Genomic DNA, 144,179 nt, shown 5'->3' with positions numbered 1-144,179 from the left:
ACTATCCGAACTTAATTTGTTGTAATTCATGAACACATTGAAATACAGATCTAAGGTTGGTCTCTTTTTAAGACAGTCAGCAGATTATGCCAGATGTGGAATATTTTATTTTCAAATAAAGTATATAGAATTTTTTAAAATGCATTTTTTTTTGTCACAAACATCTAAATTTCTCTGTCAATTTTACTTTTAATAAGTTATAGAAGTTTAAATTTACTAAAAAGAAAATGCGCTGTACCATTTTTATTATATTTTATATAAAATACATATTTTACATAACAGGTTTTACCCTAAATTTGATATCAAATTGAAGCCTTATGTCTGAATAAGTTATGTTCCAAATTTGAAGTTGATATGAAAAAAATCGAGGTTCCTGTAAAAGTTTGTTTAGGGCATTATACCACAAACAGCCACCGGGTGCCATACAAACTCTATAGAATTTTTTAAAATGCATTTTTTTTGTCACAAACATCTAAATTTCTCTGTCAATTTTACTTCTAATAAGTTATAGAAGTTTAAATTTACTAAAAAGAAAATGCGCTGTACCATTTTTATTATATTTTATATAAAATACATATTTTACATAACAGGTTTTACCCTAAATTTGATATCAAATTGAAGCCTTATGTCTGAATAAGTTATGTTCCAAATTTGAAGTTGATATGAAAAAAATCAAGGTTCCTATAAAAGTTTGTTTAGGGCGTTATACCACAAACAGCCACCGGGTGCCATACAAACTCTATAGAATTTTTTAAAATGCATTTTTTTTGTCACAAATGTCTAAATTTCTCTGTCAATTTCACTTCTATCACAAAATAACCACCAAATATGAAATTCTGAGACTCAGACCTTTTCAATGACATGTTTTTTGTCAAGTTTGGATTCTAAAAGACCATAATGCATTTTGTAATTTGACACTTGACACCGCTGCTAAGGGGGAGGAGACCGCCAAAAGATTTTACAGTATCATTTCCATGGTAACACAATGTCAGATTTCAAAATGGTCATAGGATGATTCTTGGGCTTCTAAGCTTTCAAATGATATATAATTTGTGATGATTACTAAAATATTTGATAGAGAAAAAGGACAACGAAAAAAAGAGCACCAAGCGTCCCACAGGTGGGACGGTGACAGTTAAAGGGTTAAAGAAACACTCCTAATTTCACACTTAAATGTTCATGTCTATCTTACTAATGCCCTTTGACATGCAATATTCATACTAAATAAAACATATTTTACCATGAAAAAATGCTTTGACAAAGAATGAGCTGGTTCAAAGGCTGAGAGATCATGTGAGGTTGGATAATGTGGTATTTGGCAAAAGAACTGAGGGAGGTATTGGGGTTCAAACACTATTACAGGGAATTTGCCAACTGGAAAGCCATCAAGGCCCTTTTACCGTCTAATCAGATGTTTTTAAAGGATTAGGTGCACAAAAAATCTGTGTGATATTCCCAAAGGCAGTAAGTGCTGCTGAGGGAAGGTATACGTACAGATATATTCATTGTTTTCATGTTATGCATGTTCTCTCAGACCTGCCAATCAACAGAGAAATGTCATTGATTAGAAAAATGATACATTTGAATTTGCACACAGCTGTAAGACATTGCAATATGACTGACAGATTCACTCTCCTGAGATCTGAGAAAATGGAAATTAGAAATCAGCAACTGTCCATCACAATAAGTACAGGCACTTATGTCAGTTTGAAATGAGAAGTATTAGTACAGTAGTGGACTTTGCCGATTGAGCTGTCAGTCACATTATATGCTGCCACAGGTGCATTGAAGCTCACCATTAATTTCTACTGTAATGATGAAGTTTACCGAAACGCCTGGAAAGCACATGCTGGTATGATAATAAACTCAGTGGAGTCCTAAATGCCCTCCGAGCCTTCAGTATTAAAAACAGATCTCCGTAAGAAGAGTCAATCAATGGACAATCGACAGCCAGAGCTTAACTTCACATTATTTTAACTACAGTTCATCACACATCTGAAGCTGCTTTGAAGACATTCACTTGAGTATTTCCACATCTAAAGAAGCATAACAAAGCATGCCTGGGTTATATTTTACCCCAAAATCAAAAGCAAGAAATATATTTACCTAAACATATATTTCTATAAAGCAAGTGAAGGCTGTTTTTTAAGATTGGCTGACCCAAAAATAACATAATTTGCTGAGAATTTACTTACCCTCAGGCCATCCAAGTTTGTTTTTTTCATGGAAACAGATTTGGAGAAATTTTGCATTACATCACTTGCTCACTAATGGATCCTTTCCAGTAAATGGGTGCCGTCAGAAAGCAAAAACAGTCCAAAACTCTTCTAAACAATATGTGGGTGGATTTTGATGTAAAATGCATTAATAATGGATTTATTTCTTACAAACACACAGCTTTCATTTTCACAAGATGCTAACTAATGAACTGGAGTGGTGTGGATTACTTGTGGATTACTGTGATGTTTTTATAAGCTGTTTGGATTCTGACGGCACCCATTCACTGCAGAGGACCCACTGGTAAGTGCTACATTTTTCCAAATCTGCTCAAAACAAACTTATATACAGTTAAAGTCAAAAGTTTACATACACCTTGCAGAATCTTTTTTACCAAAATAATAGGGATCATACAAAATGCATGTTATTTTTTATTTAATACTGTCTGAATGAGATATTTCACATAAAATACGTTTACATACAGTCCACAAGAGAAAACAATAGTTGAATTTATAAAAATGACCCTGTTCAAAAGTTTACATACACTTGATTCTTAATATTGTGTTACATGAATGATCCACAGCTAGTTTTTTTTTTTTCTTGTGATAGTTGTTTATGAGTCCCTTGTTCGTTCTGAACAATTACACTGCCCGCTGTTCTTCAGAAAAATCCTTTAGGTCACACAAATTGGTTTTTCAGCATTTTTGTATATTTGAACCCTTTCCAACAATGACTTTAAGATTTTGAGATCCATTTTTTTACATTGAGAACAATTGAGGGACTCATATGCAACTATTACAGAAGGTTCAAACACTCACTGATGCTCCAGAAGAAAACACAATGCATTAAGAGCCAGGGGTTGAAAACTTTTGAACTTTTTGAATTTGAAGATCAGGGTAAATTTAACTTATTTTGTCTTCTGGGAAACATGTAAGTATCTTCTGAAGGGCAATACTAAATGAAAAAAATGTATTTAGGCAAAATTTAAAAAAATGATATGCATCTTCATTCTGTTCAAAAGTTTTCACCTCCGGCTCTAAATGCATTGTTTTTCCTTTTGGAGCATCAGTAAGCGCTTAAACATTTTGTAATAGCTGCATATGAGTCCCTCGGTTGTTCTCAGTGAGAAAAGATGGATGGAAAGGGTTCAAATACACAGAAATTCTGAAAAAAACAGAGAATTTGTGAGACCTGAAGGATTTTTCTGTTTAACTTTTTCTCTTGTGGACTACATGTAAACGTTTTTTTATGTGAAATATCTTATTACATGCATTTTAAATGATACCTTTTATTTTGGTAAACTAATTAAAATTTTGCAGAATCTGCAAGGTGTAAACTTTTGACCTCAATTGTAAATGATTTCATCCAGTAACCTAATTCTGAAATATAAAAGAGAAAATAAAAAGCAGCATTAAGCAGCAGCCTCAGTTTTAATTCTGTGCATATGTTTAGACATCAAGTGGTGACCCAACACAGTACCAAACCCTCAACTCGTTTTTAATGTTGCATTTTCTTTTACCTCGCAAAGTTTCGTTATCACATTTTGTGCATCATGCAACCTGTCCATTTGGCTTCTGCCTGTTTGGACTCCAGCTTCTACCAAATGACATGAATTTGCACCAAGTTTGATTAGGGTGTGTTGTCTATCCTTCTCGTGCATGATTATATGGTTAGTTATATTATTTGCATTTTGCAAGACCTGTGACCTACTTTGTGATTGTAATCTACAGCTGAGTATCACTGATGTAGTCAATGGAGATCTAAGCGCTTTCACAGATATTCTGCAATAATTGCGCTGGCTGAGAAATTCTGAGGGATGATTATTATAGGACGTCCGTCTCCATACCCACACACAGCACTGATGCCCTTCTATTTTCAGAGTCGCAGTGATTAGCCTCTTTAATCAAAGCTGACGGCGAGAGCCAAAGAGAGATGTCGTATTGGAATACCGCATGGAGTGTGTTTATGAGTGACAGAGGCATGTAGGAGTGTGTGTGATTATGTGGGTGTGTCATTTCCAGTCACTCGTTCACTGCCAGTAGAAAAGAAAAAAAGTATAATTTACTAGAGTCAGAGTGAATATCATGATCTCACCACCCTCACACACACACGAAAACTCTCCATAGCTAAAGAGAAATGATGTAATTCCTCTTCTTTGCCTCCTCCTTCATTATTTCTTGGATTGCATCTCCTAAATATGACTGTGATAGTTTTCTGATTCTTCTCCTGGGATGCATTTGATTAAATCAGTGTTGAGTTGAGATGTGTTGGTGTTTAGATCTGACAGCATTCAGAAGTAGGGCACAGTAAGCGTCATTAGGAGGTCAGCACTCTTTCTTTTATCATCCTCTCCTCCTCTGCACTTACACGCATTAATATTGCATGAGTAAAAATTGAGGATTAGTCTTCTGAATGTATTTGTTCATTTTTTCTGTCTTTGATTTAGTTTAAGGGATGATAATCGTTCAGATAAATGAATTGGCACAAATTGCTGCTGTTCTCTAACCTTTTGAAGTACATGGAGATTCAGAGATGGCAAAAATACACACATCCTTCACTCAAGTAGAAGTACAGATACTCATGTTTAAAAATACTCTGGTAAAAGTAGAAGTACAGACTACACTTTTTTACTTAAGATAAAGTAAAGAAGTATGGGCTCAGACATGTACTTAAAGGGGTCATTAGATGCCCATTTTCCACAAGCTGATGTGATTCTTTAGAGTCTTAATGAAAAGTCTATAATACACTTTGGTTAAAAACTCTCAGTGGTAGTGTAAAACAACACCATTTTTACCTTGCCAAAATCAGCTCTGCAAAAATCATCTCATTCTGGTCGAGGCTGCTTTGAATGCAAATGAGCTCTTCCTGCCCCGCCCCTCTCTTCTCTCTGTGGATTGACAAGCCTGTTTACTTTAGCCGCGTTTAGCTGCTAAGCTTGCAAACTAGCCCATTATTATGAAAGACGATAGCAAAGATTCATAAAAAAACCCTTATGCTCACTTCTGCTGTAAGTGAAGCTGGACCACGAATGATTTGCACGAACATAGACGGATATATGTAGATCGGGAGGTTCATTCCCTTCACAAACAAACGTAATCTACTGCATCTTCAGCAGCTCAGATGTCAGGAGTAAATGACGACCGCTATGTTCATTATTACATCCAGCAGCAAAACACCTCAATTGCTCAATCTGAGATATTCTTGTCTAATTTACATCCCTGCTCTGGCATTGAAACAAAGAGGGCGGACTGTTACAGCTGATCTGAGGTAAGACGCTCATGTCAATCAACTATCGTGGGAGTGGCTTCTGTGGGTGTGACGACACAACGACAGGCATCTGAGAATGGCTAAGTTTGAAAAAGGGAATATTATTTTTACAGATTAATTAAAAACCACTGCAGGGATTTTTATCATTATAGGGTAGATTTGTACATACACTGCCAACACACATTAATGTTCAAACAACATGTAAAAGTCAACTTAGCATCTGATGACCCCTTTAAGTAAAAAGTACCCATTACTACTACCTGTTTAGAGTCACGCTGGTAACTGGACCTCACATCATGTTGACACATTAATACAAAATAACTTACATTTAAAATTTGTTAGCTAATGAATGTATCAAGGCTAAACAACCACCATGTAGAACAGGGCTGGACTTGGACAAATTTCAGGCTGGGAAATTTCACACTCATCCAGGCCATCCCATACACCCACAACAAAATTGGACAACCCTACTTTTCGTATGGCCATCACATTTAAATAAATGTTTAAAACCTTAGGCTGGGGCCATGCAAAATAAGAAAAAGGCTCTCTCTTGAATGGCACTTCACTTCCATTTTCCTTTTCAGTCTCCATAGTATTTCTCTGCATCTCACTTCGTGTTTGTTTGCTTTTTTCATGAATTTTCTTGTACCTGTCACTTTTTTATCAGCCATTTACTGTTATGAGCAGAACTGTCTCTACCTTCTTGCAAAACAACCACTTATATTCTATTTACAGTAACAATTTTACTTAAGTTCAGTTTAAAGTATCACATTATGACCAGGTTTTGTTGTTTTTATATTAAAATGTCTTAAATACTATAGATTTAACAAAACTATATTTTCTAAATTGCCTAAATGTCAAAATTAGTACAATGATGATTACATCATGACTATATCTTTACATAATAATCCTAATACCAAACATGTTATTGCATTGTCATGAGTCATATTTTTCTCTTACCAAAATTAACCATGGTTTAATCTGTTTTAATTTACAACCATAGTTTTACTTCACATCTCATGGTTAGAATATAGTTAGTGTAGCAAAACCGTTTGTGGTTAAAATGGTTGAAGTATAGTAACCAATGGATTTTGGTGTTAATTTTTGTAAGGGTTGTGTTGTTATCTGCCCTAGCTCCCTCTGAACGTATTACAAAACAATGTTTTATAACATTTATTTGCTAAATTACTACTGTAACTTTACAGTAGATAGTAATGATGTCCATCAGCATAGAGTATTTTGAGTGATGATAGTAATTTAGATTAGTTTATAGTACCACTGCTGTAGTTTTGTCTTAGTTTACTTAGTTAAGCATTAAACTGCTAGCAACTCTTAGCAGCCTGTTTACAGATGAAACTGACCTGCACTTGAAGTCCTGAACAGGTCAGTAGTTTTGCCTCTATGACTCACCCGGGCGCTTCCACTCCATTCTCGAGTCACTTGCATTGATTACTCTGATAGAAACCATTTTGGCAGAGACGCGGAGCACGTGCGAGCCGAATCTCGTTGCCAGTAAAGACTAAGCAATCCATGATTTAAATTAAAATGTAAGAAGTAGAAAGTACAGATATTGGTGTAAAAATGTAAGGAGTAAAAGTAAAAAGTAGTCAGAAAAATAAATAGTGAAGTAAAGTACTGATACCAGAAAAATCTACTTAAGTATAGTATTTGTACGTTACTTCCAATCTCTGTGGAGATTTATGAAGGTTCGTAGTCACATGCTTCAGCTAGTTCATTGCAGTTAGCCTTCATAAATATGTAAGTAGTTATTCAATGGATGAAACCTTTTCAGAGTGAACTTGAGGTGCTGAGCTTTGAATTTAACCAAGCATATGATTTTTGAGAGGTGTGACGAAGTGAAATATTGTCAGGTAATATCTTAAATTGACCTCAGTTCTACAGAAAACAATCATTTGACTTGAGACGACTCAGAATACAATACATGGATCATGTGGACTACTTCTGTGATATGTTTATGTTGCTTTTTTGGGACCTTGATAGGCTTTCTTCACTAAATACTTTATATATATTTTAAGGAAACATGAGGACTAATGAGGATTACATTTATTTTTAATTTTTATTTAGCCATCCCTTTAACTGCTGGTGATTCTTTTTTTTGCCACAGTTAATCTACCATTCAAAAGTTTTGGGGTTAAATACATTTTTTAAAAAGGACTTAAGCAAAGCAAAGATGCGTACAGTGTATTAAAAGTAACAGAATTAGTCATTTATACTGTTCTTTTGAAATGAAAAGGATCGTGTGACACTGAAGACTGGAGTAATGATGGTGAAAAAATTCAGCTTTGAATCACTGGAATAAATTACATTTTACAATATATTACAATAGAAAATAGTTATGTTAAAACGCAATAATATTTTACACCATTATAAATTATTGCATTATCGTTTTTACTTATTTAATTAATTATTTATTTTTGTAAATAAATGCAGCCCTTGGTGAGCATAGGAGACTTCTTTCAAAAGTGATGCCAAATTTTGTATAATGTACTTTTTGTTTTTGTTTATGTTACAAGAAGTTGTGCTTCCTGTTCTGTTTTTGATCTTGCACTTACATTTTTCACTGTTCCAGCAGTGAAATCATCCCTGTCAGCTGCTACTCACTGGAGTTGCTGTGGTCAGCAAATCAAAAGCTGTGCTGCGTGTCGTTTTCAAGATGTCTGCATTGATTCATGGATTATTCAAGCATTTACATAATGCACATACTGTAGATAAGAAAGCAGGTCATCAGGGTTAATGTGAGCGTGAAGTCAAAATATATACTGTTGAAAAGTTTGGGCTTGGTAAGATTTTAAAATGTTATTCATTCCTGTGATCAAAGCTGAATTTTTTCAGCATCATTACTCCAGTCTTCAGTGTCACATGATCCTTCAGAAATAATTCTATTATGCTGATTTGCTGCTGAAGAAACATTTCTGATTATTGTTGTTGCTGAAAACAGCTGTACTGCTTCATATTTCTTGTGGAAACCATTATGCATTTTTTTTAGGTTTCTTTAATGAATACAAAGTTCAAAAGAACAGCAGTTATTTTAAATATAAATGTTTTGTAACATTATAAATTTCTGTACTGTCCCTTTAGACCTAAATGTATATTTACATTTTTGCATTAAAATATAAAATCAATAATTAATAATATATTATATATATATAATTTTTAATATTATATTTTTGGATATATTGATTTTTGCCACTTCATATTAAAAAGTTGGTGCACCTCTGCTTTAGATCATAATGCATTCTAGCTTTAAACAAGTATTCATTTCTTTAAAAAATATTTCTGACCTTAAACTTTTGAATGGTAGTGTATTTAAAATACATTCCTTACTGTGCACAATTAAACAGTGAAATGTTAGTTTTCATAATCTTTCATCAAACTGTAAAACTTGTCCCACCCCTGAAACAACTTCCCTTTCTTGCTGACATCTAATCAGTAGTATGGGCTCAGTAATAATTCAGAGCAATTCGGCAGTGTTTCAGGAGGAGAGAAGTCCACCGTTCACAGTCCAAACTCAAATAACTCTAGTCCAACTTGAAAGAGTATACTTGATGATACTTTACTTTGCAGGCCAGACAGTTAAACACAGACTGTGATTAATAATATTAGCAATGCTGAGCGGTGTTTACATATTGATCATTCTTTTTCAGTCAAATAGTGTTGTATCCATCAAAACTCCCCTCTGGTTCTGGGTGGGCAGATGATTAGTTAGCCATAACAGCTAAATGTTCTGCTATTAATTTTAATAACTAATGTCAATGTTCTGAGCCTGTCAGTCCAGAAAGCAATTCCGAGGAAAATTAAGAGAGAATAATGTTATGAAAATGTAAGCTGATGGTTTGGCTTTTAAAAAAAGAGGACCAGTTTTTAAAGCGATAGTTCCAACTTAAACGTCTTTGACTTTCAACATCTCTTATTGATTTTCTCAAGCATGTCGTACCCAGATTTCTACCGCCTCTGACCCATTTGAGATACAGAGCTGTAGAAGATCATTCAAAAGAGGGTCATTTTATGCAATGTGAATCATAATGTGAGTCATACTGACACAACATGGCTGTCAACAAGAGAATTAAACAGAGCAAAACAGGGTAATCTTCACCTCTGTACTTTAGTCATCTAATACTATGAAAGGCGACTGTTCATAATGGATTTGTGAGATCAAAAGGGCTCTTAACTTGTGTCGACATTAATATCATTAGAGGTACAGGAGTGGTGAACCTTCTTAACTTCAGATTTTAGGAACAGGAAGATTCATGTCTGCCCCATTTACACGGTATTTATGTTTAAATATAGACTGATCTACTGCTTAAAATTATTATTATTATTGAGACCAAGCACTAACTTGTACTAGAGCTTTCACGCTATGACCTTTAAACTTGGGTTCTATCTATCTATAAATCTATAATTCGTAATGGTTTTACTAGTTAGGGGAGAGTGGAGTAAGATGTGCCAGTTTTTACTTATGTGGTCCTCAAGATAAGGGAAAATATGTTGAAGTACAATAAAAGTATAAAGTAATTTCTGGATGTTTCCTATCATTTTAAATGATCAGAGGTATCTACGATAAAGAGTTCTAAAAATATGGCTTTTTATAAAAAAAAAGTGTTTTTGTTACTCAACTGCCCCAGGTTAGGGGTAAGTTGACCCAAGTCAGTGGGTAAGATGCGCCATCTGGGTGAAAACTGACCATCTGACTGAATCTGATTCAAACCCAGATAATTTACCTCTTTTAAAAACCAATTTAATAATCAACTTTCCTTTTACAAAGTTATATTTCTTTTCTTAAAACTAACTTATATGAAATAAAACTAATCAAATGAAGTCTAATTTTCTATCTTTAGTTGTTTGAAATTCTGAAATACTGTTGAAAAAACAAAGTTTTGACCTTCCCCAAAACAGACTAAACGGAGAGTTTGTTGAGAAACATTAAATAAAATCGGAAGTAGAATGAGGGAATAAACGTTACTGAAACTAATAAACATTTTAGTTAAAAGATTCTTGGCCTGGTAGCTTTTCTGCAATGTCGGACAGGCCATCAGGCACTATAGGTGGAAAGATATGATTATAATGTGATGAAAAGCATCTTTTGGTTCTCAGAGAAGGATTTGGTGCACTTGTACATTGTCCCTATCAAATAAACTACAAATAATATCCATATAAATGATAAACTAAACCAGATGTGTAATATAACATTAAAATACCAGTTTATATTTCAGAGATTTTAGCTTAACTACAGTGCCAACTTAACCCACAGCATTTGGCTCACTTTGCCCCGTAGCTGGCATTTTGTAAAAAACAATTCAGGCTAGCATTTAGCTAAATGATTTGCATGATATATGTTGCTAAATCACATATGCATCATAAATATTTTTAAACCTGGATAGATTTGCTTTGACGTGACAGCCATCACATCTGTTATGCTAAAATTTTACTTTGACAAGCCAAAAACTTTCTAAAGTAAATGGGTGCCTTTCATTCCTCCCATGTGTTTCTCCTTTTCACAGTCTGGCAGAAATGATGTGCAATTCCAAAATACATGGTTGCATGACAGTAAAAGTATACAGCTGCAGGGGGTATACAGGGGGTGGGTCAACTTACCCGCTGGCTCAACTTACCCCTCTCTCCTCTATAATGGGAATTGTGTTGGTTTTAATGGAAACTGTAATGGTCTATGGGTCTCTACTGGTAATTTGTCGCCGTCTGTTGGTGGCTTGTTAAAACCACTAAATACTAATGGAATATTAAAAAAACACTACAGAAAACCATTTTTATTGGTTCTAATGATTAATAGTTGATGGTTTGTAATGTAACATAAGTGTAATGTAACGAAAACTATTCAAATTTATTAATGTATGTATATTTATTTATTCAGCCGGGTTCTCTGATTTCCTGAGTAAAACCTTTAAACTTAAAGCTTGAAGCTGTATTAGACTTTTATCCAGTGCTTTGTCAAACCAACATCTACATGTCATTTACATGTCTAGTTTTTGTTTCTTACATGTTACATTCTAATGCAATGTTGTTTTAAGATTTGCTGAACCTTAAGTTGTGATCCCATTTTACACATGATTTAAAAAATTATAAGGGTCAGGAATGAATGAAAGGGCTTTTTCATCTGGACTGTATTTCTGGAGTCGAAATGCGCTGTAAATTTAGCACAAACTAAAATAACTGCCTTGTTGATGATGTTCACATGCGTCTCTGTGACAATGAAGTCATTCACTTTTCTTCCCGTCAGTTTAAGAGCAACTCCAGAGCTTCCCGTTCAAGAATTAAATTAAAATGACCAAAATTTTAACAAATCTTTTGTGAAACCTTTTTTACAGTAAACTGAATTGGTACATGTTAAAACAACTCAATTAATCCAAGAGGTTGGTCTTCATTAGCAATGCAAACAGCATCAGGAGACGCATTTGAACCTCTTTTTTATTGCTGTCTTTGGAAATCCTTCACTTGATCCACCATTCAGCACTTCTCATTTCACAGAGCTGCTTTGCTCTAAAGTCTTTGAAAGCACATTAAGCTCACCAAAATAAACTACACTCTCATTTTGGCTGAGCTTACGAATGTAATCATAATTAGTTTGATGCTTTCATGGGTAAAATTAAAATGAGATGTCCCCTCATGCATTTGTGTATATATATATATATATATATATATATATGTGCACACACACACACACACAGGATGATTGTAATGTATACTTAAATTTGTTTTGAATGGATTTTGAAGAGAATTTATGTTTTTGTGAGATAGAAAGACTGAATGAATTTTTAATTCATTGTGGTGACAAGCTCTCCCACAAAACTGTGTCAGTGTTCCACAATGACACAAATAAACCTTGTTTCTGAAGTGATGCGCAAAGTGTTTTACAATCCACCACACGAATATAGCCTGGAGATCTTTATGAGGGAAAACAGAATGAAAGGATGAAAGAAAGATGAGGTGGTGGTGCTTATTAAATAAATATGAGGCAAACCTCAAAGTGTGCTTTTAAATGCCTCTGAAAGAAGAAACACTGCAAATAGCACAGAAGCACCTGTGATGTGCACGTCTCTCAGGTGAGCTTTGCTCCAGTGACCCACAAGAAATGTCAAGGTAAAAATAAAAACTATTTTCCACTCACTCATTTCATAGGTTTTTTAGAGACATAGACTTAAAATAGACGCAATAAATGTATTTTTGAAGAGGAAAAGTGAACACACTGCTCACTAAAAAATCTGTCAGTGATCAAAATAAAGGTTTACTGGTGGGATTTGTTTTTAACTTTTAAGTATTAAGAAATTAATAGATTTGTTTTATAATTATTACTCAGAATTGCATTTTTTAAAATGATAACTTTCATAAAGTTTGGCTTTTATAGGCCTGTTAAATTCATGAAACTATTCATGAAAGTTATTTCAAAGTGACAATAGAACAAAAGAAATAGCGAATAAAGTGCTTTAGCGCCATCTGCTGTTTATAAAAGTGCAGCAAACAGTTTGTCAAAGGTTTATTAAAATGTTTTTAATCATCACAATCGTATCGTGTTAATCAGTTATTGAAGCCTGCAGTGTCTTTTGAACCATCACAGATCAGAATATAAAAAACATTTTTATAAAATAAAGGAAAAACATCATTAAAATAAAAATGAAAATATAATACAATGACTAAAAATAATTTTCTACTAAAACCACATTACAGTGCATTAAACGATTAAACATAACTATGCTTGTATTAATTTCTATAGCTACAATTTCATGTCAGCACATATTTCAGAAATGTAGTCAAGCTCAGGTACATTATAATTATTATTTGGCAAGGACATAAACAGAACACAAACAAAGATATATGGGATTTTCCTCATTTTTAACATTTCCCATTCTCATCATTCTACAGTTAGTTTAATTGTTGTGGTAAAACAACAAAAACAGCTAACTGTCGAACTGAGCGATTACTAATGTTTTACCATTTAAAACAATATTCTGAAGATTTTGTTTAAAACATTTTAATTAGAGTCTGAAGAGACACCATTCCTTCACACTAAATTTACTTTTTCATTAGAGCCATTACAAAAATTTGACATTGTGATAAAAGAGCACTAATGATTTTCATATTTTAAAAGCGTGAGTTTAATATTTTATCCAATATATTAATATGATATACAGTTGAGGTCAAAAGTTTACAAACACCTTGCAGAATCTGCAAAATGTTAAAATTACTAAACTAAGAGGGATCATAAAAAATGCATGCATGTTATTTTTTATTTAGTACCTGAATAAGATATTTCACTTAAAAAGAAAATAATAATGACCCTGAAAAAGTTTACATACACTTAATTCTTAATACTGTGTTGTTACCTAAATGATTAACACAGCTGTTTTTTGTTTTGTTTTGTTTTGTTTTGTTGTTTTTATTTTTGTGATAGTTTGTCCTGAACAGGTAAACTGCCTGCTGTTCTTCTGAAAAATCCTTCAGGTCCCACACAAATTCTTTGGTTTTTCAGCATTTTTGTGTATTTGAACCCTTTCCAACAATGACTGTATGATTTTGACATCCATTTTTTTCACACTGAGGACAACTGAGGGACTCATATGCAACTATTACAGAAGGTTCAAACGCTCACTGATGCTCCAGAAGCAAACACGATGCATTAAGAGCCGGGGGGGTGAAAAGTTTTTGAATTTGAAGATCAGGGTAAATGTAACTTATTTTGTCTTCTGGGAAACATGTAAGTATCTACTGTAGCCTCTGAAGGGCAGTACTAAATGAAAAAAAAAAGATATTAAGCCATTCTATTCAAAAATGTACACCCCTATGTATCAACTTTTAAATGTGATCATTTTTGTAAATTCAACAATTATTTTCTCTTGTGGACTATATGTAAACGTCTTTTATATAAAACATCTTATTAAAGTCGGGGCTGATAGTCTAGTGGGCAAGTGCGCCGACGTCCCGAGTTCGAATCCTGGTTTAAGGACTTTTCTATCTTATCCAGGTCAGTAGCCTACTAAATAAAAAACAACATGAATTTTGTATGATGATGGTAAAATAATTAACATTTTGCTGATTCTGCAAGGTGTATGTAAACTTATGACTTAAACTGTATTTATGGAAAAAATATATCGCATATATTATAGGAATGAACGAGCAATAGCGCGTAATCTCTAGAAACGCAGCTCTCTACACCAAAACTACATTTCCCAGAAGCCTTTGACACAGGAAGCGGCGTCACTGTGTCGGTTGCGCTGCTACGTGTTCGGACAAGGCAGGAAGTTGACATGTCACCGTTGCTGCATTGTTTTTTCATACGCTGATTAAAAGAGAATTTTCTTTATTAGTTGCTGATACTGCTGTAGAGCAGGTGAGTGTCATATTTATACACACCGATCAAGAGCGACACGGTAGCTAACTTGTTTACCAGGTTATTATGTGGGATCGAGGCCCATTACAGCATAACCACTCTAATGCTGTGGGTTTTACATTTGACTTTTGTTCTTAATAAAACATCACCTTGCACCGATACATTAACAGTAGAAGGTTTACTTTTAAAGCAGTGATCTGAGTTTGTTGTAATGTTAGAACTACTGCTGTCAGTTGTGCTGTGTAAAGCAAATAAGAGTAGTAGGACTGATCTTGGATCAGCTTTACATGTTTGCATAGCAGATCATATTTATAGGAAGCAGATGAACTGAATACATTTGATTATGAAGCTCATCTTAATGCTAGACTGTATTTTTTGCCCTCTTTTAAACTAAATTCATGGATAGAGAATAGATGTAGTTTTCTAAAAGTTTTCAGACAGAGACAGATCTACAGAACTGCCTCCATCAGCACTTGCTGTAATGACTTTTTTCTTTTTGCTAAAACAGAGTAAGCTAGAATAGTTGATAATGACCTAGCCACTCAAATTCACTCACATAATTTATTTCTAATGTGATTTAGGAATACATTTAGGGAGGTTCATGTGTTATACTTGGACTTCTGTTTTCATTATATCCATCAGAAATGAATAAATCTTTTTCTGATTTGCTCAGATGTTTATTTGCAGCCTTGATATGTTTGTAATAATTTCTCTCTCATCCCATAACAGTATGTTGCCGACGAGTTCCCCGCAGATCCACCGGAACGGCAGCCTGAACGCGCGGGATGCGGCACGGCACACGGCCGGCGCCAAGCGCTACAAGTACCTGCGGCGACTCCTGCATTTCAGACAGATGGATTTTGAGTTTGCCATCTGGCAGATGCTCTACCTGTTCACATCGCCACAGAAAGTTTACCGCAACTTCCACTACCGCAAACAGACTAAAGACCAGTGGGCCCGGGACGACCCTGCGTTCCTGGTGCTGCTCAGCATTTGGCTGTGTGGTGAGCACTTTTGATGGAAATATTAAAGGGTTTGGAAATGAAACTGACAACAGTGACTCATTAATCATGTTTTCTCCATAGTGTCGACGGTGGGCTTTGGATTGGTTCTCGATATGGGTTTTGTGGAGACACTGAAGCTGTTGCTGTGGGTGGTTTTCATCGACTGCATCGGAGTCGGACTGCTCATATCCACACTCATGTGGTAAGGAGCCACACACACTCACAAATGCTGCCGAACAATGTCGGCGTGTCCTTAATGTTGATTTTGCTTATATGGTATTGATCCCGTTTCTATTTCTGGGTTATGGATTTTTGCATTTTTTATTTTAAATTTTAGAGTAAGTTCTATGATCCATTTTATTTGCAAAGTGAAATTTACATTTTACATTTTTAAAAGTTTAGGGTGGTTATGGCCCCAGCTCAAAGCAATGTTTTTATCGTTACCTAAAAATATATTATTAATTTTTTTCGGTAATTGAAATAAGGCTTGAATAAAGTAAATATAAATATTGAATGTAAAACTTAAACTTCAAAAACTTAGAACTTAGAAAGCTAAAACTTAGAAAGCTAAAATACAAAATGTTGTCTTTTGCAACTAGCTGGAGTACATTTATAAGTACTAAAATTAGAAAACTGAAATAAATTAAAAGTTCAAAACTAAAAAAAATAATGTAGACATTTTTGCCAATTTAAATAAAGATGAAATAAAACAAAATATAAATTTTGGATGAAAAATGTAAACTTACAGCTAACTAAAATTTAAGCTGAAGTACTAAAATTACTAAAACTGAAATGAAGAATTGAAGTTAAATAAAAATGTAAAAAAAAAAAACCCACAAATGACAAAATTAGTAAAATTAAAATTAAATTAATTAATTAAATTAAAAATTTAATTAAATTAATTAATTAAATGTTTCTTCTTCTCACCAAGCCTGCATTTATTTGATCCAAAGTACAACCAAAAACAGTAATATTTTGAAATATATTTACTATTTAAAATAACTGTTTTCTATTTTAATGTATTGTAAAGTGTAATTTATTTTTGTGACTTCAAAGCTGAATTTTTAGCATTATTACTCCAGTCACGTAATCTGTCAGAAATCATTCTAATATTCTGATTTGCTGCTCAACAAAAAAGCTTTTATCACAGAAATAAATTACATTTTAAAATATATTCAAATAGAAAAGTTATTTTTAAATAGTAAAAATATATCTGAATTGTACTGTTTCTGCTGTACTTTTGATCAAATAAATGTAGGATTGGTAGAGACTTCTTTAAAAAAAACAAATCTTACTGTTGAAAAACTTTTGACTGGTAATGTAAAATGAAAAGTTTTACTGTAAAACTGTACAGTAATCCCTGTTTTTGTTTTTCCTCCAGGATTGTCACAAATAAATATCTAATGAAACATCCTAGCAGAGATTACGACGTGGAGTGGGGCTACGCGTTTGACGTCCATCTAAACGCATTCTACCCTCTCCTGGTCATTCTGCACTTTTTACAGCTGTTCTTCATCAACCGTAAGTGAACAGGTGTATACATGTGCATATCCACATATGATGTGCTGGTTTAAATGACCAGACTTTGCAAACACATCTCTTGCTCTTTCTTGACAGATATCGTGGTTATAAGTTCAGACTGGTTCCTGGGTTATTTTGTGGGAAACACCTTGTGGCTCATTGCCATCGGTTACTATATTTACATCACATTCCTAGGCTACAGTGGTAAGTGATGTGATCTCTAGTAATGACCTCTGGTGTGTTTTTACCATCCACAAGCTGAACATTGTCTAATTTTCTCTTCCCTTGCTTCTTTAGCACTTCCGTTCCTAAAGAACACTGTGGTGCTTCTGTATCCCTTCGCTTTGCTCGGACTCCTGTATGTTCTCTCCATTTCACTCGGTTGGAACTTCACCAAAGGTCTCTGCTGGTTCTACAAGCACAGGGTCCAGTAAAGGACAGCAAAGCAAATGAAGGACATTGCTTCAGTGCACATGTGCTCGGACGGATGGAAAGCTTGTCGTCACTCTTGGGACTTTCAGACTTTTTGTATGATCTGTAAATATCAGTTTGGTTGTAGAGGAAAAGAGTTTCAATTGTTTATGGTGTCATGAACCTTTTCTTTTTCTTAATTTGATACTCAGCCCTCATTTAATGTTGTGATGTGGTTTTGAAAATGCAAACATGGGGAAAAGTGCGTAATATATCTGCTAGGATGCTGCACTTTTTACTTGTGGAAATGTGTACAATAAAGATATTTTTAAAGAAAGTATTTTTTAGTTCATTTGGTGTCGTGCTGTAATGTATTTTGAAATGTATCGTATTGGTTTTGATTACATGTAAAGTACATTATCCCATTTGCAGCTGCAAATATGTGACCCTGGACCACAAAACCAATCATAAGGGTCAATTTTATGAAACTGAGATTTTTATCATCTGAAAGCTTAATAAATAAGATTTCCATTGATGCATTGTTAGGATCGGACAATATTTGGCCAAGATACAACTATTTGAAAATGTAGAATCTGAGGTTGCAAAAAAATCTAAATATTGAGAAAATCGCCTTTAAAGTCCAAATGAAGTTCTTAGCAGTGCATATTACTTAATAAAAAATATGTTTTGGTATATTTACAGTAAAAACATTTACAAAATACCCTCATGGAACATCTTAATATCGTAATGATTTTTGGCATAAAAGAAAAATCAACAATTTTGACCCATAAAATGTTTTGTTGGCTATTGCTACAAATATACCCGTGCTACTTACGACTCGTTTTGTTGTCCAGGGTCACATATTCAGGTGTTCTTTTGAAAATTATAAAGGATGCTCTTCTCTTTATTTCTTTTTTCCTTATCTTTCTTTTTTTTTTTTTTTTAATGAATTCTAAAATACAAAACATTCCAGCAGGTTTTCAAGACATTTAACTTACAATGTAAATAAGGATACAATAGCAACTGCATAAAAATAATTTTTTAAGCAGTTTTTATTTGTATATCTTTTTATTATTTTTTTATTATTATTGAACATACATAAAGGTACATACAAGCATTTACAGCTTGAAACAGACTATCATAACAATAATAGATATATAAACAATATACAAAGAACATGGAAAATAACAAAAAAAAAAAAAAGATTAAGCCAGGGCTAATATATAAATTATAATTTGAGAAGAAAGAAGAGGAAAAAATAGCTAAATCCCAAAAAATGAAAAAAAAAAAATAGCTAGGAAAATAAATAGATTTATTAGAAAATACGTGTCTTTTAAATTCTTGTAAGCGTTTTAAAAACCAAATAAGACATCTTTTTTTTGTTTGTAAACGGTATCCCGCTAGACCTTGTGAGGTGACATCACAGGTGCGCGCGCACCTCCCTAGTTCCCGGTTCTTCTCACACGCGCTGTCATCGGCCACGCGCCTGCGCGACCACACGTGACGTCAGACAGCAGCATGGCGGCCAAGGTGACTCCGGCGACACGGCATTTGACTGAAAAATTATGTTTTTATTTTTTAGCTGTCGACTTTTAAATACAGTTGTTGATTATAAACGGGAGAAAGGCTAATTAGATACGAAAAATGGGATGACTAGAGACAATGATAAACGTTTTTAACGGACCGCCGTGAGCATCACTGAGCTTATCACTACGTTCGCGCTGAGACTTTGACTGAATTTAGTGTCTCTGAGGATCATAAAACCATAAAAAACATCAGAATTGTTTGTTAAACGGCATTAATCAGCCCTTTAGCAGGGGTTTGTGTTGTTGGAGATTAGCGTTTGTTTATGAAGTATGGTCAGGCGGGTGAGGACCATGCTATGTGGGCGAAATTGGGCTTATTTTACTTTACAGGGACTGTGTGGCTTAATTAACGTTTGTGTATTGTAATTAGTGATTGGTTGTTTTGTGTATTGTAAAAAACTAGGTTCAGTTTGTTTAAAATACATTCTGTGCAAGATTTGTATGGCAGAAAGTAACGTTACTAATGACGCGTATTGTGCTCTCAAACCGCAAACATAGTTTGATGTTTACCTGAGCATTTGGGAATAAATGTAATTTTGAACATTAGACTAACACTTGTCTCTCAGTAGCTCAGAGAACAGCGTTTAATAGATGCAGATAGATCTTGAAAACTTGCAGTGTATTTCACTAATTATTCTTTTGGTTTTGGTTTTGTGGCTTTAATTATGGATCATAGCTCTTTAGATTCACAGTTCATTTCTATAGAATTAATTTCTGTGCTGTTGTCGTTTTGCAGGTGCAGTTAACCAAAAGGGCCGACCCTAATGAGCTGAAGGTCATCTTTCAAAAGGTAAGAAATTCTTCATTTAAAGGCCTAATGTTGGTGTAATATCAAGTTATCATGTTTTAATGATGTGCTTAAATCCGCTGGGAAACTGGGTCTGTGACTTTATAAGCAAGCGTTGATAGTGTCATGACTTTGCTGTGTCATTAAATCTTTATTTCCTTAGTCACGCTGCATTTTTAATTATCACCCTGTTGCCTTCTCCTTTTTCCCAAGGCAAAATTGCATGTTCAGGAAAGTCTAGACACCTGTGTTTGTGTGTTGAAACAGTTTATTGTGTGTGTTCTTCATTTTACAAGTATGAATACGGAAATACTAATCTGTCTCGCTCATTAAATGTCAGCCAGGGCTTTTAAGTGTTGTGAATGGTGATCACTTCCTCCGTTGAGTTCTTGAGCGTCTCTCAGCTGAGAGTAGTTGTGTCTTCGCCCCGTTGGGCCGATTTGGTGTCTGGTAACACAGTGACTTGTGTGCGATGTGGCTCTATTAATAGGACTCAAGCGTGTGAGGTGGATGTTTGGAGGAAGACATGAATGTCAGGGCAATAGATGGATGAGTAAAGAATGTCTCGATAAGGTCAGAGGGCATCTCGCTTTACTGTTTTGTGTCGTGTTTAGCTGCTGCCAATCAAAACTTGGAAAATACACAACTCGTGTGGCATGTTAATATTGATTGTCACCTTTGCCTATTTGTCCAATCAGAGGTTGGTACTTAAATTTGCACAGCAGTTTTGACAGTTATTATGGAATCTGGTATTTCCTTTCCTGCGACCGTAAAGATTCAGTGCTCTTTAACAACAGATGTACGATACCCCGGTACAGTTTCAGCTTGCATTTTGCCAACACAGTTGTTTGAAAGAAGCCAGTGTTATTTTACACAACTGACCACTATTTTGTTTCTTAACGGTCTGCATGCATAAAACGTATGAGGCATTGATTTTCAAGTTCTTCTTCATTCTTTATGCAAATCAATCATAGTGCCCTTCAAATGAGGAAAATGCACATGTGTAATCAGGCTTTATATCCAACACAGATGCTGTAAGTGTGCTTTGTTATTTTCCCTTAGTATTCCAGTGTGGTGGATAAGGATGGAGAGCGGTACATGACACCCAATGATTTCGTGCAGAAGTATTTGGGCCTCCACACGCAGCTCCACTACAACCCTAAAACCGTGCAGCTGCTTGCCGGTGTGGCAGATACTACAAAAGATGGGTGAGACAAACATCATAATTCCTGTCTGTGTAAATACTCTGTGTTCTGATTATTGATGGTTTGATATGAAGCCTAAACCTGAGCCCAGATCTAAAAAGTTACCCACTTTTATAAGATTTTGTTATTTTTTTGGAGTAGTAGCTAGAGATGCGCGGTACACCGGTACTGGAAAAATTGTGGTGTATATATTTTATTTCAAACGGTTCGATACTATCATTTTGATCAATTCGGTATTTTAAAACTCCATGAACGCGCTTGAAACTAGTAAATAAAAACAACAGTAGAAGTGAAACAGATGATAAAGGTGAACGAGCTGACCTTACTGCACCTGTATGCAAGCTTTGCTGTAAGTGCCACAGGAGGCAACACATCAAATTTTGCCAAGCATTTGTCACTTGCTCATTCTGATCTTTAACATGAATTTGGAGATCGACAGGTGAGTGCCTCATTCGTCATTCAGTTTTAATTAACTTTTAATTAACTTGTGTGTGACAAGCTTAAACCATTTTTGCTTTGACCACATAATATTTGCACTTGCATTTCAAGCAGTAAAATAATAATTGAATTTGAATGAAGCAAGAATTTTGCTATATTAGTTTTAGCAAGGCACGACCGTTGTGGTCGCATATGCTCCCGGAAATTAGTCTGCGCAACCTCAAAATATATTTGGGAGCATTTGTCTGAGTGCTAGTAATTGTTGTGGTGTGACTTTTTCATTTCTTTACAAAATCTTTGCTAAGTACTGCACAGTATGTGACTGCTGTGAGCTGATACAGTGAGCTGTTCTATCCAACATTAGCTTACATAACCAATTAAGCTTCATCTTTACATTTTTAGCTTTAATGCAGATTTTAGATATTAGCCATCAATCACTCGCATTGCACTCCGTTGGAACTCGGAACCGTTTTCTTTTAACCAATCTCTGTTACCCTAATTGCACTGCATTGCAATTAGGGGTGTGCGATATGAACATTTTTGATTCTTGACAATTAAAAAATATCCCTACGATCTGTTATTATTGAAGAAATAAAATAAGTCTGCAGCGCATATTCTATCAGTTGCCGTTCTGGTGCCTCCGTCTCACGCAACATACATTCACACAAATGTTTTGATTTAACCAAATGTTTTTGATTTAAATGGCTACACAATTAATGTTTCTTCTCTTTGTTTCCCATTCAGACTGATCTCGTATCAAGAATTTCTGGCCTTTGAGTCAGTGCTGTGTGTGCCTGATGCCCTCTTCATCGTGGCCTTCCAGCTGTTTGACAAGTCGGGCACTGGATCTGTGTCTTTTGGTGAGTACAGTGTTCACTATATATAAATGTTCAGTCTTATTTATAGACTTCTGTGTTTGTACATGTAGACATCAAACTCTATTAAAATCAATTCAGAGTTGAGAATTTGTATGGTGCATAGTTTCCTATGTAGGCCATTCCAGTTCATTCACCTTTTCTGTCTACAGTATGTAGACCACAAGGCCGCTCATAGTGTTTTTGACCCGTAGTGTTTCATTCCCTTTTTCAGAGTCAGCTGATCGTAATGTAGTTATGCTAAACAAACAAGCAGCTTAACCTTGACCACAGAGACATTCATTCACGCACATGTTCACGTGTTCAGAGGACCTTTAAAACACTGTCCGTAATGTTCCAGCGCTTATGTTCTGCAGAAGTGTAAATCTGTCCCTGTTCACTTATTTACAGAGAATGTGCGTGATATCTTCAGCCAGACCACTGTGCACCACCACATCCCCTTCAACTGGGACTGCGAGTTCATCCACTTGCATTTTGGCAGTGACAGAAAGAAAAGCCTCAGCTACCTGGAGTTCACCCAATTCCTGCAGGTACCACACCCAAACAATTATATATACTCAGAGTTATGTAAATATTATATTACTTAAAAACTTTTGTTATAAAATATTTTAATGTAAGTTTTAAATAATACATATCATCATAATAATAATGCAATTATATTGTAATTATAATAGAATAGGGCCAAACTGCTGTCCCACAATCCGAAAACACATTTAAAAGCATGTTTACTAAAATCATTTTATTATCCATTGAAACCCACAATAATATTTAATATATCAGTAAGCTTAATATATATAAAATCATCATTTAGTGGGTACTTTCAATTGGGAGGTGGCTGTCCCAAACCCTAACCCCTAAATTTCAGCTTATGAAAATGTTGAAGTACTTTTTGCATTTTATTCCATTGTTGTTTTTAAAAATATCTTTTTGATTTAAAGTGATGTTCAAAAATAATAATGATTTGTAATTTTCTTTGTAAAATATGTATCCTGCATTTTCAAGTCACTACCGAAACGGTGTATGTTTTAGTCTGTTGGCTGAGACTAATTTTAACTACACCCCTACATTTATGATCATGAAATATTTGTGTATATCTCTCTCTCTCATAGCTACATGGTGAGTAGATAGGCCCCATCATTTTGGGGTAAATTTGTTCAAAAGTATGAAAAATCTGTGTGTAACTTTAAATAACGTCACCTCCAAACTCTTTTTTGGAGTTATTCCATTTAGCTGTCACGACTGAAACATGGCTTGTTTTGTCAAAAATAAAGTATACTGAATTGTCAGCTAAGATGTTTTGGCTCAATGTATATTTAAACTAATGAATCCTTACATTTGAAATCGGTATGATCAACTTTTTTGCCTTTTACAAAGAAAAACTGGATTCAAAATATAACAAATCTCATAAATCAGACTTGAAATATTGTTCAAATTATAATTATTGATTTACCTCTCAAAACCTTTTTAATAAAATAGAAAAATATATATTTACAAGTAAGCAAAATCGTAATAGATCAATATAACCCTTATTATTAAATTATATATTACTGTGTTTTGGGGAGAGGACAAATATTACAGAACTTTCTGAAAATACAATATGAGAATTAACTGCACAATTACTAGAAGTGTGCACCTTAGTTTTTATACAGTTTGCATACATAAAAAATTTGTGGAAAACTTTTTCCCAAGATGTTTCCAACTCTGACTTTGAACCAGTTCTATAGAATAGCCAAATTATGTATGATATATAATATAATAGTGTGTTATTAATGTAATAATGCAGTAGAATAATATTTTATATTTCTGTAATATTACATTTTATAATGTTTATTTTTAATATAATAATGTTAATCTTGTTAATTAAATTATGTTTTAATATAATAAGGCCTCTAACTGGCCCATGCTAATCAGCAAAATCTTGACCTTTTGGTCTTTGGCAGAATTTCTTTACAAGTTCATCACTTAACAAAAATCAAATTTCTGCCGTTGGTGCTTGTTGTCATAGGAGCTGCAGCTGGAGCATGCAAGACAGGCGTTTGCACAGAAAGACAAGGTCAAGAGAGGCGCTGTTTCCGCCGTGGACTTCAGTGACATCATGTCCACCATCAGACACCACATGCTCACACCTTTTGTGGAGGAAAACCTTGTGTCTGTAAGTGCGCAGCTCTGTTTTCCATCTCGTTAGATGTTTATTGCAAAGTTATTATAAAAGTTTTAAATATATGTGTCCTTTTAGGCAGCCGGTGGTGGCACCTCTCACATGGTGAGCTTCTCCTACTTCAATGCCTTCAACTCTCTCCTGAACAACATGGAACTGATCCGTAAAATCTACAGCACTCTGGCTGGGTCTCGCAAAGATACTCTTGTTACTAAAGGTGCGTGCCATGTGTAATCTCAATTTCTGTTCATCTGCATCAGAACTAAGTTTTCAAGTGTCATCTAACATTTTCTTCATCTGTAGAGGAGTTTGTTCATGCTGCAAATAAGTTTGGTCAGATTACCCCTATGGAAATCGACATCCTGTTCCAGCTATCAGGACTGCACTCTCAAACAGGGTACTTTCCTTTTTTTTTTTTTTTTTTTTTTTTTTTTCCCCAAGTTCATCCACACATACTCTAAGCAGCATTATCAGCTAACTATGTGTTATGATGTGTAGACGATTAAACCTGGCTGATATTGAGAGAATAGCACCACTGGAGGAAGGGGCCCTGCCATATAATCTAGCTGAGGTGCAGAGACAGGTGAGTTTATCTATATGAATGGCCAGATAAGAGACTGTGTATAAACTGCGAGAGATGTGTAATGTTATCAGTGAGGATGCCTTATCTAACACCGCTAATTATGGTGCAAAACCACTTTCACTACTAGGGCTTCAGAAAATGTAAAGATTCTGTTTAAACCTAATATTCAGGCTGCTTTCATCTGTCTCAAATGCAGATTAACCTAAAAGCATTGTACATTGTTTGAAACCTCACATGCTCATTTCTTGCTCTCTTTCTGTCATTGCAGCATTCACATACGGATGTTTCTAGGCCTGTGTGGCTGCAGGCAGCAGAGTCAGCATACAGGTTTACTCTGGGCTCCATCGCTGGAGGTTTGAGTTCTGCTCGTTTCTGATAATAATTTAAGGACCCCCCCCAAAAAAAGTGCAGTTATTCATTCTGTTACGCATTTCATTTTTGACAAAGGAAGCTAATAGCAAGATATGTAAAGGGTGCATTCCTTCTTTTAGTTCACGTCAAAGCCATAAACCTTGATTTCGTACTTGCAGGTGTTATTTGGAAGAGGGACATTACCTTTCTAGAAAGTTTGCTTTGGCTTTATTGCTAAGAGAAAAAAAAAGACTGAAAAGTCAAAAAGATTAAGAGTCATTTTTATGTTTCACAATACGCTATTTTTCAGACGTTTGGGATCAGCACGATTTTATATTTTTATTCAGAAAGGATGCTTTAATGTGGTAAAAAACAAAGACATTTATAATGCTACAGCAGGTTTCTGTTTCAAATAAACACTAGTGCTGTCAAAATTAGTGCTTTAACACAGGCGATTAATTTTTCCAGTTTAACAGCGTTAAAAATATTTAATTGATAGCTCTCATTTATACTATAACGTTGAATGGCTATAGTCAATGGTAAATATTAAAGGAAACATTTTTTTTTAGAGACACCAGTAATATTGGTATCAGTGATACTGAAGGTGTTCAGTCCTAAAAGATATGTAACAAATATTAACAATATGCTGTCTTTATGTAGTTTCTACATGAATTTAAAGATTGAATGTGAAATAAATATAAAATTATATTTAAAAACTTTAATGTTAGGTTGGATTAATAACGATTAATTTCAGAAAAAAATCTGCGACCGTTAATTTTTTTTAATCGATTGACAGCACTAATAAATACTGTTCTTTTGAGCTCTATATTTAAAAAAAAAAAAAAGTATGACAGTTTGCACAAAAATATTAGGCTGCACAACTGTTTTCAACTGATAATCAGAAACATTTCTTGAGCGCAAATCAGTATATTTTATGATTTCTGGATCATGTGACACTGAAGACTGGAGTAATGATTCTGAAAATTCAGCTTTGCATCACAAGAATAAATTACATTTTAAATTGTATTACAATAAGTTATTTTAAATTGTAATGATATTTCAAATTACAGTCTTTTTTTTTTTTTTAAATCATATAAGTGCAGCTTTAGTGAGCAAAAGACTTTCAAAAACATTCTTTTTGACCCCAAACATTTGAATAGTAGTGCATATGTTTTTATTTCAGAAGAACAATCTTGTATTCCATGGCCCTTTATAAATGCACAAGATATGCTGTTTTCAATGAATAAATCTGTGTAATTGCACTTCCTGTGTGTTTATAGCGACTGGCGCCACAGCTGTGTACCCCATAGACTTGGTCAAGACCCGTATGCAGAACCAGCGCTCTACAGGCTCCTTCGTAGGAGAGCTGATGTACAAGAACAGCTTTGACTGCGCCAAGAAAGTCCTGCGATATGAGGGCTTCTTCGGCTTTTATAGAGGTTGGTTTTGTCTTATGCTCTCATCTCTGCTACAGAACAAAATAAAGTGTTTATCTTCATGCTTCTAAACCTTGATCTCATTTTTGTTCCTACTCCTTTCTGTGTGTCTCTGTGCGTTTTTTTGTTTTTTTTTCTTTTTTCCCCCCCTGCAGGTCTTCTACCCCAGCTCATCGGTGTGGCTCCAGAAAAAGCCATCAAGCTCACTGTGAGTGTCGTTAAATATCCTGTAGAAAGCTGTTTCTGAGTAGATGACAGTAAAGCCAATTACTTGAATCTCTCTGTGTCTGTCTTCCAGGTGAATGACTTTGTGAGAGACAAATTTACCACAAAAGATGATACAATACCTCTGGCTGCTGAAATTCTCGCTGGTGGATGTGTGAGTATAGTAAACTGCACAATACTGTTAAACTGGGTTGTTGTGCTTAAATGGCTAAATTTTCTGTTTCTGCCTTCCCAGGCTGGTGGGTCACAGGTTATCTTCACCAACCCTCTGGAAATCGTAAAGATTCGTCTACAAGTGGCCGGTGAGATCACGACAGGCCCCAGAGTGAGCGCGCTCAGCGTAGTCCGAGATCTTGGCTTTTTTGGCCTCTACAAGGTATTTTTAAAACATTGTTTCCAACCAAAATTGCCATTGTAATTGCTCACTATTCCTGAATCACATACAGTTGATGGTTTAATGTAAACTGTAACTCATAAATGTTACTGGTTTTCCTCCACAGGGTGCCAAGGCTTGTTTCCTGCGTGATATCCCCTTCTCTGCCATCTATTTCCCCGTTTATGCCCATACAAAGGCAGGTCTGGCAGATGAGGATGGAAGGCTGGGGCCTCTACAGCTGCTGACCGCTGGTGCCATTGCAGGTCAGAACATGACTCTAGCGTGAACTTTTTAATGTTGACAAGGTCTGGTTTCATTTAAAGACATGTGTGTGTTAGTGGGTCTCTATTTTGCACTTGTTTTAAGGCTGGGACACACCAAGCCAATGTCGGGCCATCAGCCAGTGTCTGTTGGGCTGGTTTGTTTAGTGTGTTTCACACGTCGGCTCTCGTCGGGCTCACGCCGTGGCAGTTTGCCCGATTCAGCATGTTGAATCGCCGTCAGGGCCGTCGGGATGTTCAGTTTAGCGAATGAGTCAGTCCCTGAGAATTAAAGCAAAAGTAATGAAAACCAGTAAGTAAATAAAGGCAGCACGAACAGAAGACTGTTCTAATGTAAAGTGATCTTACCCAAGCATTCCATGAGAATAGTTATAAACATAACTGATATTCAAAATAGTAAGCAAGTGCTGCTTACGTTTGTATATCTGTATATCTCTCGTATATCCTTGTTTTGGTTTCTTTTTTTTGATTGAGGAATATATCCTATTGATAGCTGCTGATATAGACAGCTAATTTTTCTCACGCAGGCGCAGAACGCTTGGGTTAGTTTTAGGGTTGTAACAATGTACTGGTATGACGGTCTATTGCGGTTTGAACGTGCACGTTTATACTGTAAACATTTGCATGTCTACGGTTAAAAAAAAAAATTAATGAAAAAAACCCACAAATCTCACCCATACATATGAAACTTATTTTCACTTGGCTGCTTCACTCAGCATTCACTTGGCTGCTTACACACGCAGCGGAGAAAATGAGAGACAGATTTTATCTCATCTCCATCCCCCAACAATTTTTTCTTTAAATCAGCAGTATGGGAATACTTTGGATTTAAAAGAAAAAACAAAAAAACACAAACGCAGGGTTGTCCTTGGGAACAGATTCAATTTCCAAAAAGTGTGGACACAAAGTGGCTGCAAAAGCAGGCAGTACATCCAACATGTTCAATCATATTCGCAGACATCATCAGAACAATCTTGTGTTCTGAACGTGGAATTTACAGTATAATGTGCAATTGGACCGATGGATAAATCAAAAGTAGATACGATATGTGTCTGTGAATATTAAAGCGAAGAGACTGCCATATAAATAATCTGCTTGTTTCTGCATGTCTCTGAGTGGCACCGTTTTTTTTATCGAATACACACTGAAGTACGCATGCATGACGCTAATGGTGTTTTCAGCATCTACATGAACATCACCAGAGCTGCTCTAAGAGAAAAGCTAAATTAACATTTTAAACAAGTTTTTTCTTTTGAGAAAATCTATTGTCAAATACACTCTGTCAAAAGACAAGTCCCCCTTGTCATCCAAGATGTTCATGTCTTTCTTTCTTCAGTCGTAAAGACATTGTTTTTTGAGGAAAACATTTCCGGATTTTTTTTCAATATAGTGGACTGCTATGGTGTGCCGAGTTTAAACTTCTAAATGCAGTTTAAATGCGGCTTCAAACGATCCCAAATGGAGTTGTAAATGATCCCAGCCGAGGAAGAAGGGTCTTATCTAGCAAAACGATCTGTTATTTTCATAAAAATAAAACAATTTATATAGTTTTAAATGTCAAACGCTTGGCTTGTATTGCTCTTCCTGAACTGTTTTTTTTCTGGTTCATGACAGTTAGGGTATGTCGAATTCAAAATCGTCCTATATCGCTGTTTTACCTTTTTTGTTAAGGGTGTTTGATCTTCTTTGCATGTTCACTTTGCAAAGACTGGGTTGATGCTTCTGCAGTGATGTAGGATGATGTTGAAATTATTTTTGAAGTTGAGGGAGAAAATACAATGAGAGTTTTTCGACATACCCTAACTGTCTTGAGTCAGAATACACCGAGTTCAGGCAGAGCAAGACAAGAAGAGCGTTTGAGATAAAAAATGATTTAAATTGTACTTTTTTTAATGAAAATAATTGATCGTTTTGCTAGATAAGACCCTTCTTCCTCAGCTAGGATCATTTACAACCGCATTTGGGATCGTTTGAAGCCGCATTTAAACTGCATTTTGGAAGTTGAAAATCGGGGCACCATAGCAGTCCATTATATGAAGAAAAATCCTGAAATGTTTTCTTTAAAAAGCATAGTTTCTTTATGGCTGAAAGTTAATTTTTTAAATGTGTTTTTTTTTTTTTTTTTTTTTTTTTTTTTTTTTTTTTTTTTTTTCATAAGAGAGAGTTCAGTACTTTCTTTAAAGTGGTTTCAAGTTTGTTGCAATAAAGGATTTGTTCACTCAGATAACTTGTTCTTAATCTTTTAAGAGTCATTGTTACTGATAAGAATTACCTTTTCACTTTTTTTGCCTTTTTCATTTTTAATCAGAATGTCAACAAGTTCATAGCTTTTTTTTTTTTACACTATAATATGGAAGAAAAAAATCTTCCATTTCTTTTTTTCCAAACAAAATGAAGCCACATCCACAGTGCATTGTGCATGAAGTGTTCATGATTTCATGTGAAAATTCAGAAAAATCATATTCTCCCATAAAATAACATGTCTGAATGACTCATGCGTAATAAGACTAGATTTTCTATTTAAGATCAGACATTTTCTATCATGTATTAATAGATGTCTGGATGATTTTTGATTTTTACAGGTGTCCCGGCTGCTTCGCTTGTGACCCCTGCTGATGTCATCAAGACACGACTGCAGGTGGCTGCCCGCGCCGGTCAGACGACTTACTCTGGAGTGATCGACTGCTTCAGAAAGATCTTAAAGGAAGAAGGTTTCCGAGCTCTATGGAAGGGAGCAGGAGGTACACACATATCATTAGGACACAGATTTCATTTCAGTCACATCCATATTCACTCACACTCCTCTTCCTGTGTTTTTCGTAGCTCGTGTGTTCCGTTCATCTCCTCAGTTCGGTGTGACCCTGGTGACCTACGAGCTCCTGCAGCGATGGTTCTATGTTGACTTCGGAGGACAGTAAGTACTCATCATGTTAAGCACACTTTTACTGAATGAAAATGTGAAGTAACGCATCTCAGAGGATTCACACAGCATGAGGAAATGCTTATAAAATATGGATAAGGTAATCAAATCTGATGGATGAGCTACACTAATGGTTGTTATAAAATAGCTGATATACTACAGCAATAAGCCCCAAGAAGTGATGGTTTGCAGTGAATTTATAACAGCTAAGGAGCGTTGTTAGGCATGACATGAAGCTGAGTGCCTAAAACCCCCTGGCTGTTATAAATTCACTGTAAACCGTGGCTTCACAGGGCTCATTGCTTTTATAAAATGGTTATTCCATACATGTAGTAAGGTTCCACAAAATAAAACAGGGCAAATAAAGTGTAATGATATTAATAAAAACATTACTCTCCCTCCAAACAATGAAGTTCCTCAGAAACGGTTGTGGTTGCGACAAAGTTGCCCAAAGTGGTTACTGAGCAAAACACAGACGTAAACAAAGGTGTATGTTTGACAGTGATGGGAATAACAGCGTTATAAGTAAACAGCGTTTCTAATGTCATTACTTTTTTCAGTAACAAGTAATCGGACGAATTACTGTTGAGTTCTTCTGGGGTAATTTCTGGCTTATTCCTCTAAAATCTAAAAATAATGTCGTTTCTTGCAATTACTTTCCCGATCCCACCCCCTCTCTCTCCCACTTCACTTCCTATCAAGTCTGATCTGTCCTGTCACAATAAGGGCGAAAATGCCAAAAATAGATCTTTAAAAAATAAAAAAAACAAAATGAAATAAAAACTTAATATTTATCTAACAAAAAAATGCTCCAAATGTTTTTCTAAATTAACTTAATATAAAAACAAAATGAAATATAATGACTTTGCCATTACGTACAAAATTGAACTATTTCAATTACTAAAACAGAAGCATAAGCTGTTTTGGGGGCAGGGGAAAAAAAGACGGCTCGGGCCAAGAATTCTGATAAGCTGTCGGACCGGTTATGACATACTTCGAAATTGCAGCATGGCATGAGAGACATGTCGCCGTTTTACTGGCTGGTTGGACCAGTCTAAAATGCCACCAAACAGCAGACACACTGCTAGCACGTTTACACAGTATTTCTTCGCTGCTCTAAACAGTGGTTGCTTGTGGCAACACAGCACAATGTCCTGTGTTTGCATTCTGAGCCGCAAAGAAGAATTGACTTCTGATTTGCAGCATTAAGCAAAGCTAGCAGGTATAATTAGGTCTTGTAAGAAAATGGTATCAGATCGGTACATGGGTTTAAGAACTCGCCGATGCCAGAATGTTTTGTGGTATCAGTGGCATTTGAAACAAACCTACTACAAACCATTAAAATGTTAGATCCTTACGTTGATATACACTACTGTTCAAAGGTTTAGGTCAATAAGATTTTTCTTTTTGAAATAAATTATAACTTTTATTCAGCAAGAGTGTACTAAATTGGTCAAAAATGATTTGAAATTAACATTTTTTCCATATTACTGTATGTTCTTGATAAAATATCTGAAGTAGGTCCTCGGAAATCACAGTGAAATGTCTTTGAGAGATTGCAAAATGTATAAATGAGTCGGAGAGCAAAAAACAAGCAAATCAGAAACACTCTCTGCTGGTGAATCACTCTGCATTCAGGCTGACTAACATGACTTTGGAATGGAGGGTTTTGGAGAAAGGGTGGTTGCACGTGGGAAAGCATTTTATATGCAGTGAGAAATACGCATTTTATTCAGACTGAGAAATATGGCATGTTGAGTCACTTTTGATCAGCTTCATCTGTGAGGAAAACCACTCTTCTTCTCTTCCCCTTCCAGTCGCCCTGCTGGTTCTGAGCCAACGCCCAAATCCCGGATCTCTGAGCTTCCTCCCGTCAGTTCCGAGCACGTCGGCGGTTACCGTCTGGCAGCCGCCACCTTCGCCGGCGTGGAGAACAAGTTTGGACTGCACCTGCCCAAGTTCAAATCCTCCGGGGTCACGGCCATTCACTCCGAAACGCCCAAGGAACAAGCCGGCGCTTCGTAAAACGCCACGCCCCGCCCACCACGGCCTTGTCCTCCAATGGCTGCATGCCTCCCTCCCGCAGTACAATTGCCTACATTTTTCTCATTTTTTTTTTTATTTTCTTTCAGTTATTAGGTGGGGGACACGGGGAAAATTATACTCGTTTTCAGAGTCCGGTTGCTTTAACCCATTATCAGTGCCTCAGTTTTGATGAAGAACACTGGTTAAAGCTCATAATTAGTGTGTTTTCTGAAGCACAGGGTAGACGTTTGCCACACCGATCGAGAGCTAAAGCAACACACGCAGTGAAATACCCAGCAAGGGCTCATCATCAGCCGCTGAAACGAAAGCTAAAGAGCTTTTCACGAAACACTCCTGAAAGAAAAACCATGACGCGTACTGTCGGTTTTGTGTTCCTGTGATCCCCGAGACGCACATTCGCCGCTTTCGAGTTTTATTCTCATAATTATGATGTATTGATGTGACCGAAGCATGCTGTAGCGCTTTTCATTTGCTTAATAGGCTTTGCGTAGCTTGCACATGTACTGTATATACATGTACATCTCATGCACAGAGACGTGTCTCTCGCTCTCTCTCTCTCTCTCTGTCACACTGACTGATGTACAGAGGTTTCAAAACTTGATCGATTGATCAAAAAGCAATCATAGTTGATTTGAAATGTAGAGAATAATTTAAATGCATTTCATTCTTGTATTTTATGGAAATAAATCAATACGGTTCAATTTTATTTCTAGTTTGTGAAGGTTTTATTGAGTTTGTCACTGCAGGTTACAAAAGAGAGGTCGGATAAAGTGAGTTAGTGAAGTCGTTGGAGGACCAAACACACATGCAAAATCAACACGCTGGTCCCGGTCATGTAAATCAGCGATCCCACACATTTAAACCAGTGCATTTCCTGTGGTGTTGCCAGTCATTCATAATTACTGCATTTGAAGAAAATGCATGCACAAAGCACAAATTATAGCTGAGGAAATATTTTGCATATGGTTAGGCTTGTCACCACTGTGATGTAATTTGATTTTTTTTTTTTTTTTGACTGTGCTCATTGTGCTTTTGAAAGTCTAATCATATTTCCATCCAAGTTAGGGGATTTTAAGCAGACGTGAATAAATGTGCATTTAAAATGCCTAAAATATTTTTAAATGCTTTTGAGAATTTTTAATGTTGTCATTGTCGTATGTAGTTATAAATGCTGTTTCATATTCATTATGAATAAATGAACCCATTAACTGTGTATGGGTATTAAGTTGTCACCATTAAATTGTTCATAATTATTATGAGCCAAAAGCTCATGACCAAGAAAGTCAGAGCTATAGAAATTTACAAGATTTAAAATTTTATTCATGCTTTTCTGGAGCTTGAAATGTATCCATTTTAAAATTCCCTGATTTGTGTTTTAATGACTGTGGGACCCTGATAAATGTCTTCAGATATCAGATACTGAGGTAAGTATCCACACAAAAACAACACTTGAAGGAAACAGACAAGCTTTGGTTCAGAAAATATGTTTAGATTAAGGCTGGTTTGACTCTGGACTGCTTAAGCTTTTTAATCAAGTATGTTTTAATTTTAGATGTTCTGAACCATGTAAAGCGACAATATTTTAAATACACATCCATTAAAAACATTACCAGTTAAAAGTTTTTGAACAGAAAGATTTTTAATGTTTTTTAAAGTCTCTTCTACTCATCTAGCCTGCATTTATTTGATACCAAATGCAGCCAAAGCAGGAATATTGTGAAATATTTTTACTATTAAAAGAACTGCTTTCTATTAGAATATATTTTAAAATGTAATTTATTCCTGTGACCAAAGCTGAATTTTTAGCATCATTACTCCAGTCTTCAGTGTCACATGATCTTTCAGAAATAATTCTAATATGCTGATTTGCTGCTCAAGAAGTATTTATTTTTATTATCATTATTATCAATATTTAAAACGGTACATTTGTTTCAGGATTCTTAAATGAATATAAAGATCCAAAGATAAGCATTTATCTGAAATAAAAAAGCTTTTGTAACATTATACATTCTAGAAATGATAGAAATTGATACTTTTATTTAGCAAGGATGCTTTAAATTGACCAAAAGTGATGATCAAGACATTTATAATGTTACGAAAGATTTCTATTTCAAATAAAAGCTTTTTAATCACAGGAATAAATTACATCGATTCATCATCAAGAACAACGATTTTAAATAGTAAAAATATTTCAGCATTTTACTGTTTTTTTTTTATATAATAAATGCAGGCTTAATGAGCAGAAGAGACTGAAGAAACGACTGATGGTGTATTTCTTACAATTTTACATTAAAATGTATATGTAAAAGGGAGGTTGTTTTAAATCTTGAGATTTCATGTCACTAAATACTCTGCTTATACAATATCAAGAAAATACATAAATTAGATAAACAACTAAAATCCACAGGTAATGAATAAACTAAAATATTTAAAAATTCTGTAAGAGCAGTTGCATTATGAACTGGGCGGTCACTAAATTCAAGTTACAAATAAAATAACAGATAAATAACAGATGGTAAAAACACATAAATAGTATAGGATGCAGCTGGCTATTAAATGAGAACTCCACTTCCAGAACAATAGTTCACAAATAATGTACTCACCCCCTTGTCATCCAAGATGTTCATGTCTTTCTGTCTTAAGTCGTGACGAAATAATGTTTTTTTGAGGAAAACATTTCAGAATTTTTGTCCGTATAATGGACTTCATTGGTGCCCCGATTTTGAACTTCCAAAATGTAGTTTAAATGCAGTTTCAAAGGGCTCTAAACGATCCCAGCTGAGGAAGAAGGGTCTTATCTAGCTAAACAATCGGTCATTTTTTTCGGAAAACAATTTTTTAATATATTTTTAAAGCACAAAAGTTAGTGTAGCACAGGCTCTGGGATGCGCCTTCACGATGCTATGTACTATTGCATCATGTTGAAAGGTCACATGGAACTACAGACCCAGTGTTTACAAAGCGAACGCGCAAAGACCAAGAAAGTGCAAGTAAGTTTGTAAACGCTGTTTATAAACAAAAAAGGTACAACAATGTCCTCCTCTCAAGTTGTAGGAGAAAATAAGATGCAGTTTTTGGCCATACTCAGTACACAGACGATGAACTTACATGTGATTCGTAGTAGTCACGGGAAGTTCGGATCATTTTACCAATTTGGACCTTTGAGTCTTGTTCAGGAAAATGAATGATCCTTTTTTCAAGTCATCTGGTTCATTTTAGCAAAATATAATTAAAATGTTACGTTTTACATCCCTAACACATCTACTGCTTACACAAATGTTGATCACACTACAAACAAGATAAAATTATAATGCTATAAGAAACAGAAAAGATTCATTCATCAAACAGGTGAGCTGATGCTACATTCACGCCACGCCGTAATTCCGACATGAAAACAAGTGACATTCTACGCTATCTGGAATTATGAAACTACAAACTACATTTTGGAAGTTCAAAATCGGGGCACCAACAAGAAATTCCATTACATGGAGAAAAATCCTGAAATGTTTTCCTCAAAAACCATAATTTCTTTACGACTGAAGAAAGACAGACATGAACATCTTGGATGACAAGGGGGTGAGTACATTATTTGTAAATTGCTGTTCTGGAAGTGGACTTCTCCTTTAACTACTTGTTTAAATGAAAAAAGTAGTAGTTATATAAATGGCAAAATCTGTGCCAAAGGAAAGTTTTGAGTTTATGCTTATCAAAGGACCACAGTTTTTCTTCAAGCCCTTTTGTAATGACAAAACATGGGGCTTTTTTTAAAACGCTATCTAGAGATTTCTACCAATGTTTTGCAAAGGCAAAAAAACATTTTCAGTCATAAATGCTGGAATAAGCAAGCACCAAGAGGGTATAACGCTGTGACGGAAGATTGTGGATAGGTGTGTTTGTGTGTCTTATAAAATTAGCTTTAAGGCATTCAGAAGTAAGAACTGAGTTACATGTTGAAAAGTATGCTGATTCGGTTATTACAAATGCACATGTTCAGTCTTCGTGAGCTAAAAACAAAATGCATTTGTTAAAAATCTATAAATAATGTGAAAGTTTATCCGGAAGGGAATGTTAAAAATATTCCACCCCTTTAAAAACACATTTCTCCTGATACTCAGGTTGCGTCAGTGTCTAAAGATGCTGTACAAGAGTTTGCATATTGGTTAGTGTTGCTGTACAGCAATCAACCTTCCCTTTTCTCCAAATCAGCCTCTAATCCTAAAAATAGATTAAAACATTAAAATTCCCATCTGATATAATCTACTTTAACCATTCTGTCCCACTACGAATATTACTCCAAAATGTTTAGCAACACTAAGTGCTTCAATTATTATTCTGAAACAATCCATTTTTCCCTAGAATTAAAAAAGAGCCAGAGATTGTCACTAAAAGAACTAGAGGGTGGAGATATGCAAATGCAGGGGAAGCATCATTGGTCAGCAGGAGTTGCTATGGTGATCATGCAGCCAATCGCTGAGCGGCCAGTTCCTCCACGTCCTCGCGGTTCTCGTTGATCTCGGTGAGCGTGAGCACAAACCGCGTCCACTCGTCCTGCCGCGGCACTGAGATTTGCTGCGGGAAAACACAAAATGTGTTTGAATGACAGACCACTGCCGCAGAACTTCATTTAATTGCATTTAATTGCATCCGCACCTCTCCAACGTCGTAAATGTGCACCTGGCCCTCAGAGTCTCCGACGGCCACCTCTCGTCCCGACTGAGCCCAGCGCACGCGGTTCAGCGCAGGATTTCCCTCCACCGTTACGCTTGCTGTGGGAACCTGAAACAGCAGATTATCAGTCAAGATTTGTGGATTTGTTCGCATTGTATTTCTAGGAGATTGTTGTACCTCAGTTTCGTTGTTGAGGTTCCACAGGTCCAAATGTCCAACTCCGTCCACACAGGCAAACAAAGCGGGATGTGTGGGAGACCACATGACATCGTACACGTAGTCTGAATTGTCCTCGAAAGAGTACAAGGGCTTATTGTTCTGTCAGGAGAGACACAGACAGACCAGTGGTGTTATTATTGACTAAAATTATTAAAAAATGCTTTTATTCACTGAAAAATGCAGATATTATATAAAATAAAAATATTTTATGAAAACTACAACAACAACTAAAAAGTTTACATTTAAGTTAAGGTTCTAAGTTTAAAGTTTAAGTTTCCAAAATTATTCAAAATTACTCAAAACTGAAATAAAAATAAAGTGATTCAAACAGACCAGTATTGTTACTGTTAAAAAAAAATAAAATTGAAATAAAAATAAATGAAATATAACTGAAATTAAATGTAAATATTTCATAAAAACTATACAAAACCTAAATGAAAATTAGAAACTGTAATAAAGTAAGCTAAAGTATTAAAATGTCTAAATCTGAAATACAAATAAAATTAAATAAAACTGAAATTAAATGTAAATATTACATAAAAACTTTAAAAAACTTAAATGAAAATTAGAAACTGGAATAAAGTTGAAATATTAAAATGACTAAATCTGAATTAGAAATTACATTTAATGAAACTGAAATTAAATGTAAATATATTTTTAAAAAAAACTTTAAAAACTGAAATGAAAAGGAGAAACTGGAATAAAATAAGTTGAAGTACTAAAATGTCTAGATCTGAAATAAAAATGAAATTAAATAAAACTGAAATTAAATGTAAATATATAATAAAAACTTTTAAAAACTTAAATGAAAATTTGAAACTGGAATAAAGCAAGCTGAAGGATTAAAATGACAATCTGAAATAAAAATAAAATAAAATAAAACTGAAATTAAATGTAAATATTCCATAAAATCTTTAAAAAACTTAAATGAAAAATTAGAAACCAGAATAAAGTAAAAGTATTAAAATGACAAAATCTGAAATAAAAATTACATAAAACAAAACTGAAATTAAAATGTAAATATTAAAAAAGAAAATTCAAAAAACAAATGAAAATTTGAAATTGGAATAAAGCAAGTTGAAGTACTAAAATGACTAAATCTGAAATAAAAACAAATTAAAGCTTACTGTTCTGTCAGGAAAGACAGACCAGTTCATTTAAATAAAACTGAAATAAAATATAAATATTTTATAAAAACAAAATATTTAGCTGAAAAATTAGAAACTGAAATAAAATACAAAGAAAATCACTAAAACTATTAAAAATAGTTTTCATTCATTTAAATAAAACTAAAATAAAATATAAATATTTGATTAAAAAAAAAACTTGAAATGAAAATTGAAACTGAAATAAAAGAAGTACTACACAATCTGAAATAAAAATAAATTAAAGCTTACTGTTCTGTCAGGACAGACACGAACAGACCAGTGTTGCTATTGTTAACTAAAATTAAAACTATATATGTATATATAAAAAAAGTTTATTGAAACAATGCAGAGATGACATAAATACATTTTAGATCAAAACCTAAAATGAAAATCACTTAAGTTTAACAACATAAGTTTAAGTAATAAACAACTAAATGTGAAATAAAAATAAATCTAAACAGAAAATTAAAAACTTAAAAAACTATGTAAAAGTGACAAAAACACAAAATTAATAAAATTAACTAAAATGAAAACTGAAAATATAAAAATAAAACTTCATTCAAAATATTAATGCATGCTATAATAGCATATAAATAAAGTTTGTAATGTTTATAATAGTAGTGTAGTGTGTTTGGCACCTTGGTACTCCAGAGTTTGACGGTCCAGTCAAAAGAGGAAGTGACAAACAGGTGAGAGAAGTCGACCGGTCCTGCCGCTGTGTGGCAGTCGAGGCCTGTGATTGGTCCATGATGACCCTCAAACATCTCACTGATGCCCGCTTTGCTACAACACACACACACACACAATGCACCACCATGAATCACTTGTGCAGATGTGAAACAGACACAAACAGCTCAGCGCTCACACACTCACCTGCCGTGTCTGCATGCGGTGTAGACGGAGCCGTCCTCACTGCCCACCACAAAATTATTGACGTCACCCAGAGGAAATGACATGGAGGTGACGGCCACAGGCTTGGACTGTTTGAACACGAGCTCCAGACTGTCCTGCACATTTTAGGAACCATAGAACTTATATATAAAGGTAAATTAAATGACCAATATAACATCAATATAGTTAGACAGCGTTTAGCTAGCGATGTTAGGGGTGTGGAAGGGAATGATGTGTGTTACCTGTGGTGTTGACAGCATGTCCAGACTCCAGGAGCACATCTTGCCATCAGTGGAAATGCTGATGAGATTGTGAGCGTTCTGCGTCCCCACCACATTCACACAGTACACCGGGTGCTGGACACAGACAGAAGGGATTGAGGACAGTGTAGTTGAAGATGATACAGGTGATGAGTCTGTGTTTTTCCGAACGTACCGTGTGAGCCGAGGCCGAGAGCGGCGTCCTCTGCACAGGGGTGCGTTTGTTACTGCGGTTGTCCCACAGAACGATCTGCCCCGAGTACGTGCCTCCAACCACCAGATTAGGATGAAACTGTGCAAACGCTGCTGACATCACTGCAGACTGAACAAACACACATATTACATAAGGCATGTGACCCTCTAAATAATGATATATTATTATATGTGACCCTGGACCACAAAACCTGTCATAAGAATCAATTTTTTGAAATTGCGATTTATACATAGTCTGACAGCTGAATAAATAGGCTTTTCATTGATGTATGGTTTGTTAGGATACGACAATATTTGGCCGAGATTCAAATATTTAAAAATCTATAATCTCAGGGTTCAAGAAAATCTAAATATTGAGGAAATCACCTTTAAAGTTGTCCAAATGAAGTTCTTAGCAATGCATATTACTAAACAAAAATTAAGTTTTGATATATCTGTGGTAGGAAATTTAAGAAATATCTTTCTGGAATTTGATCTTTAGTTAATATCCTAATGATCTATGGAATAAAACAAAAATCTATCATTTTAACCCATACAATGTATTGTTGGCTATTGCTACAAATGTATCTGTGCTACTTACGACTGGTTTTGTGGTCCAGGGTCACATATAAAATAAAAATATATGAGGAATAAAAATATCATATTTAATGACTAAATGACTAATATTAGAACTATTAAAATTACATTTAATTTGGTATGTATTTCCTGTATTTTAATTAATTTTAATTAGTCATCCATTCATTCTCCAAAGAACTTAAGATCTTAATTCACTGATTGATTGATTGATTTAATGAGTCTGTTTGTTTATTCTTGCATGTATTTTAATTCATTTTAATCATTCATCCATCCTTTCTCTAAACCGCTTATGATATTACTTAATTGATTTTATATGTATTTATTATTTTAATAACTTAATAATAATAATAAAATTTAATAAAATAAATTTATGTATTAATTTTAATTAGTCATCCATTCATTCTTAAAAGCACTTGCGATCTTAATTTACTGATTTACTTTTATTTATGTATTTATTTTATTTTAAGTTTAATTAATACGTTCGTTTGTTCATGCATTTATTTTAATTAATTTGAATTATGCATCCATCCTTTCTCTAAACCAATTGTGATGATAATCAACGTATTTATTATTTTAATAAATTTAAGAAATATGTATGTTTATTTATTCATGGATTTATTTCAATTAATTTAAAATATAATTAGTCATCCATTTATTTTTCAAACCACTTGTGATCTTAATTATTTTATTTTTATTTATTTATTTATTCATTCATTCATTATTTTAATACTTTTTAGTAATTTTTTTTTTTGCTTAATTATGTATTTATGATTAAAAAAAATAATAATTTTAATTAATCTCCAAACCACTTGTGATCTTAATTGTTTTAAAACATTTATTTATTTATTTATTTAAAAATTAATCCATCCATTAAACCTCTTCTCTTCTATTTTGATGGATTTAATTTTTATTTAATTATTTATTACTTTTAATGGATTTAGTTATTTTAATAATGTTAATTAATAAGTTTGTTTGTTTGTTTATTTATTCATGCATTTGTTTTAATTCATTTTAATTATGGATGCATCATTTCTCTAAACCACTTGTGATTATAATTTATTATTTTTGTATTTATTTATTTTAATAACATTAATAAATTTGTTTGTTTTGTTTATTTTAATTAGTTTTATTTATAATATTATATATATATATATATATATATATATATAATTAATTAGTCATCCATCTATTCTCCAAACCACCTGTGATCTTTATTGACTGATTTACTTTTTTGTTAATAACTTTAATTAATAAGTTTGTTTGTTTGTTTATTCATGCATTTATTTAAATTCATTTTAATTAGTCATCCATCCTTTCTCTAAACCACTTGTGATATTAATTATTTTAATAACGTTAATAAATTAATTTATTTATTAATGCATTCATTTTAATTAGTCATCCGTTCATTCTCCAAACCACTTGATTTATTTTTTTAATTTAATTTAATTTTTTATGACTTTTTATGGATTTATTTATGTATTTTAATTAATCCATCCATCCATCCTCCAAACCACTTGTCTTCTATTTTAATTCATTAATTGTTTTTTTTTATTATTATTATTATTTATGATTTTTAATGTAATTATTTATTATTTTAATGTTTTTAGAAATATACATAAAGCTCATCACCTGGCAGTGGAAGACATATTCTGGTGTGGTTTTCTTATATTTCATGTTCCAGACGAGAGCCACACCATCGGGCTCATGTGGAGCATCTTCATTACTGCTGTATGACGCCACCAGCAGCTCAGGGTACTGATGGGAACGACAGAAAACAGGACAAGGGTCACAACAGTCATAAAAACTGTGTTACACACTTACAGTCACAGAACAGAGCTGCGTGATCATGCACCTGCGGTGACCAGTCGAGACAGGTGACGACTCTGTGTTTCGACCAGCGCTCGTCTGCAAACTGTCTGTTCAGGGAGAGTTTGGCTCCAGCCTGAGACTCTCTGAAACAAACACAGTACAACAACAACAAATGATACCATCACACACCACAGACAAACCACATATGCTAACGGATAAACACACTCACCCCTCTTTATCCTGAAGGTCTCGTCCGCTGTAGTCAAAAAACACGTCCACCTGTTCGGAGAGAGCTCGCTCCACGATACGAGAGCTGTGGTCGAAGAAAGTCATGAACTCCTCCGAGTGAAGAATCTGCTGTTTCTCTTCCTCCGTCAGCTCATGAGGAAGCGCTACACACAGAAAGAGTTTCCTTCATCAGTTAAAAAGCTGGTACTGAGCTGTATTTCATGTCTAGCTATGGTTGCGAGCACTACCTTCCTCTTCCTCTTTCTGAGAGTCTTTCTCCTCTTGTTGCTCCAGAACAGGCTGCGTTACTCCCAAATCCTCCTCTTCCTCCTCATCTACAGACAGCAGTGAAGGATTTAGTTTCACGTACACACTGATGCATTAAAGAAAAGCGCATGTGTGTAATTTACCGTCTTTGTGATGAGTCTGTGTGGGCGTCTGCGTCTCTTTTGAGTACGACACCATCTCTTTGGGTGGGAAATCCACCTGCGTGACCTTTGACATGCCCAGTTTTAACGGACCACGTCTGCAAAAAATAAAGATGTGCATGTTTAGACTGAAAATAAATAAATAAATAAACAAATCGAAAGAAATCTAGTACCTATAGAACTAAAAAAATCTATTATAAATATATATTATTTAAAAATATTAAGTCATTAAATGAAAATCAATAAATAAATTAAATGCAAAATAAATAATATTTTTTAAAAATGAAAAATTCTAAAAATAATAACAAAAAATATTAATTAAAATAAATGATAAAGACATACACTACAAAAATGCAAAATAGTAAAAACATTAAATAGTAAAATTAAATCAAGTAAAACATACATAAATAAATAATGAACTTTTAAAAAGTAAAATTAATCCATTAATGAATTATTTAATTAAAAATTAATTTGTTAAAATTAAAATAATTAATACATTAAAACTAACAAATAAAACAGAATTAACAATCAAATTAAATATAATAAATAATAAATAAACAAACAAACAGCACACAGGAAACCCAAAAAATTAAAAAAAAAAATTATCTACTAAAGGGCGAAAATATAAATGATAAACAATAAATAAATTACAAAAATGAAAAACAGTAAAAACTATAAATAACTAAATAAATTCATTAAAATAAATAAAACATACATAAATAAAAAACAATTATTTAATTAAAAATTATACATTAATTAATTATTTAATTTAAAATTAATTTGTTAAAAATAATGAATTAATTAAAACTAACAAATAAAACAGAATTAATAATTAAATTAAATATAATAATTACATTTAAAATGCATAAATATTAGCACACAGTAAACCCAGAAATTCATAAAAATCCATCTGCTGAGGGGTGATAATACAAATGATAAATAATAAATAAATGACAAAAATTTAAAACAGTAAAAACAATAAACAACTAAATAAACAAATTAAAATAAATACAACATACATAAATAAAAATAAATAAGTGAATAAAGAAATTTTACATTAATTAATTATTTAACTAAAAAATAAACTGATAAAAATAACGAATAAATTAAAACTAAGAAATAAAAAATAAATTAAATATAATAAATAATTACATTTAAAATGCATAAATAAATAAACAGTACACAGGAAACCAGAAATTTATAAAAATCCACCTGCTGATGGGTGATATTATAAATGATAATCAATAAATAAATTTAAAAAAGGAAAAATAGTACAAACTATAAATTACTAAATAAATAAATAAAAATACATATAGAAATAAAAATAAATAAATAAATGTAAATATTATTTAATAAAAATTAATAAATTAAAACTAATTACAATACAAATACAAAATATTAAATTTAATTAAAATGCATGAATAAAGTCAGTATGTGAATTACAGGTTTACAGGAGGCTCAAACCTTTGCAAGGATGTCAAAACAAATGGGAAAAACTATGGGAGCCTTACTAAATGCTAAACCAAATATAGCTCCATTCTATGTGTTACATAAGGAACATTTTATGTTGGTCAGAAAAGGTAAATATAGCAACAGTAGGATGTCTGAATGTTTTCCAGGCGGGAAATAAGATTGTACAGTATGTAACAAAACATGGGTCACTATACCTGGACGCTCTGTTTAATGACAAGTGGGTGGGATGTAATGGAAACATGTTCAAAAAGAATATTTTTTTCTTAGAAATTACTTTTAAGTTAGTCAGACAGCATTTATTTAGCTAAGCTAGGGGTGTCAAAGGAAATATAACTGACATTGTGTATTCGCACAATGCATTATTTGGTTCATCATGACCATCCAAGAAAAAAAAGACAGCAAGATTGAGGGGACAAATGTGAGACAGAAGGATAAATGAAGCAGTGGCTGGTAACAGAAGGAGAGAATGCAGGTAAAGCACAGCAGGAGTGATGGTTAATGAGAGACAGAGAGAGACAGCAGTACCCGAGCTGAGAGTCTGAATGGAGCAGTAGAGTAGAGGGGTCAGAGTCCCAATGAAGAGTCCTGTTAGAGACACACACACACAGGTAGACACGCATGCAGACAGTTACACAGGAGAGCAGTTATAAGAGTCGCTGTTATACACTAATATATGTGCATGCACACACACGCTTCAGATGAGCTTCACATACAGTACAACACAATACAATACAGAGAAACTCATATTTGTAACAAAATGAAAGTTTATCTGCATGTCTGTGTTTATTAGGGCTGAGCAATTTGAACATGAAAAGTGTTGACTGTTTTTGCTGTACCAGATCCACAGTGAAAGACAGTACATTTAGAAAGCATTAAAATCCCTTTTTGTTTTTACTTTTTCATGTGTTTTAACATTACGATAAGACTTACGCTTTAAAAAAAAAGCTTTAAAGATTTTAACTTTCAGATTTTCAAAATGTGAAAAAGTATATGTAAACTTTCTAAATATACTGTAGACAATCAGTGATATTTTGATACATTAAAAAAAAAATGTAACACTAAAATGAAACTTCAGTTTAACTGCTCATTTTTTCGTAAAACCAAATAGTGATAAAAGCGTCAACCCACAGTGCCGAAATTACTGATAAAGAAAATCATTATGGGTCTCTGAAAACTTAAAACATTTAAAGGGGTCATCGGATGCTAAGTTCGCTTTTACATGTTGTTTGAACATTAATGTGTGTTGGCAGTGTATGTACAAATCTACACTATAATGATAAAAATCCATGCAGTAGCTTTTAATTATTCGGTAAAAATAATATCCCCTTTTTCAAATCGAGCCGTTCTCAGATGCCTGTCATTGTGGCGTCACAGAGGCCGCTCCCACGATAGTTGATTGACATGAGCGTCTTACCTCAGACCAGCTGTAACAGTCCGACCTCCACAGTTTCGATGCCGGAGCAGGAATGTAAGTTAGACAAGAATATCTCCGATTGAGCGATTGAGGTGTTGTGTTGCTGGATGTAATGATGAACATAGCGGTCGTCATTTACTCCCGACATCTGAGCCGCTGAAGATGCAGTGGTTTACATTTGTTTGTGAAGTGAATGCGCTTCCTGATCTACATATATCTGTCTATGTTCGCGCAAATCATTCGTGATCCAGCTTCACTTACAGCAGAAGTGAGTATAAGGGGTTTTTATGAATCTTTGCGATCGCTTTTCCTAATAATGTGCTAGTTTGCAAGTTTAGCGGCTAAACGCGGCTAAGGTAAAGAGGCTCGTCACTCCACAGAGAGAAGAGAGGGGCGGGGCGAACAGAGCTCATTTGCACTTAAAGCAGCCTCAACCAGAATGAGATGATTTTTTCAGAGCTCATTTTGACAAGGTAAAAAGGGTGTTGTTTTACAAAACCATTGAGAATTTTTAATCAAAGTACATTATAGACTTTTCCTTAAGACCCTAAAGAATCATATGAACTTGTAAAATGGGCATCCGATGACCCCTTTAATAAAAATGACAGAAAATGTAACAAATTATAAGAATGGGGAAAAAAGATGTTAAAACATGATGAAAACATATTTACAGTGAAACATGAAGGAATGTGAAATGCAGAGCGTGAAGCGAAGTTTAATTGTTTAGCTTGCCAGGCAAAATATTAAATAATGATCTATGGTTTACATTGTAAAGCTGTTTATTATTAATTTATGCCATGAATAATGAAGAAAAAAAAACAGTAATTTGAAATTAATTCACGTAATTATCCAAAAACAGGCATCATCACATCGTAGTTTAATGTATAAACCATATTTTAATTAAATTTCAAACAAAATGAACTACAATACCATTCATAGGTTTTGGGTCATTACGATTTTATGTTTTAGAAAGGAGTCTCTTCTGCTCACCAAGGCTGCATTTCTATGATCATAAATAAAATATAAGAGAAATACTATTGTGAAATATTATTACGATTTAAAATAACTGTTTTCTATGTGAATATATAGTACAATGTAATTTATTTCTGTAATCAAAGCTGAATTACTCCAGTCTTCAGTGTCACATGATCCTTCAGAAATCAATCTAATATGCTGATTTGCTGCTCAAGAAACATTTCTAATTATTATCAATGTTGATATTTTTGAAGAATGATACATTTTCAGATTTGGTAAATAGAAAGTAAAAAACAGTGCTTATTTGAAATAGAAATATGTCTTTCAAGTCATTTTTGATCAATTTAATACATTTTTGTTGACCAAAAGAAGTAATTTATTTATTTTTTCAAATCGTACTGACTCCAGATTTTTGAATGGTAGTGTATATACAGTTATGTTGATATAAAAGTACTCATACCATGATATAAGATCTTTGATATCAGTGTACACGTGTGCATCTCACCTCGGTCCCGTCCCGCCATCTCCTGAATCCTGGCTGCCCGTTTCGCTGGGTGTGCCCACTGATTTGGCAGAAGGGGACATGGGAGGGGGGACTAAATAGTGAAACAGACATGTATCCTCTGTTACCACACGCAGAGGTTGCACTATGTACGCACACACATTCACATGTGCAAGCAAAGCAAAGGGGGTGTTTGAAATTAAAAAAAGACATGAGAATAAAGATAAATAAAAAGTAGGTAGGCAACAAAAGCGAAAGCGGGGTGGTGTGATAATCACGATGAAGCAGCAAAATCAAATAGGATTGAGGCAAAAAAAAGAGAAGACAAAAAGGACAGTGGTTAATATTCATGCAGGACCCACATGCGTTAAAAAGACATCAGTGCTCATTCCAAACCAAATTATTTCATGAAGAAATTAGAAATAATGAGGAAATATATAACATTACTAAACAAATAAGCATTTAATTGTTTTGGGTTTCTGTCAGCTGGTCAAGATAGGTGAGCAGCTAACCAACCTGCTAAACCAGCTTAGGCAGGTTAACGAGCTTAGATCATATCATTTTTTTTAAATAATAACAGGTATTCAGTTTTCTCCTTAGGCTTGATTAAAGGAGAAGTCCACTTCCAAAACAAAGATTCACATATAATGTACTCACCCCCATGTCATCCAGGATGTTCATGTCTTTCTTTCCTCAGGTGTAAAGAAATGATGTTTTTTGAGGAAAACATTTCAGCATTTTTCTCCATATAATGGACTGACATGGTGCCCCGATTTTGAACTTCCAAAATGTAGTTTAAATGCGGCTTCAAACAATCCCAGCTGAGGAAGAAGAGTCATATCTAGCGTAACAACTGGTTATTTTCATTAAAATAATACAATTTATATACTTTTTAATTCCACACAGTCATTTTTTCATGCTCTTCCCGACCTCTGTTTTTGTTCCAGTTCATGACAGTTAGTGTATGTTGAAAAACTCCCATCTCATATTCTCCCTCAACTTCAAAATCGTCCTATATCGCTGTTTTAGCTTTTTTGTTAAGGGTGTTTGATCTTCTTTGCATGTTCACTTTGCAAAGACTGTGTTGGTACTTCTGCAGTGATGTAGGATGATTTTGAAATGATTTTTTAAGTTAAGGGAGAAAATATGAAAATCAGTTTTTCGACATACCCTAACTGTCTTGAGTCAGAATACACAGAGTTCATTGAGAGCAAGACAAGACGAGCGTTTGAGACTAAAAAGTATTTAAATTGTAATTTTTTAATGCAAATAACCGATCGTTTCGCTAGATAAGACCCTTCTTCCTCGGCTGGGATCGTTTACAACCGCATTTAAACTGCATTTTGCAAAATTTGGGCACCATACCAGTCTAAAGGGGTACCAGAGAAAAATGCTGAAATGTTTTCCTCAAAAAACATAATTTCTTTACAACTGAAGAAAGAAAGACATGAACATCTTGAATGACAAGGGGGTGAGTACATTATACACTACCGTTCAAAAGTTTGGGGTCAGTACATTTTTGTTTCTTTTTTTTTTTTTTAGAAATTAATACTTTTATTCACCAAGGATGTATTAAGTTAATAATTAAAAGTTTCTTAAAAGTTAATAATAAATAATTTACATTGTTATAAAATATTTATATTTTGAATAAACACTGTACTTTTTAAACTTGTTATTCATGAAAGAATCCTGAAAAAAAAAAAAAAAAAAAAAAAAAAAAATCACAGGTTCCAAAAAATATTTGGCAGCACAACTGTTGATATTATCCAACATTGATCATTCTAATAATAAATCCGCATATTAAAATGATTTCTGAAGGATCATGTGACACTTAAGACTGGAGTAACAGCTGATAAAAATTCAGCTTTTCATCACAGGAATAAATTCTATTTTAAAGTATGTTAAAATAAAAAAACATTATTTTATATTGTAAAAACATTTTGCAATATTACTGTTTTTTTTCTATATTTTTAATCAAGTAAATGCAGCCTTGATGAGCATAAGAGACTTCTTTAAAGACTATTACAAGTCTTACTGACCCCAAACTTTTGAACGGTAGTGTATGTGAACCTTTGTTTTGGAAGTGGACTTCTCCATTAAAGAGGTAGCTCACCCATCATTTATTCGCCCTCATGTGTTATAAACCTGTATAGAAGATAGTTTGATATTTTGATGTTGGTAACAGTTGACAATAGCCATTGACTTCCATATTATGGAAAACAAATACAATGGAAGTCAATGGCTACCGTCAAGTGTTTATTAACCAACATTGTTCAAAATATCTTCTTTTATTCAGCAGAATAAAAAAAACTCATACAGGTATGAAACTAGTGGAGGGTGAGTAAATCATGCCAGGATTTTCATTTTTTGGGTGAACTATCCCTTTAACATGTAAACATGTGAGGTGTATGTTCATATATTAATCTCTCTGATGAACAGAAAAAAAGTTGAAAATTCAGAATAAGTCATGGACCCTTAATCACATTTCCAGTCCCCCAATAGTATTTCCATGACTTTCCAAAAAAGGAAAAAATATCAAAACTAGGGCTGTCAACGATTAATTGCGATTAATCGCATACAAAATAAAAGTTTGAGTTTGCCTAATATATGGGTGTGTACTGTGTATAATTATTATGTATATATAAATACAAGCACATTCATGTATATATTTAAGAAATATTTTCAAGCATATATATTTATTATAATTTTTATAATTTTATATTATATATAAATAAAATTATTTTGTATATTAATAACATATTTCTCATATATATACACATTAATTTGTGTGTATTTATATATACATAATAATTGCACACAGTACACACACATAAATTAGGCAAACTTTTTGTATGTGTTTGTATGTGATTAATCGTGATTAATCGTTGACAGCCCTAATCAAAACTCTTTTTTTTTTCATCTTAATTACTTGTCAAAGCTAGCAACAGTGTCGACACTTGCATATTTGCTCTCTAGTTTTATTTTTGTCACTTTCCCTATCGCCTTTGCATTAAGGCTAAAATGGCTAGGTGATTATTTATTATTATTTTTATTTTATTGTCATTATCATTTGAACTTGTCCATAATGTCACATTGAGCAAAAATCTATTTTGACCTCCCTTGCCTTTACACAGTGTTGTGGTTAACTGCTAAATTGAATCTATCTGAAGGAGAAGTGTGTGTTTTTTTTTAATATTTGTGTAGATGTTTTTTGTCTTGTTTTGTGGTTGTTCTTTTTGTGTGTCTGAAAGTCTAAAAGTACATTAATAAATCAACAAAAAAATCAACACTCAACATTCATGCAGCAGCGTTAACTAGTTTTCTGTAATGTAATGCTAATTTAATATAACAGTACAGTGTTGTAAATGTATACTGAACTTTTTAAAAATGTAAAAATAAACATTGCTGCTTGTTTTACAATGTTAAATGCATCAGACTGTGAAAATGGTCAGTTTTTTGCAATTTATTTTATATATTGTTTTCTGATATGACCCTTTTTGTCAGTAAGTTTTAGATTACATGCTTGTTGCTAACACTTATTAGTGGCAAAAGCCTAATTTGATTTCCCATGCTGTTTTGTTGTTTCATACCCATGGAGGCGTCCACTATGCCCATGCTCTGCAGCAAAGCCTCTGCCTCCCTCCTCTTCCTCTCCAGATCAGAGTCATCCTGCGGAGGAGACGCTCCCTCCTTCCGTCCATCCAGCTACAGCAGCAGGAGAGAGAGAGAAAATGAGGTTGTTTCAGCATAACAAACACAAAGACATCAAATCTCTGCAGTTTAGACCACAGCTCACCTCTTTCTTCTTGCGTTCTTCCTCTTTTCTCTTCTTCTCCTCCCTGATTTGAGCCAGTCGTTGTTTCTTTCTTTCTAATTCTGCTTTTAGCTCACTTTTGTCAGACATTCTGCAGACAGACACACACACAGATTTAAAATTAAATCAAGTATTTATGTAATGTTTTTAAAGAGGTCTCTTCTGCTCACCAAACCTGTTTATTTGATCCAAAGTACAGCAAAAACAGTAAAAATTTGAAATATTTTTATTTAAAATAACTATTTTCTATTTGAATATATTTTAAAATGTAATTTATTCCTGTGATTGCAAAGCTGATTTTTTAGCATCATTACTCCAGTCATATTATCCTTTAGAAATCATTTTAATATTCTGATTTTCTGCTCAAAAACATTTATTATTATTATTATTCTGTTGAAAACAGCTGAGTAAAATTTTTCAGGTTTCTTCGATGAAAAGGAAGTTCAGAAGAACAGCATTTATCTAAAATAGAAATCTTTTCTATCATTCTAAATATCTTTATCATCATCTTTTGATCAATTTAAAGCATTCTTGATAAATAAAAGCATTATTTATATAATTTCTTTCCCAGAAAAATAATGTTACAAATGCTTTTTATTTCACATAAATGCTGATCTCTGGATCTTTCTATTCATCAAAGAAATGTACTGAACCATTTCCTAACATTTATGACAATAATAATAAGAAGAAGAAATGTTTCTTGAGCAGCAAATCAGCATATTAGAGTGATTTCTGAAGGATCATGTGACACTGGAGTAATGATGCTGAAAATTCTGCTTTGATCACAGAAATAAATTACATTTTAAAATATGTTTAAATAGAAATAAATATCACTGATTTTGCTGTATTTTGGATCAAATAAATGCAGGCTTGGTAAGCAGAGAGAAAAAAAAACACTGAAAAGCATTTGACTGGTGCTGTATTTGTCATTAAATCCTAGTACTGCATATTAACTGGGACATACAATTACAAAAATTAAACAGGTAACACTTTATTATTATTTTATTTTACGTGCCACTGCAAGTTAATTTTAGTTCAAATGTTGTTTTGTGTTTTTGTAATTTTTGTTTGTTTTTATTTATTAGTTTTAGTTACTATAAAAATGTAATTACTATAAAAATTACCTTGCCAATATTACTGAAATAAAATAATTTTCCTGTTTTTTTTTTTTTTGTTTTATTTAGATTCATGCATTTAGCTTTTGTAACTTTTATCCAAACCAATAATAATAATAACAAACCAATCTGCCAAAGAGCCAACAATAATCACTATACAATATTAGACAACTAGTCAAGTAACATTTTTTTAATAGTTTTAATTTTTAGTTTCATATGTTGTTTTATGTTACATGAGCACTCTCTAGTGGTCATAAGAGAATATCACACACATCTGATGGCGCTGAGGTCATTCTGGTCCACACCACACCCTGCTTCAACAGCTTAACTCTGCTTTTGACCAAGATAATTCTTTTTGTACACTTCAGTGTTTCAGGGTTGGGCAAAAGCCACAATTTGAGAACTGTCTCTTTTTTTTACTCTTGAGCGTAGATACAAACCACAGGATTTTGACTGAGGTTTGAAGAGATTTAATAAAGGTTTCAAAATGACCCTTTTAGAATTTTCAGCTTTCATAACATCATTTTGATGAATTATGCCAATTTATACTCTCATATGTAGAAAACAGAATCTATTTATAAAACGTTATTAATTTTGTCTAATGTTTCTGGAATACTCTTCTGTGTAAAATAACATGTTTAGGGGTCATTCATTCTGAAACATGAATCATTATGACTTGCATTAGTTATATTAATTGTATTGAATCCAATTGCATTTTAATTTTACTATCTTAAACTCAAATTTGAATTACAACTTTGTGTTCTGTGTGCATCTGTGGTACTTCAAATCAAATTCAGCAACTGAACTGGAATTGCATGAGGTTTTTTAGTTCAGTTCTGAATGGCACATACATATCCCTGTTTTAAATAAATAATGAAAAAATATTTACAAAAAAAACTTAATGCATCATATAAAATATTTTATTATTGATGTTTAGACAGCTCCATAGCCATGTATCCTGAGAAGAGTTTTTCTAACCCCTTACCCTAACCCTACCCCTAAACCTAACCCTTACAGTTTCTGCATTTTTACAAAAAATCTCATTCTGTATGATTTATAAGCTTTTGTACACATACACCAGTCCCCACACACAGTACACACATTACACACACACACACACACACACACACACACACACACACGAAACGGGACACTCCTGTAAGAGTCCCGGATGGTCAGTCAATATGGCTGCATAGCGAAAAATCCCGGTGAAAGCTCGCAAACTAACATAAAATCATTAGTTTTTATTTGTTTTATCATTAATGACATTTAATTACACTGTTTAAACTGCGCGCTCAAAACCGTTGGTCTTAAAAACATCATATGTCTAACGTTAGTTGCATCAGCTGTTAATTTATGTTTCTTTTGATCTCTAAACCATTTAAATTGATGTTTTTAAAACACAATTCATTAGGAATTCGTTTTGTGCTTTGTTTTAAATTAATTTCAGTAAGACTGAATACGTTATAATATAAAAGAGAGTTAAAGCGCACACGTCAGACGGCCTCCGGTGAATCAATGCAGAAACATCGCCATTAAAAACACACAATAATGCAGTCTAACAGCGGAAACCCTAGTGATTAATAAAGAAAAACATTCTTACTTGAAATAAAATGTTAGCGGCTCGGAGTCGTTATGGAGAGGATTATTCTTCTGTCAGCGGACTAATAACTTATTATCCTCTTTCTCTTGTTGTGACAGCAGCGGCAGCGCTGGATCTGGGATGCGGCTACGGCTGCCGGGAAGGGCTTTTCTCAAACACAGCGGATGAGGCGTTTCGTAATGACCACTAGATAGCGCACTTTCACATTATTGATTAGTGGTGAACTGCCTTATATTATTATTTTATATATTATATTTACTGCCTTTGGAACACAATACAAACCTACATACATTACTTACAAAGATACTTAATAAAACGTTCTATTTAGATATAAAATAACCTAAATATTAACATTTAGATACAAAATGAACCCTACAATAAATGTACAAAATGACTAAAAATCAACTAAGAGTAATCATTTTAAGCGTAAGGACCAAAGACAGTAGGGAGAAATGTTTATTAAAAAATGAATATCTAAATAAATAAATAAATACATGAATAAATGATTAAATAAATAAATATGGGATAAACATTATTAACTTTTAATAAATATAAATATAACATAAAAATGACAAAAATAGCCCAAAAATACATATTTGCTAAAATATGTTTTGAAATTTTATGTAAATATATGTTTTACCTATATATTTTTGGCAATTTTTTGTTTCTGTATTTGACAATTTTTAAAGCATTTAAAAATATATTTAGCCCTTCATATTTTTCAAGCCAAAAAAAAAAAAAAAAAATTTCACGATATATTTAAAGAAAAACATTATTTGTTGTCTGTAACGTGTGAACATATAACATTTCAATAAAAAATCAGCAGGGTACATAATTTACAATGATTAAAAAAAAAAAAAAAAAAAAAAAAAAAAATTATCCACATTTGCCTTAATGTAGGCTACTGTAAGACTGGAAATTAATTTTCTTGTCTGAAATAAATATATTAAATAATAAAAAATAAACAAATAAATAAATAATAAATACATTTTTAATTTAAACAAAAAATATTGAGCTTCACTGTTTACAACATATATATAGAATATATTTACATATATAATTTTATTAATATTAAAATAGAAAAATATATTCAAATAGAAAATAGAATCGAATAGAATAAATTCTAATTTTCTGTGATATTTAACACAGCTGTATGCCACGTCAGATGAATGGGTTCACATGTACCTTATTCATGAGCATGAAATTTAAGCTATGAAGTTTTTTTTATATATATTTTTTTTTCCTTGTGTGTTCAGCCACTCCAGACTGGCACTTTCCTGTTATAAAAGGAAAGACGAACATGTGTAGGCGGTAGATGCAGAGCTCTATTTATGGCACTGGTTCATGCTTTGTCAGGTGTTATTGTCCTTGTTTAAGTGCCTATAGATGAAAAGACGTAAGTCTGAATGTAGTGTATTTTCACTTAGCATGAGTGCAAACATTTGAGCATAATCAGTACTGAAATATAAATTAATGTTTTGATGATGCACTTATTTATTCACCTGGATACTACCATCAGTAAAAAAGAGAGGCTGATTTATTCATTCATATCTTTATTTTGTACCCCAGCCCTATATGAAGGAATATCACAAAGAATATTTGCATTCCTTTTCCATATGACAATATGGAAGTTCATAGTAACAAAAAAGGCATCCTAAAATTAGTCTGCATAGCTCATATTACTTCTCATGTCTTCTGATGTTATATGATATATAACACTGTTTGAGAAATGGACTGAAAAAAGGGCAACTTGTATTGACTTCTAAATTAACGGCTTTTAATTAAATAAAAAAATATGATTTAACATTACTGATGCAACCTCAATTGCATTTTATGGATTTAAACAGGTAAAAAAAAAAATCATAAAAATTGCACTTTCTTCATTCTGCATGTATGAACCAAAAGCATTTTTGTCTAAATAACAAAGCTTGTTAAAACCATGCAAGCGTAAAATAAAACTGTCATCACATTGTTTTCCTTTTCCCACCACACCCTGTTTGCCAATGCGTTTGGTGATTTCATTTATGAAGTGTTGTGAATTTGATATATGAGGAGAAATATGACAACCTGAATATGAGTGTGTGCATGCTGGTGCTTGTGTGCATGATTCAGGGACTTGTTTCATGGTGAAGTCATTTCTGTGTGTGTTTGTGTGTGGAGGGGATGAGCAAAGGCCCTGTAACCCACATCTCCTTTGTCTTTTGCCATATGACAATGGCTGTAAAGGGCCGTTGTAGTTTCCATGGCAACATGTCTGTGACTAAAAATCAGGTTATGGGTTAGCAGGTGCATGAACATGCATGTTTCTGCAGATGTTTCACTATATTTTATCACCCCACAGCAATCATACGCCCTCAGCATCTGAGGAAATATGTCTGCAACAAGCATAAAAGTCACCTGGAACCACAATCATACTATTTCAACAATGGGCTTAGTTGAAAGGCACAAAATGCACAGATATGTCTTGAAGCATTGCTTTTATAAAACAGTTACTGCACACAAAAAATATAACGGAGCACATATTTTTATGGAAAAAAAATAAATAAAATTATATATATTTGTGTGTGCTCACTAATGGATCCTCTGCAGTGAATGGGTGCCGTCAGAATGAGAGTCCAAACTGCTGACAAAAACATCACAATAATCCACACCACTCTAGTCCATCAGTTAACATCTTGTGAAGTGAAAAGTTGCATTTTTGTAAAAAAACAAATCCATCGTTAAGGTACTTTTAACTTCACACTCTGATCAAAATATAAGTTCATAATCCATAATAATGTTTCCATATTTGTTAAGAGATGTTTTGGACTGTTGAGAACAGTGATTGGTCTGTGCATATTTCTCTCCTGAATCAAATGAGATAACTATGAGATAAATATTAACTATTTAATCCAGAAGCAATGGTTTTAAGTTTAAACATCTTAATTATCCACCTTTTTCTTTAACGCAGAAGTAAGCCTATGGGTGAGACTTTCGGTTCATTAGCCGCTAAGGATATAACGAGAAGAATAACAACATGCAGTAAATGGTAAAACTGTTTGCACTACATTAAAATAATATGATAAGACACCAATTTTCAATATCAAGTAGCAAAACGAGCTGTTCTGTACAGCTAATAATAGCTGAATGCGGATGAGACCACAAGCCAAACCCATAAAATATACAAATAGCCACGTCCTCTCTCACAGAAAGAAAAAGTTGGATAGTTTTGTTTCTTACAAACACACAGCTTTTCTCTTCACAAGTAGTTTTTTTCAGCTGTTTGAAGTGAAGTCACCTTTATTTCTACAGCTTTCAACACTAAGGTAAGTTGTTTTCTGCGAATGTGCAAGACTTCTGGTTCATTAGCCACTGTAGGGAAATAACGAAAAGAATAACAAAGTGCAGTTAAGGCAAAACTGTTTGCACTACAAACCACCTATGCTCATAATTATAATAATACATTACAATAATATGGTAAGACACTCATTTGCAATACCAAGCAGCAAAACAAGCTCATTTGTACAGCTAAAAACGGCTGGAAGCAGATGACAAGCCTGACACATTAAATTTACAGTCGTGGGTCTATCTGTAGCAATAGCCAACAATACACTGTATGGGTCAAAATTATTGATTTTTCTTTCATGCCAAAAATCATTACGGTATTTAGTAAAGATCATGCGCCATTAAGATATTTAGTACATTTTCTCCCGTAAATATATCACAGCTCAATTTCCGATTAGTAATGTGCATTGCTAAGAACTTAATTTGGGCAACTTTAAAGGCAATTTTCTCAATACTTTGATTTTTTGCACCGTCAGATTCAGATTTTCAAATAGTTGTATCTCAGCCAAATATTATCCTATCCTAACAAACCATACATCAATGGACGGCTTATTTATTCAGCTTTTTAGATGATGTATAACTCTCAATTAAAAATACAAAAATTACCCTTATGACTGGTTTTGTGGTCCAGGGTACAAATAAAGAGGATACAGTACAGATTGTTTCAAAGCAGCTTCACAGTGATCAATCAGCAGGAAAAGAATCAGTTGTGGAAACTCAATTATGAAGACAATTTAGGTTCTACTGTAAAGCAGTTCTAAAATGACAACAGTGTCATTATTTAAAGCTGCATTACGTAAATTTTGATGGTTAAAAATGATCCAAAATCAATTAAATCGTTAGCTTTAATCAAAATTTGTAGCACGATTAATTGTAAAACTTTTTTTTTTTTTTCAATTGGTCAGAACACCCTACTTGTACAGATGATATTTGTGACCCTGGACCACAAAACCAATCATAAGGGTAAATTTTTTGAAACTGAGAGTTGTACACCATCTGGATAGGACAATATTTAGCTGAGATGCAACTATTTAAAAATATAAAATCTGAGGGTGCAAAAAAATTTAAAATCATCTTTAAAGTTGTCCAAATGAAGTTCTTAGCAGTGCATATTACTAATCAAAAATCAAGTTTTGATATATTTACGGTAGGATATTTACAAAATATCTTCATGGAACATGATTTTTACTTAATATCCTAAGGATTTTTGGCACAAAAGAAAAATTAATCATTTTGACCCATACATGTATTTTTAGCTGATGCTACAAATATACACATGCTACTTAAATTTGGTTTTGTGGTCCAGGGTCACATTTCTGGATGAAACTGGATGATATTTTGGACATACTTCTAAGATGTATTATCTTTAATTGGGTAAGTACAGTAAATAGAGGGTTTGCACGTCAACATTTGGTCAGTTACCCAGATGTAAACAACAGCATGGATTGCATGGTTAATGTACTACTGAATACATTGTTCTCCTAATTTATGCTGTCTTAATGCTCTTTATGCTGCATAAAAATGCGTGGAAGTTACGAAATCATATATAGAAAGACTTAGTAAGCAGGAAATGGCACACTATTTTGACAAGGGCTAATATGTGGTAAGAATCCGTACGAGCAGTATTAATTAAGATGTTAGCTTAACATTTCACCTACCTGACCAGAGATGATAAGAACAAACACGAATGTTGTCAAGATCCTTGCCCTGGAAATACCGGTTCAGTTTAGCCAACCACAAATGTCTTCTTTCCTCTTTTGCACTCTTCTCCTTGATTTGTTATAACTTTTGGCAGTCTATAGTACTCCAAATGTTTTTCCTGGTCCGACCAATTAGTACAGCCCAAAACATGACAATAATTGACCATTTTCAGCAGCAATAATCAGCAAAATACGCGAGTTTCCTTCGGTTCAGTGAGCAATTCAAGCAAGAAATTCACCTAAATAGCATCCAGTGGTGAGCAAGTGATATAATGCTATTTTTCTCCAAATGTGCTCTGATGAAGAAACCCATCTACATCTTGGATGGCCTAAGGGTGAGTACATTTTCAGCATATTTTAATTTTTGGACAAACTCTTCCTGTAAGTAAATTTGTTTAAGTGACGTTCTTTCACTTCACAGACCATCTAGTCCTGACATACAAACTAAGACTATAAAAAATAATTAACAAACAGGCTAATACTCTGTTCTCACTAAGATAAGATATCAACTGGATGTTCCTTCTTTTCCTAGGAAATAATAAAGAGAAAATCTCTTATCTGCTCTTGAACTGATGTGAATGTTCACGTTACCTGCACTTAATCAGGTGATAGTCCTAATCACAGGACAAACGTTATTATGATATTACAGAATGAGGGCTTACAAAGCGCTTTAAACAAAAGTTTTTTTACTCAAAAATGGTCATTAGTTGGGAACCTTGTAAAGTGTAAGACTTGTAAAAAAACCTGTGAGCCCCTATTGTAAAGATTTTCCTAAATGTTTTCCATTTTTATATGCAGTTTACATCAGACTGTGTAGTGGATGAGGTTTATGGGCATTTGAGGAAGAGACTTTTGTCCTAAAGGTTGTAAATCATAAATGCAAAGTTCTAGTCATAATGACCTAGCACCATTTACTCTTAAGCAAGACAGTTAATTCAGATTACTGCTGACAGGATAAAAGTGTCAGTGAAATTCTTTCTACTATAGCAAATATGCCTAGCATGTCTCTGTATACAAAAAGTTTATGCAGTATTTTCCTTTTATAACTTCATGACTGTGGAGGTGAAATTATGTCTCTGGAAATTGTGGACCGAGTGACTGAGAATATTCCACGAACACCTTCAGATTGTGAAGGAGGAACCTGACACATTTCCGGTCAGATGGCAAAAAGCAGTTCCTCCAAGGCTGGTGTGATTCAGCGGGATCTATTCATAAACTCATCAACCCTGTGAACCGATACAGCTGTCATCTGTTGACATGAAAAGACAGAGCATATATTTGCATCTGAAACTGTCTTCATTTCAGCTGAATATACAATGAGTGTTCATATTCCAGTGAAATCATGGGCTGAATTCCTCTGTGGTGAGTTCAGAGGAAGATAACTGTAGTGTGATGTTGTGAAATATGTGTCTGGAGCTGTTCAGAGGGTAAAGCTCAGCTCTGGGCAGATCTCTGAGTCAGCAAATCACAGATGAAGATGTCTGTTGTGCAGATAAATCTGCATGTACAACCATTTACACACACACATACAGAAAGACAAATAAGGAAGTTTCATCCAATACACCAAAAAAATCTCACTTTACATTACAGTGCTGTTACTATATAGTTGTAATGTTCTAACGAATATGCATGCAACTTGTATACAAATGTGTACACTATTTGTGAAGAAGTTTGTAAATACACTTTTAATATATTATTGTAATTATATTATATTATATTATATTATATTATTATACTATTTTAGTTAGTTGTCTAGGACATTAATTATTGATATATTCATTATAATTATTTTTTAGTTGTAAAGAATATACATGACCTTAATGTACTTAATAGTGTACCTTATAAATACACCATCATTATTACTTTTATTATTATTAATATAGTATTATTACAATTGTTAATGATTATATTATATTATGTTATGTTATATTATATTATATTATATTATTATTATATTATATTAGGCACTTTCCTAGGACATAAATTAGTGATATATTAATTATTATTATTTTATTTTCTAAAGAATATACATGATCTTAATGTACTTAATAATGTACTTGTTTTTTGAAGATCCTAGTAATATTACTTTTTTTAATATTACTGTTTTTTTTCTTAATGATTATTATTATATTATATTATATATTAATTATTATACTAATTTATAGTTGTATATAAAGTTGTATAGTACATTAATTATTTATATATTCATTAGAATTATTTTAGTTCTAAAGAATATACATGACTTAATGTACTTAATAATGTTCTTGTTTTTTGAAGAACCTTATAAATACACCATCATTATTAATTTTATTATTATTAATATAGTATTTTTTTTTATTAATGATTATATGATATTATATGATGTTATATTATATTATATTATTTTAGTCAGTTGCCTAGGACATTAATTATTGATGCATTAATTATTATTATGCTAGTTCTAAAGAATATACACAATCTTAATGTACTTAATAATGTACTTGTTTTTTGAAGAACCTTGTAATACACTATTATTATTATGATTACTATTTTTATTACTATATTTATATGGTATTATTACTATTTTAATTAAGTATGAATTATAATTATATTTATTATATTTTAGTCTAGGACATTAATTATTGATATATTATTATGATTATTTTATTTCTAAAAAAATAACAGGGCATTAATGTACTTAATTTTTATAGTATTATTGCTATCTTTATTAATGGTTATATTATATTATATTTATATTGGTCGACTATAATTATTGTTATATTAATTTATATGTAATCTTAACATATATTATTAATCTTAAATATTATATATACTATTAATATCATCAAATATTTCTGAATAATGACTGGGCAGTGCCTGACTTACATTAATTATCTCTCTGTGGTCTCAGAAAATTTTTAAATATGATCATGTATAGCTATTTATTTGCTAAGTACCTAAGTAATTTTGACATGAAGACTTACATAAGTTAAAAACTGCTCATGACCACTTCATGTCAAACCTGTTTGTTTTGCATGATCAGCTGAGTGATCGTGTATATAATTTATTAAGGCAAAGAGTAATTGTATCCATAATAGAATTTGCTAGAAGGGCTGAAGCATCAAACACGGTGTGGTCTGAAGTTTTGCACTGATGTGTGTGAGTGTGTACATGTGTGCAACCTTTGCAACTGGCGTCACGCATCGGCTACACACACACACACACACACACACTGAGAGAGTGAGTGAGGATCTCAGTGCGCAGTGCGGAGCTGAAAACATGAGCAGCGTTGCATTGATCATCAGGGTTTGTGCATGATGCATTAGACACACACAGGTGTGATTTCACAGAGATCATGTGTGCGATGCGCTCGGGCGTCTCTTCGCGGGGAAAGTGTCTTCATGAGTGTCCAAAGTAACAGCAACAGCAGTGGAAGTTTGGACGGAGCGCCATCTTGCTCTCAGTTCTCGACTGGATCTCCGACCCCGGGCTCAGTTTCTCCGCTCGATATCTGCGCTCCGCGGAGGCACAAGGAAGGTAAAACCGCCGTGGATGTCCATTTAAACTTCGTTCATGTGAAATCGCTCGGGATTGTCTTAGATTGACGTGTGATTTGTCCTAAATCTGGCCTTTAATCGAAGCGGTCGTGTCGGAGGCCGCTGATCTCTCGTCTGCTGACTGTGACTCTCTCTGTTTTAATAACAAGCATCGAGTCCTGGACACGACCTGCTGTGTTTTAAACTCTTTGCGGTGGAATCCCGTCGCTTTTTGTCTTGATTGCACGGTTAATTTGACGTGAGGATGCCCATGGTCACCTATTAAGGGACTCTGTCACTGGCCGTGTCTCAAAACCTAGCGAGATGTCTACCTAGACTGCATTTTTGGACATCATAGGTGCGTATTTTTGTGCATTTTTATGACGCTGTCTTTGTGTCTAGGTAGCAGCTCGCTAGGTTTTGACATACAGCCAGGCTGATAAATACGAGTTGATGTTTTTGAGGTTAAGAGTGTGTCTTTATCACTCATGTGTGCATTGGAATGGCTCAAAAATGAGACACGGTCTGTACCTGATTAACATGAGTTGCTGTCTGTATGCTTGAGAATGTTTGTCACCCATGCATGCAATGCAACAGCTCAAAAATGCTAGGTAGGTACAAACTAACTGGGCTTTAGGACATTGTCAGTATCTGATAAACACGAGTTGCTGTTTTTGCGTTTAAGTATTTGACTAGCATTCAATGCATGTCATGCAATGGCTCATGAAGAATGTCTAGGTAGATAGACACAACCAGACAAACATTAATTGATGATTTAAGGTTGACAGTATGTTTGTGACTCATGCATGCATGCTTGCATGCAATGCAATGGCCCAAAATGCTGCTTGCTAGTATATGATAAATATAAGCTGATGTTTTTATGCTTGAGTGTATTATTTCTAGCACTTCTGTTTAGGTTGGCTGGTCAATATCAAGGGAATGCTTGAGTCCGTAATGCATGTAGGATGCTGTGTAGGTGCATCTCACTGGATTTTAATACAATGCCACAAACCATGATTTTGTGTTTTTATGGGTGAAAGTATTGAATTATTTATCTAGCACTCAATGCATGTTATGCAATAGCCAAAAATGCTGTCTAGGTAGGCAACAGACTCGGTTTTGACACAGTATGTGTTTCACATTACTTTGTGTTGTTTATGTATGAGAGTGTTTATTTGCAGCTCACAAATGTTTTCTAGGTAGCCATGTTGAATTTGGACACATCTCATAAACATTGTTGTTGTTTGAGTGTTATTTATTTCTCAGAAGTAGGAAAGGTGTAGCATTGCATTTTTATGGTTAATGCAGTTTTTTGTTTTGTCCCTGGAATCAGCCCAGCAGCTTTGAACTTTAAAGCAGAAGACCATCTGATACACATCTGATTGAAATGCATGTTTCAGGTTATATGGTTTCCTTTGTTTTTTATGTTTTTGATGAACCTGTAAGTCTCGCACCGGTTGTTTCCTTTGATTTTTATCATGGCCATTCGGAACTCTGTGTTAATATGTGCTGTAAACATGCGTATGTGCACTGATGAGTGTAATATCATATGTGTGTTAATGCATTGCTCAGATTCTCATGGCCAAGAATAAGTCCTCAGTGATGTAATGGCATGCTGTGCCTTTAATTTTTTATCGATGTTATGAAAGAGTGGAACCTTTTACCTGCTTGTACTTTTTGCATTTACAAAAATGTCCAAAAAGTAGTGATATTATGGACATGGTACCATGGTAGTACCATGTTTAATAGATATCTGTCATAGCAGTATTGTGTTTTTTTTTCTGACAAATCTCAGAGTACCATATAAAGACAATTTTATATGAATGTGGTGAACATTACTATGTACTACCTTAGGTTTTCATTCAGCAAGGATGCATTAAATTAATCAAAGGTGACAGTAAAGACATTTGTAATATTTAAAATAAATGCTATTATTCTAATTTCTTATCCAATTATCAAGAAATCCTGAGCGCAGCGCAACTGTTTTCAACATCAATAATTATATAAAATGTTTGTAGGGCAATGATTTCTGAAGGAGCATGACACTGAAGACTGGAGTAATGATGCTGAAAATTCAGCTTTGTTCACAGGAATAAATTACTTTTTATAATATTCACATAGAAAACAGCGATTTTAAGTTCTTATATATCGCAAAATTTGTACTCATTTTGAGAGGTTTTAAAAATTAAGTGGAATTAATATTTGCCCCAGGAATTTACTTTTTTGAGGCTTTTTAAGCATGTAAAATGCATGGTTGATGTGTCATCCATTTTTAAAAATACTTTATTAAATACTTTACTATATTTGTAGTAATAGCCAAAAATACATTGCATGAGTCAGAATTATAGTTTTTTTTCCTTTTATGCCAAAAATCATTAGAATATTAGTAAAAAGCACGTTCCATAAAGATATTTTGTAAATTTACTACTGTAAATATATCAGAATTTAATTTTTGATTAGTAATATGCATTGCTAAAAACTTGATTTGGACAACTTTAAAGGTGATTTTCTCAATTTTTTTTTTTTTTTTTTGCACACTCAGATTCCAGATTTTCAAATAGTTGTATCTCAGCCAATTATCGTGTGTATATCTCTTGATGGCTCACCTGTGCATCAGTGCACAAACTAGGATGTGGTCTGGGTGTTTCCTGGTCATTTGCGTTCACTCATTTCCGCTCCGCCTTCTGCATGTTTGGGAGGTGTCTTATTTAGCCAGGCACTGTTTTTTTTTTTTTTTTTTTTTTTTTTGCTGCTTGGGTTATTTGCCAAACCAGACGTGGCCTTAGGTTTGTGTTTACTCATTCCCAGTGTTTTGATTTATCATCTGCGTCCTTTATCTGGGCAGCTGTGCTCTTCCTGCCCTGTTGACCTTCATAATTTTCCACCCATCCACCATCTTGGGATCTCTTTGGCTTGGAGCTCTTTCTGGCACGAGTCTTATCATGGCAGTGGTGTCGAACGCATCCGCTCAGCCGGTGTGTTTATGGCTAGAGAACACAAGTGAACCTGAGCTGTTTTGTCTAGTCACTGTAATGGGGTTTGAAGACCAGATGATTCCTTTAGACAGGTTTTATAATGATGATTCATGCCGTTATTAGCTGGTTGTTCTTATCGGCTGCTGGTACTGTATTAGGCTCATGTGCTGAAGAAACGGGGCCATTTGGCTGCTGCATCAATGATGATGATGAATTCTGTCTTCAGGCATCTGCTTCCATGTCAAACATGGAAGGAATAGTGCAACCAAAAATGTAATCCTTACATTATTTACTCAGCTTTCTCCGCAGGCTGTTGGTTTGTTTGCGTAGAATTTACAGTGCTGTTCAGAAATCTGGGATTTGTAGGATTTTTAAAAATGTTTTTGAATAAAGTCTCTTATGCTCATCAAAGCTGCATTTATTTGATTAAAAAATACAGTAAAAACTGTAAAATTCTAAAATATATTTACAATTTAAAATGACTGTTTTCTATGTGAATATATTTTAAAATATAATTTATTTCTGTGATCCAATGCTGAATTTTTAGCTTCATTACTCCGTGTCACATGATCCTTCAGAAATCATTCTAATATGCTGATTTGCTGCTTAGAAGTGTTGAAAACTGTTGTGCTGCTTCATATTTTTGTAGAAACTGTGGTACATTGGTTTTCATGATTCTTTGATGAATGAAAAGTTCAAAAGAACAACATTTGTTTGAAATAATAAAAAGGTTTTTAGCGTTATAAATGTCTTTGTTGTCACTTTTGATCAGTTTAATGCATTCTTGATGAATAAAATAATTAATTTCTTTAAAAAAGTCAAATTTTTGAACAGTAGTGTATGGTATATATCTATATAACCTCATTTAATCTGTAAAATTGAGGTCACAGTGGTGCATGAAAATGCACACTCAACTACATCATTTAACCTTATTCTGTAAAATGGTAGATTGTCGTCATTTTTTACTGAGGCTAAAATAAGGTATGCTATGCTGTCAGTGGCATCAGCTGATAATGAGCAGGAAACGTCTCGAAGTACTTCCTGTTTGTAATCCTGACTCTAGCAGGAAGAAGTTAAAGTTTGCTGTGAAAAATGAATGTGAATATGGCTAAGAGAGCTTGTGAATGGCAGAAGCATGAGTACCTATCATTGTCACCGTCTGGCCATTTTAGAGACGGATTAATATAAATACACGTTTGATGTGAGTGTGGTTCTGTGGCTGTAAACCTTTTCTAAGTACTTTGCCTTTAAACCAGGAATATGAGTAGATGTATGATCCTCTGGCTCGTTTAGGGTGGCATTTGATCAGAAAACAATGACTGATGGTCTCGTAAGATTCCAGGAGGGTGCGTCACTGTGATCACACCCCTCACGAGCCTCAACCCTGTGTGTGAACGTGTCGAGATTGACTTGTGTTTGTGTGTGCGTTTGTAGGTATGGATGAACTGCATTCTCTGGATCCACGCCGGCAGGAGCTTTTGGAGGCACGTTTCATCGGAGCAGTGAGTGGAAATACGGGAGGAAGCACAGGGAGCGCGAGTGGAGGACCTAAAGTAATGCTCATATAAATCCTCATATATGTTTTTTTTTTAATTTATGTACTACCAGTCAAAAGTATTTGAACAGTAAGAATTTTGTTTTGTTAAGAAGATTCTTCTGCTCACCAAGTCTGCATTTATTTGATCCAATGTACAGCAAAAACTGTAAAATTTTAAAATATTATTACTATTTAAAAAAACTGTTTTCTATTTGAATATATTTTAAAATGTAATTTATTCCTGTGATCAAAGCTCCATTTCCGGCATCATCACTCCAGTCTTCAGTGTCACATGATCCTTCAGAAATCATTCTGATATTCTGATTTGCTGAATATTATTTTATTTATTTTTTGGGGGGGAAATAAATTCTAGAAATTAATACTTGATTGATTAAATCGATCAAAAGTGATGATAAAGACATATATAATGTTACAAAAGATTTCTATTTCAGATAAATGCTGTACTTCTGAACTTTCTATTCATCAAAGAAACCTGAAAAAATTCTACTCAGCTATTTTCAACATAATAATAATAATAATAAATTATAAATGTTTTTGAGCAGCAAATCGGAATATTAAAATGAGTTCTGAAGGATCATGTGACTGGAGTAATGATACTGAAAATTCCGTTTTGAAATCACAGGAATGACATTTTAAAATGTATTCAAATAGAAAGCAGTTATTTTAAATGGTAAAATTATGAAATATTTTACTGTTTTTTTTTCATACTCTAGATCAAATAAATGCAGGCTGGTGAGCACTTCTTTAAAAAACATTTCTTTTGACTAGTATTTGTAATCCATCATCATTTATATGTAATTAAAATGAATTTAATTTATTATTGATTCTTTTGATATAAATATAGATTTATTTTTTTAAAGACTGAAAATACGTTTTTTTTCGAATGAAATAAAATGTAGCACTAAAATAATAGTATAGAATAAAGATATTTTTCCACTAAATGTTTTAGAGAATTTGATATTTTTTCTCATGTTTCAATTTACTTGCACATATTAAAAAGTTTTAGTAAAAAAAAAAAAAGAAAACTCCCATGCATAAACCTTTTTATTTTGGAGTGATGACTAAAAATAAATCATTGAATCAGGAGTGAATTAATTTTACTAATAAGCTAAATAGTTTAAAATGGTTCAAAGAAATGAACTGAACTTATCAAGTCTAATGCAGTTTTTGCTGCTGAAGTTGAAATTGGAGACTCTATTAAAACCATATTTCCCAGCACTCTCATAATTGCAAGAGCTCAAGGTGAAACGACACTAGTCTAAATGACTAGACACTATCCTCTTAATGTTGCTTAATTTATTTTCACCAGTGAAATCAGTGTAAAAGTTTTTTTGTAAATCTTTCTTTTTAGGGTTTGAACAATAACGAATGTTCCAGTCACAGTTTTGGCAGCCTGGGGTCATCTAGTGACAAGGAGTCTGAGGTGCACACTATACTCATGCTTACTCATTTCAGCTTTATATTTATTGAACATAAATCTGTTTCGATTTGTCCATGCATTGTCCGTCTAAACTGTTTTTTTTTCGTTCCCATAAAGAACTCTGACATAAAGAAAGGAGGTTCACCTGCATATTCAGTGAGTTAGATGTTATTTTATCTTATTTATTATCTTGATTCTTAAAAATGAAATATCATGATGTTCCAAATCCATAAGACTTTTTATTTCTTCTTCTGTGGGATGCAAAGTGAATTTTTAAAGAATATCTTGGTTGCTGTATGTTGAATGGAAATGACAAATAAGAGTGATTTAAGCTGGTCCATATGATTTATGAAGGTATACCGTTATATGCAGTTAATAACTTATATTTCCGTCTCTTCCTTTTCAATGCTACGTTCCATTGTCTTCTAAGGGCAAAACTCTTATGAACCACTTTTGTGATAGTTTGATGGAGCTTTTTTGTCATTTTGAAGCTTGACAGCACCTGTCCATATTCGCTTTCATTACACTGAAAAGAGCACCCAGCATATTAATGAAATGTCAAATGGGTTTGGAATGACATGGTAAATGATGTGTGGAGTTCGTACACAATTCGTGTAGAAAGGCTGTTTGGGAACTTCATTGGTGAATCTTTTACAGCTTCTTTGAGACCTGAATTCAGCTTCAAATGGAGCTTACCTAAAGCATTAATATTGACTGTATTGATTTAGTGAACGGAAGTATTGATTGATTAGCGTAGTAATGCTTTTTCCTGTTTTCCCAAGACTCCAGAGAAGAAGCACTCCGAATCATCCAGAGGAAGAAAGAGGAAGGTTGACAACCAGTCAGAGAGCAGCCAAGGTAACGTTAACGTCCTGTGCGTGTGAACAAAGTAGTACTTAATGAAACACAATGGAGTTTTTCAATAAATTAACAAACGTGGCATTTTGAAGATGTTCAAGCTGAAAATCATGTGCTTCGTGTTTATTAGGAAATAGAGCGTTTAATGTTTAGCGCAATAAAATTGACATGCACTGACAGAAAAGTGATTGTACCCATTGACTGTGTGGTAATTTTTATTTTTTATTTTTTATCTCTCAGGAAAGTCTTCCGGCCGAGGCCCCAAGATCAGCGATTATTTTGATGTAAGTACAGCTTTGTGTGGATGACTCTGCGTTTAGTCAGCTCTGTATTAAATGTCAGTCAGGTGTCCGAGCTTTTAGTCAGAGTAATGCTGCTTTTTCATCTTCTAATGGCTGCTCGCTTTAGTAGATGTTTTGACTTGTAGAGTTGTGAAATTGCTTGAGCGTTGTTAGTAACACTGTGATGACATCACATCCTGTTAGTATGTTGTGTGCTGCTGTTTAAAAAAAACTCAGCATATCTTCTTCCTAAAGTTCCAGGGAGGAAACGGATCAAGTCCAGTCAGGGGGCTTCCTCCGGTCCTGCGCTCACCACAGAACTCTCACTCTGCACCCGGCTCTATCGTAAGTGCTGATCTTTGAGATTTGGGATGTGAATATCATGTAAGAAGCCATGATGTTTATTTTTTTAACAATGCTGTTTTTCATTCTTCAGGTCAGACAGAACAGCTCCTCACCCACCAGCCTGTGTTTCATGGATCACACGATGAATCCAAAACAGCTGAGCAGCAGAAGTGTCCAGGTAATACTTGCATCACCGTTGCTCTCAAACACATGCACCGCACGTCTGGCACTATTAAATGTGCTCTTCTCTCTGATTCTGTTAAACGTGTCTGCAGAACTCTGATAAACATCAGTGTACATTGTACAATATTTGCACTGCACATGAACACAGTTAAACATCCACTCTCTGATGCTGGTAGTCATGTGTATTGCATGTTCTAATGTTGCCGTTGTGAAACATCCGTCATCTGTAAAACACTGTAAAAAATTGTAAAATGTTCACTGCACACGACGCTGCAAAACACTGACATTGTAAAGCCTTCATTGCACACTGGCACTGCCTAACATGCACTTAACACAGACACAGCAGAACATGCATTGTGCAATGAAACTGCTTAACGTTCACTGCACACTAACACTGCAAAATGTGCGCTGCACACTGACACAGTAAAACATGCACTCTACACTGACACTGCATAACATGCAGTGACCTATGACAATTAATAACATGCACTGCTCACTGGCAATGAATAAAGCACTGCAGACACTGCACACTAACACTGCAAAATTTAACTGTAAAACATACTCTGCACTGACACTGCGTAACATGCACTGCACACCGACACTGCAAAAATGTACACTGCATACTAAGGCCATGTGTCCGTGAAAGCGTTTTTTGAAGAATCTTCAACTTTAAGTAAAATGCTGCGCTACTCACTGTCACTTTCTAGTCAGCCAACCAATCACAGTGGAGGAGGGGCGGGACTAATACTGATCAACCATCACACCATGCTTGTATTACAAATTATGCTTGGAGAAACATTTCATTCACCATGCGTCTGCCATATTGCTAAAGTGTATTTCATATCAGAGTAATCACAACATCTCAATAGAAACAAAATGCTGTGCTCTCACACACTTACAGCTGGGCTTTTTCAGCTGGCTAAAAACGCTTTGGTGGACATGCAGCCTAACACTGCAAGACTTACACTCCACACTGACACTGTGAAACATGCACTGCACACTAACACTGCAAAATGACACTTTGAAATGTACAATGCACACTGACAGTTAAATAAGCATTGCATAAGCTGATGCCGTTAAATATGTGCAGTGCACGTAAGCTCAGTCACACCTGACAGTAAATAAACGTTAAAATTTGCACTGCACATTGACACAGGTGAATAGCCACACTCTGATGCTGTTAATCATATGTATTGCAAGCAATTACACTGCAAAACGTGCTCTGCACGCTGACACTTTTCAATAAGCATTGATGCTCTCTGATGCCAATAAGCTTCAAAGTTGTGCTGCGTATTGACAATTGAACATGCATACTGCACAGTGCATGCTCTGACTCATTATGTGTCTGATTCATGGGCACTGCCCACTCTGACACTATTAAACATGCTCTGCTCTCTGATTCTGTTAAACGTGTCTTTCAGCAGCACATTGTTGTGCACTGCTTGTGTTCACTGCACTTAAACAAGCTCAGTTTCAGTGACGGTGATAAACATGCAGTGTACACTCTCACTACACTGCACTGTTAAACAAGGTCACTCTTTTAAACTCTGATGCTGTAAAATATGCACACTCACTGTATGCTATAAAACAATGCAAAACGTGAACTGTGCACTGACACTTCAATAAGCACAGCACATACTGCCACTGTTAATTGTGTGCACTGCATGCTATAGCACTGTTAAACAGCTTGCTCTCACACTCCTATGCTGTTATACATGTACACTGTGCACTGACATGTTTACATTAAAATTTGCACTGAACAGTGACAGTTGCACAAACAATGTTACAAATGCACATTGCACACACTGGCACTGCAAAACGTGACTATTAATTAAGCATTGCGTACGTGCATGCTCTGCAACTGTTAAATATACTCACTCTCACACTTTGCTGTTAAATGTGCACACTAATATTGTTTTTAAATGTACTAACCCTTTAAATATGAATTGCATGCATGTTTAACATGCTCTGGCATTGTTAAACAAGCTCATTGGCACTGTATATGATGCACTGTTCACTGTAACTGTTGATCACACATGCTGTCATCGATATTATATTCTCTCAAAATCACTGTTGTTGTTTGCATTCTCTCCACGTTTACTCTTTCCTTCACTGCTTTCAGACGGATTTGACACTGTTGAAACTGGCTGCACTTGAGAGCAATAAGAATCTTGACCTTGAGAAGAAGGAGGGCAGAATAGATGATCTACTCAGGGTGAGTGTCACCTGTCCTTGAGTTTTTTCTTTGTTGAAGTCGCAAAGTGGCATTTGTGTTCAGACATTGAGTGGTTTTAATGTTTTCTCCCCAGGCGAACTGTGACCTCCGCAGACAGATAGATGAGCAGCAGAAGCTGCTGGAACGTTTCAAGGAGCGTCTGAACAAATGCACTACGATGAGTAAAAAACTGCTCATTGAGAAGGTGAGCCGTGTTTGATATGCTGGCAGCTGCTTATTTCTCATGTGTCAGGGGTGGTTGAGTGACTCTCGAGTGTGTTATGGACTCTCTAGAGCACTCAAGAGAAGCAGTCGTGCCGTGAAAAGAGCATGCAAGACCGACTGCGTCTGGGGCACTTCACCACAGTCCGGCACGGAGCGTCCTACTCGGAACAGTGGACTGATGGATATGCCTTCCAGAACCTGGTCAAGTAAGAGTCTCACACAGATGTACACGAAAGCTGGTTTTGTCCAGTATTGGGAAAAAGTGCAAAAATATATATGTATTTTTTTTAATTTTCATTTTGTTTGAGTTAAATTTGAGTACATTTATGTTTCTTATTTCATTTTTATTTCAGTTTTAATCTATAAATAAAATAACAAATATAAATAAAATCTGAATGGGGTGCTGGTGGAATTTAATTAATTAAATATTACATTTTTGTACAAACATTGACATAATTACCATCAGATTCAGCGTTATTTTAATAATCATTGAGGCACAATTATATATATTTTTTAATATTATATTTATAGTATTATATTTAAATAATATTTTTGTTTTTTGCTTTCATTTTAATTTTACATGAAGTTTTAGTAATCTTGTAGTGTGTTTTTGTTTCTTATATTTATTTATATATTTTTAAACAGTTATATAAATAAAATCCAAATGGGATGCTGTTAAGAATTAAATTAATTTTTGTACAAACATTGACATAATTACCATCAGATGCAGTGTTAATTTTATAATCATTGAGGCACAGTTATATATTTTTAATATTTATGTTATATTATATTTTAATGATTTTTTTTTTTTATCTTGTAGTTTCATAATTTTTTATTTATATAAATAGTTCATTATTAATAATTAATTATTTATTTCATATAGTTAATTATTTTTATTCCAGTTTTAGTCATTTTAGTACATCAAAATAAACTAAATGAACATATTAAAAAAAAAAAAAAAAGCTTGATGTTCTAAAATAAAATAAGTTTAAGGGTTTTTCAATATTTTATTTCAAGTAACAAAAATGTGTTTGTTTGTTTTTTTTGGGATGGCAGCATAAACTTTGGGGAATTTTTAATGCAATGTAGATCACTTCCATTGTAAATAATAATAGGGCGAGTCCTTTCTATTGTGTGTTTGCATAGGTTGTTTTATTTATTGGGGTTTTTAAATATTCTCTGTATTAATAGGCAGCAGGAATGGATAAACCAGCAGAGGGAAGAGATCGAGAGGCAGCGGAAACTTCTAGCAAAGCGCAAACCTCCCAGCACACCCTCCTCCCAGAGCCCGACCCCTAATGAGTCCAAACAGAGAAAGACCAAAGCCGTCAACGGAGCCGACAACGACCCCTTCCTCAAACCCAGCCTGCCTACACTGTAAGACATTAACACACACACACACTCATTCACTTCCCTTCCAAATGGAGACTTCCCATTGACTTCTAATGGCATTAAAATGAGACAATTAGGATTAATATAGACCAGGGCTGCACAATTCATCATTTTAAGATCATTATATAAACATGTGTGATCTATAAAACACCAAAAGACTGTGATTTAAATCATTTCAAAGTGTTTTCTGCTATACTGTTTGCAAAAATGGTTCAGAAGCAAACTCTGTTATTGAAATGCTTCTGCAGGCTGACTGTGGCAGAGTATCATGAGCAAGAAGAAATCTTCAAACTGAGACTGGGCCATCTCAAAAAGGTTAGTTTCTCTTTATAAACAATACACACTCTCACGTGCATTAGGGTAAGAGGGTTAAAAGGCAGTGAGGTGGAGCATTAGTGCTTCATGCATAAGCAGTCATGCAGAAATGCTGTTTCAAATAGTCTTTTTGTCCTTTTAGTGGAATCTGCCATTCATACATGAGTATGTGCTCTTGTGTGTGTGTGTGTGTTCACGTGTGTGTGCTCAGGAGGAGGCAGAGATCCAGGCGGAGCTGGAGCGGTTGGAGCGCGTGAGGAATCTGCACATTCGAGAACTTAAAAGAATCAACAATGAGGACAGTTCTCAGTAAGCCCCGCCCACTTCGGACTAGATTTAAATATTTAAATCTTAAATATAGTTTGTGGAAGTCTTTTGGAATTCCTAAAGGGCATTCAGTGATAAACTAATTGGAAAACATTGAGTATTTTAACTGTGTCTTATTAGTATATATTTACACTTTTTGTGTGTTTTTGTAGGTTTAAAGACCATCCAACCCTTAATGAAAGGTATCTTCTCTTACACTTGCTGGGAAGAGGAGGTTTCAGTGAAGTTTATAAGGTATTTTGTTTTTTTGTTGTTTTTGTGTTTCTACAAAAATATAAAGCAGGACAACTGTTTTCAACATTAATAATAACAAAATGTTTCTTAAGCAGCAAATCAGCATATTGAATGATTTCTGAAGTATCATGTGACACTGAAGACTGGTGTCACATGATGATTATAATTTTTAAATTATAATCTAAAATCTGTTATAGAAAAATGAAGATGTGACCCTGGACCACAAAACCAGTCATTAGGGTCAATTGTTTTTTTTTATTGAGGTTTATACATCAACTGAATAAATATGCTTTCCACTGAGGTCTGGTTTGTTAGGATATGACAAAGTTTGACTGAGATACATCTATTTAAAAATCTGGAATCCGAGGGTGCAAAAAAATCAAAATATTGAGAAAAATGGCCTTAATGTTGTCTGAATGACGTTCTTTGAAATGCATATTACTAATCCAAAAATAAGTTTTGTTATATTTACAGTAGGAAATTTACAAAATATTTTAATATATATCTTAATATCCTAATGATTTTTGGCATAAAAGAAAAATTGATCATTTTGACCCATACAATGTGTTGTTGGCTATTGTTACATACATACCCGTGCTACTTAAGTAGCACCGTGGTCCACGTAGGGCTGTGCCGGTCGTAATATAATCTATAACAAGCATAAAATACAGTGTTTCTGCAACAGTTATTCTGCCGTGGCCGTGTTTAGTGTCCCCGGCAGCAGCAGCAGCGAGCGAAAGTGCCTTCGCAGCTGCTGGAAGAGATCCACGTTCATACGCACACAGTAGGCTAAAGCTTGCAAAGCTCCAGAATAAAGTAATTACCATGAATATGTCGGAGGGAAATAAGGACATACTTGAATGAATTATTAATAAACTAGTGTTTTCTGAGCCAGTGTAACAAAGATGACGTTCCTGACTCGCCATCTGCTCATTGGACACGCCTTCAGAGAGAAATGCATCTCTACGGATTTTATAATGAAAGAGTTTTTGTTTTCAATTTGAATTTTTTTTTTTTTGTTTGTTTTAAAGCAGTAAAGTAATCATTTAAATCTTTCTGTAGATATATTTATCCTGACTGTAAGGCAAGTATTTGCTGAGTTTCGTTTCATTTTTGTGCAGCGCTCCTGTTCAACACCAAGACATCAGAAAGCGCTTTTTGTTTGTTTTCTTTAATTTTACAAAAGCACAACATTTTGTTGATATTGTGAGGTTGTGCAAATAAAATTAGACCCTTTACAGTTCCAGATGATATATTAAGCTTACCTTTATGACCAAAGATTATGGTGTATCTTAATTTTTTTTTTGCAATTGATTGCTCTGGTGCCTCCATGTCCTACAAAGCACATTTAGCTTCTATTCTCCAACAAACGATTGTGTGCGCATAATAGCGTGTATTCATCTAAGTTAAATGTTTAAAATAACGTGATATGTTTGAAGATTTCATTTTAGGCAGGTCGTGATGATTTGAGAAGGCAAAATTGATCAAACGTAGGCTGTGATCAACTCACTGCCTGCCTGTGGCCGCTTGGCCGTTACTTTAAAAAGCAAAAACCTTAATTTAAAAAACAAAAAATGTTCCAGACATATTTCTACATTAACTTTAGAAAGAATTGAAAAGAAATATAAACACGTTCCTATTAAAAACAAAACTGAGCTGTTTTAATGGATGCAACAGTGTAATGGGAAAGAGAGAAAAGACTCTGGCTCCAGACGGATATATACAGACGGTAGTTGGTCCATTACCACCGAAAAAATCTGCCACCGTCACAGCCTTAGGTCCAGGGTCACATATGGTTACAGATATGACATGAAACAACACAAAATGTGTAGACAGCTGTAGAGATCAACCATTAACTTTAGTTCATATTTATATTTATACTTATATTTCAGGAAGTTAATTTTGTGAAAAATTGTCTTGCTTAACCTGTTTTTTTGTTGTCGTGTGAAGGCATTTGACCTGTTTGAGCAGCGATATGCTGCTGTGAAGATCCACCAGCTCAACAAGAACTGGAGAGAGGAGAAGAAGGAGAACTACCACAAGTATGTTGGCCATCTTTTTTTTTTTCTTTTTTGGTCTCACATTTTCTTTCATGGACGTGCTCATTTGTTATTTTGTCCACTCCAGACATGCCTGTAGAGAATATAGAATCCACAAGCAACTGGACCATCCCAGAATAGTCAAACTCTACGACTACTTTTCCCTGGACACTGACACGTGAGTCTCTTGTTACTTGTTCTGATAAACCACTTTTAGTTTTTGCAGTTAAACAGATGATGACTTGATGTGTTTCTGTTCTAGATTCTGCACTGTTCTTGAGTTCTGTGAGGGGAATGATCTCGACTTCTATCTGAAGCAACACAAGCTGATGTCTGAGAAAGAGGCTCGCTCCATTGTCATGCAGATAGTCAACGCCCTCCGATACCTCAACGAGATCAAACCACCCATCATCCACTACGACCTGAAACCAGGTGAATGCAACATGCACTTTAGCATAATAGTTAACCCTAAAAAAGAAATTCTAAAAATTACTCACCCAAGATAAGATGCAGATGCAGTGAATGGGTGCCGTCAGAATGAGAGTCCAAACAGTTGATTTAAAAACATAACAAACAATCTGCAAGAAATCCACATCACTCACGTCCATCACTTAACAGCTTGTGAGATGAAAAGCTTCATGCTTGTAAAAAAAAAAAAACAGTCCATAATTTATATGATTTAAACTTCAAACTGCTGCTTCTGGCTAACATCAGGAGAGAAATATGCACAGATCAAACAATGTTTACAAGAGAAAAGAGTGCAAAACAGTTCTAAACAAATATGTGGGTGGATTTTGAGACAACAGAGGATGGACTTTTACACTGAAGGAAGCGTTATTATGGATTATGGATTTGATTTTAGCTAGAAGCAGTGGTTTAAAGTTAAAACTTCTTAATGATGAAACTGTTTCTAACAAACACAAGGCTTTTTACTTCACAAGATGTTAACTGATGGACTGGAGTGGTGTGGATTACTTGTGGATTACTGTGATGTTTTTGTCATCTTTTTGGACTTTCATTCTGACGGCACCCATTCACTGCAGAGTATCAATTGGTGAACAACTGATGTAATTCTACATGTCTAAAAAAATGTGTTGTTTGTCATGCAGATTGTATAGGAAGTGTGTTTTTTTTGGTTGCTTAGGAAATATCCTGTTGGTGGATGGAACAGCATGTGGGGAGATAAAGATCACAGACTTTGGCCTGTCTAAAATCATGGATGACGACAGCTACGGAGTGGACGGGATGGACCTGACATCGCAGGGAGCCGGAACCTACTGGTCAGTTCAATGCACTAAAGAACATTACTTCAGTGTTCAGCCCAATCTCGTATCTTTACAAACACATTTTTATTGTGGAACCTGAAATTTAAGAGTATTTATATGCTCTGAAGTTTATGGAAGCCTGTTTCCGTCACTGAATGAAAACTTTAAAAAGGTTAATTATGATTATTTATCTCACAATTCTGACTTTCTTCTCTGAATTGTGTGATACAAACTCACACTTCTGACTTTTTTCCTTCAGAATTGTGAAATACAAACTTCCAATTCTGTCTGTTTTTCTTGGAAACTCTGACTTTATAACTTGCAATTGCATGATACAAACTCGCAATTGTGAGATAAAGTCAGAATTGCAAGATATAAAGTCAATGGTGAGATATAAAGTCAGAATTGTAAGTTTTTATTTTGCAATTCTGACTTTATATCTCGCAGTTGTAAGTTTCTTACATGCTATTCTGAGAAAAAGTAAAAATTGTTTCTATCTTGCAGTTCTGACTTTATATCTTGCAATTGTGAGCTTATATCATGTTTTCTGACATGCTATTCTTGAATTTTGAAAAATTCTGAGTAAAAATTGTTTCTATCTTGCAATTCTGATTTTATATCTTGCAACTGCAAATTTATATCATGCTATTCTGGGAAAGTCAGAATTGTGAGTTTGTCTTGCAATTTTGACTTTATATCTCACAATTGTGAGTTTATATCATGCTATTCTGAGAAAAGTCAGAATTGTGAGATATAAGCAAAAGTCAAAAGTCAGGATTGTGAGTTTATATCTTGCAATTCTGACTTTATATCTCGTAATTGCAGAATTGTGAGGTTTTTTTTCTCGCAGTTGTGAGTTTCTGTCATGCTGTTCTGAGAAAAAGTAAAAATTGAGTTATATCTTGCAGTTCTGACTTTATATCTCACAATTGCAAGTTTATATCAAGCTATTCTGACTTTATATCTTGCAATCGAGTTTATATCATGCTATTTATTCTAATAAAAAGTCAGAATTGTGAGTTTGTCTTGCCATTTTTACTTTATCTCACAATTGCAAGTTTGTATCATGCTATTCTGAGAAAAAGTCAGAATTGTGAGATATAAACTTGCAACTGCAAGGAAAAAAAGTCAGTTTATATCTTGCAATTCTGAATTGATTATGCTGTTCTGAGAAAAAGTTCTGAGTTTATATCGCTTTATTTTATCATGCCTTTGTATCTTGCAATTGTGAGAAAAAAGTCAGAATTGTGAGATGAAGTCGCAATACCTTTTTTTTTTTTTTTTTTTTTTTTTTTTCAGTGGCGGAAACAGGCTTCGATATGAAAGCCTCAAAAAGGTCAAAATAGCAGTATAAATGTAGTCCATATGACTGCTTTTAAAAGCTCATTGGTTGGGCTTTACAGAGTTAAATGTTCTAATGAAGACTAATGTTCTGATGTTTTAGGTATTTGCCACCAGAGTGTTTTGTTGTTGGTAAAGAACCTCCAAAGATCTCTAATAAAGTAGACGTGTGGTCTGTGGGCGTTATTTTCTTCCAGTGCCTGTATGGACGAAAGGTACGGCATTGTTTAGAAACGTCTCTTGAGTCACGTTAAACGACTTTTAGGATGACGCTGCATTGAATCTTTTGTTGTTCTACAGCCGTTTGGACATAATCAATCCCAGCAAGACATCCTTCAAGAAAACACCATCCTGAAAGCCACCGAGGTGCAGTTTCCTGCCAAACCCGTGGCGAGCAACGAGGCCAAGGTCAGTGTAAAGCATGCGGTGTGAGTTTGTATGTGTGGAAACGACAGTCTGAGTCTTTCTTTCTTGTCCTCCGCAGGCGTTTATCCGCCGCTGTCTGGCTTACAGGAAGGAGGATCGCTTTGACGTCCATCAGCTGGGTAGCGACTCGTACCTTCTTCCTCACATGAGACGATCCAATTCGTCGGGGAACTTGCAGGCCACGCCCGCAAGCCCCGCCTCTTCAGGAATCATCTCCTACTGATTGGCTGATCGATTACGATTGACGGTTCTGATGGCGAGCTCCCTCCCTTCGTCACCTCGGGGTGGACCGGAAGAGGGAGGAGCTATACAGGCTGTAGGACACGCCCACACCGGCCACAGTGACTGCCATTGATATTGGGGCAGGAATGGCTGATGTCATTTCCTGTGAGGATCCAGATGTCAGTCAGAGCTAGAACCATTTGAAAATGGATATTTGTTTGTTTTTGTTTTTTTACCCAAGGCATTTTGTGGAGTAGGTTTGGGAGGGTCACGCTAATGTTTTAGCTTCTTGTTGATATCCTCCCTGAGCTACGCCTCTGTAACGAGGTGTTTCGTTTTGTGTAAGTGTGAAATTTAGAGACAATTAATTGTAGTGTGATTGAAAATAGAGCGAGTGTTTTAATGTGACACAACGGTGTCTATGTGTGCGCCTGTGAATGGATGTTTTACGCCACAGCGTTATATGTCGGCTGTTCATAACATACATGTGTTGGGCACAGATTGCAAGGTGCGTGTGTTACAAAAATGCTGTGTCTATTTTACTTCAAAGTAATGTATGAAAAGTGTCAGTTTATGTTTAAATGGGCTTAATATTTGCAAAACATGAATGGGTGAATCTCACCAAAAGTGTCCAGGTCACATTTCACCCCAGAATCAAGGGGACAAAAAATTACTGTACGCGAAAGAAATGAAGGCTGTTTTGTTCCATCAGATTTTGTCAGTTTTCATGACGGTTAAACATAAAATATATATTTTTCATTTTATATAATGTGCATAAATATTTGTGTATATATAAATATGTATAAATTCATTCCTTATAATAGTTTAACTGTCATGAAAATTGTGTTGTATATACACAAACACGCATATATATTCTCAAGTTCTGTTCTATTAAAGGCAATATAACATACTGTGTATATACAAGATGTGTTTTTTGTATTACAGTGAGTTGTCATCAGTTTTGTCAGTTTTGATTTTTGGAGTGGAAAATGTCCTGGACATGTTGTTGACCAGTTTCTTGAGATTCACCTGTTCGTCCTGCGTGTCGGAGGAGAAACGTTAAATCATCTCAGTAGAATAGACCTCCTATAGCAGCTCTCAAACATCACGTGAGTGTATTAATGAATCCAGCCTGTGCAGGGTTTCATATTTTCTCAGTTTGTTGGTTACTTTTGTTGTCTGATGCGGCATCATCACCTCGCTGCACCCTGACATTGCTTTTAGTTTCCTGATTTACTCGCATTGTGATTCAGACCAAATGTGAATTTGATTTCCCAGGAAACAGCATGAATAAACCTCCATTGTGGTTGTGGATGAGGTGTGTTTGTGGTGCGTCTGATGAGTGTGTGTGTGTGTGTGTGTGAGATGTGAGCGATGATTGACAGAACAGACGGAAGGTGGGCCGGACCCCGCCCTTGATCATTAACCCCTTTATGCCCAGACCCAGTGCTGTCATGTTGCTTAGCAACCCTCGCTGATCCCGGAGCCTGAGTCAGGTCAGCATCTCCGAACGACATGGACCGGACCGCGATCAAACGCTCGAAGCTTCCAGAGTCTGTTTTCAGGGGACGAATCTCAGCTTTTGTTGTTTCCTCTCTCTAAATACTCTTTCAACCCCAGAAGCAGTTTTCAGCTCAACATATGGTGATCTGTCTCCAAGTGCTGCTGCGATTGTAGAGAATGTAGCCAAAAGAGAAATAAACATTTTTAAAAATATTTGGGTATTTGTGGTTTCTTTCCACAATTTTTTGGACCGTTTCATGTAATATTAGAGCTGTTGTTATTGGTTTGCTGTCAGAGCCCCTCTGCTGGACAGAATCAAATACTTGCCTTTATTTCATAGCTGAGTGACTATTATATTTAAAAGTTATGTATGAAAACAAAAAACACTCTGATGCTTTAAATCTGAGCATCAGTAGACAAATGTTCAGTATAAAAATGTCCATGGCTTAATTTAATTGTGTGTATATACACTATATTGCCAAAAGTGTCCAAATAATCGGAATCAGGTGTTCCAATCACTTCCATGGCCACAGGTGTATAAAATCAAGCATCTAGGCATGCAGACTGTTTTTACAAACATTTGTGAAAGAATGGGTCGCTCTCAGGAGCTCAGCGAATTCCAGCGTGGAACTGTGATAGGATGCCACCAGTGCAACAAGTAGAATCGTGAAATTTCCTCGCTCCTAAATATTCCACAGTCAACTGTCAGCTGTATTATAAGAACGTGGAAGCGTTTGAGAACGGCAGCAACTCGGCCACGAAGTGGTAGGCCACGTAAACTGATGGAGCGGGGTCAGCGGATGCTGAGGCACATAGTGCGAAGAGGTCAACTTTCTGCAGAGTCAATCACTACAGACCTCCAAACTTCATGTGGACTTCAGATTAGCTGAAGAACAGTGCGCAGAGAGCTTCATGGAATGGGTTTCCATGGCCGAGCAGCTGCATCCAAGCCATACACCACCAAGTGCAATGCAAAGCATCAGATGCAGTGGTGTAAAGCACGCCGCCACTGGACTCTAGAGCAGTGGAGACACGTTCTCTGGAGTGACAAATCGCACTTCTCCATCTGGCAATCTGATGGACGAGTCTGGGTTTGCTGGTTGCCAGGAGAACGGTACTTGTCTGACTGCATTGTGCCAAGTGTAAAGTTGATTATGGTGTGGGGTTGTTTTTCAGGAGCTGGGCTTGGCACCTTAGTTCCAGTGAAAGGAACTCTGAATGCTTCAGCATACCAAGACATTTTAGACAATTCCATGTTTCCAACTTTGTGGGAACAGTTTGGAGCTGGCCCCTTCCTCTTCCAACATGACTGTGCACCAGTGCACAAAGCAAGGTCCATAAAGACATGGATGACAGAGTCTGGTGTGGATGAACTTGACTGGCCTGCACAGAGTCCTGACCTCAACCTGACAGAACACCTTTGGGATGAATTAGAGCGGAGACTGAGTGCCAGGCCTTCTCGTCCAACATCAGTGTGTGACCTCACAAATGCGCTTCTGGAAGAATGGTCCAAAATTCCCATAAATACACTCCTAAACCTTGTGGACAGCCTTCGCACAAGAGCTGAAGCTGTTAAAGCTGCAAAGGGTGGACCAGCGTCATATTGAACCCTATGGATTAGGAATGGGATGTCACTTAAGTTCATATGCAAGTCAAGGCAGGTGAGCGAATACTTTTGGCAATATAGTATATATATATATATATATATATATAATTATTATTATTATTATTATTATTATTATTATTTTATTATTTTTTTTTTTTTTATGTATGATGTTACAAAAATGGAAATCATTTTTAAAATCCCTGATAATTCCATGTTTTAAGGACTGTGGGAGCTCTTAAATAGCAATTCCTAACAGCCTTTAAATGCATGTTTTATTTGTCTGTTAACAGAAACTCTTAAAGTACATAAGTGGTTCTCATCCAGAAAGTCACAAGATGCCTTAACATGATGTAAGATTAGACCAAACAAACTAAAAGCTAAAAATCAAGATGCATAAATTTATGTAATTTTTTTCCCTCAACAACCGATTTTTAAGAACCAACAAATTTTGTAAATGAGGGAATTTTAAAAAGTGTGATTTCCAGACCTGGTAAAGTCATGGAAATTTTGTAATGAATCTATATTTCTACCTAATAAATTATTCTAGCTTTACATAACTTAAAAAACTAAATCGCCATTTGTGAATAAAAACAATTATAAAAACCTAAATATAATCTTGAATGACTGGAAACTGCAAATTTATACAAACTGAACTCTTAACCCTGGTGTAAAAAAAAAAAAAAAAAACAGAATTAGAATATGCAGAATTATGCAATGATTTTATTATATATTGTTACTCTTGAGAGTGGGCGCAGCCATTTGTAAATTGTATGGGTGTGGCTTCCGGTCTCATCAGCGACGTCTAGCTATTTTAGCTGTACAAAGCATCTCGTTTTGCTGCTTGCTATTGCAAAGTAGCGTGGCTTGCCATATTATTTATATATTAGTAGCGCAAAGAGTTTTACTGCACATTATTATTCTTTTCGTTATTTCCCTATAGCGGCTAACGAACCGGAAGTCTCGCCCATAAGGTGAATAGAAATATGCCTTTGAGTCTGAAAGGCTGAGAATCGGATAACAATGTGACACTGACCTATCTGATTTACTAGCCAATAGTTGGCATTTTCAGCACTAATAACTGCTTGATTAAACTATGTATCCTAACAGCGTTTTTGATCAAAGTGGTCAAGGATTTCGGCTTAATTCTGGGTCCTGATGGGTTTATTTTCCAACTCTACACCCACATACATCCTTAACCAACATGCTGTCTAAACATGAGCACTGATCATTGAAAACCCCTTATCACTTGACGACATTTTAAGCAAGAAATTGCAATGTGATATATGTGATCCTGAACCACAAAACCAGCCATAAGAGTCAGTTTTTTGAAACTGAGATTTTATACATCATCTGAATAAATAAGCTTACATTGATATATGGTTTGTTAGGATAGAGCAATATTTGGTTGAGATACTAGTATTTGAAAATCTGGAATCTTAGGGTGCAAAAAAACCCCTAAATATTAAGAAAATTGCCTTTAAAGTTGTCCAAATGAAGTTCTTAGCAATGCATACTACTAATCAAAAATTAAGTTTTGATATATTTACAGCATATTTAAAAACTTATAATTTTGACCCATAGTGTATTTTTGGCTATTGCTATAAATACACCCATGGTACTTATGACTGCTTTTGTGGTCCAGGGTCACATATAAAATATATAGATCACAGCATTTAATGAAAGCATATTTAAACCTATGTAATTTATACTCAACTCATGAATTACTAAATCAAAGAGACAGAGACAATCTTAGTGTAAAACTGGGTAGTTTATTGCTTGTGTATGTTTGATTCCTTCACAATCTTCAAACTGCACAAGCGCACATTCAGCCCTGCAGCGCATTTACAACTGTTTCCGTTCATCATGGCGGCAGAGCTATCATATGGAGAGTGTGTGAGCACACGCAAGAGCGAGAGAGAGATACAGAGGCCCAGAGCCCAGTCTGACCACAAATAGAGGAGTTTCTGAGGAAATCAAAGCATTCGAAACAAATGGTGCAAAGAAAGAAAGAAAAAAAGTCAGACATTACATTGTAAAATCACATAGCAATTGGTAATTACAGAGAACGCTATACTAACATTTCAAAGTTGATTACAGGATATACAGAAAGAAAAAGCACGAGACGGCACAGATTCTGAGAGCGCAAACCTGCCATACAGTCATCTCTCTTTTTTTTTTTTTTATATGTAATTTTTAATATTAGACATCCATCCACACACATTCCTCTCAAACGCTGGCGTCTCTCAGCAGAACTGTGTTTATCTCTGTTTGCGTGTGTGTGCACACTGGAATCTTTTTGTACTGAATAAATACAATAGAGACGTACAGAGGGACGCCCTCCGGCCCCGGTATGACCGTTACGAGGACTCTGGGGCCGCCTGCGCATCCGTCGTCTTCTGTAGGAATGTCTCCGTGGCAACAGGCATCTCTGAGGGCGTGTCTTTGACCAAAGGGGTGGGCGTGGCATCCAGTATGAGTGCTGGAGTTTGCTCGGTCGCTAAAGAGATGGGTGGGATGTGGTCAGACGATACCAGAGAAGACGGCAGTGCGACCCCGGGCATGCTGGGAAGCGTAGAAGGGAGAACAGTGTGCATGGGCAGAGGAGAGATGCCGGGCAGGTTCAGAGGAGGGAGAGGGGGCAAACCTGCAGAGAGAGAGAGAGAGAGAGAGATCAGAACAATATTCAGCAGTTAAAAAAAAACAAAAAGTCACACAATGTTCACTGTGACTATGTCCTATGTGCAGGGTTGATGCAGTATTTTTAAAATCAAATTTAAGGCTTATAAAGACCTTATTAGGGATCTGCACAAACAAAATTAATACAGTATGTTCATTCAGAACTGATCTCAAATTAAACCATGCATCTCCTTTTACTTGATTAAACAGGTCATAGCACACAATCAACAAGAATTTAAAAGGATAGTTCACCCAAAAATGAAAATTATGTCATTAATTACTCTCCCCCATGTTGTTCCAAACCCGTAAGACCTTTGTTCATCTTTGCAACATCTTACATTTAAAAAAAAAAAAAACATCTTTTGTAACACAACTACCACATTCAAGGCCCAGAAAGGTAGTAAGACATTGTAGACATTGTTTAAATAGTCCATGTCACATCAGTGGTTAAACCATAATGAGAATAATTTTTGTACACAAAGAAAACAAAAATAACAACTTTATTCAACAATTTTGTCTCTTCTGTGTCTGTCTGTGCAGCACGTTCACAAGAGTACAACTACCTTCTACTTCTGGACCTGGATGTATCAGTTGCCTTGCTGTCTCAAAGCACTCAGATTTCATAAAAAATATCTTAATTTGTGTTCTGAAGATGAAAGAAGGTCTTACAAATTTGGAATGGGTGAGCAAATAATGACAGCTATCATTTTTGGGTGAACTAACCCAAAACGGGAACTGCAAGTTTAAAATACTCAAGAGATGTTTTATTCAATATGTAATTAAATTAGTTTATGTGCCAACTTATTAAGCAATAATATGTCAAATTAATGTTTATTATTACCATTTTGAATTGTATTTTTGGTTTTCATTCACTGTAAAGTTTTAGTAATTTTTTGTAGGGTGCATCTTTTCACATTTTTTAATTTTTTGTTTTTTTCCCTAATTATATCTTTTTTAGTTTTAGTTATTTTTAGCACTTCAACATGAAAATAGATTATTATATATTATATAGAAATATTATTATATTTCAGTTAATGTTTATTTAATTTCTAGTAATTCAGATTTTTATCAAAGATAACCTTTCCTTGAATTAAATGGCATATGTACAGTTTATTGTATAACCAGAAAAGATTAGAATTAATTTTACTTTTAATTATAAACAAAAACTCTTATTTTTAAATGTCTATGCTTTACTACTACCAGCTGCTTCAAACAAACAGTTGAGGGAGATAAAATGCATGCACTTACAACCATCTAAAACATATTACAATGTAAACACCATAAAGTAAACATTGTCATAATTCATTAACAGTCTATCACACGTAATCGCTTGGCATAAATGCACAGTCCTCGTTGCATTTTTTAAAAATAAATATCATATAGCAATAACTGCATTTCTATCCCAAATTTTAAGATCTCTTTAAATTATAATTACAACTTGTTGTCCTATTTTAAGATATTTAAAATGACCTTAAATTTGATCAAACTAAATTTATGAAAAGCAGGAACCCTGTCTAAGTGTGCTTTTGTTGGTCAAAGCTGTAATATAGTCTTGGTGTGTGTACCTGCTGTAGTGGGAGGTAACCCACTGAGTCCAGCTAATGATACACCGCTGAGGTCCGGTAACGGTAGATTAAGGTTAGGGAGGTTAGGCAGGTTTGGCAGGGGAGGGAGGCCAGACGGTAAGGACATCAAACCTGAAAGCACACGAACATAAGGTCTACTGTGGCAACACACGTCTCTTTTATCTTTTATTTGTTTAACAAAAAACAGGGATTGGTGCATGTTTTTTTTTTTACCTGGTACGGTGGTGGAGGGGTTGACAATGGGAAGGGGACCCAGCCCTGGGGTCACCTGAGTGGGCAGCAGGGGGACTGTGGGAACACCTACCAGAAATAACAAATCTGAATTTTGCACTAACTATATAAAATTGCATTAATTATATGTGACCCTGGACCACAAAACCAGTCACAAGTAGCACGGGTATATTTGTAGCAATAACCAACAATACACCATATGGGTCAAATGATTGATTTTTCTTTTATGCCAAAAATCATTAGGATATTATGTAAAGATTGTGTTTCATGGAAATATTTTGTAAATTTCCTACTGTAAATATATCAAAATGTAATTTTTGATTAGCAATATGCATTGCTAAGAACTTCATTTGGACAATTTTAAAGGCAATTTAAATGAAACATATGAAGAACAAAATAAAGGTAGAAACAATTTACCTGTGTGGAGCTCGCTGGGTATTGAGGGCGGGGCAGAGCTGAGTGACAGGCCGGACAGAGTGTCCTCAAGCCCTGTGGGAACAGGCTGTGACACAGGGGGCGGAGTTACTGCAGACAGCTGAACCTAAACGACACATCACGGAAGTCAAACGTCTGATCAAATCTATCAGAATACACCCTGGAAAACGCATACTAACCTCTGTGAAGCCATCCTTCAGCGGGCTGGCGGGCTCACTGGGGGTGTGTCCGGGGAAGCTGATTTTCTTGCCTTCTTCGAAAGGCCGAGTAGGGATTCTGTGCAGGTAACCATAGCCGATACCACAGCCGAGACTGAAGGGAGAAAAATAATCATGACGGACATGCGCACACAGAGGCAGGAAACAGAAACCGAGAGAGTCTCACACACACCTGCCTTCTCCACCCCAGGCACTGTTGGGTGTAATGATCACTTCTCTGCAGTTGTCAGTGTCGGTGTTGTAGACGTAGAGTTTCAGGCCTTTGCCTTCATGGGTTTCTATCAGTGAGAATAAGTCCTCTGACTGGAGAAAGAGCAAAATACACACAAAATGAAAAATCAGTTTTACACCAGACGATGAAGCAGCATTTGCCTTTTCGGTTAGTGCTGCTGCACCACTTAAATTTTCATACAATGATCTTGAACATGAATCTTTTAATATCTTGCAACTTAAACATTTGCGCTTCTCTTATGTTTGTGCTGTTCATTGTTGTTGCAAATTCTGCTGATTTATCATCAAAATTGCACTCATTTTAGTATTGTTTACATACTATTATAGTAATTTTTTACATTCTGAATAAGCATTTTTCTTAATTTCAGATTTCATTTTAATTTTAGTTTAAGTTTTAGTAATTATGTGCTTTTGTCATTTTTATACTTTTATTCATTTTTATATATAAATATTTTATATTATTTAGTTAAAAATACTGCTATTAAAAAAAAATACAAAGCAATTAATTTTGCACTGTATGCCATTGTTTTCCAGAAAATTTGTTCATTAATTTCTGGTTTTGTAATTTTTAAGTTAGATTTATATCTGTATAATTCACGTCATTCTTTTCCTTTTTTAAAGGAGGAGTTTGTAAAGTAAGCATACCATTTATGAAAAAACCTATGTAGCAAATATAAAAATGCATTAGTAAAAATTAAAACTAGACTCTTTGTATTATAATTTGATAATGACCACAGCAATTTTTTGTCAGTTCAGATTTTTTCTGGGCAGTCTGAAGAACCAGCATTTGTTTTCAAACCATCAGTTTTATATTTGAGCTGCAGAGAGTGGCATTCTTTGATCCAAAACCAAAAAACTACATGTAGCAACTGGACTCTGGAATTCTAGTACATTTCCGTATGCCTGTACACAATGATCAAGACGTTTGAAAACAGCTGGAGATGTGTGCGAGAAAAACAAACCTCGTTCATGACTGTGTCTGCTCCAATGATGTAATCCGTGTGTGGTCTTAAACCTGCTAATGCTGCTGGGGAATTTGGCTCCACTTCCTACAAAAAGGTAAATTATGCATGAAAAAAACTCACTCTTACAGCTCGACCGACCGGTCTGTTTTACCAGAACACACCCTTTTCGAACACTTTGCTGAATTATGACTAATTGACCAAAAGATCAAAGCAGACATGCTATTTTCATCCAACCCCACCCTTACAAAATATGCAGTGTAAACAACTCATGCCAGCAGCTTTCTTCGATTGCATTCACCACTCCTTCATTTACTCACCAAAACATGCCAGACGTTCTCATTGGCTCCCTCAAAGCTACAAAAGCGGATGCTGACCCCTAGAAGACCCTGGCCGCCCCACATGTTGCTGGGAGTAACGGTGGCTTCCCGCAGCTCCAGGGTTTTGCTGCTGTACACCAGCATCTTCACCGGTTTTTCAACGCTAGCCTTCAGTATGTCTTTCAACGTGTCATTATCCTTGTTCTTAGAAAAATAATAAAAGCAGAAACAACATTTATGATTGACATATCACTACTATCACTATTCACATGGTCTTCAGCATTATTCTATATATACACTTTTTCTTTTTCAAATGATGTGTGGTCCAAGTGTAAATATATCAGTTTTTTTCAATGGCTTCAAATGTGGGTTATCCAGATTTTAGAGTCAGAACAGTCAATTTTACTGTTTAGAGTCTCTAAAGCATTAGACCTCACACCTGTTCATATAGAGTAAATCAAGCTTGTTTATTGGCTCAGTGAATAGAGACTCAATGAATAGTTTATAGATGATCTATGGCCCTCACCATGTGCAACAAACCTACCAGTCTGGTGTTGTTGATGGACACAATGAAGTCAAAGAACGGTTCAAGACCTGCTCTATGACCGGGAGAATTCTCCTGCACCTGCAGAACAGAAAAAAAAAATAGCCCATTTAACATTCAAATAGGACCAACAAATGGCCCATTACAACCAAAAAGAAACAACAAAAACTTCTAGCAAAACTTTAAACTGCCATTTCTCATACACTACCAGTCAAGATTTTTAATGTTTTAAATATTTTTACTATTTAAAATAACTTTTCTATTTAAACATATTTTAAAATGTAATTCTGTCCTGATTTCAAAGCTGAAAATATAGCATCATTACTTCACTCCTTCAGAAAACATTGTAGTATTCTGATTTGCTGCTCAATAAACATTTTTATTATCATTATTAATATTTAAAACAGCTGAGTAGTTTTTTTTCAGGATTCTTTGATGAAGGAAAAGATCCAAAAATTTATTTAAAATAAAAAAGGTTTTGTAATATTATACATTATACCATTCAAAAGCATGAAACTAAGTATTTTCTGGTTGTTTGTTTAGGGAAAGAAATGATAGAAATTAAAACTTATTTAGCAAGGATGCTTTAAATTGATCAAAAGTGATGATAAAGACATTTATAATGTTATAAAAGATTTTCATTTCAGATAAATGCTGTTCTATCCATCAAAGAAACCTAAAAAAATACTTAGCTGTTTATTATCATAAATCAACAAATCAGAATATTAGAATGATTTCTGGAGGATCATGTGACTGGAGAAATGATGCTAAAAATTCAGCTTTGAAATCACAGGAATTATTAACATTTTAAAATATATCCACATAGAAAACAGTCATTTAAAATAATACAATTATTTTCTTGTTTTTCTTGTACTTTGGATCAAATAAATGCAGGCTTGGTGAGCAGAAGAGACTTCCTTGGAAAACAATAAAAATCTTACTGTTCAAAAACTTTTGACTGGCAGTGTACATCATAAAATAATAACCTTTGCAACAAGAAAATGCAAAGCAGAAACTCCATATTTCTATCAATTTTTTGACTGTGATGTCAACCTTTAAAATAAACAGTCATGCATACATGTACCCAGTTATTTAAAAAAATGGGTATAGGAACGCATGTCATTTCCTACACGTTTCACATGGATCATAAACAAATTGCAAAGCTGTGTCAATTCGAGTTATGACCTATTAAAACCAAACATTTCAACAGTAAAGCATAATGGCATGTAGTAAGCTTCCTCAGCAGCCCATCCAGCAACAAATGCAGAAATAAACACACGTTGTACAGTAGGATACATGAATATGTGCTTTTTAAAGGGGATCGGTCTTTGCATGTCAAAAGCTGGAAAACTCCCTTGCGTGATCTTTACATTTAACATCAGAGATTTCAATGTAGCCACGTTAGCATTTAGCCACGTTTAACAGGCCGCACTGACATCCCCGTCCTCGAGTTGAACTTTGCGCCGCTAGTGACTCGCCACGCACCGCTTGGGTGAAAAGGAAAGCGGACGCATCTCCAAGAACACACTCACTCTGAGAACGTGATAGCCCTCCGAACCACCTCCGGGAATTTCCACGCTCTGTGATCCCCCCATGATCCCCGCTCTGTGTCACCGGTGAGAATATTATCCGTTTTACGTTTTTCTCCCAGCAACCGGTTTTGTGGACAGACACGTCGGATTCTCCCAAGGATGCGCGCGACGGCGGTGAATGACGTGGCAGTGCAAGAAGGAGGGATCGCGCTTATGTGGCGCACAGGTGAGACTGCAGCGAGGCTTTTGTCATGTTATGAATCAAGGAAGCATGGTTTATTTCTAATTTATAAGTTTAATACATGTGAACGATATGATGTGCAACCGTAGAAAACACCGTAGCGATGTCGAACTCGTGAATGAATCATTCATGTGAGTCGGATCTTTTTAATGAGTCGTTTGAACTGATGTGAGTGATTCGTTCACGAGCCGTTTTCGAGTTAACATAAATCTTTTTTGGGACAGCCAGCTTTCATAAATGCCTTTCACATTCCGTGTTTGTGTGTATTTGCATATACGCTGGCAATAAAAATAATACATAATTGTTTTTATTGGATATAGAGGATAAAGGTTGGAAGTATTTGCTGACTTCATTAGGTAGCATTAAATTGTACAAAATGTTAACTTATGCATCAATTAGGGTTTGATTTTATGTTGTCCACTAGAGGACATATTGCCATGTAATTTAGGCTGCTGACAAACAGCAGAGATCACATAGCGCCACCCGGAGGAAGTCAAATGTGTGCAAAATTATTCCAGTTACTTGATTTCTTTGTCACACTGTAAATGTGTTGCCACCCTGTGGCAGATAAGTGATAATACAAAGAGAGCAAGAAACTACAGACTACTAAAATAAATACTTGATAAAAAAAGCCATATTATATACAATAACTCATACAATAACACTTCTGCAATACCATAGTAATTTCACCATATCATAGTAATCAGTATGAGGATTTGTAAAATATATTTTCAAAAATATACACAGAATATGTATATATATATATATACAGAATATCTAAAAAAAAAAAAAACCTTATTGGTAGAGAATATTCTTATGCAAATATATTTTGAAAAATATTTTAACAAATATACTTATTACTACTATATTAAAAAAAAAAAAATATATATATATATATATAGTAGTAATAAGTATATTTGCTAAAATATTTTTCAAAATATATTTGCATAAGTATATTCTCTACCAATAAGGTTTTTTTTTTTTTTTTTTTTACATATTCTGTATATATATATACATACACATGCAAATGAGGATTATATATATACACTACCAATCAAATGTTTTTGAGCAGTAAGATTTTTAATGTTTTTTAAAGAAGTCTCTTCTGCTCCTCAAGTCTGTAAATCCAAAGTACAGCAAAAAAAAATTACAAATATTTTTACTATTTGAAATAACCATTTTCTTTTTGAATATATTTTAAAATGTAATTTATTCCTGTAATCAAATTGAAATTTGCAGCATCATTACTCCAGTCTTCAGTGTCACATGATCCTATAGAAATCATTCTAATATGTTGATTTGCTGTTCAAGAAACATTTCTTCTTATTATTATCAGTATTTAAAACAGTTAAGTACTTTATTTGAGGATTCTTTGATGAATGGAAAGATTCATCCATCCACCATTCATCTGAAATAAAAAGCTTTTATAACATTATACACTATACCATTCAAAAGTTTGGAGTCAGTATATTTTTTGGGAAATAAATTATGAAAATTAGTACTTTTATTTAGCATGGATGCTTTAAATTGATCAAACAATATGATAAAAACATGTAACAAAAGATTTCTATTTCAGATAAATGCTGGTCTTCTGAACTTTCTATTCATCAAAGAAACCTAAAAAAATGTATGCTTGTCAACATAATCATAATAAATGTTTTTGAGCAGCAAATCAGAATACTTGAATGATTTCTGAAGGATCATGTGACTGGAGTAATGATGCTAAAAATTCAGGTTTGAAATCACAGGAATAAATTACATTTAAAAAAATATTTAAATAGAAAACCACTGTTTTTCCTCTACTTTGGATCTAATAAATGCTTGGTGAGCAGAAGAGACTTCTTTAAAGAACATTAAATATATTACTGTTCAAAAACTTTTGACTGGTAGTTTACATATATATTTTGTCATTATGACACATAAAAAAAAGAACGAAATAAAAGAAAACACAAACAAACTCAGTGTGAAGTGCAAGTTTATTATACGCTTCAAAATAAATGTGCAAGATTTTACATTTTAAAAAGACGACTAACAGAACATTCTTATACTTTAATAGCGTTTATTGTGCCGTGAACACGTGTTAATAACAGTTTACATATAATGTGATTGCATTTTAAAGTGCCAGCCGTACTGAGGAGACCAGATGAACCTCCTCACATTCAACATATACAGTCAACAATTTACAGCGATAGAGGAAAAAGATTATTGTGCATTTGTCAAAAACACTTGAAACGAATAGAGAACATGAAATAAACAGTCATCTTTCACATGTTCCAAAGACAACAGCTGAATCTAAATACAGCATATCAATAAACTTGTAATAAATATTAATATGAACACAATCTTCCAGCATCCTGAGGACATTTCTAGCTTTCCTTCTCAGTTTGTGCTTTTTGTTTTCTTTTGTTATTTCTTCTCTTTTTTTAAATATGATGCTATAATCGCCTGAGTTGAATATCAATAATTAGTAATATACATCTGGCAACTAACTACCTTCAGATAATTGATAGGATTGCTTATAACATTCAGTCAAAGATACACAATCACATTAGAACACTGACACACTGATTGCACGGAGTTAAGGGCCTGAACGACAAACATATACAATATATTCATATTTATATAAATGTGTATAGATTTATACTATAATTTATATGCTTGCTTATTTCAAAGGATATTGAGTACATTGTAAAATGTATGGCACTAGTTCTGTCTTTGGCTCACGAGTACACTACTGGACCATAAACATTAGCCTAAACCTGTTTGATTATATATAACTTATATAGAACCGTAACAAATGGGAGAAATACCTTTGAACACCGCTGGCTCACAATATAAAGTCTTTGTTTATAGATTTATATTAGTACATTTCAAACTGAAAATTGTATACTTATGTTTCACCTCACAAAGGTGTTGATTAAACACTTTACATGACCTACTACAAGGTTAGTTTAGGAAACACAACACTTAAATACAGATCAACCACTGGTTTACACACAGAGACCCCACTACTACACAGAAAGGGGTTCGAGCTTCATTAAAAGGGTGGTGCGTCTTTGCTTGTCTTTATATTGTATTTACAAACCCAAGCACCGACTGTTACACATGATCCCAATGGATTTAAACTATGCTTATAAGGTGGCCGTGTAGCTACGTAATCTGTAAGTTAAAGATCTAAAGACATTGAGAAGAAGGATAGAACATATTGGACCACGATACGACGTCGAAACATAGCCATTAAATGTGTAGACCGAGCGACTGTCCTGGCGAGATGCCTGAGCCTTGAATACAGACACAGAGCTGCAGTTGTCCGCTCTCACAGGTCGTGACCCAGCCTCTCGATCTCATCGACGAGGAAGTCGATGTCAGACTTGGTGACGGCGTGATTGGAGACGACCATTCGGAAGAAGTTGACCTTGTCTCCCTGCGGTTGGTATCCTACCATGGTTGTGCCGCACTCCATCATCATTGCTTTGATCTTCGGCGCCACCTGCAGGGGAGACAGAGTAATTATGACTCAGCTTGTCTAATTTTAAAATTTTTATTCCTGTCTATATCATAAAGGTTTTTGCAGAGGGATTTGTTTGCTTAATTATGTACAACAATTTATTCCTCCCAAAAGTGACAAAAATGATATTCCCAAAATTCCCTCTGTAAAAACATTTGACTCAAATATGTCAAAAAAATTAAACAGGAATTTTAAAACTGACTTCATCCAGTGTTTAGATTTTTGTACTAGAAACGTATGCAAATTAGCACATATTTCATTAAATAATGCCTCATTTGCATATTTAAACATAATATTCTAGAAAACTTGTAATACAAAAAATGTTTGCAATTAACAATGTAATCAATCAACTGGGCAAGCAAGGCGATAACTATTAGTTAATTTTTTTGTACCCTATTCACCTGCAGTGTCTCACCTTAATATTAGCAGACAATTTCCTTACCCTCAGACCATACAAGATGTAGATGAGTTTATTTCTTCATGGGAACAGATTTGGAAAAATGTTCCATTCCATCGCTTACTCACCCGTGAGGTGAATGGGTGCCGTCAGAATGAGAGTCCAAACAGCTGATAAAAACATCACAATAACCCCCAAGTAATGAACACCACTCCAGTTTACCAATTAACATCTTGTTTTAACTTTAAACCACTGCTTCTGGCCAAAATACCAGTTTATAATACATACGTTTCTCCAGTGAAAAAGTCCATCTCCTTGTTGTCTCTCGCATCAAAATCCACCAACATTTTTGTTTAGAGTTGTTTTGGCTTGATCTGTGCATATTTCTGTTCTGATTCAGACAAAATTACTTTTTCACTGAAGAAAGCAGCTGAAAAGTAACTGGAAATAGCAGTGTGAAGTTAAAAAAACCTCTTAATGATGACTTTGTTTCTTACAAACATGCAGCTTTTGACTTCACAAGATGTTAATTGATAGACTGGAGTGGTGTGGATTATTGTGATGTTTTTATCAGCTGTTTGGACTCTTATTCTGACGGCACCCATTCACTGCAGTGCATCCATTGGTGAGCAGGTGATGTAATGCTACATTTCTCCAAATCTGTTCCAATGAAGAAACCAACTCATCTACATATTGGATGGGATATGTATTTAAGTTTTGAACTAAATGATTCTTTGTGGTTCTTCTATGGCAAACCCTCTTTTGGACTCTTTATTTTTGTTTATAGCTGTGAACCCTAGGAGTTTTAAAATGCTTAAAACAGTTTAAGGCAACAAAGCCTCATTTGAAATCTCATGACTGTTTGATGAAAGCTCCAAAGCAATGAATCGAAACAAAATATTTGTTTTGAAGTTTTGTGAAGCAGTGTTTCAAAAGCACCCATCGCTACCAGTTTATGTGCATGTTACTCTCGCTTTGGATAACTGAAATGAGAAGAAGTACCCTGTGTAGTTTCTCCCTTCGTTCGTCTCCATCTGGCATGCCACGCATGCTTGGCGGAATATACCAGAAGCAAACATTTGTGTGCTGGGGCTGCAGAAGACAAAAGAAAGCAATAAGAAAAGTCATTACATTCAGTATTAGATAAGCAGTTTCAATCTATACTGTACAGAAATATGTGTGTGCCAAATACAAACCTGGCCCTCAAAGACCATTTCATATCCCTCACGGTTCTTGATTTTATTGTAGAGATATTCAGAAAGCTCCAGACATCTGTCAATGTGCTGCTCAAACCCAATTGTGCCCTACACGGATAAAAGTTACCAGTCAGAATAAAAATGGGTGTTTCTCAGCAAATACTTATTGCTTTAGCCACATAGTACAATATACTCAGGTAATATATATTAAGAAAATTTACTGTATTTTGGCTGTGTGTTTTTTTATATTGTTGCAAAAATGTAAACTATTATTGCATATATACACTTTTTTCGCATATATACTGCAGACTTGCATAAAGTAATATATAGTTTAAAGCAGATCTCAAAATGTGACTCTTGTTATCACCCAGCTCTTTATATATAGCTGGATATATAAGCATGTCCAACTTTATCTGCAAACATGCAATTTACTCATATATACTTGCAAATGCCTGCTTAATTGTTAATTTTGTCGCAAAATGTAAACTATATTATCGCCCAGCTCTAATCTGCTAAATGCAACTATAAGCATGAAAGTATTAAGATATAACATCATGATTTTCTGTGAGGCTGCTTTTGAAGCAAGTGAAAAGCTCTATATAAATAAGTTGGACTTGACTTTACATAACAGCAGCCATTTTGACCCACCTTGGCCTTCCACATGAGCCAAAATTTGAAGATGTCTACATGTCTGCCACACTGGATGGCCTTGTCGCCGGTGTCGTAGGTCACATCGTACTGTTTGTCTGGTTGGAAGAGGTATCCAGCGCACATGGAGTTGCAGCCTTGCAGAATGCCCTGAAACACATCTTCTGTGATCAATAGCTGTGTAACTAAACTTTAAATGCATTGACTTCACTTGATCTACATGTATTCATTAAGCAGACAAATTTATCCAAATAAGTAAGGTGTGTAATTGCATATCCAAGATTGTAGACTTGTAGATGCACACTACTGTTGAGAGGTTTGGGGTCAGTAAGATTTTTAATGTTTTTGAAAGAAGTCTCTAATATTCCCCAAGGCTGTGTTTATTTGATCAAAAATACAGTAAAATATATTAAAATCTGTAATATTGTGAAATATTATTGCAATTTAAAAAAGCCGTTTTTTGTGTAAATATATTGTAAAATGTAATGTGATTTCAAGCTGAATTTTCAGCATCACTACTCCAGGCTTTATTGTCACATGATCCTTCAGGAATCATTCTAATGTGCTGATTTGCTGCTCAAGAAACATTTCTGATTATTATCACTGTTGAATTCAGTTGTGCTGTTTCATATTTTATGGAAACCATGATAATTTTTTCAGTATATTTGACGATTAGAGAGTTCAAAAGATTTATTTAAAACAGAAATCATTTGTAGTAATAAAAATGTCTTTATTGTCACTTTTGATCAATTTATTTAGTCCTTGTTGAATAAAAGTAATAATTTTAATTAGAAATATAGCTGCAAGCAGCGATTACCGGGGTTCAAGCGCTTTAAGGCATTTAAGCACATTAAAAAAAGACATTACATATTATTTAGCAAGCCTGTAACCAACTAAATCAATGATTTCAAAAAGCATTTTTGGGAAATACAGGTAATTTGCCATAGAAATATTATGATTTTTAACATTTATGACTGTTATAGTGGGATCTATAGTCCGATCTCCCTAAAACTTTGCATGCTTGTTTAGAATTGTTGTTGCATGTGCTCACCAGGTTTCATGAAGTTTTTGTTTAGGCTTTATAGGGTTATGGGTATATTTGGACAGGCCCCTTTTCTAAACGACCCCATTATAGCTTCCCAAAGGGTAAAATTAAATTTTTTTGAGAATTATTGACCTGGAGAGTCCAAAAAATTGTACTGCAGTGTTTTTTCCAGATTGAGCAAAAAACCCTAGGACTAGTTCACAAAAGTAGGTTTTTCACATCTCAAGCATTTAAATAATGGTTTAACTGACACCAGTGGTTCTGAACGGTTGTTTGGAATGAGGAGTTCTATTGTATGATACAAATATTGTGCGTATGTATAAAAAACGTACAATATACAATCCCTTATGCCCTTGAAGAATGCTATATCGCCTCCCAGTGGCTGATTTCTTTCAAATTTCTTAACCATTAATCTTGTCTAATAGGTGCTGTAAGTTAATCGGCCTATGGCGGCCATTTTTTTTTTTTAGGTATGCAAATGTCCTCATAGGAACTTGCACTTTTTCTGTTTTTTCCTTCTTATAGCACTACCAAGTGGCCAAGCTCCACGTTTTTTTGATGTGACCTCAGATTCAGCTCTTACATATGTGTCGTGAGTTTGGCGAAGATATCTCATTCCATTCAAAAGTTATAGCCCTGCCCTGCCCCTTTCGAACGTTGTGGCATCTCTTTGCGTCAGGGACTTGAAAGATCAACTTTTTTTCACGTAAGATACTTTAGGCTGCGATGAGCTTTTTAGGATTTATGACCGATTTCATACTTTTGATTGCTGTAGCTCCCCCGTCGGGCCGATTGGAGCGAGCCTTGGTGACACTGTAGATGGAGGGAGTACTACCATCTCTCAAAATTTCAAGTCTCTACGACTTACAGTTTGGTCTGGCCAATCAGTTTTACGTGGCGATTGCTGATCCTTGTCCACTCTGACAATTACAATAGGGTTTCAGTGCTATGGCTTTGAACCCCTAAAAAAATTTTACTGACCACTAAATTTTTAAAAAGTAGTGTATATAGATGGGCTTTTTCAAAAGTAAATGTTTAAACTTAACATTAAAACAAAATGTTAAAAGGTAAATGGGGCCTTATGATGAACCCTAAATGTGTATGTCCTTGTGTGTTTTTATGGGTCAAAGACTCACCTTTTCTCTAACCAGGATAGCTGAACATTGCAATGGTACACCCATCATCTTATGAGGATTCCACGTGACTGAGTTTGCTCTGAAACAAACAGACAAGTGGGTTTTCAGGTCACACTGCACCTTTAATGTGATGAACAGTCAATTTGGCACCTCATCTCGTGTGATTTGTACATACCTCTCAATGCCGCTTAGCTTGTGTCTGTGTTTCCTGGACATCAGCAGTCCTCCGCCCCATGCACCCTGGAGATGTACAAACACCACTGACTGACTGTTTTAAGATCTATTTATTAATTTATTCAGTGCTCCATTTATTATATTAATCTATTGAATTACCATTTCAGATAATATTGAAAGCACTCATTGGAAATGCATGTATATGCAAGTCAAACTTACATCCACATGTAACCACAGGTTGTACTTCTCGCAGATGTCTGCAATGTCATTGATGGGATCGAATGCTCCATATACTGTGGTACCAGCCGTCGCGTTCACAAACAGTGGAACGTAACCCTAAAATAAACATTTAAAATCACATCCACTGTTGATAGTACATGGCCTAGAGATAGTGCCCTAACCGCAAGCTCTCACTTTATTAACAGAGAGACTTAAAATTAGTACTTAAAGGTCAAATCATCCATCAGCTTGAGAATACCTGCTCCAGTATCGATCTGCTGAACTCTTCAGGCACTGAGGTTAAATACTCTCACTCACTTGTCTCAGCAACACAGAACTGCACAGTGAGCTTGAGCATTCACTTACCTTCTGTTTGGCGTCAATGATCTTGGCCTCTAAGTCAGCAGGTATAACACGCCCCCTGAAACAAGACAATTAGGTATAAGCCAATGAGGTATAAGTGGGAGGGACTCTAGTAAATAAAACATGAGCTTTGAAAGAAAGTAAAGAGATGATACCTCTCATCTGTCTTCAGAAGAATGACATTTTCTTTGCCAAATCCCAGTACTGCTCCTGCCTTTTTGATTGAATAATGACTCTGCAAAATACAAACAGTAGAGTTGCTGTTTAATCAAATGGCCAAATAATTTACACTAATATGTCAAAAATAACACCATGTTTACTGAATGAAATGTAAATATTTGTTTTTATGATGTTGGGCTGCTGATTGCAAAAATGGTACTTGTTTTGCTCAAGCATGTCACACTTTCTCACAAGATATGTACATTTTGTAGAGATACGTACATGTTTTTGCTTTTGACAGTCATTTGTAACTTAAGGTGAAGTCGTTTTGTATATCCTTCAAACACCAGAAAAAATGGCCACAAAGACAGAAAAATATGCAAACATGAGGCAGATGCTTTCTGTTACATCTGTGGGTGTTTTACATACAGCACATCCAAAAAACTTTTTTTTTGCTTATTTTGCTTTTTGTAAAAGTCTTTGACATTACATTGAATATTTAAATGAATTTTTACAGTCCTTTGCAGATTTGTAAGTTAAATTATAAATTTTCAATATTTCTTTTTGCCATTAAAACCAAAACTTCTGACTGCTTTTGTTATTTTAGTATGCACATTAAAAATGGGCCTTTCTACAGAACTGGCGCAAACTGCTGTCCCACAACCAAAAAACACATTTAAAAAGCATTTAAGTATTCAAATCTTAGATGTTTATTAAGATTCTTCTATAATCTATTGAAACCCACAACAATATTAAAAAAATTTGTAAGCTTAATATATATAAAAAATCCTAATTTATTGGGTACTTTCAATTGGGAGGTGGATGTCCTGAACCCTAACCCCTAAATTTCAGCTTATGAAAATGATTTTGAAATAATTCTTGTATTTTTTTTCCCCATTGTTGTTTTAAAAGTATATTTTTGATTCTTTTAAAAAGTAAAGTAAAAAATTGTATTTTATATTTTCTTTGTAAATTAAGAAACTTTGTGCATTTTTCATGTCACTACCGAAACAGTGTATCTTTTAGTCTATGGCCGAGACTGATTTTAGCTAAACCCATAAATAAGCTACAAGGGGTGAGTAGTTAGGTCTCATCAATTCGAGATAAATGTGTTCAAATGTCTGAAAATCTGTGTGTAAGTTTGAAATATGAGAATGAACTAGAAATGTGTACCTTGGATATTATACAATTTGCAATTTTACATATTTTTTTTTGGGGAAAAGACACTTTTTTTCAAGACGTTTCCAACTCTGACTTTGGACCAATTCTGTAGAATGGCCCATATACTTATCATATGTGAAATATAACATATCAAATATATTTTTAGCTCAGCATCAAGGTAATGTGAGGTGTTCTTCACAAATCAGCAGCATTTTTCCAAGATGCAGGGCTGTGTTAAATATGACCCCCAGAGGGAGACAAACCCTCTGTTTAACTGCACTGACAGTGTACTTACATGTTCAGATGTGAAAAGCACGAGTCGTGGTGCTGCAGACATGCCTTTGGTTTTGACTTCTGGGAAATACTTATACCGAGCAACCATCACACTGTACATGTTTGATATGGCACCACCTGTGAACAGATTCATCATATTACAGCACCAAAATGACACGTGCTAAGGAATAGTTAAACCAACACGAAAATATCTCATCATTTTCTTATTTATGCATAATCTGTGGTATTTTTTTGTCTTATGGTTTACGTTTGTAATGGTAATATTACATCATTCAGTTTGTTATGGATTAGTTTACCTGGTGAGAAGAGTCCATCGCCATCTCCATTAGGCCAGCCAATGATCTCTCTCATTTTCTTAAGGGTCAGCTGCTCCATCAGAACAAACACAGGAGCGATTTCATATGTGAACCTGAACAACACACAGAAAGACCACGTTTAGTCACGTGAAACTTGAAACAGAAAGACTGAAATTGTATTTTTTTTAGTAAGCTTTTTCTTATTTATACAGTTGAAAATGTATCTTTTACAGTTTAGAAAAATTGTTTTGTTCTTGTATCCACCTATTCTTGAACGTAACAGCGAGCCATTCGTAACTTGTATGTGCAAAACTTATTTGCTTAGTAATTTTAACTGCACAAAAACAGTCCGTTTCGCTTCTAAATATTGCAAATTGTTGTTGCTTATCATGTTATTTAATTTTTTATTGTATTTATAAACGCACTGGTTTGTAGCGCAAATAGTTTTCCGTTTACTGCACTTTGTTAGGCTGTTTACTTAAGTGAACCGGAAGTCTCGCACATTCACAGAAAATAGCTCAGTTCTGTCTGAAACAATAAGGTGAATAAAATGTTTTTTTTTTTTTTTTTTTTTTTTTTTACTTTGATTTTGGGATGAAAATTGATTTGGACATGGTTAGGTTTGTATTTATGATATTAAAGGATTAGCTCACTTTAAGGACAAAAATTTACAGAGAATATTCTCACCCCGTTGTCATCCAAGATGTTCATGACTTTCTTTCTTAAGTTGTAAAGAAATTGTTTTTTGAGGAAAACATTTTAGGAATTATCTCCACATAGTGGATTTAAATGGGGTTAAATAGTGTGAGTTCGAACATCCAAAATGCAGTTTAAATGCAGCTTCAAAGGGCTCCAAACAATCCCAGCCGATGAATAAGTGTCTTATCTACCCTTATCGGTCATTTTCTTAAAAAAAAAAATACAAATTTATATACTTTTTAACCTCAAAGGTTCGTCTTGTTTAGCTCTGCCATGCGCATGCGTACTCTGTATAATCCGGGCCAATACAGTTAGGGTATGTCGAAAAACTCCCATCTAATTTTCTTCTCCAACTTTAAAATCGTCCTACATCGCAAAGTAAACATGCAAAGAAGGTCAAAGGCCATTTACAAAAAAAGGTAAACAACGAAGTAGGATGACTTTTAAGTTGGAGGAGAAAATGAGATGGGAGTTTTTCGACCTACCCTAACTATATGGACCCAGATTATACAGTGTATAACTATACAGGAGAGCACTTGAGGTTAAAAAGTACAACTTTTTGTTTTTTTTTAGAAAATGATCGTTTCGCTAGATAAGAACATTATTCATTGTTTGGGATCGTTTAGAGCCCTTTTAAGCCGCATTTAAACTGCATTTTGGACGTTCAAACTCGCGGGCACCATTTAAGTCCACTATATGGAGGTAATTCCTGAAATGTTTTCCTCAAAAAACGTAATTTCTTTACGACTGAAGAAAGAAAGGCACGAACATTTTGGATGACAACGGGGTGAGTAACGTTACATTATCTGTAAATTTTTGTTGTGGAAGTGAACTAATTATGTAATATTTATTTCGCTTCGGCAAATTGTCAAAATCTGGCAACAAACTGCTTCAGCAAATCAGAGTCCCTGCAGACATCACATACTGTTCCATCAGAGGTACATTCTGTCCCTTCCGGCTGCTTTGAATATTGCTAATTAAAAGACGGCTGTGATAGACTAGATAAGGGCTCATTTCAGGCTGTTTTAATGAAGGGAGTCAGTACTCTGATGGCTATCTGTCCGTCTTAATAGAAGAGTTCAGCTTGACGGGGGACAGACAGCGCACAAATGAGGGGGACGGCTGTGAGCCCGAGATAAGAACGCGCTTCAGCACAAATCCATCTCATTCACAGAAAGGATGGACGAAAGTGGATGAGCGTGTGATGGAACACAACTAGGACACGGAACAGCCCCGGGCAGACTCATTGTTCAGCTCCGTCACAAAAAGGAACAAAGATTTGAGACAGTAAAATAACGGGGAATCATCAATAACGTGCTGCGAAAACATGATTCCAGCTGTCATAATGTCGTATGAACAGAACAACGTTTCTTGCTCAGGCCTTACACGTGTTGGATTTGACTAATTGCATTTTCATGTGTGTCTACAAAGGAGAAGAAACCAACAGGAAATTTAATATCTGCCTGAATGCACAATGCATATTGGGATCGGTTATATATTCAGCTATATTATTAAATTAAAAATGCACTGTATATATAAAACCAAAACTGTAATTAAATGCTCTATATAAACAATATGAAAAAATCTATACATATTTTTGATTCTACTGATTGTCTGATCAGTGATTAGATATTTTTGTCTCGTTTTCCATTACAAAAATATGGAATGAGAAAAATAATCTTTTCTCTTTGAATTCCATGCATTGGCAGATAAATTTTTTTATTTATAAAAAAAAAAAAAAAACACTTAATTTTGATATATGTTTCAGAAAACAAGATTTTATATATTATGTAATTTTGCTTTTCAAGTAAATGTATCTTGATTTATGAATGCTTAGATATTTGTACTGAAAAAAAAAAAACAATACAAAAATACTAAGTAAGAAAGCTATTTTTGCAGTATAATACAAAATGTCTATTTTTAATTATGAGTAAATATTGTGTAAAGTATTTTGTAATCTCATTTGTGACCCAGGACCACAAAACCAATCATAAGGGTCAATTTTTAGAAATTTGCTGAAAAAATAAGCTGAATAAATAAACTTTCCAGTGATGTATGGTTTGTTAGAATAGGACAATGTTTGGCCGAGATACAACTACTTGAAAATCTGGAATCTGATGGTGCAAAAAAATGCAAATATTGAGAAAATCGTCTTTAAAGTTGTCCAAATTGCACATTACTAATTAAAAATCAAGTTTTGATATATTTATGGTATATCAAATATATAATTGTACTAAGTAAGAAAATATTTTTGCTCTGTAATTAAAAAATGACTGTTTCAATTATGTTTAAATATTGTGTAAAGTAATTTTTAAAACTCATTTACTGTATTATGCATTGATTATATCACCATTATATTGCTATGTCAATATCTGCATCATCAATTGCAAATCGTTTGTCATAAATCGTTTGTCTCAAAACCCCACACTAAAAGACAAACAACAATGTTGCAATGCCTACAGCAAACAGCTGGGAGTATACAACTCAAATTGCATGTAAATATGTCTTATTGTCTTTTATGTGAAACTATTTTGAGGGTGTATGGGTTGTTCTGTGTGTGTGTGTGTGTGTGTGTGTGTGTCATCCATTAGCTGCCGGTCAGTGTGTGTCACCGCTGATGAGAAATAATGGGTCTAAATTAGTCACAGTGAATAATGACAGAATAAGCAGCATTTGCATCCCGTCCATTCACTGAATCACAGGCACAAAGACACTCCCCCTTTTCTTCTCACAAAGGCCTTTCTATTGAGCGTTTCTGGGTGTGTGTGTGTGTGTGTGAAGGTGGCAACAGCAGAAGCGACACTCTCAGCGGTGAAGAAATGAAACGTTTTCAAACATTGCAGGTGAAATCCTTCAAAATGGGGCAGTGAGCAGTGGGAGGCAGAGAGAACAGCTTTATCCCTGCAGCAAGACGACAGCATCATGTGGGAGAGATGGAGAAGCGTTTATCCTGAGATTCTGAGCGGCCCAAAAATGCTTGAGCATCAGAGTGAAGCACTAATCAACATCCTCCTCCCAGAGAGACTCCCACACTCTCATCTACTGAACTAACACACCTCTGCCATTAGTATGTGTAGAAGAGCTGGCACCATCCCACTTTGGATACAAATATAGCGCTTTTCTTAACCTCATATTGGTGCTTTATAGGAATGAGATTTGAAGAAAGGGCAAAATTCAAGGTTTAATACAGAAAAAGCAGCCAACACATCGATCACCCCTTGACTTCTCAAATGTCAGCAGCACTTGTGCATGTTTTTTATTTATACTGTGATAAAAATTATATAAAGCAAATGTCACAAAGTAAGAAAAAAAAAAGAAAACACTACAAGCTGTCTACTGCTGAAAATTGTGGTGACTGTCAGTGTGCATCAAACAAATGCAAAAAAAGATTATACTAAGCTAATGGTGTGTTACTCCAAATGGCATAAAAATGCACTGTATGGGTCAAAATTAAAGATTTTTCTTTTATACCAAAAATCACTAGGATATTAAGTAAAGATCATGTTCCATAAAGATATTTTGTAAATTTTCTACTGTAAATATAACAAAATGTAATGTTTGATTAGTAATCTGCATTGCTAATAAATTCATTTGGACAAATTTCAAAGTGATTTTCTCAATATATTTTAAATTTGCACCCTCAGATTTTAGATTTTCAAATAGTTGTATCTCAGCCAAATATTGTCCTATCCTAACAAACCATACATCAATGGAAAACTTATTTATTTAGCTTATTCATGTTCATAAATCTCATTTTAAAAAAACTGACCCTTATGTCTGGTTTTGCGGTCCAGGGTCACATATAGGGTGAAGTAGGCAACAATTGTATAAGTGTACGCCCTTGCTGTGTCTGCCATATTACACTGAACTTACAGTATCACACTGCTCTCATGGAATATCTTTTTATATTTGCCCTTTAAAGTGGAGTCGGAAATATCATAACTATAAGTTCCAAGTACATGAATGACCAAGCAAAGTCAAATTAAAAGTGTGAAACTTTGATGATACACGACTTGTTGTGCCGTTTAAAGGAGCGTGTTGATATGAAACATGGCAGAAACACTGATCTATAAGATAGATACAATAATATATCTATAAACTATATATAGAAAGCAAGTATGGAGTTTGTTAGTGATTTGCTGTAACACAAACATTTAGTAACTGAAAAAATGAAATGACATTGTTTAAAGTGTTTTTCTGTATTGGTATTTTGTTCAGTTTTGCTAAAAGAAAAATAGCACTCTAGCACATTAAAAAGAAACAATTTTGTTTAAATAGTGTTTTTACTTTACTCCACATGTTGATGTTCAGACACTGACTGGATTTACTTTTTTTGGGGTAATATATAACAGAAAAGATGATGCATATTTTTAAAAAGACATTAAGGTCTTTTAAACAGAATATTCCTGACTTTATTTATAGTAATTAGGTAAGCTAACAAATATAGCAGATGTTTATGGTAAAATTAAGTTGTAAAATAATTGCCAAAACATTTACTTACATTAAGTAATATTTTAAAAATATTGATTACACTTATAATAAATTGATATATATGTGACTATGGACCACAAAACCAGTCTTAAGTAGCATGGGTATATCTGTAGCAATAGCCAACAATACATTGCGTGGGTCACAATTATTGATTTTTCTTTTATGCCAAGCTAAGAACTTCATTTGTACAACTTTAAAGAAGATTTTCTCAATAACTTGATAATATATATATATATATATATATATATATTGTATGAATGTAATATGTAAGTTGGTCCAAAGCATAATTTTTTTTCAGTGTTGTAATTATTAATTTTCGTCATTTTGAATGCAGATGCAGTTTTTTAATAATATAATTATTTTTAGTTTTGTTTAACCTAATTTCGTCATGCCCTTGAAATTATAACTTCCCTCATGCCCTTGAAAGGTGTATTACATGTGATGCTGTTTTAAAGAGCACCTACTATGCTCCTTTTACCAAGGTGTAATATGAGTCTCAGGTGTCCCCAGAATGTGTCTGTGACCTTTCAGCTCAAAATACTCCATAGATCATTTATTATATCATTTTGAAAATGCCTATTTTCAGCGGAAGCAGAAACACGCTGTTTTTGTGCATGTCTCTTTAAATGCAAATTAGCTGCTGCTCCCCTCCCCCTTTTCCAGAATAGAGCTGTGCCTTTACAGATTCTCTGCCAAAAAAACATCTGTTTGGATTATCATGTCTATGCTGAAATCATGTGTTTTAAAGCTATATCATATTAAACTTCTGATATAAGGTTTTCTGAGCGCACACATATGAAGCATGCACACAGAAAGCGGCTGTCACATGGCATGTGAGTACTAAACTAAGTCCTCCTTCACACACAAGTTTATGTTAAAAACACACATAAGTTACAAAAACACAGACAGGTTATGTCTGTGGAGTCAAACAGCTGGGAAAGAAATCGCATGTTTATATTAGATCTGTGTATTAAGTGACAGCAGCATAAAATATACAGTACCTATACTGCTGTCTACCCTATTATATGAGCTAAACAATAAAACAAAAGCAGAAAATCACTCACTGCTCTGGAATGAATAACAGCTTTAATAAGAATATATTCTTATATTCACATTTTCCTATTCTGTGATTGGCTTGCTCTGAGACACTGCTTATGATTTATGGGGATTAATTTTTTTTTTATCATTATAAGGTGTTTGTGTACACACACTGCCAACACACATTTATATTCAAACAACATGTAAAAGTGAATTTTGCATAATAGGTGCCTTTTAAAATGAGTCCAAAATGGGGTACAGCAACATATTTATGCTGATTTATTCATCAGATTTCATGTTGGAATGCATTTATGAAGCCTTAAAATACTGCCTAGGCAGCTCACAACAATATTGAGAAACAAGCACAACAGAAATGCGAGTGTGCAAATATGATATGGATTTATGAACTTTGATTCTGTCATGTTTTTGGCTCTGCTCTTTTTCTGTCTTCCTCATCATATGTGTTATGAAGAGGATATTAATCAAAGTAATTCCCTATTGCCCAAACCCATTGTTCCTAGTTATGGCTATTTAACAAGGCTTTTTTCATCATAACTGACTTCTATTATAAGAAGCGCTCTATTTATATTAAGAAAGACAGTTGTAATGAAGTGCTCGGTCCTCTGAGATCAAAATGGCCTCCGGGAGTAAAACGCGATGGCCAGACTGCTCGGCCCGCAGGGACGCGCTCTCCGACTGGCTGGTCCCAGCTGGCACACACTTCCTACCAGCCCACAGTCACACACAATCAATGGGCTGTTAAATAGATTCGGTACAAGTCCATTCTGTGCTTTAGTGCTGTAAGACTCCTCAGTGCTGCACTAACAGCAGCAGCATAAGCTTCAGGAAAAACCCATCAGCTTCTGTTGTATGGTTGGGATGAAGGGGCTAGTGTTCACCTGGGGAATGGTTATGGCTTATTAAGTATAGGTTTTTGAGTCTAAACGTCCAGCTGAACAAACACTTGCTCTTTCTGGTAATAAGTTGGGTGATTTATATTATATAACGAACACAGTAAAAAAAAATCTGTGAATTTTTTTTTTTTAATCTGTAACATCTGTAACATTTTAGGGTTTTATCAATTTGACTTAAATTTATAGTAAAAACTAATATAGTGTTAATATACCAACCCACTAAAGTACTAAAGTCTATTGGTATAATATACTAACAATCACCATAATAACATGTGGTAAAGAGAAAGACACATGATAAATCAAATCTCAACACAAGCCAGGGTTTAGTTAACTAAAATTAAAACCAAAACTAAAACCATAAAAAAAGTTCTCGTTACTTGAATAAAAATGTCAAATGAAATAGAATAAAATATAAACAGCTTTTTATTTCTCCTAGTTGTCAAGGTGGCATTTCTCATGTCATATATATATATATATATATATATACCAATTTATAAATTAATAATAAATAATAATCTAATAAATATATAATATAATAAATAATATGCTATAATACATATAGTAAATATATAATCTAAAATATATAATATAAAAAAAATTAAAAATATAATATAAAAATAAAAATATTAGTTATATATTAATATTTTCCATTTTTATTTTAATTTTAGTTCAAATTTTAGTAATTTTATTATGTTTTTGTCATGTTTAGTAGTTCTTATTTATTTTTATATATGTCTATATAACTTAAATTTTCAATTCATTTTATTTCATTTTTAGTTTTAGTTATTTTAAGGTAAAATAGATTTAAATGAGAAGTGTGGCCTTGGCAACTATGAGAAATATATATTTATATTTTGTTTAATGCCAGGCAAAAGATTAATCGCGATTAATCGCATCCAAAATAACACACACATATATTGTGTAAACAAAAACTTTTATTTTAGATGCGATTAATTGCGATTAATCTTTTGCCTGGCATTAAATAAAATATAAATATATATTTCTCATAGCTGCCAAGTTTAATTTAAAATAACTAAAACTAAAAATGAAATAAAATGAATTGAAAAATGAAATTACATAGACACACACACACATATATATATATATATATATATATATATATATTTTATAATAAAGGAGACAAATTTATATTTATAAAAATGACAAAAACATAATAAAATTACTCAAATTTAAGCTAAAATTAAAATAAAAAAATATTAATATATAACTAATATTAAATATTAATTGCATTTTTATATTATATATTTATTATACTGCTTATTTATTATTTATAAATTTGTATATATATATATATATATATATATATATATATACTGATTCAAAATAATAATATTAATATTAATTAGTAGTACAATCATGTTAACACACGACACTAAAATAATGCAAGTAACATAATACCTTAATGACTTGTTTACTCTTTCAAATACTAATAAATTCTACTGTAAAATTAAAAAAAATTACCCAGTTTTCACTGCGTATATAAACTTACGTAACAGATTTTTACCCTAGCTTTTTTACAGAATGTTACCATTAACATTATGAACAGTATTTACTATGAAGGTAGTTTTGAAGAATTGTGTCTCTGCAGTAAATAAATAGTAAAAAAAAAATATTCCCTAGACAAAACTGTGACAACTAGCCCCAGTCTCTCCCATACCTGTGTGTTTTCTGCCATTTTAAATGGAAAAATATTCAGTGTGTCAGTGCAATCTATACTGTCGCTTCTTTGCAAATCGCATGAGCGACTCATCAGACAGAAATGTCCAATAGAACAGCTCCGTTCAATTTGCTCTTTATATCAGCAGTGAAATGTGTAACTCTACGGGCTAATCAATATGCAATCTCACAGGCCTGGAGGGCAGCAGGGTGGTTACAGCATTCAGACACATCACTCGATACAGCCTTGACAAAGACAGCGCCTCCAGCCACAGCGTTCAAACAAACCCTTTACATAACCTCAGAGCAACGGAAATGCTTATATATGTAACACAGACAACATGTTGTTATTGCCAAATGACCCCAGAGAGAGGGCAGGAGAAGGGTGGATTTGAGTAACTCACATGTTGGTGTTGGCAGTAGAGGTGAGCCATTCTCCAGCCAGGCCGATGATGTCCAGACCAGACGAAAGCTGATTGAAGAATCTAGGATGACCTGAGAAGAGATTTTACAAAGTGCAAATAAATATTCTGTAATATCATAAAATGAATCAGCCAGAGCAAAAGCTTGACTTTTGGGTGAACTACTGAGTCACACTGGGTGTATGTGATGACTGGAAGGTGTGATCAGTGGTTTCACGGGTCTGTACCTGTTCTGACTCCATACTTGAGCGTATCTCTGCAGTCCACCAGGATCTGCTCCAGCGACTCTGGTTGGTCAGAAAGCTCCAGGTTGAAGCCCTCCATCCCCTCTAGGAGCTGGTGAGGGTGATGGAAGTCTAGCACTTTGGTGGATCTGTCGAAGGTCTTGCGCACATAATTGGTGAGGATTTCCACCACCTCAAGAAGAAACTGGATTGTGGGCTCCTCGCCATTTTTTGCAGGCAGTAGATCTGGAATGAAACGAGTCAGCATGTGAGTCAGCATATATTACATATCTTTGGTTCACGTGCAGTGTGTTAATATATGTAAAGCAAATGAAATAAACAATCATACATATAATTTTAAAATACCTGGTTTTGATTTATAAAATAATTAAACAACTGATAATTAATAATAAATAAATAATAATAAATAAATAACATTAAAATGTTACATTAAATTATCAGTTACTTCATGAGAACTCTTTAGTTTTTGCATGGAAGCACAAGATGCTTGATCATCAAGTGCTTTATTATTAATATATATATGAAATTCTGAAATTAAAATAAAAAAAAATAACGAGTTTTACTGACAATACAAATTGCAAAGAAAAAAAAATATTAAAACTATATTTTTCTGATATTTTCTCCAGTTTATTAGGCTATCTGAGACAACTAGGGAAATTACCAGCAAAAATAAATAAATAAATAAACAAACTATATATCAGCAAAAAATCTAGATATATATATTTTTGTTGATGTATTTATATATTAAAAATTAAATATGTATATTTTTTCCCTTGTAACTTGATTTGTATACACACACACTCATAGTGAAAGTTTCAAAGAAAAAAAAAAAAATTATATATTTAAAATTTATTTTTGTGATATTTTATCTAGTTTATTAGCCCATCTGAGACAACTGGTGAAATTATTGGTAAAAATAAATAAACAACCTATACATTAGCAAAAAATATAGATATAAATTTTGATGATATATTTATACATAAAAAAATATATATATTTTGCAACTTTATTTGCAAAATATATATACACACACACACACACAATAAAAGTTGCAAAGAAAAAATATACAAAATTAATTATATATTATATATTCTTTAGTTTATTAACCCATCTGAGACAACTAGTGAAATTATCTGCAAAAATAAATAAATGAATAAATAAATAGACAAACAACCTACATCCTACAATCTCCAATCAGCAAATATATATATATATATATATTACATTTATTTTTTCTTTAAAACTTTATTTACACACACTTATTTTTCTTTAAAACTTTATTTAAAGAAAAAAAAAAAATATATAAAATGAGTATATATTAAAAATATATATTTTCTGATATTTTCTATTAGCCCATCAAGACAACTATATGTATATTTTTTTAATTACATAAAAAATGTAATATATATATATATATATATATATATATATATATATATATATATATATATATATATATATATATATATATTGCAACTTTATTTGCATTATATATGAAAAATGTAAAATATATATTTTTTCTTTGCATATATTATTAGCATTAGATTCTGTGATGGAAATGTACATTTTTACATTTTTATTTCAAGCATTTAACTCTTTCTGGCAGCAGCGTTTGAAAACAGCTTTAAGACTGAGATTAGTCTTTACCTCGAGCGAACTGGTTGGAGAAGTCTGTCTCTGCACGCGTGAAGCGCTCGCTGTTGTCACACGACATCTGGTTCTTCGCGCTCTCCTTGAAGGCGCCCACCATCCGATTCTTTTCATCCAAACTGTTGTTCTTCTGCAGGAAACCTGCATCATTACAACAAGGGGAAGAATTGCAAAACATATCCTCAGCCTTAATTCTGGATGCTAAAGGGGAAAAAAAGTTGTATCTCCAACCAGTTGATTAACATGAGCAACTAAACAGCAGGTTCGCTCTCTAATATTTATACCTAAGGGTGATTCCAGCGGTTGGAGTTTTAACGGGACAGCCCTATTTATGGATTGGTGGAGGTTCAGAGGTGTTACTGTAACCATGACATCAGAGTACATGTAGGGTGTGTGTGTGTGTTGTTGGATCATGAAACACTGTTGAAACACGGATGAGTTCGGGTCTGTCATCCTTCAGTGCTTCCGCTTGACTGATTAGATGATCCATTCAATAAACTGCCGACAGCCACATTCAGGATATTGTATTGTAAAATCTTACGCGATCACGGACAAACAGGTTTAGGCAAAGCAAGATACACTTACAGTATCACGGTTCTTTATAAGCATCGATGGTTCCATGAAGAACCTTCAAGAATCCATAGCTGGAAAAACGTTCTTTGGATTTTTAAAAACGTTCTTCGCGTTTGTAGAACCCAAACGCCTGATCCAATGGTTCCTTTATTTTTAAGAGTGTAAGATAAACACCATCATATACAAAACATGTATATATATATCTAAATCATAAATTTTTTTGTATTTTTTTGACTGATTTAATTTATGGAGATCTGCTTAGAGCTACTAAATATTATAAAAAACATGGGTCACCGATGGCTGGTGAGATTCTAAAGAACATTTCTCAATATTTAACAGCATATTTCCTCAGAGCATCCGTCTTTCGGTCACGGGGTGCCGGTTATCTCTCTCATTTTGAGCAGGACTATCACACAATATTATCAGAGAAAACAGACCCCGTTAATACTCCCCTCTGCCCACCGTGCAGCCCATCTCTCTCTCATTCAGGCTCGGTTCTGATAAGAGCTAATGACTATTCGATGCCGTAAATCTTTGGCGATGCGCCGAACATCAATAGGCTACACGATTTTATTGCGGCTATCAAAATGGATTTTTCTGTTTTCTCTCACGCTAAAGACCAAAGGCGTTTGGGGCTTCACAAGCACGTTAAGCATGTTTATTGCCCGTGCAATTTAAATAAAACACATTCTGATTAAATGCTCTAGAAAATGTTTAAGCTTGATATATGCTGAATTTGATTTATGGTTCACACACTGAATTAGACACTAATTTCGTTTCTTTAAATCGAATCAAAATCAATTTTTGAAGAAATAAACAAAAATAATTTTAATTTTTTTTTTATGCATTCGCATACGTTCCATTTATCCCTATAGTACAAAAGAATTTTAATGACCATATTGTGTGTTTAGCTATAAATTGTATTAAGTAGCTTCTTGTGTTTTTTGCAGTAACCAGTGCATAATTATCATTACGTGTTTTTAAATACACTCTTAAACATAAAAGTTCTTTATTGACATCAGTGGTTGAAAAACCTTGAACATCCATGGAACCTTTCAAATGCAGAAAATGTTCTTTAGATTTTTAAAATGGTTCCTCTTTGGGGAACCAAAAATGGTTCTTCTATCGCACCCTTTATTTTTAAGAAATTAAATTGGTTCCTGCCTTGAGATACGGGAACGAAACGATTTAAAGTTCGCCAGGAGCGATGGCCACATCCTCCCAGACGTCATCTTAAAAACACCCAATCCTCTTCACATCTTTTAGAAGGCTATAAAAAGCAGTGTGGCGTAAAAAGACAAGTTGAGAGAGAGGGAGAGACAGAGAACCACCCACTAGGAAACTAATAGACTAGAGAACAACACCGGCAGCCCTTTTTTCTCCTGATATATAGAGTTTCGTCGTCGAACAAATCCAGTTACGAAAACCTAACCTAAATCTAACTGACCGTGAGAGAATATTTCCATCCAGGCAGAGCCTGACGATTCACAAGCTATATTTGTTCCTCTTCCCTGGCTCCTTTCGGGCTGATTTCTATTCCTTTGTCGGGAAAATAATAATGCGAGTGAACAAGGGGTGATGTGGGGGAACAAAAGACTAAGACCCTGTTCACACAGTAGCCTACAGGGTAAATAACAGCTCGCTGACCTTTGGTGTGATGGAAACACGCAATGACAGTCACTTGCTCCCTATCTAGGGCACACATGTATTCACACCTGGGTCAACAGAGCAACAACAGCATGGGTAAAGGTGCCCTTGGACCTGACTGAAATGATGTTGGCTGTAACTTACCACAGATCTTCATGCCCAGTTTCCTCGTACATCCGTGTGCAACCCCGTACCACGCGTCGCAGGCTAAAACGAGACGTTTGGAGAGCTGTTCAACATCCCATATTTTATCAAATTTTATTTTATGCCATGGGTGAGGATGCGTGCGCCTAATAAAGCAGGGTCAGCATGCATTCCCTTAGGTCTTTGCCGGTTGTGTGGCTTTTTTTCTTCTTCTATGTGTCTATTTCAGTATTTTTGAAAGAAATCAATAGAGGCTATCAGAGAGGCAGGCAGCTAATAGATGGTGGCACACATCCGGCAAAGAGGCGGTTTAAAATAAGCGGGCATGAAATGAGGTCTCGGAATTAATTGAGTGAAACGCTTGTGTTTGACTTGCCAGCCGTCATACAGTGAGACTAGAGAAAATGTACCATTCGAAATACATGAATGACCTCCAGCATTAGTGACCAGACAGATGCCAATGAAACAAAACGAACGCACACTCACAACATTAAACGGCATGAACGACAATATTCAGAACATTTTGAGCTTGCATTTTATATAAAGGCACACGTGCTTGCGTGAAATGCAAAACCAGATTTGTTATTATTATAAATAGTTTGATGCAAATTGATCTCATCCTCCGGGGTGGGTTGTGTCTGGAGGCAGATCTAGCTCTATCTGGCCCGGGAGCGCGCTGTCAGTGCGAGGCAGAGACAGTGCGCGCCCCTCAGGTCAGTGAGCGTGAGATAGAGCTTGGCAGGGAGATAATGGCAAAACACGCAGAACATACACACACACACACACACACACACAGGCACACACACATAATAAAACACCACAACATAATTCTTTCGACAACATAGATTCATAATACTACGTCGTTTTATTATTGCATTGTTTATCTTTGTGCATGACTTTTTTGTTTAGTTTTACACATCAATATCTTCACAAATGCACACTAAGGTTTATTAAACCTGATCAAATCTGTTTCTTTTATGCATTTTTAAAATCCTGACTCGGGCATTTTGACTAGCCTATACAAAGGAAACTGTGAATTGGACCGTGATGGCGGGTAATTTTTGTAATTACGCTATTAAGGTGGGACTGTTGAGAGCAGGCGGTGGCTGATTGCTGTTATTTAAGCAGCCATAAAAACGTGCCAAAATGCAGGACTATTGTTACAAGATCGAGACCATAATTATCTGCAACACGTAATTTAGGGAGAAGATGCTCTTATTCGAGAGTAAAATTAAGAATATAATTTTATTTGTAATCTCCAGATACGATTACAGACTAAAATCATACGCAGAAAAAACGAGCAAGAGATCAAATAATAAAAGACAATAATATTTTCATTAGTCGACTAGTAGTATTATATCTGTACACATTTAAATTTAAGAATTTACATTTTTATGACAAAAACCTGATTATTATAAGTTTTAATATCTATCTATCTATCTGATAATTTATTATTTGTCTCTCAAGCTGTGGTGATCTGTCAGCTAATAGACATTTCACACGGTGCTGTGTGTGTGTTTTTTAAGGCAGTGATGAACATCGCCACCCCACGGAGTAAACAAGCCAAGTGAAAAACGCGTTATCCAGAGAGACCTACTTGTGGCAGGTTGTCGTAAATTAGCCGTGTTTGGGTCCATATCAGCAGCCGAGGAAGAAGGTGCAGAAGACGCCATCAGTCCAGGAGAAACACCTCACAGCTTTCAGACTGAAGGAAAAAACCCCACACTACACGGAAAATATGGAGAATTAGGACCAAACAAAAGTGATGGCACAAATAATACTACATAAGACTGTCCTATATCTCATATACTGCTTATGGAATCTCCAAGCATAATTTCACGCATCTGTGATATCCCTTCTGAAATGGCAGTAATTCACTCCCCGTCACAAGGATAATTTGTCTTGCGCCGCGCTCAGTGTTCTGTCATGTTCAGAAATGCGCTCTGATAGAACAGCGCACATTACAGCACATCCAAAGCGAGGGAAAAAAGCAACACGCTTAAGAAATAACGAAAAGAATTGTAGGTAAGTTCCGAAAATAACCCGACCTATATAACTTGGTATTTTGGATGGCGGTCCGGTTCTTGTTCTCCAGACGCACCACCGGCCCCTCTGAGCTCCAGCGCGCAGCAGACCGTGAAGTCTGACTTAATTGGCTCTGTAACGAGGTCTTTAAATCGAATCATTTAAAACGCAGAAATGAAGAATCTGCTCACTTCAACCACAGCGTAACAAAGGCGAAGAAGTCAGGATAGAAATAATCTTTTGAAGGCACTACTAAATGCTGATGACGATGATAAATATGTTTCTTTGTGTCAAATGATTTTACAGAAGGTCAAAAGCTCCGACACTCGCATCCCAAAAAACAGAGAGAGCAAATGAATAGAAAAAGAGTGACTTATTGATTTCTCAGTTAAGATGATCTTTAAATATCTTCAAATAACGCGCATCAATCACTGTCGGAGTTAGTGAAATATGGCCAGAAAATCATTGCGCTGCTCAGGTGTTAAATTACACCATGTTTTTAGATCATTATTTTGCCAGTGCCTGTAAGATCACAATATTGGCAGAAAATGGTTTATATATGCACATGCATTTATTATCATCGAATATAAAAAGCACAGTTCAGTTTCTGCTCCTCTTTCAAATATTTTTATCCTCCTAACATTGTACACAAGACAAAAAGGCTTAAATTTAGATCAGAACGCAGAAGGTGAGCGCTTACCTTACGAAGTCACAGGTGTCACAATAAAATCCAGAAAAACGAAGGCACACGCAGGATGTTTCACACCGCGTGATGTGATTAGACGCCTGACATCAAAAAACCAGAAGAGTGAACAAGAAAATAAAAATCCATCCAGCGGCAATTCTTGATTCGGGGTTTATCCTTCAAAAGGCGAATGGAGAATCTCCAAAATTCACTTGTGCTGCGTTTTTCCACTGGTTAATATCCACGGGTTTGTCTCGGGATTATTATATGGACTCAAGCCCATCAGACACATGAAGTTTAATTCTCCGAGTAAAATATATATATACACGTCAAAATACCGTGGGAGTGAGAAAACGGTGAGGGAGAGAAAGAGAGAGAGGGAGAGAGAGTCAGACAGAGAGATCACGAGCTTTGTTTTGTCGTGTTGCTGTTTTGGACGGAAACAATAATAAATTGTTTAATGTAACAAAATTTTAAGAATGTTTTTTTGCATTTATTGCATGACTTGTGGATCAGCCCCAGTTAGTTCATAACCCAAATGATACATCTGGAACTATAACAACAGCGACATCCACGAGGTGGCAACAGAGAACAGACCAACTTGAACTTGAATGAAGGATTTTTGGGCAGCGCCCTGGAAAATCACTTGAGCTGCTCTGTTCATGGCTGTAAGATAATTTATTTTAACCTCTGCTGATTACGCTTGTCAGTACTGACGACTACTTTTCACTGGTTGTTGTTAATTACAAGTGCGCAGTATCATTACAGCCTTTTCAGCACCTGGACAGCTCCACTCGGTCAATACAGGCACTGAAAAGAGACCGGGGCTAGTTGTCACTCATTTTTAATTGCAGTTAGTCAATATTTCTCAGGGTGGGTTTTTCAATATTTAAATCCTGTAGGCGCAAAAAAGTTTTCACAAAAAGTACTGGAACGCACACATCATTATTTCCTCATAGTGCACGTAATTGAGATTTTATTGTGTTCACAGATGCAACAGCTATTACAAAAATATTATGAAACTATAATCTTACTTTAGAGACTAAAATTTACAAAAATTGTAGGTTAAAATACATTTTAAGACTTTTGGATTTAACACACAGCCACGACTAGACTTATACTCAAAATATTATAGTATATATTATAGAGATGACCTAATAAACAAAATTATGTTCTAAGAACATTTTCTAACGTTCCGACTAAGTTAAGAAAAAGTTATTGCTGAATGTTTTCTTGAACGTTCAAAACGTCCAGTTTTTAAATATTAGATTTTTTTTATGTGGTCATTAAGGGAACATTCCATTTTATAATTGTGGCAACGTTCTGAATGTTCTCTGAAAATTCAAAAATAATTGTAACATTTTTAAAAATTACAGATTAACATCCAACTAAAACGTTTAATAAAAAACGTTCCATGAACGATGCATAATTAATGTTTTTATGCTAACATTTTGAAAGCAATATTAAACACCAGATTCTATAACGTTTTTTTGGAAGAACGTTTGTTCTTATCGTTAAGACAACCTTTTCAGAACGTTAGCCAAAAAAGAACGTTCCTTAATTGATGAGCTTTTTGACAACTTTCAAGTGTGACAACTAACCCCGGCTCAAACTGTGAAACAACATGGCTGTTTTTTCTCCATTAGATGGCACTAAAATGTCTTGCACGTTTCTGAACAACCAAACCGAAAAAGTAAAGTAGGAAATAGCTACTTTATTATTTTAAGACATATAGATTACAGTTCATGCAGAATATAATTTAATTTCCAGCCAGTGTTTGACATAACTGTGACATAACTCACACGTTGCTTATGAGCATTAGATGCATTAATACTAATACAATACTGTATGTGATTATGAGCACTAGATCTGCTACATTGTTTTATGTTGTTCATTTATGATGAAGATGATAATGTATCATCTGTGCTGTCAGTGGATTCTTCCTCTGTGTCAGAGCTATCTGAGGACTCATCATCATCATCTTCAACGTAATCATCATCATCATCAGATGTGTCATATTCATCAGAATCATCATCATCATCATCGTCTGATTCCTCATCCGCTTCTAGAAATAATAATCATATCCAGATAAAGAAGGTGAATTCAACACACTTGAATTTCAAGTCTTTGCTCACACATTATTAAAGTTACTCATTTGGAACATTGCTTCTAATTACTTAATGCTATTTAATTGTCATTCAAGTCTGCAGTGCTTATGAAAACATTTTTTGGTTAGTAATTTAGACATACATATCACCATGTTCATTTAAATACTAAAGAGGAAAATTATAGTAAATCTTATTTTTTTGTCATAAAAATGTAAATTCTTCAATTTGAAGGTCAAAGCAAAGTGGAACTATCATGTCAAAGATAGATAGATAGATAATAACCTCACCTATCAGTAATTTTTCTTCAATGAGAGGCAGGAAGCTCTTGGCCTCTGAATTTTGGGGCTCATATATTAAAACTAAATTAAAAGAATGAATAAGAGTGATGCAAACATCTGTATCATCGTGTGAAATGCAAAATGTAAACAACACTAATTAACATAACTACTTACTCATCTGACAGAGCTTCTTAGCAAGTTGGTAATTCTTTGTCATCACAGCCTGTAGAAACTGGATTCATACAAACACAAACAGAACGTTTAGTCAGAGGTTATTTTCAAACACATCAGATGCATTATGCTTCCAAAATGCCTCACCTCTGCAAACAATTCTAGCGGCACGTGTCCTTCAGCGCTCTCATTTCCATCCTCTTCACTCTGTGCCTCATGAGGATCCTGGTCATTTGCAGACAGCACTACTTGAGGGGCCTGGTTATGTAGTTCATGCATATTTTCTGACTGGACATCACATTCTCCTTGTTTTTTTAATGCTTGAATTAAAAAAGAAAATCCATTTTTGGACACCACGGGTATCACAAAATGCTTCAGAAACTGTGAGACAAATAGCCTGAACAATAAATGTGCTGAAAAGGACTAAAGGATAAAACAGATTCAGTACCTGTCATAATAGGGGGGACCTGTTTAGGTAGTTTATGTCCATGCGTGGTTACATTTCTGAAGGACGGAGCTTTAGAGGCATTATACCCTCTGCGGCTGAAAAAAAATGGGCGATAAAAGGTAAACTATTAGAGATCACTGAAGCGAATGAATGCCATCAGCTTCCCTGCTTTATGCATGTACGGCCCATAAACCACATCCCATGCATGACCCAAGGAGCATGCTGACCGGAATATGAAAAGCCATGGATATGCTCAAAAATAAAATAAGCTTGTTTTTTTATTCCTTTCAGTATTGTGCATCCTAATTCTCAAGTGTAGAAAACTTGTTGCTTTTAGTTATTATTTTCTAATATGAAACACTTTGTTTTTACCTTTTGGATGTGTGCACTTTGAGTGTGGTGTGTGATGTTTCAGAGTTTAGGGAAGGATTTTCCTCTGTCTTTATAGAAAGATCCTGGCCTTCTGACTTTTCACCAGGTTTTGCTTTCTGTTGCCTACAAAACCAAAAGCAAAGCATCTAAATGATAGTCGAAGTGGGCCAGTATGATAAAAATGCCATATATAATTATACTTATTTCAAGTAAATACGTTTAAAGGAATATTTTCCTTATCCTCAGCCCATCTAAGATTTGGAAAAATGTAGCATTTCTTCACTTGCTCACCAATGGATCCTCTGCTGTGAATGGGTGCCGTCAGAATGCAAGTCCAAACAGCTGATAAAAACATCACAATAATCCACAAGTAATCCACACTACTCCAGTCCATCAATTAACATCTTGTGAAGTGAAAAGATGCATGTTTGTAAGAAACAGCATAAAAACAAATATCATAACTTCTGGCCAAATTATAATTTTATAATTCATAATAATGCTTCCTCCAGTGAAAAACTCTATCCCTTGTCATCTTCTCACATCAAAATCCACCAACTTATTTGTTTAGAATGGTTTGGTGCTTGATCTGTGCAAATTTGTCTCATGATTCAGACGAAACAACTCTTAGGAAGCAAAATTATGGATTATGGATTTTAGCTGGAAGTAGGAGTTTGAAGTTAAAAATATCTTACAGTTTTTCTCAATTGCTTAAACACATTTCTTGAAATTATGCCTCGCTTTTGCGGAACTCTAAACACAAATCCGTAACTTCTAACTCAATTCCCTAAACTTACTATATTCAGGTCAAAATGAAGCTCTCCACTCAAAACCACTCAATCTTGCTGAAAAAACAAACTTTGCTCTCAGACATGACACACAAACCCTCAAAAACACACACACTATAACACAGTTTTACACACTGATGAGATCAATTCAAAACAATACTACGAAAACTGGTAATAAGTGTTGCTTGGGGAAATTTTTTTTTTTAAATTAACACGATGAACACAACAAATGTATGCATTTGCAAGTGTTTTAATCCTTAATTTATTGTACTGTAGAACAGCAAACAACAACAAAAATAATTGTTCTGCCCCAGCACCCTGTCTTTGGTCTGGGACAGGCCAAACAACCTCCTCAACATCACAGACTAAATTGGGCATGGACAGGCAGCAGAGGTAAAATCCCCTTGCATGGCACGCATCAACTAAAATATATAAGACTGCTTGTTTTCTTGCCCTTCCTATTTCTCTTCCATGTTGTTGTCGTCATTCTTCACCTTATACTCTTTGTCTTCGAAATTGCATATTACTGTATGCGGGATATTGATTGAAAAAGAGCAGATAGTATTCACAGTTACACTTTTACTGGTGGTCTGAAAAAAAAAAAAAAAAAAAAAAAAAATTATATATATATATATATATATATATATATATATATAACAAAATAAAATAACATATAAATACATTACAAAGTCATTGTGCAATAGGAAAGAAAAAAAGTAAATATGGGCAAAGGCGGAAATATACATTAGAAAGTGCACTGTCAGAATTTGTAACTGTGTTGTGTTGTCCTCTGTCTATATATGCTTTCCAACTGAAGGTTCATGAGATGTTGAGATGTACCTTTGAGCTATTTCAAAGAACTGCTTTATCATTGGTTGATCTGTAGTCTCTGGTGAAAGTCAGTATTCACTTTAACAATTTATGGCAAATATACAAAAAGTCTAATAGAAATGTGTAGAATATGCTTGACCGTTTATGACAACTAGATAAAAAGTTTAGCATTTCCTGCAAAGACATATACGATGAGCTAATGACTTGATGTTTTGAGGGGTAAGACTATAGCAACATGACAATAGGGACTGAAAATGTAGGAAAAAGCAGACAAATCCATTGCATAATCAGTTACATGAACGTACCAAAGCAAACACAACTTGTTAAAAAAAAAATTAGAAACATTTTATGATGTGCACAAGTGATTACATGATGTGGAGGTTGAACAAGTAGTTTTGAGAATTTCATTTCTGATCTGAGAAAAGCACCAAACTGTAAACTGACTTTGGCCCTTTTATCTAAATCGAAGCTTCTGATTGGTGTGTGATAAATTTTGACTCCTAGTGTTTCCACTTGGGTAATTGTGTACTAATTGAGCTCAAACTTTGCAGACTTGAGTGAACAATATTGAATGCTAGTGCTTTCTAAATGATCACATGGTGTAAGCACTGAGAAATGTAGGGATTTGTGTGTAGAGTTTTGCAGTAACAGTTCACCAAATCTGACTCATGTGTTAAAGCAGGGGAGTAGTGTTTATAGTTTAGGAAAATGGGTGTGCTTTTTGAAAAATGGCATTATGGTTTTGAAATTTTAGTTCAAAAGACTACTTATAGTGTTTTAGCAATCGAGAAAAACTGTAATGATGACTTTGTTTTTTACAAACATGAAGCTTTTCGCTTCACAATATGGAGTGGTGTGGATTACTTGTGGATTATTGTGATGTTTTTATCAGATGTTTGGACTCATTTTGCACCCATTCACTACAGAGGATCCACTGGTGAGCAAGTGATGCAAAGCTAAATTTCTCCAACTCAATTCTGATGCAAAAACAAACTCATCCACATCTTGGATGGGCTGAGGCTGAGTACTGAGTACTATTTTCATCTGATTTTAATTTTTGGGTGAACTGTTCCTTTAATTTATCCTAATGCTTTCACTTGGACCTACTGACAGAAAAATTACATGGGCCATTTTTGTTCATTTATCACTGTTAAAAAATGTCTCTACTGATTTTACCTTGTGGAACTTGGAGCTTTAAGTCTCATATTTGTTGTCTCAGAGTTTACTGAGGGACCTTGTCCTTCTATCTTTCCACTCGGTTTTGGTTTGTGTTGCCTGTACAAAATCAAACAAAGCACTAACACATTTGACATGGACATGTTTTCTAAATCAAGTATTGCATAATGTATATGTATCCAAAAGACCTCTCATTGATCTGAAAATCCAGTCTTAATTGTTCAGAGGTCAGCATTCAAAAATATATAAACGTAGTGACCTTTTAACATGTTTGTAAACCTACTTTGGTTTCCATTCCACTGATTCTTTTGCCACTGGATCTACAGAACAAAGCAGGCAATGTCATTCACCCTTTCAGAAGGACAATAAACCTTAAGAAAACCGTGACAAATCGTCATCATGTGCATGTAACTGCTAAATGTTACAAAACAGTTGCAGTAGTTTACATATATGTATAGATAGATATTAATTCCTGCAAACGAACACCTAGATTATTTTACCTGCTGAGCCACCAATCACTGGTTTTAAAGGTGCATCCTCCTTTAGCAGAAATAGATAAAAGTGAACAGGGCGTCAAAACAATGATTTAAAATTATATGTGACCCTGGCCCACAAAACCAGTCATAAGGGTCCATTTTTTAAAATTAAGATTTATATATCATATGAAAGCTGAATAAATAATAAATTTCCATTGATGTATGGTTTGTTAGGATAGGGCAATATTTGGCTGTAATACAACTATTAGAAAATCTGAAACTAGATATTTACTTAATATCCTAATGATTTTCGGCCCATACAATGTATTATTGGCTATTGCTACAAACATACCCGTGCTACTTATGCCTGGTTTTGTGGTCCAGGGTCACATATAACTAAAATAGCACAATAAACAGCATCAGATATAATTGTTTGTCTTATAATATTTAAGAAATAACACATATTAGTTTGGAATTGGAACATGAATGACCTCCAAATGTAGATTTTCCTGCCACTGACCTTTTCACTGACTTTGGATGAGACTTCTGAGGGCCTTCCAACACACTGTAAACTTGTAATGAATAATAAAAAGTCTTTATATGTTAAAAAACGCAGTGTATTCCTACTTATGAAAAAAAAAAAAAAAGCTTTTACACACAATTATGTGTTTATGTTGAGTTAATGTAAAAATATACAAGGGCACGTCTTTAAACTCTGTGGACCTGGGTGTTATTTTAACATATAGCTAACAGTCCAGGTTAGTCAGTCTCGATGTACAGTATCGACTGTAACTCAAGAGTCTGTTGAATTTTTTAAGACTTGATCACTATCACAGTCACATTCTGTTCCGACATTTACAGGGAACAAAGAGAACTAGCATGTATGAAGTAGTAAAACATGTATAAACTTTTTTTAAAAATAACAGTAAATAGTTTATGCAAAACATGTAGGCTAATACATTAAAAAAGTGGTGCCACATGTTCCGTTCTTACCTGTTCATCTGTGCGAAGTGTCTAAATTTATTTTTATAAAGAACTATCGACAGTATTTTAGAGCTGAACTGCTAATATTTTAATACTACCTGTCATGAAAGCTACAGTAATTTTTTTAATGAAGTTTCTTCCGACTTTCTGAAGCCTCGTCGTAGTTTGAGAGCACTGGAAGGCTGCAGTGGATAAGCGTCCTGTTTCCATAGCAACTGGAGGCGTCACCTCTAAATAATCCGATGGCAACGTGTTCCTTACGGAACGAACGTTTTACGTAACACACGCTACATACAATCCTGGCCCCAGTCCCAAACAAAATACAAACACAATATATTTGTTTTACACAATAAAATTCATATAATAATAATAATAATAATAGCCTAATAATAAACTGCATACACACTCCTCTTTGGTCCTTTGGTTCATCCTTTGGATTTTAACATCCAAGTTATTAAAAAGCGACTAAAGTTGTGTATTTTTGGTGTCTTAAAAATAAATAAAAAATAATAATCAAAAAATTGTACACACTTGATATAGCCTTAATGTCTTTTAAAGACGAAGATATACTAAATGCAAATTTATGTTTTTACTTAAGTTACACCTCTCAAGTGTTTGTCTCTACAGTGCCACCATATTACATAGGGAAAAATTTGTCACACATTACCTGAAATCATTTCTGTATACACACTAACCTTCAATTTCTGATTATACATTACTTAGAATGTAAGAAAGACTCAACCCACATCTTGTCGAGACACTATATATGACGTAAGATGTCTCAATGACATTAAGCGACCTGCTTTTCTGTTATATTTAAACAGTAAATCAATTATGAAACTAAACAAATTATAAAACATCAAATAGGTAACATACAAAAATGTAAAACATTTGTTCTGTCCAACAAATATTGTAATTAATAAAATGCATATACAAATACACACAAATGTGACAGCTTTACCCAAACTGAAGGTGTTTGAGTTAATTATATTTACTGAGATGGCCCGCAAAAAGTATAATCTAAGACTTTTGTTCAAGAGTTTTGTTTATGTGATCCAACACGGGAAACAGCGGTCTGTTCTTGCGCATTAGGTGCGTCTTCAGGTGTTTGGCCAGATGGTCGCTGCGCATGAAGCGTTTGGCGCAGTCCGGACAGGTGAAGCGCTTCTCGCCGGTGTGCGTGCGCAGGTGCCGCTGGAGCTCGTCCGAGCGCGTAAAGCTCTTCCCGCAGAACATCCAGCTGCAGACGAACGGCCGCTCACCTGCGTGCCATCTCAGGTGCGCCTTCAGGTGCGACGTCTTGCCGTACACCTTCCCGCAGCCCGGCATGTGGCACACGTGCTGCTTTCTCCTGCCCGGCGTGTCGCTGCTCTTTTGGCAGTTGGGGCACATGCACCTCCGGCATCTCCGAGACTTGGAGTGCAGCAGGGTGGCGATTTGAGTCTGGTACTGGCCGAGCTCAGGGTGGAGAACCCACCCGCGGGGGATTTGAAAATGATGTGTTGAGGAGTGATTGGCGGTGCCGGCGTCCTGCAGGGACCACCATTGGTCTAAAAGTCCAGTGTGCGTGGGAACGTAAGTTGAAATTGAGGTGGGATGAGTAGCGCATGCTGACGGACAAGGCAACATCTTGAGGGGTGAGAAGTCATAGTGTTCCGCCGGGGGTGTTAGTGGCATTTCTTGGTGCGGATTTAAGGAGGTTTGGAGGTGCTGTGAAAAAGTTGCATCACTTCTCCAGGGGTGGAAGAGCTTAGGTGGGGAGCTTTCATATGGGACGTGCTGATGGTGCTCCATGGATCTGGATGCCCGGGAATGGCCGATGCGATTACAGGTGTCTTCCAGCAACATCAAGGGAGATTCTTTGATGAACTCTGGGGTGGAGTTTGGCGTCCGATCCTATGCAATAAAACATCAATACTTAAAACTTACGTTTGATTGAATTTGGCACTTATTTAAAGCGATTTAAAGAGTGAGAACCGCACTGCTTTTTGTGCTCAAAGTGAACGCTTAAAATAATTAATCCCCTTAAATCAACATGCATGCTTTAAATGCATTAAAATAAGTTTGATACAGTTCAGCTTAGAGAATATGACTCTTTACGCACCTGAAGGAAAGCTTGCAGTGGGTCATTGCGCATTATGCCACACCAATGAAGCCTTCTCAAGCCTGAATCGTTATAGTTCCCAAAACTGCGCACCTCAAACAACTCACGGGAGAATCCAGGAGGAAAGTGAACACACTGGCATGATTTCATTGAGTTTGATCAGAACTCCAGCCAGTCAGAATGAAGAGTTTTGCCTTTGAAGATTACCGCTGCCCAATCATCAAAGAATAGCGGAAGAGCTCAAATCCTTTGAGTGTTTGCTGCTTTGGATAATAAAAGAATTGATTATTTGGAGGGTGAGACGGGTTGAGATGAGAGAGGTACAATTAATGAATTAATAATTAAACTGGATTAGGTGAATGGATCAAAGAAATAATAAAAATATAGGGTATATAACGCTGAACAGATACATGTAAACTTATTTTACTTGTTACTTATGTTGCATTTTAAAGATATAAAACAAAATAATGTGTGCAAGTTAATAAAACTGTGGATGTCCCTAGTAGTAGAATATGCACTACCAGTCAAAAGTTTTTGAACAGTAAGATTTCAATGTGTTTTTTTTTTTTTTTTTTTTTTTTTTTTTTTTAAGTCTCTTCTGCTCAGCAAGTCTGCATTTATTTTATCCAAGATACAGCAAAAACTGTAAAATTTTGAAATATTTTTACTATTTAAAAGAACTGTTTTCTATTTGGGTAAATTTTAAAATGTAATTTATTCCTGTGATTTCAAAGCTGAATTTTTAGAATCTTTACTCCAGTCACATGATCTTTCAAAAATTATTCTAATATTCTAATATTTGCTGCTCAAAAAACATTTATTGTTATTATTATGTTGAAAACAGCTGAGTAGAATTTTTTCAGGTTTCTTGAACAGAAAGTTCAGAAGAACAGCATTTATCTGCAATAAAAATCTTTTGTAACATTATAAATATCTTTATCATCACTTTTAATCAATTTAAAGTGTCCTTGCTAAATAAAAGTATTAATTTCTATAGTTTCAAATAAATGCTGGTCTTTGGATCAAAATCCTGAAAAAAAAGTGCTCAACTGTTTTAAATATTGATAATAATAATAATAATAATAATAATAATGTTTCTTGAACAGCAAATCAGCATATTAGAATGATTTCTAAAGGATCATGACACTGAAGACTGTAGTAATGATGCTGAAAATTAAGCTTTGATCAAAGGAATAAATTACATTTTAAAATATATTCAAATAGAAAGCAGTTATTTTAATTAATAAAAACATTTTACAATATTACTGCTTTTGCTGTATTTTGAATCAAATAAATGCAGACTTGGTGAGCAGGAGAGAATTCTTAAAAAAAAAATCTTACTGTTTAAAAATTTTTGACTGTTAGTGTATAATTTATATAATTTCTGTGAAAGTTCACATTTAACATTTTAAAAGATTTTACAGTTTAATGATATTACACCCATTTAAAAAGAACAGCATGGAAACTTGCCGATCCATTCACGATGACGCAGTGAGAGCGAAGGACACGGTTAAGAGGCAGCGTGTGGGAGGCTGGGCTATTGAATACCTCTTGAAGTGCTTACAAGGGTGTCTAGAACTAGAGCAACATCTGTGGCTTTCCACAACAAAGCAGAACTCTGTTCCTTCACGGCACGCAGCTTTGAAGTCTCATGAAGACAGAAAGCAGTCATTGTTCTCTAAGGCCTACATGAAGGCCCTCCAACTTGGGTCTCTTTAATTTAAAAGTTTCCCCCAGTAATGCGATAGTTCTCTCCTGTTTCCCTTGGTGAACCTTTGAGGTGAAGCCTGGTTTTGTGTTTAAAAGCCAAAGTTCTGGCGAGTACTTTAGCCCTGGGTCATGAACTGTGGGCCGTTTGAAACGCTTTACGTGTGTGTGGTATACGCTCCTGCAAAAGAGCGCATAAGCTGACGAACACAGTCATCATATAATTATTCAGGAGTTACTGTTAATGAATGGGTATTTTAAGGTGTGTGTAGACATCAAGGATAAAAGGTACAAAAGCTGTTACTGAGATACCCTTTCAAAGGGTATTAATATGCATCCTTTAGGGATAAATAAGGTACAAAGGTGTACCTTTTTTTAAAGGCACCACCCTAGTGACAGCTTTTGTACTTTTTCTTCCAAGAGTGTACTGTCACATTGTACTGTAAACATCAGATTTCTCATGTATTTTATTTCCTATGCTATCTATACTTTTAACTTTCAACATTTGGGTCTATTTTGAAATTGTAAGAGAAACTTCTTAGGCATATTAGGCTTTTTTTTTCCACATTCTTGTTTACATTTGATTTATTAATTTGGCAGATACTTATATTCAAAGACAGTCAAAGTAGTACTATAATAGAGCAGAAATTTATTTTTGTTGTGCACATAAATAACTCTGATTAATCGTGAAAAAAAATGTAAATGCTCAATTTGGTGTAAATTTATTTTTGAAACACTTTAACTTAAAAAATGCTAGCACATTGAATTATAGATGATTTTAAGTAGAAAAATATAATTTGTATTTTTTTGTAAAATGTACTACAATAATCTTCATTTACAACTTTTACTTTGATTTTTCATTGAAGTGTCTATCTCTAAAATCAAAACCAAATTAAAAGTAAACATGCATGCATAAACAAAAAAATAAATAATATTTTACGACTAAATTAGTCGTCAATAAAATAACTAATTAATAATGTTTTATAGTTTTGTTCTTTTATAGAGAAAGAAAAAATATGTTTAACGTAACTGTTGTTTACATATTTTTTGTTGAAGTTTGAACCTCTAAAATCACAAATATTCAACTACATGCTGCATTTTTAGTTAGTCTGAATATGCACACAGGGTAAAACATTCCCTCCTGTTTTTCATGTGTATGATAAACACTGTAAAACAAAATTTCATATGTAACCAGAGGGAAGCTTTGGGTTATTTGAGGGTGGGATTCCACAACATGTCTTCTCAGCAAAAAGCAGTTCTTTATTGCAAATGTTGGATTTCTCTACGCATGACAATTAAAAAGCATGATATCGGGGTCAGAAGAGCCTGGGGAGGAACATGCCTGTTAATAGAATCAGAACGCTTTCAACATGCACTCCAGGGTGTGAGAGTGACCCAGTTTACCTCAGACCTTTCCTTTGAGGGACACAGAGCAAGAAAGAGGGAACGAGAGAGAGAGAGTGGAATGATAACATTGAGTCTAGTCTGTAATTATTCCTGTGGTAATGATTATTAGAGCAGATCGGACACAGACCAATCAGAAGAGTTCTGGGCCAATTAGCCTCATCTGTATGAGCGGCGTTTATAATATTGGCAGTATATGTTTAATGATGAAACAACGAATTGTCTCTCCAAAAACCAGCATAAAAAGAGTGATAAAGAACTGTAGGCTGCCATTAGAGAGAATGTGTGAATGAGGTAGTTCAGTAATTGACAGGAGACGGAGCTGCTCGGCTAATGATGTCTGAACCTGATTTGATGAGCACATTTCCAATTCCCCAGAAAGCAGATCAAAGTCACAATCAATGTTAATTACACTACCAGCCATGGCCTTGAACAAAGTTGCAATGCTGCGTTTCTGAATGCCTTCAATGAGATGATATTCTGATGCAAATACCTGCAGCTGAAAAGATAATGAAGGAGCTGATCTGAATTACCGTTAGTTAGTTAGTTACCGTTGCTCACTCGGACAAACAAACAATGACAGCTTGTCTTACAATGACAGCTGTCAGTATGAAAACTTTGTCCCCAGATATTTTTGATAAATTTTGGACATAGAAGGATCACTGAGCACTCAAGTCGGACTTAAATATGCTAGGGAGGGATATACATTGACCAGAAAACCAGTCAGTATCTGGTGTGACCACCATTTGCCTCACGCAGTGCAACACATCTCCTTCGCATAGAGTTAATCAGGTTGTTCATTGTGGCCTGTGGCATGTTGGTCCACACCTCTTCAAAATGCCATCAATAAAATGCACCTCTGTTTGTTGTCCATAACATACGCCTGCCCATACCATAACCCCACCGCCACCATGGGCCACTCAATCCACAACGATGACATCAGCAAACCGCTCACCCACACGACACCATACACGCTGTCTGCCATCTGCCCTGTACAGTGAAAACCGGGATTCATCTGTGAAGAGAATGCCATCAAATGTGAGCATTTGCCCACTTAAGTCAGTTACGACGACAAACTGCAGTCAGGTCAAGACCCCGATGAGGATGACGAGCATGCAGATGAGCTTCTCTGAGACGGTTTCTGACAGTTTGTGCAGAAATTCTTTGGTTATGCAAACCGATTGTTGCAGCAGCTGTCCGGGTGGCTGGTCTCAGATGATCTTGGTGGTGAAGATGCTGGATGTAGAGTTCCTGGGCTGGTGTGGTTACACGTAGTCTGCGGATGTGAGGCAGGTTCGATGTACTGCCAAATTCTCTGAAACGCCTTTGGAGACGGCTTATGGTAGAGAAATGAACAGCTCTGGTGTACATTCCTGCAGTCAGCATGCCAATTGCACACTCCCTCAAAACTTGCGACATCTGTGACATTGTGCTGTGTGATAAAACTGCACATTTTAGAGTGGCTTTTATTGTGGCCAGCCTATAAGGCACACCTGTGCAATAATCATGCTGTCTAATCAGCATCTTGATATGCCACACCTGTGAGGTGGATGGATTATCTCGGCAAAGGAGAAGTGCTCACTAACACAGATTTAGACAGATTTGCAGTCTAAATTGGACAATTTTCAAAAGTCCTCCTATATGTGAGAATATAGTAAAGAGTAATTTCGTACACACTTATCCAAATCAACAAACAAAAATGAATAGAAATTATTAATGAGCAAACCAAATCTTTCTTTAAAAGTTGCAGCTCATTTCTCTGAAACAAAATCAGTCCATTTGTGCACAGCAGGACTAAACTGTCACTTTTAACTTTTAAGACATCTTGGATAAAATTTCGTCAGCTGGTTTAAACATATTTGCTTGAAGATTTACTCCAGCTGCTGCATTCAGACGCTGATAAAACTTGTGGAACAACTTCTGCACTTCCTGTCAAACAGAGACAAGCTTATGGCTACAGAAGTGAGTAAAACCACAGAAAAAATCCCTCCTATCTCTCAGACAGGTGAGGGACATTCAGAGGAACGGTGTGTGTTAGCAGCAGATTACCTGTGAACAAATCTGACAGCGTATGACGATAAGCACTCGGGCATTGGATCCTGTTAACACGTCTCTGTGATGCTAAGAAGATTTCCCAAAATGACAAAAAATGAGGTTCCTTTCATGTCGTTTTAAGTTGGTCTCTACAGATCTGTTTCCCTGAGCCAGATATTTAGTCGCCATCCCTGGTCAAATAGCCTAAAAGTTGTCCAAAGGCTGAATAGTAAGTAGAACGCTGGATGATTGTGAACTAGCACTGAAATACAGGACTTCAGCTTTACGGTTTAATAACATTCATGCAAACTCAACAAGAAGGACACACTGTCTTTTGCTGTCTTCAGCCTCCAGTCCAAATCATTCAATCTGCCACTCTGATGTTACAGACAGAAAATGATTTTCACATGATTACCTAATATTTGACATTCTTTAACATTTAAAAACACAATTTACACCATTTGTACGGCATGTTGGCTAATCTAGACTAAATAGGAATTTGCATGTTTCTAAACGAACTGCCTTTTTAATTAAATATCAGTCAAATACAGTGCAGCACAACAGCTGTCTGACCCTCATCAAACATATTGTGCTCTTATCCACAGGCAACGTTATGCACTTAATGATTTATTATTCATAGTGATTTTAAAACATCTTCCACTGGTTTCATGTGGGCTCCAAACTATAGCTCAAAAATGAGCCCATTTGTTTTCTAGAGCAAATGCACATTAAGCCCTTGAAAGGGATTTATTCTTGAAGTAATCTCCAGTTTCATAATTCTACTTGTAATTCACAGTGTACTTATATGTACACTGTGTGCATAATATACACAATTTAAAGACATAATATATATATATATTTTTTAAAAACTTGAAAACAATGGAAGGGCATTTCTGCCACATAAGGAAAAAACATGCTTTGGTAACTCATAATTATACATAACAATGAATAATTATGACACAAAGTGTCAAAATTATGGGATACTAGTCATAATTAGAATAAAAAGTCATAATTTAGACAAATGGACTTATGTCAGTTTTAGCTTTTTACCTCATAATTCTGACATTAAAATGAATAATTATGACATCAAAGTCAAAATTATGAGATAAGTCATATTCATTACATTATTAGATTATCATAGATTATAATTAGTCATAATTATGACATAAAAAATAATAATTAAGACATAAAAAGTAAATATTATATACTAAGTCATAAACATTAGATAAAAAGTTTTCTCATGTGAAAGTTTCACTTTCATATGAGCTCTGTTAATGTGTAAAAATTTTAGATGTGTAAAAGATTTAAATGTGTAAAAGATTTTAGTATCTCAAATTGTATACAGCAATAACATGCACCGAATTAGCTCAAAAATGAGCTCATGTTTTAAACAGTTTTGCTTTCTAATTGCACATTAAACCTTTTGAAAAAGATTTGATCTTGGAAATATTCTTCAGTTTCATTTATCTGCCGTTTATGATACTGAACTGCCAAATAAAGTCTGATACAGTATATATAGGAGCTCCATTATTCAGCATTCTCTCTCTCTCATGTGCACAGTCTCTCTCTAATTCAGCATGAGATCACCCTTCATCATCCATTAACCCTGACTGTCCCGGGAGACTGAGAGGTGAAGGTTCCCGAGGGCCTCTTGGAGCAGCTGGCTCTTGGGGAATCAGATTCTCTATTCATCTCTGTCTCTCAGGAGAGATTCTTGTTTTCTGCCCTCCAGCCAATCACAGCACTGCTGCTGAATTGGCAGCCAATTTATTATCTATTTTAGGTATTTTGTCCCTATAGCATTTGAATATCATTTGAAAGCTCATCACTGCAGAGATGAGCCGAGTACATTTTGGATAAAAGTCAAAGTCATTTCTAAAAGAGGCTGAATATACACCCTGCGATAATGAAAAAACAATGAGATCAATAATCCACATTTTTATCTTGTTCTCTATGGATCATTAACTTCTGAAATAGAGAAATGTCACTAAATTTCATCTTCAGGGACTTTGAATATTTTTTCACTGTGGAGGAAAAACACAAGGTAACTTCATGTCTGCCTCTGGGAACACCAGAAAAACACTGACACTGAACACCACCACAGTCAGTCATAAACATAATTAGCTTTTGTTTGACAATGTACAAAATTAAATAACATATTAAACTGATATAAAATCACTTTACGATTTATTGTAGTCAGAGAAAAGAGATGCTGGTGAAACTCCTTCCCCGTGAATTTGGACAATGTATATTGTGTGCATAATGTACACTGGAGTCAAAAATTTATGCTTTGGTAACTCATAATCATATTAAAGGGGTCCTATTATGCTCTTTTACAAAGTCTTGATTTTGTTTTGGGGTTGTACTAGAGCATGCTTTCATGCTTGGTGGTTCGAAAAACGCATTATTTTCACATAATTTACATTACAATAGCTTTCTCCCCAGCCTGGCACAAATGGCTCGATTAGTTCCGGGTTTGATGAAGGCCCGCCTTCCGAAAAATGTAATGTGCTGTGATTGGTTAGCTGTCCAACTGCGCTGTGATTGGCGAACAGCTAAGACAGTGTTTCAGTACTGCCACGGCCCTTGTCAAAGCAGCAAGTTCCGTCTGCTCCTTCATAGTTAAGGATATATTAAGGTACAGTTGACGCTACAGTATAGTGTTGGGTCCTATCGTTAATCTGCGAGATCGCCGATACATGATATTATCATGCTAATTTATTTAATTATTTACATACTTTGTTTCATTGCCGGAAACCAGCTCCAGCATAAGGCTAAAAGCAGCCTAATGTTTTTAATATGATTTAATTTGTATTTAACATGACAGCAGCTGAATACAAAACATTGTAAGTTACTAATTATAATGCTTACATGTCCTGTTATTCAAAAAGCAGCTACAGAAAACGAGCAAAAATTAACAATATCAAAGAACATCATCACTGATTAGCCTAGCCTATTCTAGTGCAAGTTTATGCATTTTAAGAAACACCCACGTTGTTAGTGAAGCTATCTACACTGTATGATGAATAAATCTCTTACTACACATTGCACATGTCTGCGGTGCTTTAGGGCTCCGACACGGCCACTGGAGCTGATTGCGGCCACTCTTGTCAATGCTTGTGTTTATTTTAATGATATTCTAATGGGCCGTGTTTGCTTGTGTTTATTTTAATGATATTCTAATGGGCCGAAATTTGTAACAAAGTTAACAAATATCAACAAACTTTTTTATGCCCAAACATACACACCACACATTGACTAAAATTCAAAAAGTGAAAAAGCATAATAGGACCCCTTTAATTATGATCAAAAGTCAAAATCAATGAGCTAAACACTAAAAATAGTTAGATACAAAGTCATAATCATGAGATAAACACTCAAAATCTAGATACTAAGTCAACTCTCTCTCTCTCTCTCCTTCAGCTTGCTCCCTTTATCAGGGGTCGCCACAGTGGAGTGATCCGCACAGCATACTAAGTCATAACTATGAAATAAAAATGAAAAATGATGACAAAAAATGTCAAAATTATGAGATAAAATCATAATCATGAGATAAACACTAAAAATAATTAGATGCTAAGTCATAACTACGAGATAAAAAGTCAACATTATGAGATAATAGTCAGATCACCTTTATTTATACAGCACTTTTAACAATACAGATCGCGTAAAGCAGCTTAACAGTATTAAATAGGACAATAGTGTGTCAGTAATGCAAAAGGACTACAGTAAACACTCAATTTATTCAGCGATGTCATCATCATAGTATATGAATTCACTAAGTCATAATCATGAAATAAACACTCAATCTCTAGATACTAAGTCAGACTATGAGATAAAAAGTCATACTTTTGACAAAAAGTCAAAATCATGAGAAAATATGTCATAATTATGAGATAAACACTCAAAATCATTAGATATTAAATCAACTATGAGATAAAAAGTCAAAATTGAGATACTAAGTCATAATCATAAGATAAACACCCCAAATCATTAGATACTAAGTCATAACTACAAGATAAGAAGTAATAATTATGACATAAGTCAAAATTATGAGATACTAAGTCATAATCATAGCATAAGAACTTCAAACTGAGATTCAAAGTCATAACTATGAAATAAATTGTCACAAATATGACATAAAAAGCCAAAATTATGAGCTACTAAGTCATAATCATGAGATACTAAGAAATAATTATGATAAAACTCAAATTATGAGATACTACATCAAAACTAAGATAAAGTGTCACAATTATGACATTAAAAGTCAAAACTGAGCCACTAGGTTATAATCATGAAATAAGAACTCCAAATTATGAGATAGTCATGACTATGACTATGAGATAAAAAGTCAAAATTATGAGCTACTAAGTCATAATCATGAGATACTAAGTAATAATTATGATAAAACTCAAATTCTGATATAGTACATCAAAATTGAGATAAACTGTCACAAATTGTGACAAATTTTGACTAATCTAATAAAATTAACATCTATAATAACATCAATAACGTCAATTTCAATTATGCCAAAGTTGACTTTTCACATTATTACAACTCTTGTACAGCTCTTATCACTGAATTTTGATTCTTTGTCTGATAGTTATAATTTAGTATTTCATAATTTTGACTTTATATATCATAATTGAATTCCCAAAGCATGATCTATTTTTCTCATGTGAAGGAAATGGCTTTCATAAGGAAAACAAAGAGAAAGGGTTAGAGTCTGTCTCAGACATGCATCCCGTATATAAGAGACTGAACCACACTAGCTTTGATCAAACAGTTTTGCTATTATTAAAACCTGTAGACTATAAATGGCAGAGTCTTCAAACTAAATAATAATAATGTAATCCAATTACAGCATACCCCTCTAAGGATTAATCTCAGAATTATAAAGGGTTCTTTTTGAGATACTAATTTCCCCAAAATAACGAGTTTTCATTGATTTTGTTTTCTGTGGGTGTTGTATGTGATTTAAATCGTGATCGCAGTGACTTTATTACTGTGTTTTATTGGCTCTGAGATGTCGTTTACTGCAGTGAGAGATGGACAGTGGCCTACAGGCAATCTGAGGACACTGATGATTACTGGAAAGAAACACATTCATGGAGAGTTGTGTGGCATACTGATAATAACCCGCACGTTATGGACAGGACGCGGCCCGGGTGTTTAATTCATCACAAGCCACAGACGAATGAGCGACTAACGTGAATAAATGAGTCAATTACAGGAGACGCGCTGTGCGCTTGTGCTTCACCTGCCTGATGTTTTCATTATAAATAATGGAATAACAACCCTGTGTCTTCCCATATGTTACAGTCCTAATAACACACAGCCTGGAAACGCAAAGAGCAAACAAAATGTTGTACACACTGTATCACGACATGCTGCCAGTCTTTACGATTATCTGCATGCTCTGTGTTTAGGTTGGAAACTGTGGGAACACAAGTTTATATGCAAAAGGAGAACCTCTGGGTTGCTTTTTATATAAAACCAAGTGACCGGGGGCTCCTGAGCTTTAAAAAGGACCATAAAGCACTATAAAGCAGTCCGTGTGCTAGTATTCTGTATTGCCAAATGATTTTTGTGAGCTTTTTGTGAAGAAAAGACACAAATTTTATTCATAAGTGACTAAAAATTCACTAAAAATTCAATTTAAACAAGTTAGATGAACATGCCATAAACCATAAATCTTGTGTTTGTCAAATCACTCAGCAAGTTTGAATATGTGGGAATGCAAATGAGATTTGTATGAAAGCTTGTTTCTACCACAGGATAAAAAAATAAATTTAAAAGGTAATTATAACTTTTTATCTCACAAGTCAGAGACAAAAAACTTTTAATGGTGAAAACAAACAAACAAACAAACAAAATAGAATAGATAAAATAGAGTTCTGTTTATGTATTGCAATTCTAAATTATATCTCACAGTTCTGACAAAAATTGTGAAATATAAACTCAGAGTTTGGAGTAAAAGGTCAAAATTGTAAGGAATTGTAGGAAATATCAGTTTACATTTCTAAACATTCATTTTGCCATTAATTATAATAATCCAGTGAGATTTTTGTGTGGAGCACGGACTGTTGTCAGACTCCTCGTGCAAACAGAGATGTGATCTCTCCATCATTCAATCCAGTCTGTCTTAAGAAACAGAAAAAACAGAGACAGACTAAATCCAGAAGTACTGTGGCAACATCTCCAAGATCCTTTAAGAGACCTATACCTACAAATCTACAGTACTGTTAAAATTTTTAGGCAGTTAGGCACATAAAATGAGGATGCTGTCAAAAACAATGTCATAAATAGATTTTCTTTATCAAAGAACTTCTAATAACTAAAATAAATAAGCATTTGATGGGACCATCCTTTGCGTTTAAAGCAGCTTTTGCCCTATGTGCACTTGTGCATAGTTTTTCAGGTAGCTTAGCAGGTAGGTTATTTGAAACATCTTGGAGATGTTGAAACAGTTCTTCTGGATTTAGTCCGTCTCAGTTTTTCTGTGTCTTCATGTCATTCCAGAGACAGACTGGATGATGGTGAAATCAGATCTCAGTGTGGAGCACTGGCTGTTGTCAGATTCCTTGTGCAAACAAAAATCTAACTTTATTACAATTAATGGCAAACAGAATGTTTGGAAATGTAAACTGATATTTTTTATTGACACACTACAGCAAAAGACAGACTTTAACTGACTTTAAACCATTTTTTAGCTGGTGAAAATACTAGTGGCCTAAGACTTTTGCACAGTACTGTATATATAACATAGATAACATTCCTTGTGTACATTCACTCAAGCAAAAAAAAACTGGAATGGAGTCTATATGTTAAATTCAAAATAATTGCAAAAAAATGTTGAGGAGAAGAAGAAAAACTGACTTACTGCTGAGTTCTGACTGCTGGGAAATGTAAAGTAATTGTCAGGCTCTGTCAGGTTACACACACATCATTTCTCTCCCTCCACTTCATACTTTGCAGGCAGGTGAGTGACAGCTCAGACAATTATTAGTTTGAATGGCTGTTCATGTGCATTATAAAACCTGCAAAGCATGACAGAGCTCTCAACGTTCTCCAAACACACAAGTAAAAGCAACAGAAAGTTCTAGACGTTTATTAGAAAATAAAACCTACTTTTAATTTGGAACAATCAGTTGGTCAAACAATTCTGTGAATGTTTACTCACCGTCATGTCACTTTACAAATGGCAACATTATAGAAGTTTTTACTTTCACTTTTGATCAGTTTAATGCATTCTTGCTGTTTAAAAGTATTCATTTCTTTTACAAAAGACTGACTGATCCTTAACTTTTGAACGATAATGTGACACTGAATGAGATTTGAGAGCTGATGATAATATGTTGTTTGTTTTAAGCGAACTGTCCCTTTAAGGTGATACTAGAAATATGAAACATTCACAAACACACATACACACACAATGAGAAAGACAGAAGAGGGAGGAAAAAGGGTAAGAGTGAGCAGTGATAAATGGATTGCGGTGGTGGTGACAGATAGAAGCTGTTAACAGGGGTCAGAATTAGTCTCTGTCGGCCGCGGTCATAAACCTGACCCCTCATTAGAGAACGGGACAGGAGAAGCAACACCTGGAGAGAGCTGTGAGCTCTGAGAAAATTCACAATGGGGGGGGTTGAAATCATACATAATGCATGTTATTGTTTATTTAGGACTGATCTGAATAAGATATTTCAGATAAAAGATTTTAACATATAGCCCACAGAAGAAAATAATAGTTACATTTATAAAAATGACCCCTTTCAAAAGTTTACACACTCTTGATTTTTTAAACTGTGTTGTTACCTGAATGATCCACAGCTGTTTTTTTGTTTAGTGATAGTTGTTCATGAGTCCCTTGTTTGTCCTGAACAGTTAAACTGTCCGCTGTCCTAATTTTGTCTTCTGGGTAAATATCTTCTGTAGCTTCTGAGGGGAAGTTATAAATGAAAGAAAATATGATATTTATGCAAAATAAGAAAAATATACACATCTCCATTCTGTTCAAAAGTTTTCACCCCCCGACTCTTAATGCCATTGTGTTTTCTTCTGAAGCATCAGTGAGTGTTTGAACCTTCTGTAATAGTTGCATATGAGTCCCTCAGTTGTCCTCAGTGTGAAAAGATGGATCTCAAAATCATACAGTCATTGTTGGAAAGGGTTCAAATACACAAAAATGCTGAAAACCCCAAAGATTTGCGGGACCTGAAGGATTTTTCCGAAGAACATTGGGCAGTTTAACTGTTCAGGACAAACAAGGGACTCATGAACAACTATCAATAAACAAAAAAACGCAGCTGTGGATCATTCAGGTAACAACACAGTATTAAGAATCAAGCGTATGTAAACTTTTGGACGGGATCATTTTTATAAATGTAACTATTATTTTCTCTTGTGGACTATATGTAAACATCTTTTATGTGAAATATCTTATTCAGGTCAGTAATAAATAAACAATAACATGCATTTTGTAGGAGAGGATGTAAACTTTTGACCTCAACTGTATGCCATTGTACCATGGTACTTTAAAAATATATACTTACATATACACAACTGTTCAAAAGTTTGGAAAGGTTTGAAATAAATAAATACTTTTATTTAGCAAGGATGCTTTAAATTGACCAAAAGTGACAAAAGTGATCACAGGAATAAATTACATTTTACAATACACTGCCCTCCAAAAGTTTGGAAACACCCCTGGCAAAGTGTGGTTTTGGACAGCATAAATCCTTATAATTTTTTGGTGCAAATACATTAAAGTAACTTGACATTATCATTGAAGACCAGAAATAATAATTTTAATTTTGATTACATAATAATGGCAATATATACATGTCAAAGACATGCCCCTTTGCCAGCTGTGATGCCTGGTTACTGGTTTAAACTTGGTCAAGGTTTTTAAAAGATTTTTGGGTCAGCACACCTTAATAGCTTCAACAACTGATTGCCAATTAAGTTTAAAATACAATGAATTTAGGCCCAGATTATGCGGAGCTGTAATTGCTGCTAATGGTGGGTATTTTGATGAATTGAAAATTTAATTTTTTTCTATGTATAAACTGTTTATGTAATACAATATGTTGTCATAGTTTGTGTTGTCCCTTATCAGTGCAAAATTATCACAAATGGAAAAGGATTCATGCCAATATTGTTCAAAACCCCACTTTTCTAGGGAAAAGTTTCCAAACTTTTGGAGGGCAGTGTATATATAAATCTGTTATTTAAATCTGTAATAATATTTCACAATATTTCTGATTTTACTGTATTTTTGATAACATGCATGCATATATATATATATATATATATATATATATATATATATATATAGCTTTTTGCTTAGTCATAGTTGTTGACTGTATCAAACCTCTTGTTCAGTTCCTCTTCTGTGTGCTTGTGTGTGTGTTGGCATAGATGCAGGTTATGTATAAGAGTGTGTTATGGAAGTGTCATCTGCTATAATAATGCTTCCCACACATCAATTATCATCCATAAGTGGTCTTAGTATAGAGTAATTAACCTTTTTTCAGCTGCTCAGCAGTCTGTGAAGTATCTGCAGCAGAACTGGAGGGTTTGTTACGTGATAAAGTCTGAGGTTGTTTCAAACCAGATAAAATTTCAGATTTAACTCCAAAAATAAAATTGGGAGCAACACACTCTAGCCCACAGCAAAAAAACCAAACAAAAAAAACAAAGAGCACTTTCAAAACGGTGATATTAGATTCACATAATGCTGGATGATTTACTTGTTAATGTTTAATTATTAGATTTATGGCAAATCAGTAATCCGAAGAATGAGTAATAGTAGTGATTCTTGGATGTTTTTTAAATATGTGTTCAACGCTGTATACATCATGCTTCAT

At 34.6% G+C, this 144,179-nt stretch overlaps 8 protein-coding genes across 13 annotated transcripts; 3 read left to right on the top strand and 5 right to left on the bottom strand.

Moving 5' to 3' along the window:
• The first annotated feature begins 14,722 nt into the window (after positions 1-14,722).
• unc50 (unc-50 homolog (C. elegans)) lies at positions 14,723-18,115 on the top strand. The gene is made up of 6 exons (XM_051111585.1): positions 14,723-14,842; positions 15,572-15,846; positions 15,928-16,048; positions 17,228-17,367; positions 17,464-17,571; positions 17,665-18,115. The coding sequence occupies exons 2-6, from the start codon at positions 15,573-15,575 to the stop codon at positions 17,799-17,801; spliced, it is 780 nt and encodes a 259-aa protein (XP_050967542.1). The 5' UTR covers positions 14,723-14,842; position 15,572; the 3' UTR covers positions 17,802-18,115.
• Positions 18,116-19,197: 1,082 nt separating this feature from the next.
• Positions 19,198-33,751, top strand: slc25a12 (solute carrier family 25 member 12). Its single transcript, XM_051112074.1, has 18 exons — positions 19,198-19,308; positions 20,101-20,154; positions 21,214-21,359; positions 22,539-22,654; positions 23,060-23,199; positions 24,675-24,821; positions 24,906-25,044; positions 25,131-25,224; positions 25,326-25,410; positions 25,679-25,763; positions 27,042-27,200; positions 27,353-27,405; positions 27,496-27,576; positions 27,658-27,798; positions 27,923-28,061; positions 30,662-30,820; positions 30,903-30,993; positions 32,817-33,751. Exons 1-18 carry the CDS (start codon positions 19,297-19,299, stop codon positions 33,022-33,024), a joined length of 2,049 nt encoding a protein of 682 aa, XP_050968031.1. The 5' UTR covers positions 19,198-19,296; the 3' UTR covers positions 33,025-33,751.
• Positions 33,752-36,116: 2,365 nt separating this feature from the next.
• On the bottom strand, positions 36,117-54,519 carry dync1i2b (dynein, cytoplasmic 1, intermediate chain 2b). Of its 4 annotated transcripts, none has more exons than XM_051112075.1 (17): positions 54,382-54,519; positions 51,646-51,754; positions 51,440-51,554; positions 47,853-47,994; positions 45,484-45,543; positions 43,468-43,583; positions 43,306-43,392; positions 43,059-43,221; positions 42,873-42,972; positions 42,650-42,775; positions 40,407-40,553; positions 40,214-40,327; positions 39,954-40,087; positions 39,719-39,863; positions 37,891-38,031; positions 37,696-37,821; positions 36,117-37,614 (listed from the first exon to the last, which is right to left on the bottom strand). In XM_051112075.1, the coding sequence occupies exons 2-17, from the start codon at positions 51,751-51,753 to the stop codon at positions 37,501-37,503; spliced, it is 1,938 nt and encodes a 645-aa protein (XP_050968032.1). In that variant the 5' UTR covers position 51,754; positions 54,382-54,519; the 3' UTR covers positions 36,117-37,500. The 4 variants fall into 4 exon arrangements, with proteins under 4 accessions (XP_050968032.1, XP_050968033.1, XP_050968034.1 ...); XM_051112076.1 differs by having other exon boundaries at positions 47,853-47,943; XM_051112077.1 differs by lacking the exon at positions 45,484-45,543.
• An 8,078-nt stretch (positions 54,520-62,597) lies between these two features.
• Positions 62,598-82,257, top strand: tlk1b (tousled-like kinase 1b). The gene is made up of 22 exons (XM_051112696.1): positions 62,598-62,921; positions 67,330-67,448; positions 68,805-68,876; positions 68,991-69,029; positions 69,656-69,731; positions 69,972-70,015; positions 70,268-70,357; positions 70,449-70,535; positions 72,663-72,755; positions 72,850-72,960; positions 73,050-73,186; positions 74,172-74,357; positions 74,621-74,687; positions 74,899-74,996; positions 75,167-75,248; positions 77,199-77,290; positions 77,376-77,465; positions 77,550-77,719; positions 78,432-78,567; positions 79,997-80,108; positions 80,194-80,301; positions 80,378-82,257. Exons 1-22 carry the CDS (start codon positions 62,786-62,788, stop codon positions 80,540-80,542), a joined length of 2,310 nt encoding a protein of 769 aa, XP_050968653.1. The 5' UTR covers positions 62,598-62,785; the 3' UTR covers positions 80,543-82,257.
• Positions 82,258-85,818: 3,561 nt separating this feature from the next.
• gorasp2 (golgi reassembly stacking protein 2) lies at positions 85,819-92,588 on the bottom strand. Its single transcript, XM_051113290.1, has 10 exons — positions 92,386-92,588; positions 90,854-90,934; positions 90,310-90,513; positions 89,990-90,076; positions 88,969-89,099; positions 88,758-88,890; positions 88,561-88,684; positions 88,126-88,212; positions 87,892-88,023; positions 85,819-86,294 (listed from the first exon to the last, which is right to left on the bottom strand). Exons 1-10 carry the CDS (start codon positions 92,446-92,448, stop codon positions 86,008-86,010), a joined length of 1,329 nt encoding a protein of 442 aa, XP_050969247.1. The 5' UTR covers positions 92,449-92,588; the 3' UTR covers positions 85,819-86,007.
• A 1,996-nt stretch (positions 92,589-94,584) lies between these two features.
• On the bottom strand, positions 94,585-119,796 carry gad1b (glutamate decarboxylase 1b). Of its 3 annotated transcripts, none has more exons than XM_051112757.1 (17): positions 119,448-119,791; positions 118,320-118,447; positions 116,723-116,785; positions 114,356-114,499; positions 112,691-112,933; positions 112,446-112,536; positions 103,223-103,335; positions 102,928-103,043; positions 101,468-101,547; positions 101,316-101,370; positions 100,950-101,066; positions 100,732-100,796; positions 100,557-100,635; positions 98,376-98,525; positions 97,728-97,835; positions 97,534-97,623; positions 94,585-96,116 (listed from the first exon to the last, which is right to left on the bottom strand). In XM_051112757.1, exons 2-17 carry the CDS (start codon positions 118,393-118,395, stop codon positions 95,943-95,945), a joined length of 1,764 nt encoding a protein of 587 aa, XP_050968714.1. In that variant the 5' UTR covers positions 118,396-118,447; positions 119,448-119,791; the 3' UTR covers positions 94,585-95,942. The 3 variants fall into 3 exon arrangements, with proteins under 3 accessions (XP_050968714.1, XP_050968715.1, XP_050968716.1); XM_051112758.1 differs by lacking the exon at positions 119,448-119,791 and adding an exon at positions 118,771-118,878; XM_051112759.1 differs by lacking the exon at positions 116,723-116,785 and having other exon boundaries at positions 119,448-119,796.
• A 1,350-nt stretch (positions 119,797-121,146) lies between these two features.
• erich2 (glutamate-rich 2) lies at positions 121,147-127,257 on the bottom strand. The gene is made up of 11 exons (XM_051111491.1): positions 127,071-127,257; positions 126,598-126,649; positions 126,102-126,141; positions 125,885-125,921; positions 125,602-125,700; positions 122,810-122,932; positions 122,438-122,532; positions 122,137-122,309; positions 121,993-122,050; positions 121,828-121,899; positions 121,147-121,497 (listed from the first exon to the last, which is right to left on the bottom strand). The coding sequence occupies exons 1-11, from the start codon at positions 127,076-127,078 to the stop codon at positions 121,328-121,330; spliced, it is 927 nt and encodes a 308-aa protein (XP_050967448.1). The 5' UTR covers positions 127,079-127,257; the 3' UTR covers positions 121,147-121,327.
• A 234-nt stretch (positions 127,258-127,491) lies between these two features.
• Positions 127,492-129,269, bottom strand: LOC127167123 (transcription factor Sp5). The gene is made up of 2 exons (XM_051112961.1): positions 129,166-129,269; positions 127,492-128,957 (listed from the first exon to the last, which is right to left on the bottom strand). The coding sequence occupies exons 1-2, from the start codon at positions 129,196-129,198 to the stop codon at positions 128,082-128,084; spliced, it is 909 nt and encodes a 302-aa protein (XP_050968918.1). The 5' UTR covers positions 129,199-129,269; the 3' UTR covers positions 127,492-128,081.
• Positions 129,270-144,179: the final 14,910 nt, after the last annotated feature.

The sequence above is a fragment of the Labeo rohita genome, chromosome 6 (genome assembly GCF_022985175.1).
Source record: "Labeo rohita strain BAU-BD-2019 chromosome 6, IGBB_LRoh.1.0, whole genome shotgun sequence".
NCBI lineage: Eukaryota > Metazoa > Chordata > Actinopteri > Cypriniformes > Cyprinidae > Labeo > Labeo rohita.
The sequence above is the reverse complement of the archived record's forward strand: the minus strand, read 5'-3'. Positions and strand labels throughout refer to the sequence as shown.

Bases quoted from the DNA above. Each gene is read 5' to 3' on its own strand.
- gad1b (XM_051112757.1), bottom strand. From the start codon at position 118,395: ATGGCGTCTTCTGCACCTTCTTCCTCGGCTGCTGATATGGACCCAAAC. The intron at 114,500-116,722 runs GTAAGTTACAGC...GTAATGATGCAG, and splicing joins ACTGGGCATGAAGATCTGTG to GTTTCCTGCAGAAGAACAAC. The intron at 96,117-97,533 runs GTACTTCTTCTC...TCTCCCCTGCAG, and splicing joins GAAGGGAGAAACTACACAGG to GTGGCGCCGAAGATCAAAGC.
- unc50 (XM_051111585.1), top strand. From the start codon at position 15,573: ATGTTGCCGACGAGTTCCCCGCAGATCCACCGGAACGGCAGCCTGAAC. The intron at 16,049-17,227 runs GTAAGGAGCCAC...TTTTTCCTCCAG, and splicing joins CTCATATCCACACTCATGTG to GATTGTCACAAATAAATATC. The intron at 17,368-17,463 runs GTAAGTGAACAG...CTTTCTTGACAG, and splicing joins ACAGCTGTTCTTCATCAACC to ATATCGTGGTTATAAGTTCA.
- erich2 (XM_051111491.1), bottom strand. The intron at 125,922-126,101 runs GTAAAATAATCT...TTTGTTCTGTAG, and splicing joins AGTGATTGGTGGCTCAGCAG to ATCCAGTGGCAAAAGAATCA. The intron at 122,933-125,601 runs GTAAAATCAGTA...TTGGTTTTGTAG, and splicing joins AAAGCTCCAAGTTCCACAAG to GCAACAGAAAGCAAAACCTG.
- gorasp2 (XM_051113290.1), bottom strand. From the start codon at position 92,448: ATGGGGGGATCACAGAGCGTGGAAATTCCCGGAGGTGGTTCGGAGGGC. The intron at 88,213-88,560 runs GTAAATTGTTTC...TATTTCTGGTAG, and splicing joins ACCCAGCGAGCTCCACACAG to GTGTTCCCACAGTCCCCCTG. The intron at 88,024-88,125 runs GTAAAAAAAAAA...GTGTGCTTTCAG, and splicing joins CCCCTCCACCACCGTACCAG to GTTTGATGTCCTTACCGTCT.
- tlk1b (XM_051112696.1), top strand. From the start codon at position 62,786: ATGAGTGTCCAAAGTAACAGCAACAGCAGTGGAAGTTTGGACGGAGCG. The intron at 69,732-69,971 runs GTAACGTTAACG...TTTATCTCTCAG, and splicing joins CCAGTCAGAGAGCAGCCAAG to GAAAGTCTTCCGGCCGAGGC. The intron at 77,720-78,431 runs GTGAATGCAACA...TTGGTTGCTTAG, and splicing joins CCACTACGACCTGAAACCAG to GAAATATCCTGTTGGTGGAT.
- slc25a12 (XM_051112074.1), top strand. The intron at 24,822-24,905 runs GTAAGTGCGCAG...GTGTCCTTTTAG, and splicing joins TGGAGGAAAACCTTGTGTCT to GCAGCCGGTGGTGGCACCTC. The intron at 25,764-27,041 runs GTTTGAGTTCTG...GTGTGTTTATAG, and splicing joins TCTGGGCTCCATCGCTGGAG to CGACTGGCGCCACAGCTGTG.
- LOC127167123 (XM_051112961.1), bottom strand. From the start codon at position 129,198: ATGCGCAATGACCCACTGCAAGCTTTCCTTCAG. The intron at 128,958-129,165 runs GTGCGTAAAGAG...TTTATTGCATAG, and splicing joins CACTGCAAGCTTTCCTTCAG to GATCGGACGCCAAACTCCAC.
- dync1i2b (XM_051112075.1), bottom strand. From the start codon at position 51,753: ATGTCTGACAAAAGTGAGCTAAAAGCAGAATTAGAAAGAAAGAAACAA. The intron at 51,555-51,645 runs GTGAGCTGTGGT...CTGCTGCTGTAG, and splicing joins AAGAACGCAAGAAGAAAGAG to CTGGATGGACGGAAGGAGGG. The intron at 47,995-51,439 runs GTATGAAACAAC...GTGCGTACATAG, and splicing joins CATAGTGGACGCCTCCATGG to TGCAACCTCTGCGTGTGGTA.